At 46.3% G+C, this 140931-nt stretch overlaps 6 protein-coding genes across 19 annotated transcripts in view; 1 reads left to right on the forward strand and 5 right to left on the reverse strand.

The window, feature by feature from the left end:
- Window positions 1-1014: 1014 nt before the first annotated feature.
- CHMP3 (charged multivesicular body protein 3) lies at window positions 1015-18365 on the reverse strand. Of its 6 annotated transcripts, none has more exons than XM_082316485.1 (7): window positions 18259-18365; window positions 13201-13261; window positions 8701-8880; window positions 5546-5667; window positions 4278-4392; window positions 3198-3346; window positions 1015-1091 (listed from the first exon to the last, which is right to left on the reverse strand). In XM_082316485.1, the coding sequence occupies exons 1-6, from the start codon at window positions 18301-18303 to the stop codon at window positions 3213-3215; spliced, it is 657 nt and encodes a 218-aa protein (XP_082172611.1). In that variant the 5' UTR covers window positions 18304-18365; the 3' UTR covers window positions 1015-1091; window positions 3198-3212. The 6 variants fall into 6 exon arrangements, with proteins under 6 accessions (XP_082172611.1, XP_082172610.1, XP_082172612.1 ...); XM_082316484.1 differs by lacking the exon at window positions 1015-1091 and adding an exon at window positions 2779-2995; XM_082316486.1 differs by lacking the exon at window positions 1015-1091 and adding an exon at window positions 9488-9666 and having other exon boundaries at window positions 2779-3346; window positions 18259-18325.
- Window positions 18366-20452: 2087 nt separating this feature from the next.
- Window positions 20453-44582, reverse strand: RNF103 (ring finger protein 103). Of its 5 annotated transcripts, XM_082316482.1 has the most exons (6): window positions 39239-39532; window positions 36948-37087; window positions 26098-26213; window positions 23521-23931; window positions 21220-21312; window positions 20453-20594 (listed from the first exon to the last, which is right to left on the reverse strand). In XM_082316482.1, the coding sequence occupies exons 1-6, from the start codon at window positions 39462-39464 to the stop codon at window positions 20513-20515; spliced, it is 1068 nt and encodes a 355-aa protein (XP_082172608.1). In that variant the 5' UTR covers window positions 39465-39532; the 3' UTR covers window positions 20453-20512. The 5 variants fall into 5 exon arrangements, with proteins under 5 accessions (XP_082172608.1, XP_082172605.1, XP_082172607.1 ...); XM_082316479.1 differs by lacking the exons at window positions 20453-20594; window positions 21220-21312 and adding an exon at window positions 41377-44582 and having other exon boundaries at window positions 21915-23931; window positions 39239-39405; XM_082316481.1 differs by lacking the exons at window positions 20453-20594; window positions 21220-21312 and adding an exon at window positions 21915-23229.
- Window positions 44583-45184: 602 nt separating this feature from the next.
- Window positions 45185-72108, forward strand: RMND5A (required for meiotic nuclear division 5 homolog A). 4 transcript variants are annotated; one of them, XR_014228649.1, is made up of 9 exons: window positions 45185-45469; window positions 49991-50133; window positions 57206-57340; window positions 57509-57609; window positions 62837-63003; window positions 63748-63913; window positions 66575-66677; window positions 66788-67872; window positions 68860-68923. XR_014228649.1 is itself a non-coding variant. In XM_082316289.1 (9 exons), the coding sequence occupies exons 1-9, from the start codon at window positions 45328-45330 to the stop codon at window positions 70448-70450; spliced, it is 1176 nt and encodes a 391-aa protein (XP_082172415.1). In that variant the 5' UTR covers window positions 45186-45327; the 3' UTR covers window positions 70451-72108. The 4 variants fall into 4 exon arrangements, 3 of the variants coding, with proteins under 3 accessions (XP_082172416.1, XP_082172415.1, XP_082172417.1); XM_082316289.1 differs by lacking the exon at window positions 66788-67872 and adding an exon at window positions 70387-72108 and having other exon boundaries at window positions 45186-45469; window positions 68860-69014; XM_082316291.1 differs by lacking the exons at window positions 45185-45469; window positions 66788-67872 and adding exons at window positions 46062-46152; window positions 70387-72108 and having other exon boundaries at window positions 68860-69014.
- Window positions 72109-81519: 9411 nt separating this feature from the next.
- On the reverse strand, window positions 81520-88529 carry CD8A (CD8 subunit alpha). Of its 2 annotated transcripts, none has more exons than XM_082314973.1 (6): window positions 88422-88529; window positions 87476-87844; window positions 86783-86872; window positions 85695-85811; window positions 84044-84074; window positions 81520-81625 (listed from the first exon to the last, which is right to left on the reverse strand). In XM_082314973.1, the coding sequence occupies exons 1-6, from the start codon at window positions 88462-88464 to the stop codon at window positions 81571-81573; spliced, it is 705 nt and encodes a 234-aa protein (XP_082171099.1). In that variant the 5' UTR covers window positions 88465-88529; the 3' UTR covers window positions 81520-81570. The 2 variants fall into 2 exon arrangements, with proteins under 2 accessions (XP_082171099.1, XP_082171098.1); XM_082314972.1 differs by having other exon boundaries at window positions 86768-86872.
- Window positions 88530-102871: 14342 nt separating this feature from the next.
- On the reverse strand, window positions 102872-108816 carry CD8B (CD8 subunit beta; the record flags this gene model as incomplete). Its single annotated transcript, XM_082314975.1, has 5 exons — window positions 108757-108816; window positions 105605-105955; window positions 103660-103755; window positions 103030-103119; window positions 102872-102912 (listed from the first exon to the last, which is right to left on the reverse strand). Exons 1-5 carry the CDS (start codon window positions 108800-108802, stop codon window positions 102872-102874), a joined length of 624 nt encoding a protein of 207 aa, XP_082171101.1. The 5' UTR covers window positions 108803-108816.
- Window positions 108817-134788: 25972 nt separating this feature from the next.
- Window positions 134789-140931, reverse strand: part of KRCC1 (lysine rich coiled-coil 1) — a gene marked incomplete at both ends in the record, with an annotated part of 20919 nt that continues 14776 nt past the window's right edge. Inside the window, 5 exons of the mRNA XM_082314753.1 lie at window positions 134789-135578; window positions 137086-137185; window positions 138794-139042; window positions 139803-139977; window positions 140067-140174. Coding sequence (XP_082170879.1) covers window positions 134789-135578; window positions 137086-137185; window positions 138794-139042; window positions 139803-139977; window positions 140067-140174 — 1422 coding nt within the window. The remainder of the gene's footprint in view (window positions 135579-137085; window positions 137186-138793; window positions 139043-139802; window positions 139978-140066; window positions 140175-140931) is intronic.

The following is a 140931-nucleotide window of genomic DNA, read 5'->3' on the forward strand; positions in this document are numbered from 1 at the left end:
TGAAACAGCAGAGGGGTCAGGAGCGGGAGAGTGCATCTCCCATCTGACAAGGGAAGCTGCGATGCAACGCCCCTTTCCGTTGGCAGGGTCCGGGATAGCTGGGGGGGAGCCGGCAGTCTCTCTTCTGAACTTCAGGCAGCACATGGACAAACTCTGGGCAAGTTCCCCTCCCTGTGGCGCTTCACCTGCTACTCAGGATCACATCAGCTGCTGAGAGTCTGCCTCAGGTGGCGGTATTTTATTCACAGAAACTTCCTCCCACCCACCCCTCGGTGTCTGAAGGGAGCTGAGCCTGCACAGACTTGCAGGGAGTAGGAGCCTCGAGTTTTGGAGTAAAGTGGGATGGTAAAAGGTTTGTCTGCGGTGAATAGGTGCGTCTGCTTCCTTCCTCTCCAAACGGAGACAAAAGCAGGCACCCAGAACAACTGAAGCAGCGAAACAAAACCATCGGTGTGTGCCAGTAAATAGAGTGGCTTGTTTTGAGTCGCTGCAGCTGGCTTTAGTTCTGAAGAAGAGCGATAAACCCTTGAGTTGGCGTTTCGTGCTGGAACCAGTTACGTATCCTTAAAGGCAAGGCTTTAGCTGAATGTTGTTTCTTGCAGTATCAAGTTCGAAGTAAATGAACCAAAGCAGCCTAACTGCTTTTCTTGGAGCCAGCTGGAGCACAGGTACCTCCCCTCCCAGCGCGCGCGCGGGTATGAAAAGCCCCATTGTCGGAGGTGGATTTTGAACTTTCTTACCGCTACGCTGCTGTCGAGGCGGGTTTTATTGCAGCTGTTACCGACCCGGTCTTACAGCTCTTCAACTGCTCTTTTTTCTTTTTTTCCCCTCTTTCTGATCTGCCCTCTCTGTTTCTCCTGGTCTTAAAAATCCAAACTGTCCCGTTTGCCCATCTTGTTAGGTTCGGGGTGGAGGCGGAGCACGGGAAGGGCACCGTTCTCCAAGGAGGGCGCAGCCCTGACGCGCTGGGGTGGCTTTGCCCGCTGGCAGGGAGGGGAGCGGGGCCGGGCTTCTCCTCGCTTCTTATGGCTGAAACTGGAAAGCGTTGGAGACCGTCCAGGCGTCCGCGTGCCCGGCCTGTTCTCCCCTCGCTGTGGGAATACAATTATTTATAGACTTCGTTTTCTTTTGGTGTATCTTCCTTAAAATTAGAAACTCCCTCCTTTGCCTGCGAGGCTGCTGTGGCAGTGGCACCGTCAGGTGAGAGACAGGGTGGCTACTGGCTTTGCAAACGGCCTTTTCTGAGTCACGACAGCAGTTTTGCCTGAAGTTCTTCCTCGAGAGGACGCACACATCTCCTCGGACCCTAAAAACGTGCCGTTTAAGCAGCAGCTGGCTTTTCCTTACTTGTGACTGGGGCGTAGTGCAGGGATAGTGCCTGGAACAGTTAGGCAGCTGTTCGGATCTCTGAAGCAAACCTCCCTCCTGGTGCGGTGCTTCAGCGACCAACGCAAGCCCAGAGGGAGAGCTCTGGCTGGTGCCCGTTTGCCTGCACAACGACCGGCTGCTGTTACCGGCTTTGCCAATGACAAACGCCACGGTCAGCAGCTGCACTGGGCCACGGCACTGCCAAGTCCCCCACTAAACCATGTCCCTCAGCACCACGTCTGCTCGTCTTTTAAACACCCCCAGGGATGGGGACTCAACCCCTGCCCTGGGCAGCCTGGGCCAGGGCCTGACAGCCCTTTGGGGGAAGAAGTTTTTCCTAATATCCAACGTAAACCTCCCCTGGTGCAGCTTGAGGCCGTTCCCTCTCGTCCCGAGAAGAGCACTGCAGCTGAAGGTGGGCTTCCCATTCCTTCTTCCACCTTCCCCCAAAGCAGGGAGCTGAACCCTGCCCTCAGGGCTCCTCTCCCTCCAGCTGTAAGGGCTTCAGCTGCCCCTCCTGCCCCTTGAGAGACCGGGCTGAGGGAGAGAATCACAGAATCATTCAGGTAGGAAAGGACCTCTGAGATCTTCGAGTCCAACCGTTACCCTCACTGCCTGGTCCACCTCTAAACCACGTCCCCAAGCACCGCATCCACACGTGTTTTGAATTCTTCCAGGGACCGTGACTGCACCACTTCCCTGGACAGCCTGTGCCAGTGCCTGACCCCTCTCCGTGAAGGAATTTTTCCCCATACCCAACCCAAACCTGCCCCGGCGCAGCTTGAGGCCGTTCCCTCTCGTCCCATCGCTTGTTCCTGGGGAGCAGAGACCGACCCCCCCGGCTCCAGCCTCCTTTCAGGCCGTTGCAGAGAGCGAGGAGGGCTCCCCTCAGCCTCCTCTTCTCCAGGCTGAGCCCCCCCAGCCCCTCCTCGCAAGAGGAAAGCAAAAGCGCTGATGGCGTGCGCTGTCCCTGCCGCGTGCTACCAGCCAGTCCGGTCCCCTGCGGCTGCTCCTGGGGAGCCGGCAGGGCTGACATTTGCTGTTCAGGAGCGTGACTGACGCGTCTTGGGGTGAGAAATAGGAAAAAAAGGGCTTGTGCAGGTCTGGAAACCTTCTCTGGTCGCCCGCCCTCCTCCGAGCCCAGGCGGGAGCGCTCTCTCCGGGCAGGCAGCTGCGTGACCGCGCCTGAACAGCTCTTGCCTGTGGCAGAACTCCCGGCTGCGGGAACGCGGGGCAGCCCGAGCCTGCCTGCGCTAAAATAAGGCTCTCGCTACGTACAGCTTCTCTTTAACTACGCTGGGAAGGCCTACATGTGCTAAAGGAAAAAAAAAAGGTGCTATAAACCCACGAGGGAGCTGTTAGAGGTGGATATTGTTTGAAGTGATGCAAACTAAACTGATGCACAGAAGCGACTGTTAAGAGCAGCTTTAATAAAAGTTGTAGTGATTCAGAAAAACAAAGATCGTTCTTACCACTGAGGGGTTCTGGTAGCAGATTAAGCCAAAGTGCCTTTTAGGGAAAGATGGGACTTGAAGCTAAGAATGTATTTCAGGACTTTATATCTAAAAATACGTAACGTTACGCCACCATTGCCGTTTCACTGCAGCCTCTCACGGGGGGAGATGGGCTGAACAGAAAAGGAGAACCTTTACAGACTGCGCTCCCCAAGAAGTATATTACAGTAGTTTCTTGGAGAATACACTCCCCAGGAAGAAAGAAAAATATATATATATTACATAAAGTATTCTCACATATTAAGTTTTGCATTTTGAATGTAGGACAGAATATCCCACTGCAAAAAAAGAAAAAAATAAAAAGGCAAACTGTACACATTCGTTTCCTCCTTAGCTACGGAGGGTAGCTAATCGCGACTGCATCGCCTCAATGTCCTCCTCCTCGTCGACGGCAGCGGCCGCTCCCATGGGTTCGGGCTCTGGAAGAGCATCTGTGACTTTACTTGGTGCTTTACCCAAGGCCCCTGCAAACACATTAGGTCTTCATTTATTAATTAGCAGCTTTCGGGTACAGATATTTAAAACAATTTGACCTGTCGCTGGCGGCAGAGGTCGCACGCGAGAGCTGGCTGAGGGGGCCAGCCCTGGGCCGTCGGCGGGCGCAGCGGTACCGCCCCGGCCGGCGAGGGGCCGCTCCCCAGCCAGGAAACCCGAGGGAAAACAGCAAAGCGGGCTGTGAGAAACGGGAGAGGGCAAGGAGGCGGCGGCCGGGCTGGCAGGAGGCGACAGCAGGGCAGGAGCTGGGGAGCTGCGCTCCCAGCGGGTCAGCCCAGCTCCGGTACTCGCATCGCTCACGCCACGTCACAAGACATTCAGGTAAGGAGCACGCTAAGCGTTCGCCAAGCCAAATAACTGAAGCAGCAGATCGTTACTCCATAAGCTATAAGGGAGAAGTTGGGGTTTTGGGTTACGTTTGGATTTTAGGGCTTTTTTTTTTTTTATTTATTTGTCTTGTGGGGTTTTTTTCCCCCAACAACTCAAGACACGACAGCATTTTACAGCCAGGAATCACAACACAGCCCAAGACTCAAGGCAACGTGCCTGAGTGTATCTATCTCCTGCTTCATTACTAACAGTGTATCTAGTCACTTACTTACACAGATCTCACCTGGTTACGAGGATCCACTGCACAGACACCGATCTGCTAAAGCCTCAATTACAGAGCTGCACAGACATCAGCTGATGCTATTACTTATGCTTTACGGAGCCTCACCGGCCGCCTCAGCCAGTATTCCCCGAGAAACCAGTTTGTCAGAGCACTCTGCCCGTTCGCAAAGGCAGAGACGCCACCGGGAGCGCGCAGTCGAGCCAGAACAGACGAAGACTTAAATTGCTGCGTCTTATTGACCAGAGCGGGGGCAAGGCTCCGCTCTCGGCAAACACAGACAAACTCACCAGCTGTGATTTCAAAAAGGATTTTATCGATTTCCATCTCGGCTTCCTCTTCCATTTCCTCCTGATCCTCCAGGCTTTCAAAGGTGTCCTCCAGCATTTCCTCTATAATTCCAGCCTAGCAGAAAACAAAAAGGCAGCAGGTGATGCCCTTGGGAACAGCGGAGTAAGGGGATGCGCTTCCTACTTTCGAGATCAGGTTACGCCTACCCAGGCATTTACCAACCGCTCTCTTGACGCTCAAGCTTTTCGGATCAAGGCTATCCCGTTGCACGAGGGCTGGCCAACACGCCCGCCTACAGTTCAAGCACGTATCCGTACAACTGATGCACGGGAAAAACGGTAAGAAAATTGAGGATTAAATACACATGTTCTCACTTTGAAACCCTCAAGCTGTTATTCCTTGTTGCGTGTCTAAACGCCGACAACCCGGCGCGCTCCAAGGATGCGAAACAGAGCTGCAGACTTCAGTCATGAAGCATAAATTGCGTAACGTGCTGTAAAATTAGTTTGACGTGGGCTCCCTTTTTTCTGTCTGTGCTTGATAACGTTCCTCTGCAGGGCCTGCAACCTAGAGCTGGCCAAATTGCTCTGGTACGTAACGGTAAAATTATTAAGAAAAAAGCTGATGTGACCTAAACAGTCTAGAGCGGTAAGAGAGGAAAAAGCAAAACAACTTCGGTAGCTGAAAAGTTAATAAGCCATGACAGAGAATGAATTTACTTTAAAATCAGAGCACTTTCATCAGATGGAGACACAAAGTTTTTAAACCCAGTATCAGAACAGCCATCTTGCCTCAGATGGGACTTTCAGCTTCCCACTCCGCAACAGCCTGTGGTGCGCTTGTCTTAGTGAACATTTTCATTCCGGAAAGCAGGCAACCCAGTCTCCCCAGACCAGACGGAAGCTCGGGGATAGGGGCAGCCACTGGGCGCAGGCGTGAGCCCTGCTGCGAGCCTCGGCCCCTCCCCGCCCTCGGGACTAGGATGACCGAGCCGCAACCGCGCCGTCGGGGACCGGTCTTCCTCCTTCCATCCTCAACCTCAGCAGCATTTTTTGGCTTCAAGCTTTACAGCAAACGCGCTGCAGGTATCGCCGAGCCAGGCTTTTCCCCACATACCGTAACTTGCTAGAAAGTCCCCAGCTCTTCACGCGCTACTTGAATTTCTGTTTGTCAGAGCTCGCGCAAGCCCTCTGACACAGGGGCCACACACAGCACGCTAATGACCACCTCTTGTTCACCCAACTCTTATTTATGTTGTAGATCTTACCTTCATCATCTCTTTGGACAACTCCCTCATCGTTGCTTGGATTTCAGGGATTTTTACTAGATTTTGCATAGCTTTCATGACTTCTGTGCTCTTCTGCAATGAACCTGCTACTCGCAGGACAGCTGTGAAGGAGAAGCATAGAAAAGCTTGAACAATCCATGCACCACCAAAAGCAGAGAAATTTTATCCTCCCTATATGGACAGAAATTAGTTTGCATTTAGGCAATTTAATTAAAAAAAGAAATGGGCATCCTGCTTCTTCATTCTTGTCTACCTTCCTGGAAAAGCTCAACTCCTACCCACATCAGAAAAAATAAGTTTCTAGCAAAGACACTTGTCCTGTATGTTCACCTGGAGCAACCCAGATTGCCTGCAGAGAGATTTCAACCCACTTGCACCCCAGTTCACAAAGGGAGATCCCTGAGGAGCTCCTGCCTTTGCTCCTCACCAGTGGAGCTGCAGCCCAGCTCCGTGCCTGACTGCCGACCAAACCAGCGACCTTCCGCCTGACACTGGGTGGTGGAAACTAACGCTGGCAGAAGTTCTAGTGCAACGGAACCATAGAATCGTAGAATCGTTAAGGTTGGAAAAGACCCTTAAGATCATCGAGTCCAACCATTAACCCAGCACTGCCAAGTCCACCACTAAACCATGTCCTCGAGCACCATGTCTACCTGGCTTTTAAATACCTCCAGGGATGGGGACTCAACCACTTCCCTGGGCAGCCTGGGCCAGGGCCTGACAGCCCTTTCGGTGAAGAAGTTTTTCCCAATATCCAACCTAAACCTCCCCTGGCGCAGCTTGAGGCCGTTTCCTCTCGTCCTATCCCTTGTTACTGGGGAGAAGAGACCGACCCCCACCTCGCTACAGCCTCCTTTCAGGCCGTTGTAGAGAGCAATAAGGTCTCCCCTCAGCCTCCTCTTCTCCAGCCTAAACAACCCCAGCTCCCTCAGCCACTCCTCACCAGACTTGTGCCCCAGACCCTTCACCAGCTTCGTTGCCCTTCTTTGGACACGCTCTAGTACCTTGGCACTAGAGGTTATAGTTTCACATAAAACAGTAAGCTAGTAAATTAATACTGAAGCAGATAAGCTGGAAATAAGTGTAGTTTAAACTGAATTTAACAATACTCTTTCCAGAGGCTATTCTTAAAAGCTCTTCTCAAGTATGTTGATACACCAAGATCGAAATGCAATCATTAAGGGTACTCTGAGGTTCCTGAATTGTGCCATCTATCTTCACAGCTTCCTAGCCACGGAGAACTTACCTGTTGGTATACAAAATGGTCACTCCTTAATGAAGCAAAATGAAGGTACAGCATATATTATTTTTCATTTTAATACTTCATTTCTTTAAGAACATTACACTTGTAATGTTAACAAACTAACAGAAATCTTGCCTTCAGCGATCATGTCCCCCAAGATGAAGCAAGTTAATTACAAACCCCAGACCGAATTCTAGATTCCTTCCCATTGCTTGGGTAAGCGTGTCAGAACACTCCCAGTAAGACGAAGAGGCTGGTAGCGGCAATAAGGGGTTTTTCCTTTTAAAGGACACCTCAAGCTGCAAGGATGGCCTCTGCCTCCCTTTCCTGAATGAGCCACATTTTACCTATCCTAAGATTACACTTAAGGTTCACATTGCAACTCCGGATTTATCACTGATCTAGTATTAAAATTCACTAGCAACTAGCTTGGATAATGCTGGGGTGGGGAGAACGCTTCGACATTTCGGTGTGTTAGCCTCCACCAAGACTTTCCCTGTCTTTAACGCTTTCTGCTCTGCTCTCGTTGCAGACCGGAATGCTCTGAGGTAGGGAAAATACTGCAGGAGGCCTGTTATAACAGATTTCTGGTGTGGATAAGGAAGGAGGGAAAGATGGTGGTCCTGGGGGAGCACAAAGGACCAAGGAGGGTTTACGGGAGCTAGGCATTAAGCCACAGGGCAAATCGATTCATCCCCATCAAGAAAATCAAACACTGACAGCCCCCCCACCTCCATTTAGGACTTAGCAAGCGGCCTAAGCCTCTTGCTAGAGAAACAATAATTTACAGGGTGAAGGGAATTCTACTGAGGGAAGTAAACGTCACGTTACAGATCCTGTCAAAATCAGCAACAACAACAGGCTCCACACGGATACGCGAGTATTAGGCACGCATTCAAACTGTTTAGGAACGCACACTAAAAACGTGCCCCAAATTACCGGAACAGAGTTCCGTTTCTGAGCCTGTGATCCTCACGTCACTGCAACCCTCAGCTCTGAGGAGAGGTGTGAGGTTATCTGTTGGGCAGCTAATCAGAGGAAACAGCCAGCCAGCGAGGATCTAGGGAACAACGAGGGGCAGGAACCCCAGAAAGCGAACTGGGAGCTCCCTGACTACTCCAGAGCCCAGGGTGGGAAACCCATCCAGACAGGGCAGTGGGGAAGCGGCCTCCAGAACACCCTGCAGACTGAAGGGGCTCGTTGCCTACAGGGATACAGGACTCAGTACGGAATATGGGGGAAAAAAGCATTTTTTGAACCGAGAAAAACTTCTTCTGGAATCTTTTAAGGGGATTGCAGGAATGTGATTGAACATGAGAAACTTTTTATTGGATGTTTAGGGGAAGGGCTGAAGGTGGAGAAAGTGAGGGATCAAGGTGGACCAGGGAAGACCACAAACCTCAGGGGCCTACAGGTCCAGGTACCGGCAGCCCAGGCAGAGGAGAAGATCTGGGGCCAGCTTAGACTGAGTGTCTGAGAGCAGCTACTGGAACAACCCGTATGTTGTGAACGTGTGTATATATGTATTCTACTAGTGGACCTCAGTCCTCATCAGCTGAAGAGGAAGATCAGGATTGAGCTGTCAGCACTGTCCACGTCTGTGTGAAAGCCTCACGCGGGTGCTGGTAAAGGCAGTGTGCGTGCGTGGGTGCGTGCGCCTACTGGTGCTCAGCCTGGCTGGGTGCGGGGATGTGGAACTGCAGCAGCCTCACCCCTCTGGGCCTGCGACGGGAGGAATTTCCCTGGGTCCTGAAGCCCGCTGGAATCAGCTGCCTTTCACAAGAGTAGGACTGCTTCCAAATTCAAGCTTTGCCTGTGTTTGACCTTGGTTCTGAAAATGGAAACCCAGACCTCACCTCTAAAGCTAGAAGCGCTCAGAAGTTGTTCTTACCAAGCTGGTTCTTCATCCCCATGAGAACAGAGTTCATGTGAGCTTTGGATGCATAGAGTTTGCTTACGGCCTTTCGAGAGCGGATCAGTTCCTTCGCCAAGATCACACACACGTCTTTCTGACCCTTTTTGGCAGCATCCTTTATCGATCGCTTCACCTTCTCCTCTTCTCTCTGGATATCTGGAACACAGAACAACACAGCAAATAGCAACAAACTGCTAAGGATTTGGAAGAGGAACCAGTCATTTGTTGGGGTGTATTTTCAATGCAAAGAATCGTTTCTGCTTGATTTCAGATCCCCTCTGTTACTCAAAGACCTTGTTCTAGGATGATTTACATGTTAGCTGATTAATTCAACTAAATATGAATAGGAAAATTCTCATTACTAAACATCCAGCCCTGTAATTTCCTTTGCAGCTAGGAGTACTGTAAAGGACTGTCCAGGAATATCACTGCGTGAAGCTGAGCTGACGAAGATGAATTCTTAAGAAGCAAAAAAGGTCCAGTAAGAACAAAGCACTCTGAGATGACGACTTACAACTTCAGAATAACTTCCTGACTATTAAACTGGCCTGATATAAAGATATATTTATAGGAATACACAGATATATAATATATACACACACAGTTTAAGACTACTGTACTGATCTGTTGCTTACAAGATTACCCCTTCTGCGTTCATCGCCAGACAGCCCCACTTCACCAGGAAGGAACAAAGCTGTCACAAGGAGTTTGAAACTAGGAGTCTCGGCAGACAGACAGGCATTTTACTAGCAAAAAGACTTACCTGTCAGACTACATCCAAAGCTTAACCCATACAGAATCATAGAACTGTTAAGGTTGGAAAGGACCTCTGAGATCATCGAGTCCAACCTGTGACTGTGACATGCCCACCTTCAAGTGAATTTGAGGGCTGCTGTAGGTAAAACTGTCCTCACCATTTCTAAATCCCTGAAATGTGTTTTTCTGAAAAAAAAAAAAATACATTCAGAAAGACTGTAGAAGGCTGATCTCACACAGGCTAGAAAGATTTAGATGTACACTGCCTCCAAAAAAAAAAAAAAAAGCTTAACCATCTTATAGTGAATTTGTAACGGTGTGTCCACAACTTTAAGAGTTACTTAGAACCACAGGTTTGTTAATTACTGCCAAAAGCAGCCTTCATCCTTGCAGACTTAGTTATTCCCCTCGTCAGGCACAACTCATTGAGCCTCAACGGGATACCCAGCCAAGTCTACACTGGTACTTAAGGAGTTAAGCTCTTGAGTTTATACTGCTCATACTTTAAGACATGTGCGTTAGGTGTTTGTATAAACAGGGGTGTTCAAATTATAAGCTGGCTGGCTGGTGCCAAAGCTATGGATAATTTATCAGTGAAAACTAGTATGCTGGTAAATTGTTAGATATAACTTAAAGCAGCCTGTTCAAACTCTCCAGGTATCCAGCTTCATTCAACAGCTTTTTATAAGAGCAGGCTGGAGCAGGAGTACTGAACTAAGCCTATACAAAGTGAGCACCAAGTAGTTGGATTTGAAATATTATACGCTAAATAGGCTTCCTTAAATAACGTAGGCTTCTCTAGCAAATCTGGGGTGGCTGTTCGCACGTCTGCCTTGTCAGATAATGCTGGCTGTGCACAGCAGAAGCCAGGTACCTCAAAAAGCTCGGAGTAAGAAATGCAGGAACAAGCAGGGGCTGTATCAACCCCCTTCTCTCCCAGACTCAGCAATAAATTAACCACTGGTGAAATGTGGATCTAAGAGTCCTCAAAAAAATTATCCTAAAGTAAATAAAGAATTCAGATAGTAACAGTTAGGCTCACCTTCCTGCAAAGAGTTGAAGGAAATGACCACAAGAATTATTTCTAGCAAAGGCTTTGTTCAAATTTGGTTTTGTTTGAGTCGTCTTGATTTATACCAGACAGAAGTTACACATAGGCAAGAATCAGAAGTTGCCCTTTTATAAAAACAAAGGCATCAATGCACACTTTTCGGCACAGGCCAACTTGGAGACTTCGACACAGCTTCTCACGTGGGAGTTAATGAACCCTGTACTCAGGATGAGTCATTCTCTCAGTATCATTCAATGGCGTCTTTATCCTAAAGGGCTGGCAGAAATCTGTAGGATCGTAACCAGAAGAACATACTCCTTGCTGCTTCCCCACTATTATCCGCAGAAATGTCACAAGCTTGAAGACATCTGTATGTCAGACACGGGAGTGAGTCAACTCCCAGCATCTCCGAACAGGTAAGAAACAGCTGAAGCGCTACAGCAAAAACCAGAAAGCACCAGGAGTACTCCAGCAGCACTGAGGAACTACACCATTCACTTTGTCAGCTAAAAACAACCACAAGTATTGCATTACTGCATCCAAACTGGGGCAGTGGGGCCCCGTACTCGAGTGAATGCTTTCGCTTGCAGGACCAACTGCTGAACGTGAGATTAGTGGCATAAAATACGCAAGAATGGTCAGCTCCACCTTTGAAGGTCAATGCCAGCTATGCACCTCTAATGAACCAAAGTCACCACACCACTACCAAGCACCGCAGAGGCACAAAGCAGTCCAGAGCATCTGCGAGAGGGACTTGTAAGCTCAGTAAAGCACAAAGTTACTGTATTACTCCAACTATATTAACTAAAAAAAATTCAATTCTGAAGTCACAAGGATACCTTTCATTTCTTCAAACCTTCCAAGCCCTCAAAAGCAACCTACACCAAACAGAAATCACGACAACAGCAGGAGTCCAACAACAGATGGTTTGAAACAGCGTGTGGCTATATTAGTAACTGCGCTGACTGGGCGAGCCAAGTGTTCGAGCGATCCAAGCCTACTCAGTTCATCCCAGGTGGATCCGAGTGTTGGAGTATCAAAACACATCTAGCACAGCTTTCCCCAGGGAAACTATGACAGGTCCCCGCTCAGCATCACAGATTACAGCGATGTCCTGTGTAAATCTCAGTCGAAATGACAAAGCACGGCAGAATCCAACTACAGTGAGTAATTTTGGAAAAAAAAAACAACTGTAGTGGCACGTGGCTGTCATCTTTCAGCAGCAGCCTGCCAGCCTGGTAAGTGTGCAGCAGAACCATGCATTTCCACTCCTGACACTGGGTAAGATTTGAAATCCTAGCACAATATGGGCATTACAGAGGTATTCTGTACTTTATTTTAAGGGGAATTATCACAATGGCAGATGGTTAGTCTAAGCTCTTATGTGCTGAACTGTATTTCTTTGACTGTAACACTCTGAAATACAGAGACTTTTAGAGCTGTTACAATAATTAGATTTACATCCACGTCAAAATATCAGACTACCACATAACCCAATATCTATATAGGCCATTAGAAGTACTATGGCATGCATAAAGTTGAGAGAGAACCAAAATTTCAAGAAACCATCAATAGTGAACACGTGGGTAGTTTGTTCCCGCAGAAGATGCGACCTCCAAAACGTACTCTGCTGTTAAGATCAGCCACATTTCGGTCGCTCTGTGCCCGATACAGCCACAGAAAGTGCCTGGGAGACTGCAAAACAATTCACAAGCATAATGAACATCACTGTACATCGGTTTTCCTGGAAGAGGCATAAACCCTGTCCTCATTTTACAGATGAGGACAAAGACAGACTTTGTACTGCATGAGCATCTCTCTCCAACCAACTCGTACAAATCTACAAGTGGGAGAATATATGAACCCTTCCAGCTTAGTCCAGAAGCAAGGGGCTGGGGAGGAAAGGGGGAAGGGCAAACGTACTCCTTGAGGAGTCGCTCAAAACAGGCACATGCCTAATAACCAGATGCTGACACAAAATATCCCTTACCAGCACACCCCTTGGACCAATCCTGAGGGCACGGCAGAAGATGAAAAGGGGAAAATAGAATCTGCCCCAAACCTATTTTTTGACTCTGGGAAGGCGGGCAGAAGAGAGAACAAGAAACTGAGCTAGCGGCAGTGTAATAATAAGCAACTCCTCTGCTTTTCAAGACCTCTTCAAAAGTGTAATGCCCATAATTTAACAGCAAAACTCCCACTGAGAAAAGTCTTTTTTCTTTTTTTTGTTCTTCTCTCCTGTTTGCAATTTTCCCAAGCTGACAGCAAGCTACTTTTGTTTAGCACGTACGCTTCATTCCTGTACATACCCGCGGAACTTTGGACATGTGGAATTACATACCACACCGATATTACTCGTTAAACCAATGTGGCTGAATTTCTGGATAAGAAGTCTAATTCATCTTATCAAATGGGATTTAAGAGTATTATATTTTACTGGAAGCATACAACATTCAGGTTCTTTTGAAAATTTTACTTGGAGAACTTCACAGCAGCATCATTTTGTAACACAGACTAAGTCTGGCCCCAGGATCACATTCATCTTCCTTTATTCCAGATGCGATAGAGTACCCCGGGTTATTAGATTTCACAGCCTCCCCCAATTAAAGCAAAAATCCTTGAAGGCAGACAGGAAAAGGAAAAACAAAAAATGAGACATAAGTACAAACCTCTGATCTGTCTATCAATCACTCTCATTTCTTTCCTTATCTTCAAGGACCATTCATTGACCTTCAAAAGAGAAAGTGAGAGTTACTTGAAATTCCAACCTTAAAACGATGCTTTTACACTTTCATGTAACAACCGTTCAATATCAAAAGAAGCACTTCAAAATGCACAAGCTTTAAGTTATGAATCATGTTTAAATATTTAATTATTCAAAGTTAAAAAACCACTGCAGAGATACCATCAAGCTATTGCACTACTCCTAACATTCAGACAAGGAGTTAAGGAGGATGCGATTTCAGAATCGGACGCTCGCTGCCTGGCTAACCTCCCACGTCACAGCCACGTCGCTGTGCAGAGGGAACTTGCCGCAGGGGATTTCAGCATCAGGTAGAACCTTTGGCACGGGATGACAGCACCAGGAGTGCTATTACCTGTTTCAGTCAGAAGGAACCCCAGGAGGTCTCCAAGCCAACCTCCTACTCAAAGCAGGACCAAGTTCAGAGTTCGGACAGGTTGCTCGGGGCCTCGACCATGGAGTTTTGACACTGTCCGAGGGCAGAGACTTCACAGCCGCTCTGGGCATCTATTCCAGCACTTAATCGCTCCTGTGGTGAGGAATTTCCCTCATGTCCAATTCAAAATTCTCCTCTGGCCACCTGTGGCCATAGCCCCTTTCCCATCACTGGGCACACCTGAAAGCTACCTGCCTCTGCCTTCACTACCACCCCATTAGAGGCAGTGAAGGGCTTTAGATTCTTGCCCCTTCGCCTTCTCTTCTCCAAGCTAAAACGAGCCCAGTTCCTTCAGCTTCTCCTCCTGTGTCATGGGCTCCAGCCCTCCGCCACACCTCGGTGGCCCTCTGCCGCACTCTCCCCGGCATGCTGATATCCTTCTTGAACCGGGCACCCAAACCGGGACGCTGTTTTGCAGACGTGGCCTCGTTAATGCCGAACACAGCAGAGTAACTGAACAACCATCTGCCTCAACCTGATGATTACACTTCACTAATGCAGCCCAGTTTGCCCTCATCGCTGCGAAGGAGCACTGCTAACTCACGTTTATTATCCGTGGGAGGCCCAGGTCCTTTCCTGCAGAGCTGCTGCCCAGCCAGCCCCAGGCTGCACACCCCTTTTTGGGGTTTTTATCAGGGATGGCTGTCCCACGTACGTAACCCTGCATTGCTCGACGTCGTGAGGTTCCTGCTGGCCCATTCCTCCCACTTGCTCAGGTCCCTCTACACAGCAGCTCTGCCCTCCGCTTTCCCTTCCCCTGCATTTGGTGGGGTTCAAACACAGCCACCCCCTCCTGCGACTCGCCAAGATCCCTCTGTCCCAGCACTCCTGGCTCCCCCGACTCAGGGCGCTGGAGGAGGTGGGGAGCACCACTTGCCCCGACCACCTCTCTGGGGAAGCGGAGACATCAGGGAGCCAGCAGCTGCCAGACACCCAGCTGAGAATTGGAAGTGCTTGCGGAAAATAAGGAAGCAGAGAGGGGCTGCAGAACCAGAATTGGGAGATAATACTAGCATACAGAGTGCCAAATGCTTGGGGAGCTCTGATGCTACTTTTATTATTAGCAGCACAGATTTTGCACAGTATCTAAAAAAAAAAAAACCCCAAGTATTAAGATGACCTCTAGTTCATGGATCCACTTGCACACTGCACATGCCAGTGCACAGGCCGCTCAAGTAGTCCAGGTGGCTATATAAGTAGTTTCATATGAAAATCACCCTGATTTTTATGTGATTTTTTTTTTTTCAAATAAAAAGCCTCATCTACCTGAATAAGCTTTATAACAGAGCTGTAAAAAGAGCGCTCTTCAGTGCATGAGCCCAGCAGAGCAAGACCGATTCTTAGACTTGTACCGGTCTCAAAAGAAATGCTCTCGGTCATGAGGAGCAAGACCATGTTTTGACTACAGACAATGACCACCATCGGAGTTGCCCAAGCACAAAATCTGCTGCAAAAAAACCCAAACCCGAAAGCCCTGCAGAGCTCTGTGCGTACGCATTATGGGTGTGCAGAAGTTTTGAAAGGATTTCAGAAAGCTCCTGTACCTTTTACTTGAATCCTGTTTTATCACAGGAAAAAAAGAAAAAGCCTTGGTGGACCAACTGCCACCTCCCCTCTTGCTGTATGGAACAGAGCAGAAAAATTTCATGTAGATTCATTCCTCACCCTGATAAGAGGCTAGGAAGGTCCCTCTTTGAGTATGCCTACGATAGATGGAGAGAAGAGGGGAAAGAGACTGAGGCAAAGTATGATTGAACTCTGGCTGGCCAACTATCATGTCTCAACCGTAACATCTTCTAGAGATTTGCTCTACAAGTTGTATTCTAGAACAAACCAATGTATATTAAGCCTTCATGTAAAAGCACAATCGGCAACTGTCTAATGAACTGCAGCAGGATTCACAGATTCTGTCTCTGTGACGCAGAACCCGGCACAAAGACACCATTAAACCACACAGAATCACAGAACCGTTAAGGTTGGAAAAGACCCTTAAGGTCATCGAGTCCAACCGTTAACCCAGCGCTGCCAAGTCCACCACTAAACCATGTCCCTAAGCACCATGTCTACCCTTCTTTGAAATACCTCCAGGGATGGGGACTCAACCACTTCCCTGGGCAGCCTGTGCCAGGGCCTGACCACCCTTTCGGTGAAGAAGTTTTTCCTAATATCCAACCTAAACCTCCCCTGGCGCAGCTTGAGGCCGTTCCCTCATCCTATCACTTGTTACTTGGGAGAAGAGACCGACAAGAGACCACAACTGGCTGTATGTTGTCATCAATCCCTGCTATCTCTGACAGCAGAAAACTCTTTGATAGCTCATCCCTAATACTGCCCAGGAACAAGCTGCTTCACACGACCGTCCTCATAAAGACAGAGCTGGGTGCTTCTTCATCCGCTGGTCCTCCCAGCACGCATCACCAGTTTTGTGTATAAGAGAAGGAGGAGGAAATCCCTTTGACTCTCATCTAGAGTACTGCATGCTGCCGGTTACATGAGACACAGCAATTTGTTGAGCAGTAAAGAAGCTGAAGTGCCGATCTCATGCAGGAGACCAGGGATGCGGCTACGAACCAGGGCGCAATGCAAAGCAGAGGTAGCAATGCTGGGAATAGAAGCACTTTGGTCAACTAAGCAAGGCTAATTACCCCGAGCACAACTCCATGCTGATGTGGCTATTCCGCTTCCACTTGTGACATAAATAAAAACGTCACTCTCACAGCACCACATCACACCGGAGAGTCAGCCAGCAAAACCCTAAGCCAAAATAAACCACTCTGACTGCACTGGAGGCAAACCGCTTTTTAAGCTCAAACAACCCAGACGTGGCATTAAACATATAGCAGACCCCCAGCTTTAGACAGGCTGAAGCGCATCACGAGCTCCTCAGAAGGACTGAAGATGTTTGCCGTATAAGTTCTCTCCCATCGACAGACTACGAGCATACAAACCAACCCAGGGTGACTCACTGCCAACACAAGAACCTCCACCTCCTCCCAACACCAGCCACCTCCTGCGGTGCTCGGATTGCTTTCTCTAGCCCTACTCCAAGACAGTATCTTGCGTACAGCTGCTGGCAGGCATGAGGTAAGCGGTCCTGTTTCCCCATCACCTAGTAAGCAGAAATAACTTCTTCTTCCTTCTAAAGCTGTGCGGTTAGACACAGGAGAAAAGAAATTTCTTACTATTAATGGGTTTCTCAATATCGCCGTTATGACCTGTGAGGTCATCATGCCAGCCTGCAACCCAAGAGCGTGCTCGTGACAGCACGATGACCCACGTCATTGCTCCCTACGGGTCAGACACGCCTGTTTCCTAGCGCCTTTGCAGGCTTTTCTGCAGACAGCTCCAAGATGACCCACAGACACGCTGTGTTACTGGAAAACACAACAAGCTTGTCAGTTATGGAAAGGCAAGAGCGGTCGTCGGAGATGAAACAAGAACTTATCAGTGCAGTACAACCACTTCTTGCGGGTTAAACAGTTGTCTGCTGCTTTAGCCCAGCGTTGAGAGCAGCAGTCTCCAAACCCCGTTTCTCTGTGGCATCTTCCAACACTGCTCACGAATGAAGGAAACTATAACCAGCCTGCACAGTGCTCTGACACAGGCAGAGGAGGAAGGGAAAGCACACTCTCAAAAGTACATTCCTTATTTAATGCTATCACGCAACAGGAGGCCTGCTCCTCTAGGACCTGTCTGCTACAAAGCAGCAGGGAATATCGGTGACACTGCAGCTCTTCTAAGCCTTCAACTTCAGTATCTGCCATCTTCTCCCTGTTGCTTTTTTAGTACCTGATCTTTCCCCCCACCAAATAGGGGTTTTTTTAAGTAATATATTGATTTATGAAAGGCAACAGTAGAATCCATCAGTATCTCAATTATTCCATTTCACTGTGACATTATAAATGTGTGGGTAGAAGCAGGGCTTACAAAGTTTGCCTGCAGACTCAAAAAAACCACCAAGTCCCAATATTCCAGCTATTCATATTTTTAAGTTTGTTTTTGCAACAGGAGCTAGAAGCCCCTAGCGAAGCCGCAGGGCTGGAAGTTACGGGGGACAGCTAACAGCAAGCCAAAGCTCCGGGAGCCGCTGACCAAGCCTCGCCAGGCCACGACACCCAGGACGCGTTGCTCCTTTGGCTACTGCTCCTGTGGCCCCGAGAAGCCCCCTGCAAGCCCCCGCACAGCCCAGGGAGCAGGAGCCCTCTGACAGCGGCCCCAGAGCGTTAAGGAGCTGCTGCGCTTCACAAGCGGCGAAGCGACCGAGCGGGGCCGCCCCCGCCGGGGCTCCCCCAGCCGCGGTCCCCCGGGACAGGCCCCACCGGGGCACCCCGCCCGCTCCGAACCCTCCTCCCCCCCGGCCGCGGGGACGCGGGCTCGCCGCTTCCCCTCAGCCCCGGGCCGGGCGCTGTCAGGCGAGGCCCCCGGCGCCTCGCCCAGGCCGGGCCCGGCCGCTCCGCAACGCCATGCGCCCAGGCCGCCGCCCCCGAGCCGCAAGCCCCCGCTGCCTCCCAGCCTCCGCCTGAGGCGGCGGCACCGCCGGGGCCTCACCAGCTCCTTGGGCGGCTTCTCGGGGGTCTTCCCGAAGAGGCCCATGGCGGCAGCGCCTCACGCCGCCCGGCCCTTCCGCCTTCCCCGCCCCGCCCGCCGGCAGGGGCGGGCCGGCCCCACTGCGCATGCGGCGCCCGCCGCGCCCCACCCCGCCCCGCGCATGCGCACGGCCCCGCCCCGACGGCACTGCCCATGCGCTGCCGGTGGGGGAGTGGCCCGGGGGGCCCCGCCCCTCCGCCCTTCACACGGCCCCGCCTCGCTTCACACGGCCCCGCCTCGCTTCACACGGCCCCGCTCCTCCGCGCTTCACACGGCCCCGCCTCGCCTCACACGGCCCCGCCCCGCCTCACACGGCCCCGCTCCTCCGCGCTTCACACGGCCCCGCCCCGCTTCACACGGCCCCGCCCCGCTTCACACGGCCCCGCCTCGCCTCACACGGCCCCGCGGCGCGGGCGGGCAGCGGGACGGGGTCCGCGGAGCTGAGAGGACTTGGCCGCGGTGCTTACGCTGCCCCGGCACCTTCTCCGAGTGTAGGGTGAAGCGGACCGGCAGGAGTTTATGGGGAGCCGTAACGGTTAAGAGCAATAAAAGCAGATGACGGAGCAGGTTATGTCACCACCTGCCCCCCCCCGTCACGCAGTTGCAGGAAAGCACTATAAGAGCATTTATAAAATCAAGTCGTGCAAGGAATGCCTCGAACTAGACTTCACGCCGTTCTCTTCCAGCCCACGGAAGACTGGCAGGAGACCCAAAGAGGAAGAGGAGCAGCTGTTAGCACAGCAGACATTGCCTGCCTCGTCTTCAGCTGCCAGGGTTCTTTGGGAGGTGCCCCGCCAGCAAGGCCTGGCTCATCGCCACCCTCCGCCGTCCTCTCGGCAGCAAAGGGTGGGCAACCTGGCCAAAAGAAACGGACAGCTTGGAGCCACCCTGCCGGGTGCTGGGGGGCGAGCTCTGGCAAGTCACGCCATCCCCTTGCGCCCCGATGCGCAAGCTGAGACGCACAGGACTAGAAATAATCACCTACGCGCAGAAAGAGTGCAAAAGCTTAAGAAGGAGAAGGTGCTATTAGCTTAATCTAACAACCTCACAATCACGCTTACTCTCATCATTTAATTCCCAGAGAAAGACAATTTAATAACAGTTACAAAAATGTACTGTTCACCTTTGTCTTTTTTCCTTCCAAAACCTAATGCAGAATGAAGATAGATCTAAATATGCTTTGGAAAGGACAGCTCTCCTTTTGGACTGGGTACCAGCAGTGGGAAAGCCGGTGTAACAAAACAGTAACTGCTGAAAGTGAGACTGACAGAGACCTTCAGAGATGATCTAAATCCATCCTCTCTTAATAGCAGAACAAAACACCAATCGCCCTCATTAAACCTACTGACATAAGTAACCTCAGATCGATCGTTTGACATTTTCTGTTTACAGCTGGCCACCAGCTTTCAGGCATGCAGAATAAAACACTACTTCAAGAACGCTTAGCATCTCCGTTAACTCAAGACACTTCGCAAATACTAGCACAACCCAGCCCAGCGAAGCACAACAGGCGAGCAGCGGAACTGCTGACCCTGTTATAGGCACAGTCTTTGCTCCGTTCGCCGGATTTTAAACTGTCAACGCGTTGGGTAAGGGCTGTCTGAGATTCGCGCTCTGTAGAAAACAATCCTACTTGGATGCCTCTGCTGCTACTGACACGAGCATTTCATAAAATAAATACATCCAACTGCTTTTTCTTTCCTGCTGGGACTAGCAACGCGCTACACCAGCTGCTGTAGATTTTGAAACAGATGCATCGCCAGGAACTGGATCACAACAATTTATATAACCCAGGCTAACAGACAGGAGGGGACCGAACCTTCAGTCACAGCTATCTACTGGTCATAATTATCTGCTCATATGGATGTGCTCTCTGTGGCTCTCCTGCTAATTAAACAGCAGTTTGTGTCATTCATCAAAAGAATTGGACTAGTAAAGCAACTGAGGTCATTAAAGCAAGCCTTTGGCTGAAACAGGTGTGCGCAAGGGTTTGCAAATAAGGCTGAACCTGTGCACAGGGGCTGCTTGGGCCCAGGCTTTGTACGAGGAGGTCAGCTTTCAGCAGCAGAGCTGCGCTCCAGAAGCGCACAGTGCCCCGAGGACGCGGCGTTGCTTGAACTCACCGCTCGCAGTGTTTGGCAGAGTGCCAGGAAAAGGCTACGGCGGACTGGGATCCAGCGGTTCGCTTGTGCACTTCAGTACGTCAACTACAGCCTTATTTATACTGATGAAAGTCTCCCTCCGTTTCCCCTTTTGAGATGGCAAGGCCCCAGTTCAGTGCAGGTTTCAACACAGCCCTGAAACAATGTGAATTTCAACCCCAGCTGCGTAGGATAAGCACATAGGCTCAAGCGTGACGCTGCCGCACAAATGGGAAGCGGACGCGCTCTTTGCCCTCGTTGTGCCTCTCCACTGCTCCGCCGCGGCTGTGATGACAGAAAAAGGGCAGGTACTGACATGCCTCAACCAGAACAGAAATTACTTTCTGGACCACAGGAGAGTTGGTGCTATTATGCCCCTTCTACCTCCCCGCTTCAGTACTGCAATAGGAAAAAGGAAACGAGAGGAAAAAGTACTCACAATTAAAAACAGCTCTTCCGATAATTAGGAGAATACCCTCTTGGGAGGACACCTGGTGACTGGAGGCATGAAACATTGGTTATTAAAACAGAGTGTGCCCAGATAACCCTGGGCAGGTAAAACAATGCCAGGCAGCGTTGGGAGCGCCAGCCTCCCACCTCGCCGTAAAGGCACGGAGACAGAGATGGATCGTAGCTGCAAGAGGCATCTGCGTTTACATTTCCTATTATCATCTTCATTTAATTATCCTCCTTTCATACCACATGGGCAAGAACTAGGAAAGAAATAAAACAATGTGACAATTGAAAACACCTTCCTCGTTTAGCCTTTTCTTCTACTTACATCATCTCATGCTCTTTTTCTTTTTTTTTTTCTTTTCCCCCCTTTTTTCTTTCCAACCAACTTTTCCTCTCTGGATTTTCAGCCAGATGATTTCTGAAAGGTACAACCAAAACCACAGTTTCATATTGAAATATAAAGAAAACAATAGACTCAATTTTTTTATGGCATCAAACAACTATCACTTTTCTCCAAGAAATCAGAAATCACTTCAAAATACCAGCGGTTGGACTCTGGCAAGTTTTTACAAGCCACTTTTGTCACTGCATGACGATATTCTGCTACTTCACGATGGCTTAATTTTGAGGCTGTAGAGGGGCTACCCTAAAGTCTTCCTAGACGGCTGCAGATGAGGGTGCTGGAGAGGCGGCTGGTAGCAGGGGGTCTCTGTCTGATAAAGCAGTTTGTCATCGACTGGAAAACCACTGGTCAGGCAGAGAGGCACCTCAACGCGGAGGACTTAACGAAGGAAGTAGTTCCCAGTGAAACACCATCACCTTCCACTTGGCCAGTGGCTAACACTGGAGCACAGTGGCTAACACTGGAGCAATGAATTCCTGCACCACTAGGAGATGATTTATTAGTCACAAAAGCTGTGTTATATTTTTATTGTTGTCACAGATAAATCAGACCAGCAAGACAGCCGTAACCATACACACAAAATATTTATCAAAACAATTAACATTACAAATCTCCTTTTAAAATAATTTATTTCACTGATTTCTTTTTAAATGGTACTGTCTTACAACATACATTATTCAACAAAGATGTGCTGAACAGACTCTAAAATAAGAAACACTTAAATTAAGCAATTGTCTCCGATTAGAATTTCAATTTCACCCACATCCTAACTCGTAAACGTTTGCTGGAATACGCTTCTGTTGTAGGCTTGGGTTTTGTGCTTACACAAACAGCATCAAGTTTCCAGATGTTGAAAAGAAAAAGTTATTGTACGATAAGTATGCATTCAGTTCAACATACAAGGCAACCAAATGATTCTGTCGTTAACGTTAGCATCATGTATAGTTTAGTTCACTGCACTAACATTTAAACTAAAACTTCAAACCACATAATTTTTTAAGTGACTAACATTTAAAAGGCAAGCAGTAATATCCTGAAAGCTTACAAAGGACATCGGCACACAGCTACGATGGGGTATCATTCGACAACGGCTGCGGATGTGTGTATGGCTGCTTTTTTTTGTACGAAGCCCACCTGCAGACGGGGCAGCAGTGTCGCCCGCCGGCCAGCCACATCACGATGCAATTCTGGTGGAACACGTGGCCGCACGGCAAGCCCACGAGCAGACAACCGTTTGCAAAATTTTCTAGACACACAACGCATTCTGTACAGTGCAACATCTCGGAGGGCCAGGCTGACCAATCCGGCTCCGTGTCGCCTGCGGTGCTGTACGAGCCGTAGGATCTCGCTTTCCGTTCATATGGCTCGTGATGACAATATTTACTGGCGCATGAACAGGTCTCAGCACCGCACCGAGGCTCCCCCTCACTGCGCCTATGAAACGTGTTTAGCTCATCGTCCTCCGAGACCTCTTTTTCACTACTGAAGACCTCTTTGTTTTCACTGTCAGAGTCACTTTCGCTGTCTTGAAAGGTTTCCTCATCAGAATGGACGCCAAGGCATTTAAACCTCCACATGGGTAAGTTTTTTATGTAATCGGTTGGTATCAGAGGGTGAAGCCAGAGATCGGGGAAGGCCAACCGCTCTAGGAACAAATCCGGCTCTTCATCCCAATCCGAGTCAAAAGGAAAGTGTTGAAAAGAAGCAATAGGATGAAACAAGTAGCTGGTGTACCAGTCCCACAGGCTCGAGAGCCACTCCAGATTATTAGCATTTACTTCATCGGTGTTGTTATTGCGTCTTCTTTTCTTCTCAAAGTAATCAATTAGTAAACCATGACCAAGGTACGTGCTGAGGAAGAGGGCTGGATGTGAAGAGTAGAACATCCAATCGGCTCTTACCCAAGAAGCCAAAGTAGTTGTGTTAGAGTACCTGAAGAGTTTTAAACTGTACTCATAAAAGCTGTCTAAGTAGGGTAGTTGCAAAAAACCTAACACGGGTAGCCAGGAAATAATTAATAATGAATTATACGTCCCTAAAGTGCTTATAAGAACTACAAAACGCTTTATAGTAGCGCCTTGTGTAATAAACAGGTCCATCCAAGCCATCAGATTAACCAAAACTAAGCTTAAAACAAATAAATCATTAACTTCTGGTTGTAACGAGCGCAAAAAGGAATCCATGGCACGTAGTGATATAAATTCACCAGTGTTATTTCCATACCTGTAAATCCCCTCGGGAGTCCTAAGTATGTACGATGGTGTCCTGTAGATACCGATTTCTGCCATGTAACTTTTATTGTCCCAGTTTTCCACGTTCACAAAAATAAACTCTACTCTTCCAGTAAACTTTACGCTTAGTGCAGAGAAGAACGCCGGAGGCTGGTCGAGGTTGGCAAACAGGTATATTTTCACACGGTACTGGTCGCTTTTGTTCCATTCTTCTTTTAAATGTTCGGAGTTGTAGATGGTTTTGATCCGAGAAGCAGCATGGGCTGTGATCCATTTGAAAATGTGCTCCACTTCGATTTTGCGCCCGCTGTATTCCTTAAGCATTACTTTTCCCTTGGAGGTACTGGTTTGTGGAACCGACATAATGAGGGTGGATTTCAGCCAACCCCTCCTCCTGCAGTATCTACAAAGAAAATGGCAGGTTAGATTACAGAGTTTCGTCACCCTGGAGCTGCAGTCCTTCAATTTCTGTTATGAGCCCAAAAACGAGACACGCTGAACACTCGGGAATCTTTACATGTAATAGTAGGAAATACGGGCACCCAATATTCTCTGGCAAAGTGTATTTATTCCTACACTTGTTATCTATCATACAGAAGTGTTGTAAAGAGGTACGTATCCATCAAACAGGAAGAGGAATAGTGTTAACTTTCATGGGTCATTATAGTGAACAAGGCCATACAGTCATTCCCGCTTTGTAACTGGATTTGAAAAATACACAAGCTGACTCTTCACTATAAAGCTTTAGTATCAGAAGCTATTTTTCCTTCGCCTTCCAGCCAAGAAGGTAACGGTGTAAGGGTGTAACTCCACGTCCCACAGCTTTCCTGAGCCTGCAGATAACTTTCCCAGTGCTCCCTTCTGTCCTAGCTTTGCCAAGCAGCAGCGGGGTGAAGTTAACAAGACGCTGGTCTGTTCCCAGTTGCTTTAACGAAGCTGACAAGTGTCCGCTTCCTACTGGGGCCATTTTGGAAGGATGCAGACAGGCTGAGAGGTGGGGTGAGAGAGCTCGCCACAAAACCAGTGGAGGAGGAAGCAGACACATGCTGCCGGGTGATTTGGGCTGAAAGAATACCCCCACTGTCTGGCAGGCAGAGGGCTGAGATGGGGTGAGCTCCAAATCCGTACCTAAAAGACGAGGCTCTTCAAGGCTGAACCCCAAGTCATGGTCCAGGCCCCAGTAACTACAAGATGAGCTTGATGACTCAGAAAATGCCTTCTCTCATGCATCTTTCCTACCAGCATCGCTATGCCACCCAATTTATCTAGTCCTCCTTTTCGGAAACGCCTGGCAAGTTTCAACAATCAAAACATTACACAGCCACTGGGCATGCAAACTGTCGCTGCGAACCCTGCACATTGAAACAGGGGCCATCAGCCTCATTCGCCAGCCGTCTTACCTACACCCTCTTTGGTTTTGGTCTATCAACATATATTTAGACAATTACAGCTCCCCGTCTCAGGCATCTGAATGTAACATTTTTAGAAGGAGCCATAGGATATGACCCTACTAATAAAGGTATCCTGACTACTGTAGCATGCAGTGTTCTTCTGAATTTCAGCTGCAACCCGATGAAAACTACTCACGAGGGTTTACTCAATAGAACATTTCTTGTATTAGGAAAAAAGGAATTAATTTAAGACATAATATTTGACCATAACATTAAGATTAGTTAGGAGCTATGCAAAGAGAAACACTGCCAAATTTTTAAGATGCTCAAATACCAGTGTTTTGATTATACAAGATTATTTTGCATAAGCACTGCAAAGTCTAAGAATTTTCTCCTATGATTAACTTTGAGATTTCTGTAAACATTTAGCACTTAAGCTGTGCAAGATGTGCACATCCATACATGCCACTGGAATTCCAGACAAAAGTTTCCTGTCGTGTGAAGCAAATGCTTCCAACAAAATGTTAAAAAAAAAATTCTTTTTACAGCAGCACAGAATTATTAATAGCTTCTTTGGCTCTGCTCTTCTTCCTTGTTCGAAATCATACACAAACAACAGCGAATCCTGCACAGCACACTGGCTGTTGTCAAAGGGCGTGTGCAAGTTTCTATATACACATCCAGACATTTGTTAGGGAACAGGGTTTGTCAGTAATCCTGAGAAGCAGGCACTGTTTGCAAGGTTCCTGCTAACCTGTGTTTCTCCTTTCCAGACGGCAATATAGCAACTCTACAACTGATACAGTTCTCTTACATGGGAAATAGAGATATATATATATATATATCTTCAGCTTTGCCCTAAGCAGGCACAGTTCCTGTCCCCGAATGCCTGGACTATAAAGCCAGACTCTTCCATTCACTCCCTTCCATTGCTGTATTACACTCTGCACAGTCTGATCATGTATTTCCCACATGGTGCTTTAGGAAGCTGCAGATTTATGTTTATGATGCTGATAAATAATGTAACGGAGAATTCTGAACAGACTTCAGTAGAGATAAAAACATGAATAAAGCCACCTTCTGCCACAGCTACTTTTACAACACAGCAAGCCCTGCTGCCAGAACACGGCTGAGCCTTAAGATATTCTTGGGATTCAGATAATCCTTTAAGAATATACCTGGGGTCACTGGAACAGTTAAAAGTGCCAGTACGTATGCCGAATCTTGATACTTTCTTCACCATTTTCTCCCAGTGGACTTTACCCACCAGTGGGCTTCTGTCGTTTGCCACGACCTATTGCCAAAAGAAAATAATAATTTAGTATCACAGTAAGTTTGCTACCCGAAATAAAGAGCAAGTTTCATGAAAATAGAGACCTAGTCACTCTTGATACTGTTTTCCCCTTCTCTTAGAACATACAATAGGTATATACAACTGGTAGTCACACTAAGCATCTTTGGAGAGTGAAGCTCTAAGACGGAAATATAGTTTCTGCAGAAAGACAAAAGTGCATCATCATTTTAAGCGCCTGTTAAGATACTAAAATCAGCGGTAGGTAACAAAAATCTCGGGAAAATACCAAAACTATCATTAACTAGTTCATAGTAGGGGAGAAAGGAAGAGGGTGCAGCAGGTTTCTCTTCTTTGCAGTAAAAAAGACCATTTTTTTATTACAATTCTCCATGAAAAGTTACAACATGCCAAAGAAAAGTTGTCTCAGAGCAAGTAAAATGAGTTGGAACGTAGGTACCTGGTACCAGATTAGACTGCCAACAACCATTTCTAAGCGGTGGAAACTAGTGATTAAACTCCCAGATAATGCCTAAAAATCTTGACTCCTTCCAGCTTTGCCAGTGACTCACTCTGTAACTTTACGTGACTGTTCCACCAACTCCAATGTCCTAGCTGCCATTTCAGGATGATAATTCACTGTGATATATCCCAAGGTCTAATCTGTTCTAACCTAGTATATTAAAGTAGTACTTCAGGTTACCTAGACGTAAGCTTCTGCAGACACGAATGACAAAGAATAAGCAGTCGTCCTCTGACTTATAACTGTACAGGGAAGGAAAAAAGAAAAACCTCCCTGCCTGCAGTTGACAGGTAATTTTGAACGACATGACTGATCATGCATTATTCCATGAGCCGTTGCAGTTTCTATTTTAGAAATGCCTCACGTGCTTCTGCAGGCTTACTGGCAACCACTTAAAATATATTTTTAAATTAAGTTTTAAAACTTCCATTTGTTAGGTATTTGTTTGCCCACCATTTAACTTCTCCCAATCATTTTCCGACTTAATAACCTGAAATGTCAGCTTTCCTCTGGAAGTTAGGTTGTCACTGTGATTAACAGTTCTCCGTGTAAAGGTTGAGACGCAGAGCTGGAAAGCGCGTCTGGCCTTTGAGACTCAAAAACCAAATTATCTGCTTTGTGGTAAGTAGCATCCACTCAGAAACTAAAAATACGAGAATTCACTAAGCAGAACGTTCTATGTAGGGAAACAAAGCTAAAGTGAAGGTACAGATTACACTCCCATTCCACTGAGCCCAAAATGTTTAAATAAAACCAGAGGTGAATATCTAGATAAGAATCCTTCAAGTTATTCTCAAAACATACACATCACATAGAAGAGCCTTTTTGATTAGCGAAACGTAACCTTCAAGCACCGAGACAACCAGCTGGGGAAATCTGCTGTATTACTGAGGCTTCTCTACATCACCCAAGGTAACTGAGACAATTACTTTGGGTATTTTAAACTTGTTCCTTTCGTGTACTTCAACGAAAAGAGACCACATTCCTAAAGACACCTTAACACCAAGATAGCCTCAGAGCTACTACAGCATGATAAATGCATCCAACATAGTAAGGAATCACTACATTTCATTAGTAAGCATAAAACGTTGATAACTGGATTGCTCTTTGGTATAACTACTCAGAGATTGTTTTTTTCCAAAATTCTGTGTGCATGTTCTGAAAAAGCCTAGCACGGCTGTTGAGAGTACGCTAATTTTACGTGCAGGAGGACCGATCCTGCTCAGCTGTTTCTTCTGTCTGATTTTACAATGTTCACTTTAAGTGTCAAGAGAAGGAGATTTGTTGCAAATATGGTCAGCAGTATGTTCTACTGTCATCTGGCTGTTTGTACTGGTGGGTTTTTTAACACCGGTTTAATTCGCTTCCTATGAAAAAGTCTTTCCTCTTGGACAAAGTTATTTATGCTGAAGGACAACGGCAGAACTAGCAGTTTGTATTTTGTAACTAGAGAGAGAGAACCCTACTATGGTTTTGCACACTGAAGCTTTGTAAAATTTCGTGGGCTCGTGCTTTTTTATGTCATTATGGAAAAAAAAAAACCAAACCAAATAAACACATCCATTGCAGCTGCTCCTTGCAGACAACACCCACTTACAACATCGGGAGTTCACCACACAGAGGCAAGGGTTTGTATTTTGGAAAGTAGTCATCTCCTCTGTGGATAAGGGAGCCTGAGAAAATACTGCGGGTTAAGCAATCACAATGTAATTCAGTTTAATTTAAAGATAACTTGCAAACACTTGTAACAGATGCTATTTAAGAAGTGTGAATTTTGAGAAGCCAAGAAATTTAGCTTAAAAACCTGTGACCGAGGAGACCAGGAATTTGAATGTGAAAGAGGCCTGGAAGTTCTTCAAGTCCAAGGTGTTAAACCCATCAGGATTTTGTATTTCAAGCAAGGAGAAAAAAGTTGTCAAGTCCTGCACGTCTTCCTAGCAAGCACTTCCAAAAAGATGCTAGAAATAGTTTGACAATCTACAAGGAATGAAAAAAGGTCAAAAGGAAGAGCTAGCAAAGAAAGATATGCAAGAAAAAAAAAAAAAGTAAGGAAAACTGAGCAATTCAAGTTAGACCATACAAAGAATATTACGAGCTACACCAAAAGGCTTTTCAGTCCTATGAGTAAGAATAGAACAGGGGAAAAGCAGCAAGATCACCATCCAATGAAGACAGGACAGAAATGTAAGATCATTTTCTTTTTAAAATTAAATTAATGCTCTGACTCAGTTTTCAGTGAAGAGGAGATGGCTGGCCACGGACAGGTTAGGGAGTTTAGGGGAAGAGACTGTATCACCTGAAGATGGAAACAAAACTCAAATAACTTAACGCACTTAAATCAGAGTAAGCAGGTAATCTCCATCCCAGGACTGTAATACAATGAGCACACAAAATCGCAGATGAACCTGCAAAGATTTCTTATAAAACTCCTGTCAGACTAATGTACATTTTGACAGGAGAATAACAAGTTAGTACCTATATTTAAGAGCAAATTAAAAAATTATCCCACCAGTTTGATCTCAACAGTATGGAAAACTGTAGAACAAAATTTAAAGGTGCAGAGACAGCTGCATTTTCCACCCCCTTCCAGCATGCAATTACTAAAGATGTATCATTCCTGATTAAGTGGAGAGTTAAAAATCCATCTTTTCCCGCAGGAAAAGAATCAAGTTTCAACAGAAAAGGGGATGTAGTACCCTGTCTGTAGTTTGGTAGAGTATCATGTATTGTGCCACATGGAAAATTTTTATAAGAACTGGAGATAAGCTTTTATAGTGAGTTAAAAAAAAAAGTTTTAAAGTGAGTAAGAACTTGGCTAAGGTAAGAAAACATCAAAACGCCAGAAAGGTGCTAACAGACTTAATAGATTTACCTTAGAGCTCAGTTCAGTGTATATGCCTATTAATGCCCTTCCTGCAGAAACCTGAAGTCTCCCAAAACCGTTTGTAGATGACATAAAACTGGGAAGCAGGCCTACGTACAAAAGAGGATTATAACGCCATACAGGAGGAGCTACACAAATCTTGTAATGCAGAGTGTCAGAAATGAAATTGAATTCAATAACGAACAGGACACTCGGGGAGTTCGTCAGTTAGAAACAGCGACGGGAGGGAAAGCTTGGGTCTATTAGTTGATCCAAAAGGAACTATGAGCCATCAATATTAACTGGCTGTGAAATAAGTAAAGCCCAGGATGTATTACGCCTGACAAAACAAACTGGCTGATTGACCTCACATACTGGGAGCAGTGGGGTAGACATCAGGAGTCAGTGAAACTAAAGGGCGATGTCAATTTAAGCGCAATAGGAACAAACTAGCCATGAATACGCTTAGGCCAGAAGTCGGACACAGGTTTCCAAGCAGAGGGGAACAGTCAATATGAGTATTACACTCAGACAACTTATGATTTAAGAACGACAGCAAGCTATTTTATAAACACGTATTCCATAGTCTAGCAGAGAGCTGAACTCGCTCATCAAGAAGGTGCCTTTCAGTCATGTGCTGTATTTCATTTCAAAGAAATAAAGACAAAACTTAGAGAAGAAGGTATCTTTTATGAGATCAGCTAGCAGAGCTGGGAAACAAACACCGCATATAGAGGAACACAAACCCTTCAAGCTTTTCTTATTATTAGCTATGTTCACAATCTGCAAAATATCATACGTCAGAGTGACAAATAAGACAATGAAGATAACCCAATTAATCCATTAATCATCTTAATGGGCTAAGAGAATCCAATAGGATCAAAGTAACCCTGCCATTTACCAATCCCACAACACGGACTAGATCTGCTCCCTAATCGACACCTAACCCAGGCCAGAGGACTGGCTCTAACTGCAGGATCTGAATTACCGTCTTTCCTCTATATATGAATTATTAGCTTCTTTAGTGGAAGAAGAGGCTGGGGAGAAGGCCAGGCCCTCACTGGACATCCATCCACAGACTTCCTCTAAGTCTCAGACATGAGGACCACGCAATACCCAAAAGGTCAGGAGATTCTCAACCAACGACACTGAAATCCTGCAGGTTAGTTATGCCACCAAGATGTGCAAAGTAAAAATGGGAGGATGAGGGTTTGGAAATCTCCTTTATTTCTACGTGTTCTGATTGAGTTTCCTTGTTTAGTTTCCATAAATACCTAAAAAGGTGGCTTCCAGATACCACAGAAAACAAAGTTAAAATAGAATTCATCTAGAGATGTATAATACGGAAATCATCGAAATCCTGATCATTTCAGCAGGCAATGCATAGGAAGCTTTTGCATTGGAAGAGCTCTCCTGACTTTGAATTAGACAAAACTGTCCCAAAAGGGGCCAATCAAGAATGTAATTAATAGAATCATTTTGATCTATAAGTTAAATAGTCATAGTTATGACATTAAAGAAGCAAACAGACTTTAAGAGCAAATACCGCAGAGACAGATCTAAACACTTGGAAAAATAGGAGAATGTCAGCAAGACACTTTGCCTCTCTTGCTTAATCCAAAACAAAAGAGTCTCAGGTAGATGCCTAGATATCGCAATATCTACTTCATAACTGTCATCAATGCAGTTGCTCCTTAATTTCCCAGTTATCATTAAGGATTTTTTATTATTTCATGAAACATACATTCTTAAAATACCAGTAAGAGACGGGACGGAAATTGAAGTGGCGAAAGGAAACACTGCTGCTGTTAAAGAGTTTGCTGTAGCAATGCGATATGCAAAGACAGATTCCTGCTCTGGTACTCCAGCAGTACTTGAGCACAACAGGGCAGTAGCCTTATTTGAGTATTCTCCTATTTTCTGTTCATTTAAACCAGGTATTTTTCAATCCCTTTTAGACAGGTACGTAGAGATTTCGAAACAGGTCACGGTAACAGGATTTGGCCTCAGTAAGTTTTGAAGCTCACTCACAACTAAAAACGTTTAAATATCACAAGGCACAAGAATGAAAGTCAGAGATCGACAGATGCAGAATAAACAACACTTCATTGTATTTCGACTCTCATTACTATAACCAATTCTAGCTCCTTCCATTATTTTCTGTTTTCTCCTATTGTTAGGACAGACAGAGGAAAGGAGTGTACAAACAATTTGATTCATAAGAATTACAGCATGATGGGGGAAAGAGCTGACAGATATCCTCATAGCAAAGGTACTACAATATGATTAACTAGTATTTTTTAAAATGGGGAATAATCCCTACGATGTACCCTGCACAAGACCAGGTATACCGCCTGGAACGAAAACAACCCTCTTAACAAGCTGCCTCCACTCCAACGACTTGCAGCAACCCGAGTACTTTGCAGACCAGAGTATACGCAAGGATAACTTCCCACAGAATCTGAACACCCTTGACAGCTTTTTTAAAGAGGACATTTTAAAACCAGCCCTTCAAACTGGTTATTACTGCTTCTAACGGCCTCAGGGATCTAAAGTAACCTCAGTAACACTAAAGGGAAAAACATCCTGATGAATTGTCTACTTTGCACATTCAACAGCCCTTGCGCCTTGCTAGTTTGGTTAAGAGTCATCCCATTTGTGTTTGTTACATTGCGCCAGAGATGGGAACACCGCTAAAAAAAGAACTCAAAGCAGAAAGCAAGACTTGTGAGATCATCACAGTACAGCAGAAGCGCCGAGCTAAGTCATGCACATGTGTTTTTTTTACATGTATTTTTTGTGATGGAAAAATATTAACATTGGCAGCATCTCTCCGCCTTTATGGGTTAGGAGCATGTGCCATGAAAGGAAGAGAAAACTGTATCCAAATGAAAGCGCCAAGGGAAGCTCAGGCATTATCTAAGCTGGAATTTAGCCAGGATACCAGGTGTCAGGCACACCTGCTCATACCAAGAACACACAATTCCGAATACGCATGAATAGTCAAAACTTGGTTTTACAGCTTAGCCACAAAGACAAGAACTCCAAGTGCTCAAAAAGTCTGGGCACCAGGGCACTGTGACAGGCTTTAAACCATGAGGAAGAAAACCTGTTAAATAAGAGACACCGTTTCCTGCTGCAGACACACACGTGCAGGTAGTTTTCTTGGGAGCAGTCAATCCTCGCCCAGCCTCAGCAAGGCAGTCTCCGCATGAAGGAGTACAGACATTTGAATCGGAAAAAACTGCGTGATTTTGCCAAAGGCAAGACTGTTTTCTAACTTACTTAATGAACTGGTAAGGTTGTACATGTGCGAGAACTGTCAGTCTGGTTCGGCAGTTTCCAGTTTGAGATATCCAGACCCCTGGAGGTCCAGGAACTCCTCCACAGAGCCTGCAGCGGGTAGATGAGCAAAGGAAGCCTAATATTACTGTAAAAAGAGTCCGCGCACTCGCTGGAAGATTTCTAGGGATCCACAAAGATACAAAGGTTCAAAAACCCTGGTCTATTAATTAAGTTTCTTATGTGCTTTTCATAGAACCCTTTATAATCAACAGCTATGTTGCAAACTATCCTCCCATAGATGGAACAGAAGTAAAAATATTTGGATAATTCTCATTTAAAAATATAATTAATTATAAACAGACTGATGAGTTAGTTATTAGAAGCATGGAAAAAAGCCCGCTTATTCCAGATAACATCAATAAGTTTCTACATGACTGTCTGTACTTTTATTAATTCTGAGGCATCTCACTCTCTGTTTATTATTCGGCCTTGTGCTGATGAACTGAATTTCTGCATAGTCGCTCTCTCCTAAGAACTCACAACTGGTACAGAATCCATCCATATGGATTAGAGATGTCTGGAGATTTTTTTGCTTTGCTTTTCTGGGAAAGAGACTGTGAGAAATTAGATCAAAATAGGCAAAGACAGAAGACTACATCCATCATAGCATGCAAAAATTAACCACCTCAAAATTACGTGTGGTTTCTCAAGGGAGGTGGGGTGATCTAGGCACCAATCTGAACAGCTCAGTTAAGCTGTCGGTTAAGTCAGAGGTTGAGAATAAAGGAGCTTCTGTAACGAATTAACACGGATATGCAGGCAACATGAGAACTATTACATTCTAGCTGACGGTATTCTGCAGCCTGGACTGGACATGAAGACTCTCAAGAAGGATACTGAAAGTTGAAATCGGTATCCCATGGTAAACGATCCTGAAGGGCTACTGGAAAAGGCACAAATATCAAACAATGTATTTTAAAAGAATTGAGTGTTTGTACTTAATCTCCTTGTAGCGAGAACAACTCATCACCTGGCAAAATTCAAAAGGCAAATATGAAAATTACTCATCCTACATGCAAGCAAAAGAAAGAAGGAAGAACGAACGAACCACCACCAAAATCCTGTAGGCGCATCCGTTGCTCCGTGACTACACCACTTGAACAAGAAGCTGAGATGCAGAACAGACTGCAACATTTAATATCCATAATAATGTCCTTTGCACCTCTACCAGACATGATCAAAATGTTTGTCCTCCTGCTTCAATGCCAGGAAGAAAGTTCCTTTTACTTCTCTCTACCGCTATGCCACAGTAGGGACTCTTTAAATAAAAATATACGTTAATTTAGAGTTTAACTTCATTCAAAGAGGATTTTTAGCTGTAGATCATTTACTGTATGTTTTTAAAAAGTCATAATGACTATGATAGTGTTGGATGCGACAGGGTTCTATAACCAGAGAGCATGAGCCATAGCAGAGTCTGGAAAAGCAAGAACGTTACGCGTTTCTCCTCTACCAACAAGAGAAGCAGCTCTAGAAACTACCACTCATCCTCTTTGCCAGCCAAAGAAGCGCACAACAGCAGCTGGCAAGCAAGAAGAAAGGCATAAAAGGGAAGGTGATGAGATCACGAGCTAATAAGAGAGAGAACATGCTGCTGTCCGTGGCTCTACGGAAGCTCCAGGCAGGAGCAGAGGGCACCTGTGAACAGCTACACTGGTAAACAATTTACCACTAAACCTGGACGCCTGCGTGTGGATTTCCAGAAAATAAAGAAACAAAGCCACAAAACACTGTTTCCCTGTGTATGGACTTTGACCTTCTTCAAGGCATTCAATCTTGCTGGCTCTAAATGATAAATTCACATCCAGATTTGTGTCAAACATATCAAGAAATAACAATTGTTTCCTCTTTTTCCTTTGATTCTCTGGAGACAGTGATGGCTATCACATTACCAGCCTGCGCCACCCCAGAAATTTCATTTACATGCATTAGAAAATAAAAATCGTCTTCAGAGTCCCCATCCTCCCACACATCATCATACAGTCTTCAAAACCAACTCAACCAATAGCCACTGTGCCAGCTGAGCCAGAACGGTTCCTCTCCTGCTGCTGCTTTCCAGCAGCCCCCGTGGAAGAGAGATTCAGGGTCAGGATTCCGAAAAGGATCTGGGGATCCTTTCTGCTTCCCAGCTGGCAGCAACAACAGAGCAGGGGAACGCTCCAACCTTGTCTGCGGTCACCAAACCCGTCCGTGAGGCATCCTCACTCTCCTACTGTCCCCTGCCGAAGCATCGAGCTGATTAATTAGCTGTACAGCTTCCACAGGATGCCTAACGGTGAAGGAGAATGGGCAAGGGAGGGTAATCAAGAATTAGAACAGGGAAGTGATGGTAAAAAACAGCTCTGCAGGGATGAGGTCTAAGAAAAGAGCATGGGAAAACCTGTGAAAGGACACGAAGAATCCAGCACAGGAGTTATCCAGACAGGAGTTACGGTGGGGAAGGGAGCAAATGGAAACTCAAAGCATGAAAACTCAAAAGGCAAGAATGAAAAAAAGAAATTGGACATGTCTAGTGTTTTTTTTACTGTGGAGAAGCAGACAAATAGCATTCAGCAAGTAAATTATTCAATAAATTCCACTAATTTTTTTTTCCACAGCTATTGTGACCAACTGAATAGCGGCGCAAATATTCCCAGAATGATGACAACATTCATCACACTAGAAATATCAAAACGCAGCCTATCTGATCTGCTGTTATGAAGCTAGCTGAAAATATATTACCATTAAAATTCTGCAAGCAACAGACAACGGAGAACTACCGTATTTTACTCTTTTGAGCTGCCTGGGGAGGAGGGAAGGTTTTTCACAGCATATTCATGCTCGTATTTGTCAACTAGCTTGGAGATGTGTAAACTTCCTTTCAACGCTCTCTCTCTGCTTGAAGAATCCCCTTCTGTATGAATTAAAGCTGAAACTTAGATTCAATAAACTCCTAATACATCTTTCCCAAAACCCAAATGCCATTTCGACTGTGAAGGTAACCTGTCCTCCCATTGTCTGTTTCAGGGTGAGATCTGATGTGGTGACAGTGCAGGTCTAACAACAGGAAGTCATTAAATCCTGATAATCTATTTAAATAGAAAACATGAAGCGAGGAGACCAGACAAACCAGGCAGGAGAGCTGTCAAACGAACAATTAATTGTCTGGTGGAGAATTCTGATTGCCTGATGTGGCTGTTAACAGAGAACTTTGGCCTAAAAAAAAGAATTCTCTTATCAATATCAATATTGATCATTATCAAGGTATTGATGCCAAAAAGCATTTTTACATTTTGGTCTAGATTACTTATGTTCTCAAGAAGAATGATAAATTGTTTCAGAATCCTATTTGCAAAAGTCTTTCTTTGTTTTCCTAAATGTTCTCTTATTCTCATGCAGCCCTGGGGAAGCACGCTCTAAAATCGGTAGGCCCACAATGTTTGGGGGAAGATTAACTTTAAGCTACTGGAATATGTCGTAGGAGCAGCCTGCTAGCCTGAAATTAGCACGCTGAGATCTTGCCTTCGTGAAGAGGCAACAGAGATTTTAGAAGTGCTCTAAGCCCCTTAAATAAACAGAAACTTGGGTCTGAGCACGTAATGCAACCAAAAGGAAGAGCAACACCAGAGGCACCTCCCCTGTGCCAGCTGGGAGCACCTACACTTAATGCACCCACTCCACACATTACACAAGCTCTTGCAATACCAGGGCCAAGTACTTGCATAGTCTGCGTCCTTCAGCGCGTGCTGCTCTGCTTGTTTTCTGGTTCTAAAGTACCTGGTTTTCCAAAAGCAATCCGCAGAATAACAGGCTTTTTTCTTCCTGTCTGTATAGGAACTCTGTCACTTCCAGCCTTTCTTGTTTTTTTGAACACGTTTATTCCTTATGAGCTCCCTGATGTAGTTTATCTTTGTCATCATCTCCGTTACGCACTTTTACTACTAGTTAACTACCCTCATAAACGCCTCCTTTGAAACACATTTTGGATGTGATAAATATATACAAATAAATGGTCACATTTCTATACCTGTACCAGCCAGATCCCATCTTTTGTGTCTTCTACAAGCTCATAGAAGTGCATTTCACCGCTAAAGTTTGTACTGGAAACTGATTCAGAGGCCTCTTCCTCCTTGAGAGCAGAATAGAGCTCTCCTTCCATGAGGTCTCCTGCAAAAAAGACAATTGGAGAAATTCAATTAAAATGGCACTTGAGAAAGATCACTTCGTAAATTCTAATAACAGTTTAACTAACTATATTTTACATGGTTGCTCAAAGAACCTTTTCAGTACGAAGGGAGCTAAACTTTAAAGTTATTTTAGTTCTATCTATAGCGACATAACTATGAACAATTTGACTTCAGCCGTCAGAAGACATTAACGCTACGCTTCTGATTACACAAATGTACCACACATGCAACCCAGTGCACAAAAGAATAAATGAACATCTCCTAAACCTCACTCTCTGAAAAGGACAATATTCAGTGGCTGAGAGCAATTTTAATTCGTGTATCTTTGCTTTCATTTCGCAGGACAGTAATTTTGCAGCAACCAACTTCTTAACACGGATAATTCAAACAGACTTCCAAAATTTCAGTCAAGAATTTTGTACCAAAAAAAGGTGTCGGTTGTCCCCTTGCAAGTAAAAATCTCAGGTAGAATCATTTAGCTGTTGGCTTCTGTTTGCACAGTTGGAAAAAGTTCCCATGAACTCCAGTCCTAGCAACGTAAAGAGCTCACAGTAAAATCATCTCATAATGTTTCCTTTGTAATCTCATTTCCTTCTCGTGTTTTGTTTCACATTCATTACAAATGCTGTTAATGACAACTAGCATTCTAGTAACTAATCTATTAAGCTTGCAGAAATTAAGTCTTGTCCAAAAAGGCTGTTTCCTTCAAAATATAAAATAAAAAAAGTGTTACAGCTGAAACCCTTGAGGGGTTTCCAAAAGTATTCATAGAATTTAGGGGGGGGGGAAAAAAAAAAAAGGAAAAATGCTGCAAAGCCCGTTGGTATGAGAAGCGTTTCCATGACATTTAAAGAAGTCGGTTAATACAGTTTGTTTGGAGTTAAACACTTCCCTGCAGGATTTGCAACCCAAACATCATGACACCATGAAAGTACCTGACAGCCAAGGAGCGAAAGTGATTGGAAACAAAAGTGAAATCGCCTAACGCATTTTACTGTTGGAGCAGCAAAACAAATAAACAACATAAATAAACAATGAACAATAAAAGCAAATTAGATTTAAATGTCCAGCATTAATATCAATTATTTAAAAGGAGTCAGCATTTTTAAGGTTACGGCACTCACTATATTCATCCAAATCCTTCTCTTTCTCTGTCCGGAGGTTCGAGCCCCTCACCGGGTATCCCGATCCCTGGGATTTCTCTCCGCTGTACGAGCAGCCCCTCGATCATCGATGTAAAGCAGCTACTCACATTTTCCTGCTTGGCTGGCACTACCGCTATTACATCAGCCCCTTCTCCCAGGCCTCGGGGCCAGCTCCCTCCGACGGCTCCAGGCCAGCACCCTGACTTTCAAGGCACTTCTGCCATTCCTTACCTCTCCGTGGCTCTTCTCCCCTCGCTGTGCATCACCCCCTGAAAGTCCACCTCTCTCACCTGGTTTTCCCTACTCCCGAAACGCCTCCCTGCCTTTTCCCGAGCCGCCTTTTGTCCGCAGGGTCTACTTCTGCTCCTCTTGGATAAAACCACCGCGTCCCTCGGTACCCACCCCTTCTGCTCCTCAGCTCTAACATCACCGCTTTCCTCAACACCCATCTTGACAGCAATACCCGTCGTAAAATCAGCAAACGGCTGGGGCGAGGAGTACACGGGAGAAGCTGTACGCAGTAACCCGCCGTTACAGATCCAAATACTGCCTGTATCTGGATTCTCTTCTCGTTTTTCACGGCAGACGACACTGGCTCCCGCCTGGGCAACCGCCACCTCGCCATCCCGACCCCAGCGGCCTGCTGCAGCCCACCGGGGAGAGCCATTGCTGGGTGACCCGGCCAACCGAGGCCTTCCCTCCGCGCAGCCCGCTCGGGCTCCAAACGCCGCGGAGGTTTTTAACGTCACCGTCCCCGAGCTTCCCCCTGCCTTCCTCCATTTAACCGCTCCGGCGTCTCGGTCCTCGGTGGGAGAAACCAGCTCGTTTCCCAAATCCGCCCCGCCAACAGGCGTGGGAAGCGGCACCCCGGGGTCTCCGTCCCCAGGGATGCGGGGGTGAGCGGGGATCGCCTTCCCCCTGCGGGGGCGGCCGGGGACCGGCCTCCCTCCCCACGCGTGGGTCGCCCGGGGGGCAGCTCCCCGTACCTGACTTCTCCACCAGCTCCCGCACATCCTTCTTCTCGGGCAGCCCCGAGTGTCCCAGCCCCCGGCACTCCAGGATGGTCCGCAGCTTCCTGAAGCTCAACGCCACCGGGTCCACCAGCTGGGTGGCGAGGAAGCCGCTCTCGTACCACGCCACGGCCTCGAACACCCTGGCCAGGACGAAAAGCGCCAGGAAGTAGAGCAGGAGGCAGCACAGCTTCACCCACATCTTCCCGACGGGGGGCTGCCCGCCGCGGGGCCGGGAGAGCCGCGCCGGAGGCCGGGCTGCCGCGGGGCGGGGACCGGAGGGAAGGGGAGGGGAGCGGGGGCCGTCAGCGCCGCGGGGCCGCGGCCCCCCCGCCTCCCTCCCGCCGCTGTCCCCGCCCCGGCGGAGCCGCGGCCGCCGGCGGAGACATAACAAAAGTGACGTCAGCAGGCGGTGACGGCGGCGGGGCCGCGAGCCGAGGCCCCGCACGGTCCCGCACACCGGCACCGCCTCCCCCCCCCCCCCCCGCCGTGATTCAGCACCGGGGGCCGAGCCCCCAGCGCCCCTGCCCCGCCTGCGGCCCCAGCGCCTGCTGCAAAAAAATACATAAATACCTATCAAAATACCTCTGGGACATGAGCTGCTGCAAAAAAATATATAAATACCTATCAAAATACCTCTGGGACATGAGCTGCTGCAAAAAAATATATAAATACCTATCAAAATACCTCTGGGACATGAGCTGCCGGGGCCAGCCAACCCCCCGATCGACGTTTTTCGTGAGAAGAAAAATATTTACCCGGCCGGAATCGAGTCGATCTGTTTGGACAGCTTTAAGCCAGCTTAAGGGACACAGGTTGTTTGGCTTGGGGCCGCTGCGAGCTGTAGGCACGATCCACGATCCCTCCGCTCCTCCCGGCCCTTCGCTGCCCGCGAAAGCAAATAATACAGCGAAATCCATCTGCACGGATGGAAACGGGGGTTCTGCAGCTTTGCGACGGCTCGTGGAGCTCGCCGTGCTAACCCCACCGTACGAGGCAACCGGCCAGCAGCACCGCGACTTCTGACGGAGGTTTAAATCGGGGCTGTTCTGCCCCTCGGAAGCATTTGGAGTGCAGCGTGGATCCTCGGTTAAGTGGATCCACAAATAATCATCCCGGGCTGCACGAGAAGCGTTAGGCTGCAAAGACGCGATTTAATCTGCTACAAAAGCCATACTAAAATCAAGCTGCTGCTTTGAGACGAAGGCTCCCCTCTGAAGGAAACTCAACATTTCTTGGGGATGTTTAGTTATTTTAAGAATCCATGATTTGCATGAAAATTGCCAACTCATACAGATGAGCACAAAAATAGCACGGCTTAATTTTAAAATACACATAGCACGGCTTAATTTTAAAAAACACTGACAGCCCCCCAGAGCGTACAGGCTGAAGTAGTTCGGTACTATCAAATTTCAAAAGGACACATTAATATTGACCCGTAGAAAGCATTTAAATGGCCGTACTCCTCTGAGCCTTTAAAACACATTTACAGGGTTCTCAGCGTGCTGATAGGATTTAAAAAGGAAAAAGAAAAAAAAAACCAAAACAACCCAGGTTCAGCCCATTTTGTCACGCAGCCACCACGGCCTCTTCAAGAAGAAAAATCACGACGCTGTTTTCTTCCGCACTGGGCTCATTTTGTTTCTCGAAAGGGGAAGGGTGGAGGCACCGCAGGAGTAGCTGCTCACAAACTACGCTCTGACGGGCTGGGAAACGTCGTGCCTCGCACTGGGAGTCGCATAAACCTTTATTCTTCGGAATTTTTATGCGGTAAAGATTAGAGGTGGACTGCAGACCCCAGCTGTGCTGATGCTGCTCGATTAAACGCAAAGGGATTTCAGCAGCTGGGTTGGATTGCAGGCAGCCTCGGGCGGGTGGCGCGGCTGGGACAGGAGGTACCGGGGGCACCGAAGCGCTGCGCTCTCCTGCAAAGCCCCTGCGGTTTGGTAAACTCCCCCTCCAACAGAGCCAGGGCCCATCTCCCTAATGAGAAAGTGGCAAAGCATCAATAAAACCAATCCTTGCCCCTTGGCAAAAAACAAGCGAGCGGCTTTGTTCCTACAGCTGGCAGAGCCACGGGACTTGCAATAAAACGCACACTTAACATCCATCACCTGTCATTAGGGCCGGAGGCAGGCTCTCCCCGAGCCCCGAAAACACACCCCAGGAACACGGTTCTTGTTCAGCAGCTTTGTGAAGGCCCGTTTCTTTTGTCACGCGTACAAGAAGTTGCCCGATTTCTCTGCCTTTTGTTTCAAGTGAGCAGCTCGAGCGTATGTGAAGTGATGGGTGGGAGGAAGAGACGGGAGTTCGGTGTTTGAAGAGGAACCTTGTGTGTTGAACTTTAGTTAGAAAACACATCGTTGGTTTTTTTGTTGGTTGGTTTGTTTTTAATGAGCGCAGCAGGCCCCTCCGTGCCCGATCCCGGTGTTTCTCCCCTGTAACTCGTTCGGGGATGCCCCCGCTTCCTCTGGCAGGAAAGCACCTAGCAACAATTACGAGTCGACGCTCATGGCTGAACTATTTGCAACACCAACTGCTGGGGAGGCTGTCACCAGTGTGTCATTTCCTCGTGCTCATGGGCTGACTTAAATCAATTCTTAACATTCCCCGGTGGTAACTGATGACGAGTCCCCTGCAGAGACGATGCTAATCATCTGCCAAAACTCAAAACCCCGGGAGTCGTTTCAAGAAAGTAAAAATGCTGTTTCAAACCACTACTCGAAACCCCCCAGAACAACCAAAAGCAAAGCAGCTACCAACACAGAAGCGCTCAGGCAACGAGATGGGATGGGGCAGAGCTGCACATGACGAGCAGGGACGGGTGTGACCAAGAGCTGCAGGTGATGACTTGACCAAAAGCCTGGCAGAGAAAACCTAAACCGATTCGGTTCCTCTCCCAGGCTCTCTGGCCCTCTCTTTCCCCCCTGCCTTTACATCCCTGACTTACTGAGCTGACCCTACCGGAAAATGTTCTATTTTCTAGATACAGCCATCACGTGTTGGTTTCCAGCTGCAACTCAGAGCATCTTTGACATGTCACCTGCAAACAATTTTTTTCAGGGAGTTTTAATTATCTGGAAAATCTAAATATCTTAAGAGTGAATTAAAATTCATTTGGGCTGAAGACAAAGATGACACACGCTGACATTTTTAAAGACCCCAGGGTTAACTCTACCTAATTAACAACATTAAACAGTCATCAGACAGTCAGTCCTGTGCTCATAGAGCAAATATTACAAATGTGAAGAGAATGAAGAATACAAATTCCACCTTTAAACAAAAAGCTGAAGCAGGGACCTGCTTTTAAACAACTTTGGCAGCAAAAATATTTTACTGTGATTTACGAGATAATGAGACCAAATCCTGAGAACTGGGACAGCCACCTTTTCTTGTCAGACAGCCAAACCTCAAGTCTCTGCTGCCCGTTGATAAATGCCAAGGATTCCCTCTCCTCCCCCATCCTCTCCTACGAGCAGTTGCTGACTGCACAGCCTGGGAATACGGACAATAATCCACTTTCCAGACTTCTATGGGGAACATTAAGAAAAGCATTGTCATTTTGAAGTCAGCAAAACCGAGGACTGAAAAATCTTAATTCAATCCCTTACCATGTTAAAATATTATCATACCCCCTTTTGTTGGACAGTTTTAATGTTGCCATATATTAAGATAAATCTCAACAAACTAATATTTAAACTACCTGAAACCCAGTTTTCCTAAGAGCCAGCCAACTCTGTAAATACAATTGCTAGGAGTTCACTAGCATAGAGTCTCTTGAAGGACTTTTTAAGCAACATAGCTGCATCTCAACACATTTTTATGCATGACATGAAACCGTGACTACTTGTCATTACCTGGTATTTATTAAATAAACCAACAAGCCTGGACGAGAGTCTCCAAGCAAGACTGCAGCAGCCCAGACGCTATTTTGTTGCACATAGAGGAATTTTAGATCAGATGTTTCCTACTATCTACAAGTGGCCAAACAGAAGTAGATTTAATATGTAGGTGTTGTTCTGCAATACAACGGCCAGTATTTGACACCTCAGCTGAAGCACCGGCTGTTGGGGTGAGGCAAGCCCGACGGGATCTAGTAGTGATTCAGACAGTACCTCAGGTTGGACAGGACCTCAGGAGGCTACGCAGTCCGACCTCCTGCTCAAAGCAGGGTCAGCTGCGACACCAGAGCAGGTTGCTCGGGCCTTTACGCAGTCCACAGTTATATCTGATAGTAACCCCTTCCTCTCTTGTAGCAATTTTCCTTGCCTACAAACACACAGTGGTCAACAGCACAGAAATGTACATCAATCACGGCCAAAACAACTCACAGGAGCAGAAAACATTAATTAAACCTTGAAATACAAGACACTTTTTTCCTAGGGCGGTTGATATCATCTTTTTTTGTAACAGTGAAAAACTGTTTGTTGCCCTCTGGAGAAGATAAGGCTCTGTTTAATGACCAAAAAAAAGTAAAATCAGCAGACCTTGCCTGAATATGACCTGAGATGACCAAGGAGCCCATTGCAGTAAAGAACTTAACAAATTAAACCAGTGTGCTACTGACCTAAGAAATGAGAAAATATCAGCATGTCTTTAAACATAATCTATGGTTACATAAAGAGCAAGAATACAAAGAAAAGCAGCAGTTCGGGCCTAAATCTGACAGAATGACAGTGACTTGTAAGCATCTACACGCCATGTATTCTTACGAGAACATGTATTTCTGTATTTTCTTGTCCTGTTCCAGCAGTATGGGCATAGATGAAGCAACACCGTCTCAGACTCAGACCAAATGCTGGTTTTGCAGTCAACTTTGTCCAAGTTTATTAGCAGCTTTGGTTGTACTGTGCTACAGAAAACAGAGTCGCATCTGGCTTGTGCTGCCACTTCCAGATACTGAGGTTGGAAGGAGAATGTTAAGCAAGTGGTATTCGAGCTGAGACATTTCTTTCAAGCACGCTTTTACAAGACGCTTGCCAGTCAGATGCATGACTTCAGTCTGTAAGTCAACATAAAACTCCAGAGGAAGCTTGCTGACCCAGTTAATGACCTAATGACAGGCTAAATGTTCTCTTTCCGGCATGCCAGGCTTCTTAACGCAGCCCTGACTCTGTTTCAAGCCGCCCTTCGGTATCTACTTGTGGAGTGTTTGGGGCAGCTGCGAGATGCGTCCCCCACAGCCTGACTGGAAATGAACCCCCTCCTACCTCAGGTGCCACCCTACTGCGCTGAGCCCCCCGCCGCGCCTTCCCGCCGCCCGGGGGGTTCCCTCAGCGCTGACGCTACCCCCACCCCACCGGCCCCAGCGCAGGCTTCGGCCTGCCGCCTCCCAGCCGCTGCGCGCCGCCAGACGCCGGTCCGAGGCGTCGGGCGGCCCGGCCCTGAGAGCGAGAGGAGCCGTCCCGGCCCTCCGAGGCCTCCTGCGGGGCCGGGGCAGCCCGGGGAGGCGGCGGGGCCAGGGCTGGGCTCCCGGGGCACCCCCCGGCCTCCGCGTCGCCATGGCAACACCCCCCTCAGGCCCCCGCTCTTAGCTGCCTACCTTCCTGCCTGCCCGAGCCATAACACCTCAAGCATCCCCTCTCTCCAAGCTGACCTCCCCACCGCTCGCCCCATGGGCCACCGAACCGAGAAGCCTAAAGCCCGGCGCTGCCCGGGGCCTCCGAGGCCGCCCGGGACCGCGGGGCGCCGGTAGAAGCAACCAAGGGCTGTCCGCCGCGCTGCCTGAGTAATAAGCGCTGCCCCGCCCCTCGCGGGTTGCGGGGAGGTCCCCGGCTGAGGCGTCCGCGGCGCCGCCTGTGCCCGGCGCCGCCGAGGTCCCCGCCTGCCCGCGGCGCTGCCTGCGCACAACTGCCGCAGGCTGAGGAGACGGGGAAGTTGGGAGCGAGCGGCGCTGCGGGCCGGGCCGGGCCGGCGGGACGGTGCTGGCGGGGGGCGGCGAGGGTGGGGCGGGCAGGCAGGGGGGCCCGGGCAGAGAGGGGGGCCCGCCGGCGGCGGCGGCGGAGGAGGAAGAGGAGGAGGAGCAGCAGCAGCAGCAGCAGCAGCGCGGCCCGGTGCCGGCCGCTATGGACCAGTGCGTGACGGTGGAGCGGGAGCTGGAGAAGGTGCTGCAGAAGTTCTCGGGCTACGGGCAGCTCTGCGAGCGCAGCCTGGAAGAGCTCATCCAGTACGCGGGCGGGCTGCGCCGGGAGATCCTCCAGACCGAGAGTACGTGGAGACACCCCTCCCCCCCCAACACCCCTACCCCTGCCCCGAGGAGACGGGGCCCGGCTCCTTCCTCCCGGGTTAAAAGGCCCAAAACTTTGGGCCTCTGTGGGCTGGGGGGCCCCTCCGGGGAGACCCCTCCCCGCTCCCGGGGGCTTCCTGCCCCGGTGAAGGTCTCTCTGTGGGGTGGGGGTCTGCCCCCCTCGCCCCCCTGGAGCTGGAGCTTCGTGTTTTGTTTCTGACGGGGAAAAGTTAAAGGTAGGAACAGGTATGGGCCCTCCCGGGCCTGGCCTGGCGAAGAAGAGGGTTTGTTCCTGATCAGCAGGTACGGCGTGACCTGGTCAGCCCGTCCATACCGTCTGCGCCTTTATGTGGAGTTACAATGGAGTCAGTCACCCCCCGGGGAAATAAACAGCAGGGCTGCCCTCTTTTCTCCCCGCCCTCCCCCCCCCCCCCCCCCCTTATTTATTTTTTTTTCTCCTAAGTCACTAAGTTGTTTTCTTTTGATGCAGCAAGGTTTGGAAGTGTTCAGGGTAAAGCCACTCTTTAGCAGGAAGTAAACACGGCCTCCAAAAGTCTTGCTTGTATTTTACAGCTGATGTTGAGCCCTTGCGCGGGCGGGCTGGATGGCCAAAGCGTGCTATAAACACGAGACATTTAAATCTTGCGAAATCCCCGGGATGGAGGTAATGCAGTGTTTATTGATGGAGTGGGAGGGGAGGGTGAGACAGCTGAAGTGATTTACCCAAGGCCATGCAGGAAGCGAATGACGGCTCAGGGATTAAAAATGGGAACTTGCAGGCTCCTGGGCCCAAACTTGAGAGTGAACTGTGCTGTTTCACTGTTTTGGGAAATCTGCTTTTGTTTCGTTCAGAGAAAAATGTGTTTTCTGTAATCTTGTACAAATACAGGTGCAAAGCTCGCTTACAACTGCGTATAATTCCAGGAACATGAACACGGCTGTATTCGAGCTGCTGTGTGTACACAGCGATTTCCATAGAGAGCAAACATGGGACACGGTTCCGAGGCGTTTATTTGGGATGAGATAACGTTCGGTCTTTTTGGCGTTGTTTTGAACTGTGTTTCAGTAAATGTATTTTGTGCTGTTTGAGACAGTTCAGGCTTGTGCATTAAGGACAGTCGATAAAATGCATGTCTTCACAGACTGAGATGCCCACCTTGCCTGGAAGGCTGCGTGGCGTGACCCTTACTCTTGTATTGATCTTCATAGGACTCTGTGGGGCTGTAGAGATTTGTGAGAATCTTGTTGCAGGTCCAGAGCTTTTACTCTTCGTAATAAAATTAAGAGGTTCCAGTGTGCAGTTCCTTCAGGGTCCTCATTGGGTTTTTCCGTCCAGACTTGGATTAAGAGTTTTTGGGACTGTCCTGTGAAGGCTCTGAACACCGTTTCAGCACTTACCAAATAAGTGGTGCTGCTGTCCCAGCAGAGTACATCCCAAATACAGCTTTCTTTTAGTAAGTACTCTAGAATGAAGCCAATGTATTATTAGCGCACCCTCAAAGATCTGGGGACTCTGTTCAGTTTTGGCATCTGAGGGTAAACTGGCTTCATACGTGGCCAATTTTTTTTTTTTTTAACATCTTATTTATAACTTTCTAATAAGAACAGGTATTTGTAGCTTTTATATACTGTATCCCAAGTATTTTTGAAAATTGATGGAGGTAGAAGCAGCCAGACTTCTTAATGTGGAGCTCTGTAATTCAGGGGTCTGAACTGCAGAAATATGCTTGCGTATATAGTTTAAAAAGAAAAAGGGAAAAGAAAGCCCTCACTGCTGAAGAAGAAATGAATGCTGTAGGACAAGATTTGAGAGCAAAGATGTATGAAAAGACCTTAGATAGGCAGTGGATATAAAAAGGAAGTGGGTGGAGAGAAACTGTTAGAAGCTGCTTCAACCTCTAAACTGGTTTTCTTTTCCCCACTCATGCAGTCTCTTAAAATTTCTTGAGCTGTTTTCACTTTAAAGCCTAAGTACAGAGCAGCCCTGTGCTAAGGCCTGTGAATAGGAAAGCAGTTTGGTTTTCTTCTCTCTTCCCCTAATATATCTCACCTCCTGGAGTAGCCAAGGCAGGCTTGTGTATTCTTGGATGGTGTAAGAATGTGTCTGGCTGAGTAAACTTGGCTTTGGACTCTACTCTGTGCCTACTGTCTGCTCGCTAATATATTTCTTTAAAAATTGTGACTGTACATACACAATACAGAGAGAAGCTGTCGGTCTGTGGTGTTCTGTGAACACTGAATTACGGGTACAACTGTCTGCAGGCTTTCTGCTGCTGATTTATTAGAAGTAGCTCATAGTTTAATTAAAGGTGAAAGAGGTGGGTGCAGGGGGGAAATGTTTTCTCTTACAGCTCTTATGGCTTTCCCTGTGTAGACATTTTCATTGCTTTACTGGAGCTGGTTTCTGCTAGGGGCCAGTAATTCACTTGCTTGGGGTAAAAACAGTTACGCCTGTAAGTTGTTTGGGTTTTAGCTTAATGGCTTTTCTTGCAAAAAATGGCTATTAAGAGAGTGTATTTTAACCTCTCTGTTTATTGGGGAATGAGTATTTCCATTTTGCTTGTTTGATCATTTTGTCTTGGCAGAAGTCATGAGAGAGTTATTCAAGAGCCTTCGTGTGATTTTATGTGTCTGTCATAAAAATTAAATAGCAACCAAGAAATAATGATGATTCTTGAAGTAATTTTAGGAGGCGAACTTTATGTAATAGTTGAGTGAAATTTTCGTTTTTAATTTAGGATGCATAGAGGCAAGTTAGTGAACATGCACTGAAGAGACTGTTTCGATCCTGTTACTCCTCACTCATTCACTAGGAAAAATACAGAGCCCTATTAGCCATTTGCCTGGGAGGAGATCATTAGCTTTATGGGACTGGAGGGAGAAAAAAAGTTAAAGCTTTTTCAAATTTTCTTAAAAGCCATGGCTGTTGCAAAAATGCTATTAAAGCTTCCTCAGCTGGGGCTCGTGGGGCTGAACAGGAGCTATTTACTTTTCTAGAGATAAGCTAGTTTTAGCGCGCAACAGCAGAAGGTTGGTTGCTGTTCATGTCAGCAGCAGGGTTGAGAGTTAGGATGCATAAAGGAAGGTGTGGAGAATAAGTGGCTGGTAAATTATAGGTAAACCTATCCCCTATGATCACAACTTTTTTCTGGATTTCCTTTGCTCTCTCTGAAGCATACTGTTAAGGGTACACTGTAAGAGTTAGAGTTTGCGTCTGTTGTTCTCGGGTTGCCGGTCCTGCGGCAGCAGTTGGATGCGCTGACGTTTTGCTCTCCATGAAATACCAGAAACTGGACTCTAAAGTGCTGCTGAAACCAAAGGCGTGTTAAAATACAAAATGAGAAAGGAACGAACTTTATGGAAAACGTGGTGGCTTTTTAAATCTTTCTTCTAAAGAGATATTTGGGGGATTTTATTTTTTCACGTGAAGGATTTGGATCCGGAATGTTAGGGAAGCATTTCTGGGCTGCTCTCCCACAAATTAGCCTTCCTGTGCAGTTGAAGGTTTCTAAGTCTGTGTCCCTAAAGGAAAAATTCTTCACGTAGAATGAACTTTCAGGAAGGAGAGACCTTCAGAGGTAAGACTGGAAAAGAGATTCTCCTTGTATTTTGAAATCAGAAGCTGAAAGAAAGGACTTGACTAAAGCACCAACAAATGTAATGTTTTTGCTGACTAAAGCTACTGAGTGATGTTTGAGTCAAGGCATGAAGGGTGTAAACTGTTAAGTGTGGGGTTGTGGTCAGGGGCTTTGTAAACCTTTCGTATTTATTATTTTGTTCACAATGTGTCACATAGCCTTGTACCTGTTGGTTGGACATCAGTTTAAAAATGTCAGTTTCTAGAGAACAAATCTTATAACAAGAAAGAGCGGATCTGATGTTCACAGTCAGGTCCTTTACGGGCTGTTTCTCGTCCATCGAGGAGAATTTGAGACTGGTTGGCTGAACTGTTTAGAGCTGTCTCTACAACTCGGGAAGCAAAAGTTTCATACAGCTCAAATGCAAACAAGTCTGATATAAGGGGGTACCTTGCGGGGTACGAATGAATTGGGCCCGCACTAACCCAAATTTTGTTTGCACCTTGTTGAAGTTAAGCATGGCGTTCTGATGTATCTTCAGGGAACTGTCTAAAAGAAAACTGATCCTGTAGTAGGTTCAGTAGCTTCCTATTGTGTCCTGTGAGATTTGTGGGTTGGGGTGTTTCTTTGAGATGTGTTTATTAATCTACTGTGACTGAGACACATGAGATCTTTACATTAATTTTTTAAACTGTTGCACTTGTTCAGTGTTATTGTGCACCCGACTGGATTCCTAATTCCACGAGTGAGCCGTGTCCTGTACGTCTTCCTTCATTTAAACTGATCTTGCTTTGCAAGTACTCTCTAGATTGCATTTCTTTCTTTTAATACCATTTCTTGTCTTTATATGTTGTTGCATATCGAGAGATTTAACGTTATCATTTGTTTGTAACAAAGTTAGTAATTTTCCTCTCTTATGTCTAGATCAAGATGGAGACTTGTCGGGGACAATTTCACTTGTTATGACACAGTGCTGTAAAAGAATAAAAGACACCGTTCAAAAACTGGCCTCCGATCATAAAGACATTCACAGCAGCGTATCCCGGGTTGGAAAAGCCATTGATAAGGTATTTATATTGTGGTTTGATGGTATTATCGCATATATTCTGTGATGTGTACTCTGCTTTACAAAATCTGCATTTATGCTACAATTAATCTTAATTAAATCTTCCTGTCAGCTGCAGAAGCATAGGCTTGGGGCAGAGGCAAGACAGTGGGGTGTACAGTGCTTGCTTTCAGAACTTGTATACAGAGTGCTCCCTTTGGGGCAGCTCAAATCTCTTAATTTCTGAGAGAACATGCCAGAGAGGTGTTACTAGACTTAGTAATAGTATGTGTTGTATCGGTTTAGCAAAACATTTGCTTCAATATCAGTCTCAATAAGAAATACTGTGGTTTTTTATATATATGTATATATATGTATGTGTGTATATATATATAATTTCTAGTTAATTTTCATTAGCAGATGACTCAGAAGCGGCATTCTGTTCTAGAAGGCAGCTTAAAAACTGAGAATTTTTTTAAGAAAGACATTTTGTACATATTTCAGGTGTGGTTTTGGTTCTTTGGGCTTAATTTGATAACATGCAGTGTTCTTGATGTGAGTAGAGTAGATTAAACTTCTTGTAGTATCTGTGTCTATGCCTTAACAAATAATAAGGTAGTGCAGCTTATCTTTGATGCTTCTTTGAGACACTCTTATGTGAATTCCAGGTTCAAGAATAACTGGGATCTGAATATGGTTTTGTAGGTAGATATTATTAACAATTCTTTGAAATGGTACTAAAACTCGTTTTTTTGTGGTAAGTGATGCCATGTGTATACTTTCAGCTCATGCTTTTCTCACTCTCTGTGTTCTTTCATATAAAGTAGTTCTGTAGGCAAGGAGTCTTGTCCTGGCTTTTTTGGACATTCTTACATGATAGTTTCATATCGGAACACGCTTATGTTGATAGGGTCTTAACATTTGGTTTGAGGTGCACTTTATAATCTTACTAAGGAAGACACTAGTAAATGAGTCTTTTAATCTGGACAAAGACGTTTGCAGCATTACAGAATACTCGTCCATCTTTTGGGAATCTCATTTAAACTTTGTTAGTAATGATAATCTGTTAAAGCATAATTTGCCAGTGGTGCAATGAAGGGACTGCCTACGTAACGCTGCGTTATTGGGCCGAATGTCTGTGCAACTGTTATTTTTCCTTTATATCTATGGTTGACCATCATGAAGAGCTCAACCTTTGCACTAATAGCTTTAATCCAAGCGTCACCGTTATCCAAAGCTTAAGGACGCATCTGTCTCTAATCCTTGCTGCTGTATCTAAACCAATTAACTAGAGTCAAATTCCATCCTTATTATTGGCTTGAAGCCTGAAATAAATCTGTGTAATCTCGTCCTAAGTTTGAAAGTTTCCTATTTTACTTTAGCAAGTGGACTTTGTACAAGTATGCCTTCAGGTTTGGCTATACATTTTTCATTTAAATACTCTGAGATAGAGCAGCCCTAGGTCATATATAGGGGGTGTGAATATTCAATGGAAATTGGTGATAGTATTTCTTAGAAGCCAAAGAAAACACTTGCAAGTTTAATAAAGTTTAGACTTGAGTCTAATCTCCAAATTGCTGATTCAGTTGTCATGCGGATAGTTTTTCCAGTGTTGTTTTTGTCATGCTGTTTTAAGTTTATCTACTATTTTTATTTGAAAAAGGATAGCTGTAAATAAAAGCATTTTTTAAATATCAACTGTGTGGCTTTGTAAAATAGTAGAAAGGATACTAACAATCTGCTCTGTGCCTGTTGAGTGTCAGAAGGGCTGTTTCGGTGAGGTGTTCCAAAATGAGCTCGACTTGCTGTGTTCAGTGTGCTCATTGCTCTGCCTTTTCAGACTTGCTTAGCGTCTGTGGTGTTTACATCAAAAGACTAGAAGCAGTGGGAACTGCACGAGTCCTGCTCGTAATGAAGGATGTATTTTTATAAAGTTCAGAGCATCAGTTAATATGAACTTTGACTTTTTTTTTTTATGCAAGTAGTTTGAATTTTATTAGTTTTCCCTGGCTGTAGTATCTTAAGGGAACTACTTTAAAATGTACCCCTGAAGTCTTGGCCTGTTTGTCAGATGAGTACGTGTAATGTTTAAATCCAGGTGGAATTGAATGCTTCCCTGGACAGTGACATTTGAAGGAAATCGTCCATAGGTTCTTAACGTGATTTCCCTGTGCTGCTGGAAAATATGCTTGAAACTGCCAGCAAAGTCTTTGTTGGCATTCAAGTCCGAAAACCTATTGAAATTGCTCACCCCCATTCCTTCCCCATAATATACTTAAGCTTAAACCAATAGAAGTAATAAAGTGTAATTGATGGTAGTGAATTAATTCTTGACACGTTCTGGGCAAAATACTACTGGTTCCTAAATAAAATGCTCATTAGAATTTAAAGCCCTTGCCTTGATTTATGAGATTTGAGTTTTGTTTCTGTCACATGTAAATCCTCATTCCAGCATTTTTCCTCATTTATTTTATAGATGGATTAACGTCTCTGGAACACCGCTAATGGTCTTCCTAGCTGTATATGCTCAGGCACAGATAAATGTAACTCGTTATTTTATTGCCTGATTTGAGGTTGGGAAACATGCTAATATTGGTACCAATTTTATGTGATGCATCCAAATGACAGCTGTCGTTACATGTAGAATCAACAAACTTCCTACTTAACAAGATTGGATTTTGAAAGAACTTGCTAAATTATCTGCTTGTGGCAAATTTCAGGTTAGATTTCTTTTTTCCAGTGTTGAGGCAGGGTTCTACCTATATGGAAAGTTCAATCTGGTCAGTTTTTAAGTTAGTGTAGTCATTGCTTATGAACTTGGACGGGACCTAGATTTGTCTGCCTGCAGAGTTCACTCTGAGAACAGAAGCTCCTCAGTGTTTAAAAAATGGAGTTCAAATGTGGCATCGAGTGTGAACTGTGTTAGTGTCCAAAATGCCAAAACTTTGTGGGTTGCTTTTTAGTTGGCAGTTCCTGGAGAGTTTATCTAATAAGCTATACCTTTTTTCGTAGCAGTTCTACATGGTTTAGATGCTTCTGATCCATGAGGGTTTGCCCTTTCTTCCAAAGAGCATTTTCTCCTTTGAAAGGAAATGTTTGCATCCAGTTTTTTCTTTATTGTACTAGCATTTGCTCTGCTTCCAGAACTCATCCTGTCACTGTTGTTCAGAAGTTGTTATCAGGTAGCTCACTCATCAGTCTCCCTCTAAATCACTCGCTCTTCTGGAATGATTTGAATTCATCTCAAAGCGTGTTTGATGGAACTACTAAATGTTTTCCCTCTAGCTGCGATCTGTCTGGGCAGTGGTTAAGTGCCTTCATTCAGGAAAGTAAGTTGAGCTCCTCCCATTTTTTTCCCTGAATTTTAAGCCTGTTTTTAAAGGGTCAACATTTTAATCCAGTCTTTGTTTTGGGAAATCAAACTTTTACCAAAGTTAGTGTTTGTTTCATGTAAAAACTTGTAAACAAACAAACTAAAACCCTTTACTGAACATCATTTAATCATGTTGCTGTGAAGAATATGGCTAGATAAATACAGAGTCTTTGCAAGTCGAGCTTTATCTTATGAGCCAACAAACTGAACAGGCAAGGTAAACAAATGTATTTTATTTGTATTTTGGGCAGAATTCAGAAGAAGGGAGGAACGCACAAAGTAATCTCAACTGAGAAACTGAGGAATAAAACTGTCCTTAATCATCATCCTTCTTCATATCATGTTGTTACTAATATAATAGAAGGTTGTATGTTGGTTACAATGGTCCAGCTTGTGTGTGCGTGCGTCTCGAAGTCCTTCTCACTTCTTGGCAATTATCAGTAATGTACTTTACATTGTGTCGTTGGTATATTTAGCACATAATATTCCACATTTTTGCCCTAGGCTTACTAGTGAGGCACTTTAAAAAAAGCTTGTTTCTCAGGAATATTAATTGCCACTCTTCTAAGCTTAAAACCTGAAAAGCACAAAATAACCTTTCTGGAGTTTGTAACTTAATGGAATTTATTTCAACTTTTGAAATCTTATTAAACCCCACATGCTATCAGTTAGCATACTGTTAGCATTTAGAAAACAAAACTGAGAGATGTGTAGTCACCAGCATATCACGCATGCATGACAGTTATGAAATATGTAAGCCAAAGGCAAACAGTCATTTGTTCTGACATGTGACAGTCACTCACTGTAATATGCGCAGTCAGTTCTTGAAGCTCCTCAGGACCCACTGGAGGCAGAGCTGTAGAATCCCACAAAGACCTCAGAAATTGTTTTTTAAAAAAGAAAAAAAATTTATTGAAATGAGAACCCGGTCAAGACTGAGTTGATCAGAGAATGGATGAGGGGGAGTAAAAAAAAATTGAGGTCCTCAGGTTGTATGATGTGACTTGAATCTACAGCACGTCTAGGTTACTATAACTCATTGTTACCATCTTTTGTGGGATTTAAAAAATCTAATTTATGATGGGGCTTTGAAAGGGTTCTCAGGGCTCATAGGTTTGTTGTTTCAGAACAACCTGTGGATTTTGTGAAGGAACGGAGGTAAGTGGCTCCACCACCTCTGCCCCCAGGCAGTGAGAAGGATGTGACGATGTTTAAGGCATAGGCTCAGTTCTAATGGTTGGTGACTGCCCAGAAGAGTACGGTTTCTTACAGGATTATACATTCAGTAGGACATGAAATGGCATGAAAAATAACGTAGTTGATTATTTTTAGATAATTGATGATCCCCTGCCCCAAAACCTAAGTAACAAAAGCGAGCTTGTGTGTTCTTGTTACTGCCTCTGGTATTTCTCTAATGCATTGCTGATGGATTTATGTAACCTGCTCGTGGCAATACCAGAATCGGCAACGGTGGTGAACCTTAAAGGCTTCAAAGGGTTGGTGCAAATAAGAACAGTATTATTTAGTCTTCAAGATGCTTAAGTTTTTTCAAGATACAGCTTAAAGACGAGCAGCGTGACAAGGCGCTTACAGGTTAAGACACCCAAGTAAAAATGTTGTTAAATGTGAGACTTGAATCAGTGGCAATAATTTAAATGCTCGTCTTGCTCCACCGTCTCTGAAGGATGGAAGAGACAATTTGCTAGCCTAAGGTTAATGTTTTAGTGAAAGTTGGCGAAGGGACCTGAAGGCGGTGGTGGTTTTGAAGCCACGTGCGCAGGGATGAGAAGGCTGCCCCTTTATCACGATGACACAGAGCAGCATCAAAGGAGATGTGGAGGTGGCTGACGAAGGAAATTAGTAAGTGGCGAATAAAAGGAAGATGCAGTGCGAACCTGAGCTGTGCAGAGTACTGGAGGGAAGAAGGAGAAGCTTTACAGCTTGATGCTACTGTGCCCCCTTTAACTTCCCCCTTGCCATTTAAGAGGTGGACATGCTCACTGTTGGTAAGGATGCCTCTGAAGGGCTGATTCCCTGTGTATGGGGGGTGCCACCGTGCATCTGTCTTTGCTGTAGCTAATCACTGCACGCCACTCCGGTCCTCTCTAGCCAGCCTATAAAGGCAGCAGTTTCAGTCTTCGAGGCTGGCATCTGAACTGTGGTTAGGTATTTGATACCTCCTAAGGAAAAAGCAGCGAGGCGTAACTGCGCGAGGCAAAAGCGACCCCTTGGTCTGAAAGTTTGAAGCTGCCATGTTGTTGTTCTCTATTTTTTTTTAATTTAAGAATCTCCTTCCAACTCAATTTAACTTCTGGAACAGGTTAATAGTAGGCTCCCCAATGCTTTTGGCAGCGTCGCTCTGCAAATGTCTGTTGCCTGGCGTGTGTTTTGACAAAACAACGTATGACTCTTTGGGCTCCTGCTGCAGGTTGGTGACGTCGCGTCCCTGGGATACAAAGCGCCGATCTAACGTAAACCCACGTTTTGTTCTGAAGTTAATTATCCAGCTTTGCGCCAGCAGACCTTACAGCAGGTCGGGTATCGGCTAACCGGCCGCTCCAGCGTTGTGCGGGCTGACGGGGAACTGATAACACGTGGTTGACAGATAGCTCCTACCAACTCTGTGTTGTTTGCTCTGCCTGCTTTGACAGAAGTGTGCGTTCATGCTAGGTAGGTGTTTCCATATCGTGCAGGACTGTCAGTTGTCACAGAGCGGTAGCTGAAGCACTGCTGTTTTCACCAAACTTCTGATTTCTGAAGTTCCTGGAAGAGAGCCATAGTTACCAGGCCATCGGGTCAGGCAACAAGCAATGCACTGACTTCTAGACTGTTTCTTTTGCAAGAGGTTTGTTTTAGGCAGTGGGTAAGGATATTTTTATTCACGTTAACCTGTCTGTCCCAATCATAAAACACGTTAGCAGTTAAAATCCTGGTTTATATCTTGGGTTAGAATAAGTGTTGCTCTCCTGCTGCCAAGAGGCGCAGTGCCAAGTGTTACTAAAGAGTCACCGTGACAATATTTTTATTTGTTCCTGGAATATGTCCGTAGGCCACTGGCCTAAAAATACTCGGCAGTAGGATCATCGGGGTTAGATCTGTAAAAGATCCCTCAGATCTTCAAAGCTCATCCTGTTGCTGGGATGTTGAGGCCTTCAGAGGCTTGAATTTCATTGTCGTTTGGGGGTGGGGAGAAGTGACATTTTCTTTTTTCAGCATTGTCTACCCTCCCAGCTATGTCAAAAATTGAGTTAAAGCTTTTACTTCTAATTTGGTGCGCTGTAGTGACAGTGATGCATTGATAACACTATTTTGATTCTAGTGTAGGCGATTTTGTTTTCTGTTCTCTATGCATTTTCATTTTTCACATATGGAAAAAGCCATACTGCAGATACTTCCTTCAAAAACTCATCATGGTCTGGAAACCCCTTTATTAGTTAACTAGATTTCTGATTTGCTAGCTAGACTTATAATTTGTCAGTGTAATTCCTCATAGTGGATAATATTCAGACTTGAAACAAGGAAGCCAAAGGATTTCTTCTGCACACAGGAGATAATGAAGCAGCTGACAGATACATTTCACTTTGAACAGGAGGTAATTGAGGGCCAACTGAGTAATAGGCAGAAAGCATCAGGGTGGAGACATAGGTGTCCTGCGTAATTAAAGAAAAATTACACGGGGCGATTTGTTCCAGCCTATTAACTGTTAATTTGTACATTTCAGAATTTTGACTCGGACATCAGCAGCGTGGGGATAGATGGGTGCTGGCAGGCTGACAGCCAGCGAATCCTCAACGAGGTGATGGTGGAGCACTTCTTCCGGCAGGGGATGTTGGATGTCGCCGAGGAACTTTGTCAGGTAATAAGTGTGGAAGTTGAATGTTATTGATCATGGAAAATTATGCTTTGGGTTAGCGTCCTTATTTGAATGTTAATGTTCCAGGTGAATATTTAAAGTGTCAGAAAAACAGCAGCTTAATCCCATGTTTTCTTATGCTTCAACTAAAAATTGCCTTTGTTTTTTCAGGAATCTGGTCTATCAATAGATCAAAGTCAAAAAGAACCGTTTGTGGAGTTGAATCGAATATTGGAAGCATTGAAAGTTAGAGTTCTGAGACCTGCATTAGAGTGAGCCTACTTAGTTTTTTTTCTCTCTTTTTATTGAATGCTTTTAACAAATCCTTAGTTTTTCACTTTAAATATTGTCTTCAGTATATTTTGATGTGTCCCCATGTGTCCTTTGAGAGGTCTAGTTACTGAGTGAACCCCTCCCTTCTTTCAGCCCCTCTGTGTCCCTCCCCGTGGGCAGTACTTAATTAAGGGTCTCTTTCTTAGATTAAGGATTAACTTGAATCATTTGTGATGCTGATTTAAGGTTTTGGGAAGAAACATCACTTGGAGAAACAGTTGTCTGCCATGATGGTACTTAGCCTTACAGCGAATCATTAGTGAACCTTATTTTGAAAGGTTCAATTATGAAGGTCACTAGGACTTGTTAAAGGTGTTGGGTATCACCAAGTCTTTTTGGCCTCACCGAGCCCTTGGGGTGAGGAGAATTTGACTCAGGATCAAAGTTCTCACTTTTCCTCACTAGAGGAGAGCCACTCTCCCTTTCTAGATAAGGGACCACAGGGTGGGAAGAGGGAGTGAAAGGATAGGTATGTGCTTTGCAGGCTGCTGCTGCCAGGTAGGTGCTGATTAATGCTGGGTGAGAGGTGCATCCCCTTCCTCGGCAGGAAACATCTCTGCGGTGCGTGAGCTGGGAGCCTGGACCGACAGAGAGATCTGTTAGTGAGATTTCTTCTGAACAAAACCATTCTGTTCGTAGGACTCGGTGGATAACGCTGAATGCTCGGACGAAAACCAAGTCTGGGAATATCTGAGGTCTATCAATCAGCCTTAGACCAGGATATTTTCTTGACCTTAGTAGACTTTACAACCATTAGACATGTAAGCTGGTGCTAAAAGTGACAGTGAAGAAGGAAATGTTATGACATGTCTCATGGGCTACTGTTTTCATTTCTAGTAGTGGATGTGTAACTGTGCTGTACCATTTCAGAACAGCTTTTGTATTAAAAACAAGAAAACCCCAAACAAACCCTCAGCCCATGTTTCTGGGGTTTTTTTTGGTGGTGGTTTTTTGTTTTTTGTTTTTTTGTTGTTTTTTTTTTTTTTCTTTAGGTTGTGAGAGCTTTGGTAGGCTTAGGTTGGTCTCAAAAGTAAGTTAAAAAAAAAAAAAAAAGCTTTGAAGTGACCTTTTAAAAGTAGAGACAGTGAAACAAAGCAAATTCAAAATTTCTGTTTCATTCCTGAGTATAATTCATGCACTTAAAATACTTTTTTTGCACTATTCAGTTAAATAAATTTTCATACCAACAAACGTTTTCTCTTTCCTTTAACATGATCCAATGTGGGTATGTCAATTCAGAGGTCATTGGCATATAAACTGAGTGCAGGGGTACTCTGATACTCAAACTGTGGTGTTCATAAACTAAATCTTGGATTATGCCTCTGGGTCATGCAAAGTTTGACCTAAATAGTTGGACTTTGAATAATAATCCAACTTCTAATAATCCAACCTGAAAGCTCAGGTGGGTTTATTGCTATTGAATTGGCTAATTGAAGGGAAGCAACACTGAAATGCCTGGTGTTACAACTGAAACAGGATTTACTGTCAGCCACACCACGTATTTCTTGTAGTTCAAACAGCAGCATAGCTGTTGTGAAGGATAACTCTCTGAGGAGCAGTAACTTGCTGTTATGTCCAGCCACTTGAAGTCACTAAATTCATTTTAGCTCCAGTTTGCTAGGCCTTATGCCTTACTCCTTGCTACTTAGTCGGATCTTGTAGTTCCTGCAATGTGTTAAATATTTTTCAAACAAAGGCGAAGGCATGGTCCTTCTTCAAAGGAACTCTTATTCCGAAGACAGCTGAATGAACAGAGAATAGGGTGTATTGTCAGCGCAGTTTGCATGCTGGCCTCCCTCCCCCACCCAGTCTCATTTCTGTTTATAATGTTTATTCTGTTCAAACTCTTCAGTGCAAAAGCTATCTGCTTCTCTTTGCCTGCTGCTGGGCACAGAGGGTCCTTATTTATAGTGACGCTTATGTAAAAAACATGGTTGTTCGTGAGGACATTCAAAATGTGACAAAACTATCCAGTTTAGGAGGTAACGGATGTCTTAAATGCCTGGTTATTCCGCAGAACTGCTGATGCTAGTGAATGTATTTCCCATATTATTTCCCAGCAGACGTGGGTGTTCAGGAGAAGGGATAGAAACCGCTTCTAGAGGGATGCCCTCTGGGAGAGGAGCTTGGAGTGGTGGCATTGTGCTTTTTGGGCAAAAAGCTAATAAATGGCTCCAATTGGCATCAGTAAATGCAGCTTCAGAGGTGCATAAAAGCAGTCCCAAGCTGGCCTGTTCTAGGGCTAGGCTACTGGCAGTCGTGTTGAAGCAGAAAGTGGGTGTTCCACCAGGGTAATTAATTATGGTCTCATGAACCAGGAAGAGGAATATAGCAGGGTTTACCCGTGCAACATGGCAGAAGGTTGGGATGAAAACAATAACCGGTCTCTCTGGCTCTGCCAGTGCTCTGCAGGCGGTGCTCGGCTTAACGCAGTGTCGGAAATGAAGCAAACATGGGTTGGCTCCTGCTCACTGCCATCGAAAGAGAGTTGTTATATTAATGCCTTTTTGAGAAGGCTTTCAAAGCCCTGCTGTGGTGATAGAGAGAAGTTAGTATTTGTATCTGATTTAAAAAAAAAAAAAAAAAAAAGACCCTAATTGTAAGAAAATCTGAAAAAAAACCCTACTAATGCAAATTCCAACACTTACAAATACTACACTTCAGAATTAAATTTAGTATGACTGGCCATACATTTTTTCTTTTTTCATGGGGTGTGCAACTTGACTTTGTGGGTGCCCAGTCTGGCCCTGCACCCTAAGCCTCGTAATCTCTGTACCTCTGCCGGATCTCATTAATTTCCAGTGACTTTTCTCATTGCAATTTGGTGATGGGGAGGAAAATCCATAGGTTCTTTCTGGGTGGATTCTGGCCCTTCTGAGCCCAGGTGGGTCTCGGTGTGAAGGTCTGGTGGGAGTGACTTGCAGGTTCAAAGCTTTTGACTGTAATCTCCTGGGGAAGGGATACTGTCTTGTCTTACATCTGTAAAGCAGCAAGGTGGACAGATCTTGGTATTTGCTGGGACCTTTGGGGTATGGTTTAAACTTAATGTAATCTTTGTAGACTTCGTGAAATTCATTTTAACTAAATCCCATGTGGGAGCTAGAAGAGAGCTCTATGCACTTGTGGTTTGAATAGTATACTCTAAAGTTTAAGAAATTCAGATGGATTTGAGTCTCAGAAGTGAAAACACTGAAAGTATCGTTTTGAGAGGAGGTAGGAAGGCAGGTGTTGTGATTACTAATGATTTTGGGCGGTGGCAGAGAGTATGTGGGTTGAATGTTTTAAACCTCACTTGTTGGTTTTTTGTCTTTCCATTAGAAATAGGAACAGCACGTCCTAAACCAAACACCTCAGGCCTTGCTTCTGTGGCTGCTTTCTTCTGATACAAATCTGTGCTGCCACTCAAAGAGCTAAAAATGGAAAGCCTGCCTAAAAGCTAATTTGGAAAAATAGACTCCATCTCAGCAAGATGAAGTACCGTGTCATGTGGCTGCGAATATTGGCAGGGAGAGGATGGAGGCTCTTTTGATGCCTCCCTTTTGATGCAATACAGATTAATATCTCATTAATGGGACTGTGGACTGACACTAGTCTTACTGTTTTCTGATAATAATTTTTTGTCTTTCAGCTGTTTATTGGTCTATGATTGTTAACTTCAGGCTCTTGTTTTCTTAGTGGGGAGTGAGCTTTATTGCCACTATGCCTGGTTTAAACTGTGGACAGTGATCATAAAAAAAAAAACAAACCCACCAAACAACAACAACACAAAACAAAACCAAACAACCCATGGTTAGTCACCCTCCTGGTGGAGATCACGGTGTTGACAGTCTTCTGAGGCTGCTTATCTGAAACGGCTTGAAATTAGGGACAGTAGAGCTTGTTCTTAGTTCAAAGTTTACATTTTTCACTGTTTCCCACTGAAAGGTTACTGATGTCATTACAAAGCCTTGCCAGCAAAGTCAGGCTCCTGACACTTTCACCACAACAAATTGAAAGCAGATACTTGCTCATTAATGCTACAGCTTAACACAGAAGGCTAACTTGCATTGAAAGCTTTACCAGTACTGTAAGAATGCTTAATTTTCTTATTTTAGTATTGGTTGAAAAGAACAGAAGCCTCGCACACCCCTTCTTTTTAAGGAACAGAGAAAAACCTCACTTCCTTGCTGAAAAGCGAAAAGCTCTTCGCTTAATGGGGCCCCCACAGTGAAAACAGTATAACTAATTACCACTAATGAGAAACAGATCCACTGAAGATCATTGAAACTGGAAGTTCTTAAGAGAAAGATTGGATTGATTTAGGCCTGACTAAATTGAATTAAGGAAAAAAAACCCACAAAAAAACCGAAAGGGATGGATAAAATCTAAATAAAAAAAATTATTTTTTTATGAAATGCCTTAAAAATTCCAGTTCACTTTACTTGGTGCATGTTTAGGAATTCTTCCATGTTATTTGGGAGCCAAACATTAGTGTTGTCATGGTGAATGACACCCAGAAAATGAGAAATATTTTTATTACCCAAGTTGAAAATAACACACAAAGCAAAGTTTAAGCAGGGTAAAGTACAACCTAAATGATTCTATGATATTTAAACTGATTTCCCTTCCCCCTGCCCCCCATTGTGAGGTCTTGATAATGTCTGTCTTTGAGGCCCTCGTAGACGCACTTCCCCTCTCCAGGGCAACGTACACATGCATGTAAACATAGTGGCTTAGAGAAAGTGTTTGGGGAATGAGGACGTTGGAAAATATGTTCTGAAAGGCTTGGTCAAACTTCTTCAACATGCAGCTGAAGACTATCTTCAATTGTTAAGATTCAGTGACAGAGTGATATTAATCAAAATACAGTAGATTTTAGCTATTTCTGCCTAATATTGTGCCTAATTCAATCTTGCTTTCCTGCCAGTGAGTGTTGAATTTTGCAAGGGTTAACCTGTGTAGCAGTGCCAGAAGTACCCTCGTTCACGTGTCGTGTGCCCCGTGTAGCTCTGTTACTGGTAAAGAGTCTTGCCATTTTCTGTGCTCCGTATAAACTCATAGAAGTTCAGGGAACAGTCATATTCTCCTTGAAATAGGTGTTTTATAATTGTAATAATTTCATAGGGTGTAGGCTGACATTTAATTACTCCCGTGTCGTGTCCTATTGTACCTCCTCGTTTCTTCTAGGTGGGCGGTATCCAACAGAGAAATGCTTATGGCACAGAATAGTTCGTTGGAATTTAAACTACACAGATTATATTTCATTAGTTTATTGATGGGTGGAACAGCAAATCAAAGAGAAGCACTTCAGTATGCGAAAAACTTCCAGCCATTTGCCCTAAATCATCAGAAAGGTAAGTTTTCAGTCACATTAAGGGGATTTAAAGCACTTGGATGTGGCACCTTGTAGTAAAATAGAAATTATGTTCCAAACGTGTTTTACTCCATTATTTTCATTTTGTTAGAGGCCTCTTATTTTTGTATTTAACATGTATAACCTCAATCCTTACAATTTGAATTAACTCCTCATTTTTTTTTTAAAGAGGGCACAAAATTATATTTCAAAATGTCTGCACGTTTGCTTAAATTTAAGGTTTTTGACTCTTTAAATAATATGTAGATTACATCTAGAATAGGCCCGCTGCCAGGCTAAAGTGTTAAAAATGCACAGAAATGTTCTTGGAATAGTCATCTGCTATTTTCTGCTGCGTGGGGTAATACAAAGAGAAATGAAACTTTTGAAAAATGGGGAATATATGAGTTCAGTGAACCGTCTCAAACTGAATCCAGAAAAGCCTAATGTTTAGGGTACTTTGTGTGTCAGAAAGCTTACAAAAAAGTAAACCTGTTTGAAGTAAATCAGTAGGCAGCATGCCGTGCTCGTAGAGGGGCAGACGACCCCGCAGTCTGTCCATAGTGGACTGGAGCTCGGGTAGCTGTAGGTCTCTGTTCTGCGATGGCTGTAATTCTATGTTGTAGGGGTGAGGGTGGGTGTTATTGATTTGGTGTACCTGCCTGTTTTCCATGTAGAAGCTAACACCGTAGACGCTATCTTTTACTTGTGGTATAAAATAACTAACTGTTCTGGTCCCTCCCAGATATTCAGGTTTTGATGGGCAGCCTGGTATATCTGCGGCAAGGTATAGAGAACTCTCCGTACGTTCATCTATTAGACGCAAACCAGTGGGCGGACATCTGTGACATCTTCACAAGAGATGCCTGTGCTCTCCTGGGTCTCTCGGTTGAATCACCTCTCAGTGTTAGGTATGCTGGTTCTCATTTGTTTTTAAGACCAGGTACATAGTGGTTTGGTTTCTATTTTTTGTTGAGGACAAAAGAAATGGCTTTTGAGAAGTAGTCTCATCTAGCTTCTATGAAATAGAGTATGGTTACAATTAGATCTAACAAGATTTGCAAAGATAGAAATCAGAGGTTTCCATGTGCTGTGCTTTACCCCGCACCTGTGCAGCTCGTGGATGGCATTTGGCTTCCATAGTTTAGACATCAGCGTGAAAGATGAGGATGGCAATCAGCCGGTTATTCCCACAGCAAATGTGTGAAAACTGTCCCTGCTGTTTAACTGCAGAAAAACCCCAAACTCTGACCGTGATTCTGTCAGCACCTGAGGATCTTGGTTTTTAATCCACACAGTACCTGTCTTCTACTTAGAAGAATGCCAAAGAGTTATGTTCTGATTTCAGCTGCTAAAATTTCCAAATTATTTGCTGGACCTCATTTGCAAAGAAGAGGCGCTTTCAAGCTCAGTAGCTAATCTGACAAAATGCAAATCTGTAGGAGGCTGTTGGAAATGTGAAGAAAAACCAACCTAATCTCCTTTTAGCTTCTCTGAAGATAAAACAGATTAGCTGCTATTTAGCCTTTGGATTCCAGTTCTCCTGATATACTCGCCCGATGTTCTCATTTTTATTTTAGACATTAAATAGAAAATAAATTTTATGTATCTTTCAGGGCTAGATTTGGTACTTAGCAGAAGCTTTACTACCTGTTTTTTTTTTTTTTTTTTAATTTGTTTTGGCTTTTTTTTTTACTGTTTGCATGTTACTATTATTAGAGTTCTGTGCTTAGTTTAGAGCTCTTAAAATTGTCAAGCCTTCTGCTTCTCTTTGCACCTCTGTCACAAAATACAACAGAAGCAACAAAGGGAGCACTTTCAGATTAATCGTCTTTCTACAATTTTCAGTTTGAGGGTTTTATAGATATCTAAAACTTCTATCTCTGTTTTTTGGTTTTCCTCTTTCTCCTGTTTCAGTCAAATTAACAGCAGTCCTTATATTTTAATTGCTCGTGCACTGACTACAGCTTTCAGTGCAAATGGCCAAGAGATTTTGCAGTGAAGTGGAAAATCCCTGGTATTGATGTTTGGATTGGTTGGACGCTTGCTTTGTGCCTGGTGTGAAATCGATTGCACTGAAATGTATTTACTGTATAGGTGGTATTGATACTCTTGTCATAAACAAGACTGTCCTAAACTGGCGTGACCTTTGAGCGCTGCAAATCCTGTAGAAATTAAACCAGCTTGCAGCTAAATCCCTGCTATAAAATACATTGCTTTCTAGAACATGAGTAGCAGTCACTTTTTTTTAAGGCTGATTGCTTTCTCCAGTACGTATCTAATCCTGTACAGGCCTCGTGGTCTGAGTTACGGCGTGGAGTCAGCGGGAAAACTCTTGTTTTCCAGAGGTCATGGTTCAGGGTCTTGAAGGACTACAGGACACCATTCAAATTTGCTATTTAAGAGTTGTTATACTCTTTAAAGGCTCTTCCAGAGGTGTTTTCATACAGAACCATTAAAGCAGTAATGCTTTTATTTCTACAAATACTGTTTGTCTAAACTTTCCACAGGGTTAACACAAGTTACGCTCAGGGCTGAAATAACCAAAAAGCAAAGTGTAAGGATTAAAATGGCCAGTTGGAGGTGAGGGATATGATATTTTTATTTATTTATTTATTTTTAAGCTTAGGCAAGAGATCACAGGTTTCAGGCACATCCCTCCCAAGTAAACTAGCCAGAATGTTGCTGCAGAAACATAAAAACGAGTATCTGGAGGGGCAGAGTGGAGAGGAAGGTTATGACTTCTGTAGACAATAAAACTTGCACAAATCGTAAAATAATCTGCCAAAGAAGCAGAACAGGCTGATACCGAGGTCAAACCCTCTTTCTGTTACTGGTGATTTCCAGGCCTATAGTACTGTCATTAGGCTTAAATGCATGAAAACATCTGTTAATTTGTGGAAACTCAGTGTCATACTTTCTTTTGTAACACAGTGAGGTATTTCAAAATAACGTGGTAAGTTCTGGTAATGGGTAACTCCCAGAGCAGGCTGAACTGTTGGGACACTGACTTTGGTCCGTTGTATACTGCCGTGCTTGTTACAGGCTGTGGTTTCCTTCCTTCCCTTGCCTTCCTATGCGTTTTTTCTACATTTGTTTTCTTGATTTAAGGGGAAGGTGGAAAGACATGTTTCTTTACACGGTAATCACATATAATTAAAGGATTATGGGTTGTGTGTACATGTGGGTTACGCAGAAGCTCTTAGGCTGCATATACTCTTCCATAGTTGAGAACAACTACCTGTGTAAGCAACCATGATGTCTTCCTCCTGTACAGCTCAAAATCAAAGTAGGTGGTATAGAAAATCAATTCATTATAAGTCTCAGAGCAGGGTTTAACTGTTGTTTTCGGTGCAGAACGTAGTACATGAAGGCCCTAGCCTAAGGTGCAGGGTAACTGGTAACCTGCCCCAAACTTTTGCTTGTTATACTTGAGGGGAGCTTAGAAGTACAGACAATAACTGAATGAGGTAGTACAACACCCTTGTGTCCCAGTTAACTTTTAAAGTAGAAATATGAAAAATGCTGGTTTCCTAACAGGCACTGTATGTTAACATTTCCTTTTTCTGCAGTTTTTCAGCAGGTTGTGTAGCATTACCAGCTCTAATTAATATCAAGGCAGTTATTGAACAAAGGCAGTGCACAGGCGTTTGGAACCAGAAGGATGAACTACCGGTGAGTTGATGCTAAGCTATCCCAGGGCAGATTTCTAATGTTGAATGCTGTTTTCAGGTTTTTTCTGTGTTGAATATTAAGGCATGTTAACACACGTCCAACACCTCCAGCAGTTCCTAGGTCTCGTTCCAGGCCGATGGATGTGGCTGCTGGTTTCCCGTTCGTAGGTTGAACCAGCAGCGAAGCTGAGCCTGAATCGCAGACACCCACCCACGCACACACACAAAGGACACTGATACGACCAGCTACACAGGCTGCCGCAGACAAGGCGCTGCCTTCAACAGCACCCACGTACAGGACTTGCATAAAACATAAATGCAGACAGCCAAGATCCCTTCCTCCTCTTTGGCTGGTAAAGATTGAAATTCACTGGTGAAAGGACGCACACGCCACTCTAGATTCGCAAGCAAATGCGTGTTTGTGGACCCTCAAATACTGGCATGGCCCTTCTGACCCCTGTTATACCCCTTTCTGGCCATTCCTCCCCAACCCCCTTCCCCTGCACGTTCCTCCTGCAGTTTGTGTAGTTCTACTAACCACCTCTCCTCCTGAGACCCTCAGGTTTGCGTTCTTATCTGTTGCAAAGTCCAGGTTTGGTTGCAGTTTCTTGATGATCTGTCAACTAGCGTGACTGACAAGGTTGTTTCTTGTTGTTGTCTCCATTACGTTTGTGTGTCAGGTTTATATTTCTCGGTTTTGTTTGTTGCTCCCCTGCTTACTTATTATCCCCTTTCTCATTGAAAAGGTCTTTGATCAAATGACCTTAACAAAACAGATGCTCTCACCTTCCACTTAGCCTTACGCTAAACATATGAGATGTTTCTATATAACTGGAAAGGAAATGCATCCCACTGAGAAACATTAACTTCCCCTAGCTATGCTTGAGCTCTGTCCACGAGTTGCTTTGCACTAACTCTTTGTCAGGCAGATAGGAGATGAAGGAACTAGCGCTACATCTGGGGACACGAGAACTGAATTGGGATCCAGTGCGTTATGCTTCCAGTACAGCTCGTTTGTATCAGCTGAAATGAAGTTCAGTTGTTATGAAACCCCAGTTTCCCTTTATAGCGCTTACCAAGTGTGTGCAGCTCTCCAGTGGCCCGCTCCTGATTTGGAAAGAAAACCTATTTTGTGCAAACTGGGCGTGAACTGAGTTGGCCTCTTTGATTGTAGCTGTAAGAGATTCATTTATAGCGTAAGTACGTGTGCTGAGTTTTTCCCAGCTATGTTTTCTGTAACACTGAGGGTGTAACCTCCAAGTGTGACAGATTCCCGCCCTGCTGTCCAGACAGGAATGATTAGCTAGGGAGCATTTGGGAAAAGATTGCTGTCAGATGCGGATCAGTTAATGGTATTTATATGCTTCCTTGCATATTCTAAACTTAAGGGTCTCCAGCGTGTACTGCTAAGGCAGTATGGGGATGGGAAGCCTTATTTCATTGTGCAAAGACAGAGATGAAGTAGCGTGAAAAGGTTATGTTGTCAGATCTTGTTGAAGGTTAAACCTGTCAGAACTGAGGACTGGCCAGAGCCAGGGGCTTCAGGTAGAGAAGCTGTGATTTTTTGCAGTTCTCAATCGGTTCCTGAAGTCACAGACCTGTTCTTCTCTGCGAGATGTCCCTTTCTGAACTCATTTGGTCCTGATGGCAAGAGTTGTGCTGTACCAGTGTCTGCTGTGTCGGTGCTGAAAATAAATGATTCTGATACCCTTCATTACTAACGTGACGTGTAGGTGTTGGGAGAGCCTTTCAAGAAGCTGTAGAACATTAACATAGTCAATCCAAGGGTTTTTCTCTTTTCTTTTTTTGTCTCCCCCCCCCCCCCCCCCATGAGATCTATCATCTAAACCACTTTGGAAGTCACTGGCTAGGAAATACAGAAGGTCTTGTTGGGTCATCAGCTCGGTTTTCCTGCCAGGGCACAGATCTGCACTAAAATAAGCACTTGTCCTTTGGCAAAATACTCTGCTTTGTTGAGGATGGGAAGAAGCAATATAAATCACCATTTTAAGATCACCATTAAGTATTTTTGGCTGGGAAATCGTCAGGCATCCACACAATGGCTTTTGCTGCCTTCACAGCTGAATTGTGAAATCCGTTAAGTAAAGGCCGTGACCTAAAAGGGATAATTGTCTGGAAATGTAGTTTCCCAAGGTAAATTGTTGTGTTAATTTTTTTCACAGATTGAAGTGGACCTCGGTAAAAAGTGCTGGTATCATTCAATATTTGCCTGTCCCATTCTTCGTCAGCAAACAACAGATAATAATCCACCTATGAAATTAGTCTGTGGTCATATTATATCAAGAGATGCTTTGAATAAAATGTTTAATGGCAGCAAGTAAGTAGCATTCTTTTATTTCAAGCAACACATAGACAAGGACAAATCTTAAGAATAGAACGCTGTGTTTTGGGAAAACTGAGTCCACAATTGGTGGAAGCTTTTTAATCTTAGAGAATGACTTAGAAACCAGATAAACCAAGTTGATGTGCTGGAGAAAAGCGTAATAAACCCTCTGATGTTGTAGAAAGTGAGATTACGTGAAGGAATGCAATCAACAGAGTAATTTTCCAAGTTGTAAGTACCGTTGTGTTGTCTTAAATTCAAAATGGAGGCTTTTACACACACAGGTTTTTGTTGGGAGCAGTGTTAGTAATGCATGAAACATCCCTTCAAAAATAAAATTAAATCTCTGGGGAAATACGGCTTAGTAATTGAGCAGGTGGTTGAATTATCGCTGTGGAAATACTCCTCCTTAGGTATCAGTGGGGTGCCTACAGGCTTTTGGGAAGGAGGAATTGGGAGGGAGAGAGCTGTACAGATTTTCTTGAGGAAGAACCAGTGGTAATTTGGATTGAATATATGCAGCTTCCATGGCGGCTGTCAGCTTAATTTAGAGCCATAAGTTGTTTTGCGAAATCCGGTGTGAAAATAAGTGATGCTATGAATGAAAATGTCGAGTGATGCTTGCATTCTTTGCCCTGCTAGAAAAGCCTAAAGGTATGTCTTCATGGGTGACTTGAGCCATTTTAAGCCAGTAAACTTGCTGCTACGCTGTTCCTGTCCCCGATCGCTCGTTCCCGATGCTTTCATTGATCAGCTTTAGTGACAGCGGAGCTCTGACAATATTAACTCAGGGGGGATGAAAGGCCCAAACTTAGAGATGGAGAAAAATGGATCGATGCTAGAAGAAATATTGTAAGCAGGTGGAATTGTATCAGTGGAGACCTCAGCAGGGAGGCCAGGCTGACCTCTTTAGTTATAGCCTGCAGGAGCTGATCTAAGTGGGTTGTAAAATCACAGCATTTTGGGAACCGGGGAGTAAAACGCACTGGATGCTGAGGAAGTCAAAGTGAAAGCTACCGACCTATTTAAAATGACCAAAATGCAACAAACTAATTCAAAAGTAGAAATAATAGATAAATCACGAAGAGTGATTTCTTGGTATTTAATAATTCAGGGGTGTGTGGGTGAAAGGTGAGGAAGAATATAATTAGAAGAAAAAGTGTGATAAGGTCTCTCTCAGCTAAAGGTGAGTTTTAATGGAGCCAAGTAAAGCATTACGGCTTAAGAGTACATTTGTTTTATGCTAGAGGGGAAAAAAAGAGGAAGGGCTATTGCTGCAAACTCAGTACCTTTGTACCGGATGAAAAAGCTTAATGCTCAGTTGTCGCACATTGCCGCGATTCTAACGCGTTGTCTTTGTCCGCAGATTAAAATGCCCCTATTGTCCGATGGAACAGAGCCCTGGAGATGCCAAACAGATATTTTTCTGAAGAAAAGTTTCATTATGCAGTTTGTAAGTGACACTCTGGATTTCAGGTGCATTTCAGGAGAATTAAAACACACTCGTTCCATTTTATGCAGCAGACTGAGGACTCCTATGTTTGTATAAGCTAATGCTACAGAAACTTTGCCAACATTTAGTATATACATACCAAGTGGAAATGCTACAGAAATATTATTACCATAGGGCTTTACTATACTCTTGGTCTCCATACCTGATCAAGTTACTACACCAGCAGTTGTCATTCAATGCAGGTTTTTGTACTTAATTATATGGTGACTTTTTAAAAGCAGAAATTGATCACCCTCATTTGTTTAATATTCCTGCTGTTATTCTATCATTCTATTGATAACTGTCACCTTAGAGAATGTTTGTGGAAAAAGTTTTATTTCCTGTAACGTGTACATAATTAAAGGTAAATACTTCAGAAAAAAAAAAAGTTTGATAAATTGAATAGTGGTTATAAAACTAATTTGTATTTTTTTCGCTGAAAAAGCTGTGATATACTCTGAGTTTTTCTTTCAAACATTTTTTCAACTTTTACATAGAATTCGAAGTAAATGTGCATATATATAAAGTATATAAAATATATAGCCCCAAGGGGCTACCTGTTAAAATCCATCACTAATTTATAAGGGTGATGTGTGGCTAAATTACTACTGGAGCAGAGAGGGAATAGGAAATCCTGTTCCTCTGGTTTCACGATCGAGAAGTGTTTGTGTAAGAGAACGTTCAATAAATCCTGAAGTGGAAATGCTTTTAGTCGATGACATTTGCTCTCTGGCCTTTGTAGTCATGTTCTTTGAACTTTGTATTCAAGATTAGGCTATAAATGTCATGTTGCTGTATAGTTTAATAGTCATTATAGTGTGCTATTTATAAACAGTTATCAAAACCAAATGAATTGTAGAAGTATTCATTGTTAAATGGGGGTAAAGCATGTTCTGATGCAATCTGCTGATCACGACCCTGCACTTGGCAGAACTGGGCCCTACATCATATATTAGGAGGTAGCAAGTTTTCTGTAGCTTGAGAACACTTTGCTTCTAGCCTTGTTTTTGTAGTAGACTATTACTGCCATTGCCACTTTTTCTGCTAAATTTGTCATATTGTTGACTAGGTAAATTTGTACTCATAAACGAGATGTAGATCATGGCAGTTAAATCTTTTCTAGTGTGCATATATTTGTATTTATTGCACTGTCCTATAGTAGGGCAAGCAGCCATAAGGCATGCGAAGCTACATGTAAAATTATATTTCTGTATTGTGTAGTTAAAAAAAAAAAAAAAACAAACCCCAAGCTTATATGGTTGAATACTGACACACTGGTTGAATGCACTAGCACAATGCACTACAGAGAAGACCGTCTTTGAGAAATCTACACCTTTTGAATTTGTATGTCACCAGACTTGAGAGACTGACTTGGACTCTGTCGGATCAGTGACAATGGACATCTCTAAAGAGACGTTAAGAGGAGCGAGTCAAGGCACACAAATTTTAAACTTTAAATGTGTTTGATACATGTGAAAAACAGAGGTGTGTGATTTTTCTGCAAAACTTAAATTGTATTCACACTGAGTTCAAAACAACCGCGTTACCAAGTGGTAAAATCAACAATAAACGGGTGAGGATATTATTTTCCATGTAGGTTTCCTAGTCTTGCTGAAATTGCTTTTAATCTTTTCTTTTGAGTGGAATTGCTTATTGCTTTGGATTTATATGAAATGGCATATGAAGTATTTAAAAAAAAAACCAATAACAAAAGCCAGAAAACCACCCTGAAGCGTAAGCGCTGCAGCTCTCTGTTACACTGCTGGTATTTTGGCATCGGTGTGAACGCTGGTTAGTGTCGATAGTGCCTCTAATGCAGTTGCTTAGAGTACAAAAATGGCACAGTTACTAAGTGGCAATAGGGTCCAAATTCAACTTACATATTAGAATGTTTTTAATACAGAGTGGTCCTGTTTTCCCTTCTAAATAGTGCATATTATAGATCCGTAGCTAATTCAAAAACTCAGCTGTTTTCACTGGATAATTGCAATTCTTTTCCTAGCTGGCTGTGTGTTTACTTAAAAATAGTTGCTTGCAGTTTTGAAGCTCCACCAACAGGTGATGCTAGCAGTTTAATATCGAATGCTTATGTGCTCACAGTAATGGGATATTGTGCTGGGCGTTTGTGAAAGGCGCCATTTGGGTTGTCACAGCTAACCAGTTTGCCCTCTGAGGTGATGCAGGTTGTCTCCTACTGCCTGATATGCTTCTGGTAACTAGAGAAGGTGCTTGCACAGGGAAAAGTGAGTAATGCTCTGAGGTTTTTGTACTTAAAATATAGTTAGCACCTGATACGCATACGTTTTCTCTATCAGGGTTTGGGAATATCCATAGTAAAAAAAAAAAAGTATTTGATTTTAAAGCTATGGTGGTATCTGAGGTCTGTCTCTATTACGCTTTTGGACCAGATCGTGAAGCCTTTAACCAGTCCTTTGTGCAGCAAGTGCCTTTTGATGAGGCTGCTGCATAATGAGAATAAAGAGACTCAGCACATTAATACCTGTATCGAGATCACTGCGTCACTTGTGCAGACTGCCTTGGGCTTGCAACTGGTGCTTCCCCCTCCTTTGCGAGATGTCGGCAGGGCAGCTCTGTGGCCCCAAGCGCACCAGTGAGTAATGTGGATGGGCCTGAAGCCAAGATTTTCTTGACCACGCTTATAGAAAAGGTTTAGTTTAGCTTACAGGTGCTCCAAAAGTGATGGATGTTTATAAATACGATTTCTGTAGCAGCAGCTTGTTAGTAGTGTTAGTTCTATGTCTATTAATAGAACGAGTTTTAATTTTTGTAAATGTCTTAAATAGGAAATCTATTCTGATATGTTCTTCTGAGGTTTCAAGTCTGACTTGTGGTATAAAACATAATCAAACCTTAAAAACAAATAGTAGGAAATGAAAACAGTACGTTACCTTTTGAGATCAAAAAGGCTTTGATCATTTTTGTAGTACTAGGAGTGTCATTAACACAAAGCTTGTGTCTTCACCTCCCGTTAGTACGCTCGATGACCGGCTGCTCTGTGAAGTATTTCTGAATTAAATAGTCTTTTCCTGCAGTGACTTCAGCACTGCACATTGCAAGTAGACATGGCTGAACAACCAATCTTCCCTGCTAAAAATCAGTGTTTCTCTATTGAAATACAGTATTGATTTCAGTCTTCTATCTGTAAGTCAGGTTAATTAACGCGGGTAGAAGCTGCAGTGAAAGCCGTGTGTTAGAAGTAATGAGCTAGAGCTGCTGATCCCCATTAACTCAGACCTGTCTCCATCCTGGTGCTTTCATCCTTTCTTCTCAACATTTTACAGGATGGCTGCTGCTAAAATTTAAGGTTGACATTATTTATGACTACTCGGCGCGAACTCGCCAGGTTTAACACAGTAAGTGTGGGTTAGGTTTTTCCTTGCAAGGTTTGTTTGCCTGCTGCACAATGCTGTTTTCGTTTCTGTGCTTATCGCTGCAGAGGCTGATTTGTCTCTGGGGGGGGGGAAAATTCATGCTCCTTAATCCATCCCAACTCTTGCACTTTTCCTTTTGTGAACAGGAGGCTGCAGCGTAGGGAAAGGCGCTTTGAGGAAAAAAAAATGAGTGGCAGCAGTGATCTGTAGCGAGTAAAGCTGTAATGTAGTGTTACGTTACTATTCTGAATTTAATTCAAGCCCTAATATATATAAAGGAAGAGTGGTTTACAAAAACGTATATATGTGAGAGAAGAGGGACTTCATATTCCTTTATGACTTCATGTTCGCATTAAATTAGCGGTCCCATAGGGAAATATGGAAACTGGAGTTGTTGACAGCCTGCTCCAAGCTCTTAGGGAATCGTGCTGGGCCTACGTGCAGGAGCGGGTGTTTTCAGACCGCACGGACTTGTAGTTTTTACAGGACAGCTGTAGCTGTGTATTCCAATGCGAAAGCCCTGGTAACATCGCCCAGTTCCTATCCCACTTCAGAACGAAGAGGGTTTCACGTTCTAGCGGGTTATTTTGACTGTCGCCGGGCAGCCCGGTTCCCGTGCAGGCTGGAACAGAGACTCGGTGCTGAGGCTGGTGGGTGCTGTGACCTGGGCTGCAGCGAGCAAGCCTTCCCTGACCTCAGCCTCTGAAATGGATGTCCCCCGTTCTCCTGCCTTCCCTCTGCCTCACGTTTATTTTCAGCCTCAGTGACACTGCTGTTGGGTTCTTCCTTCTTACTAAGTGCCAAGTTATCGCCGTGGGCTTTCCTTTGCTTTGGCTATAGAAACAAAGGGAAGGGGAAGATGCAAATAGTGTCTCGGTTCAAGGCTTAAGCATCATCCATGAGACATTTGCTTGTGGAGGGAGGAACTAAATATACAAACACAGCTCTTCTGTCTGACAATTCCCCCCCCCCGCTCAGAACTGAGAGTAAATTCCAGTGTTTTCCAGGGTTCCTAAATTACACAAGAGGTTTCCAAGAATGTGGAGCACAAGCAGATGTGGTAGGTCTCCCACGACAAAAAGATGTGTTCAATTTATTCAGCACAGCTCAGGATGGGAATCCAGTGATGGATAGGTCACGCTGACCCTGCATGTCAAATAGATTTGATTTCAAATGAATCAGAAGGAAGAAACCTGGTTACGGGAAGGTCATATTTCACTGTCTCTTTACTGTTCTTCCAGAGATTTCTGTAATTATTTCCTCACCTTACTCTGCTTTTCTGTCTCGAATGCTGCAGATGCCGCAGCAAGGGTCTGGTTTCTATGGGGTGGCTTCCAAGTGCTTGCACGGGGGGTCCCATAGCGTCCGTCCGAGGAGCCTGGCTTGAGCTTAGGTGCTCTCACGGTGACGGGTCAGCTGTCAAATACAGGCTTGGACAGACAAAGTGACTTCAACTAACCGGTCCAGTTACTGGCTCTTGGGGTCATCTTGTCTGTATTATTTTTCTGGAGCTTATTTAATGCATCAAAATCCTTTATCACTCAGAAAATCTTTCGGAGTAGGTGAAGCACCGGATCGGGGAGAAGCAGGTGCCTAACAAAGGCAACAAGTTCTGGATGCTCTGTGTTGTGGGCGCACCTGATGCTGCCCTCAGCTTTGCAGGGCTTTTGGTGACCATCCTGTACCCTTTTTTCTTTATTAGTCGAGGTGATGCTTAAATTGTGAATCGGCTCTTACTCTTTCCACCATTAAGCGTTACCTCCTAGGTTGTTTGCCTTTAGCCCATCAGCTTCTGAGGGTTCTGAGCTACTCCACTATTAGTTTTGAGCAACTCTGCAGTTAGGTAACCCTCAGCCTCTGAACAAATTTACTCCTTCCAGTTCTCTTTGAAAGTCCTTCTGGACCAAAAGGCTGAGAGAGCTGGGGTTGTTCAGCCTGGAGAAGAGAAGGCTGCGGGAGACCTTACTGCAGCCTTTCAGTACTCAAACGGGGCTCATAAGAAAGATGGGGACAGACATTTTAGCAGGGCCTGTAGCAACAGGACAAGGGGTAATGGTTTTAAACTAAAAGAGGGTAGATTCAGACTGGATATAAGGAAGAAATGTTTTACAATGAGGGTGGTGAAACACTGGCACAGGTTGCCCAGAGATCTGGTAGATGCCCCATCCCTGGAAACCCTCAAGGCCAGGCTGGACGGGGCTCTGAGCAACCTGATCTGGTTGTAGATGTCCCTGCCCATTGCAGGGGGGATGGACTGGATGGCCTTTAAAGGTCCCTTCCATCCCAAAGCATTCTGTGATTCTGTGATGAACATTTTCATCCCACTTAGGACAGGTTAAGGATGACTTAAAAAGCACAAGCATGTCTCCTGGCTGGGCACACTGGGAAGAGGTGGAGGGAGGGCAGAGCGTTGGGGGCCAGTGCAGGTTTTAGCCTCGGCAGGAGACACGAGAAAACTTTTGGCTACGCGTCCTCCCTCAGGTCCCCAGGAAAACACTGAGAGCAGCAGCACTAATGAACGCTCCCCTCTGGGGATGACACCCGTGCTGTGCCTGTGGGCATCCCTGGTGCCCACTTGTGCCTTTGGGGGCCAGGGGAAGCCCTCCGCCTCACCGCACGCCAGGCGGGTCCCTTGGCTCCAGCAGAGCTGCCCGTGACACCAGCCCTGGTGGACTTTTCCTCTTCTCTATTCCTGCAGAGACCAGCAAGGAGAAAGAACTGGATTTCTTCTGTGACATCTTCATCTGGGTTCCCTTGGCAGGCGCCTGCCTCCTGCTCCTCATTGCCCTGGTGGTCACCCAAACCTTTCTGTGCTCTCAGACTCGTTTGCCTTGTATTAACCCATAACAGCTCCCAGCCTTTGCCTCTGCACCCCATGCAGTCACATCACCGTGTAACCTAGAACCTCCTCCACACGCTATTACCGAAAAGCTGTCAGATCTGTAGGGCCTGTCCAACAACAGCACCCTGCATGGAGGAGCAAGCACCCTTGAGCTGCTTCTCTAGACTCCCGCTCAGCCAGTCCTTGCCTTTTCATCGGTGCAAGCAGCAGTCCAGGCTTCTTGCCCAGGCATTGCTACTCAACCGCAAACCCAGCCGGTTTGCTCCAAACATGTTTGATTTGCTAGAGGCATTTACTTGCCTTCTTGCTTGATGCTGTGTTCGTCATTCACCTCTGCGGCAGGGCTGGAGTTGCTCTCAGTTATTTGCATCTAGTTATTAAGGTTTTGGTGGAAAAGATGTGGTTTGGTTTTTGCTTTCTATCAGTAGCTTATCAGTAGGGGTTTGTCTTGTGAAGAAAATTCAGGTCTTATTAAGCTGGTTATAAAGACTGTTGTTCCTCACCTCTACATGTAAATGGAAAACTTAACAGACCTTCTTGAGCTATAGGTTTAATTCTGAAACGGGGTGCTGGCTACAGCTGCCTGAACTGGAAGATGAATCGACCGTGGGATGGCGTGGAAGGAAGAGCTGGGGAAGGAAGCTCCGTCCTGCTCTGGAGAGCTGTGCTGCCTCGCCGCCGCTGCCCGAGGCTTCCTTGGTGAAGTCGCTGGTGGTTGGAAGCAAACGTCTCATGGATGTGTCTGTCTGTCCTCGTTTTGGGGGTATTCAACACGGAACTTGGGGCAGCGACTAAAGAATAGTAAGTCCTTATTCTGGTGCGTGCCCCAAGCTGCCTCTTCAGGTTCCCTCAGCCTTCTGACCCTCTGCAGGGGTGATGTTGCTGGTTGGGTAGCAAATGCTGAATCACAGCAGTTCAGTCCAGTCCGGTGCACTTGGTGTATTTCTAAAACATTTAAATTACAGTGGTTCACGAATAGGGAAGCCAATGTAAGAAGAGACAGATGAACAACTTTTACCCCTGGGTACCTCGGGACGGGCAGCGGTCCATGAACACGTACTTGTCGTACCTCACAGAAAGTCTGCAGGTGGAGAGCTGGATATGCTTTTAAAATTAATTCCTTAATAGGTTTATGCGAACTGATAGTGTCTGTGACACTGGTACAGAGGGATAATATTTCTACTGATACTTTATATGCGGTTTGGGTGCCACATCCCTTTGGTCATCTACAGATCTAAGAACCAAAATCAGGGACCACCAAGATCTGTGTTTTAAAGGGATGCAAAGACGGGAACAAAGATAAAGAATCGAAGATGACACCTGGCTGATAGTTAGCAAGTAAAGCTGAAAGCTGCTAATAGAGTTCACTGAACAGTCATGTATTTTTAATAGCTTGATTATACCCAGTAAAAAGCCGTGCCCTCGTAGCTTACAGCTGTGACGGCGTTGTCCAGACGTTGGCAGGCCACAGAATTCGTAATGTGTCCGTAAACTGGGCTTTCTTTGTCTGTGAAACATAGCCTCTAAAGAGGGAATGTGTTGCATAGGCAGTGCTGGGGCAAGGAAAGCCCTTTCTTTGCAGCGCCGAAGCGGCTGGGAGCTTGCCGGATTCATGAATTTATGAATGAAAGCTCCAGTTATCTTCAAAGATGAGATTTCATTTTTAGTTTCTTTTAAGTCACCTGGCTGCGCAACCGGAGCTTCAGCCAGTAGATGCTGGTCGCCGCGGGCCGGTGCGATGGCCGGTGTTTGTCTGGGTTTGCCGTAGCTGGGTGCCGAGGGCTGTGCCGAGCAGGGCGCAGCCGGGGCGCGGGCGGGAGGCTCGGCGCGAAGCGTGCGCGGAGGGAGAGGGGAGGCGTCCCAGAGCCGCCCGAGTTGGGCGTTAGAAGAGACGGGTGATGTTCCGTGGTTCCGAGGGACGGGCCGAAAGGCGGCAGCCCCCATCGTGCGGGGGACTTTCTGCTGTGTTCAGGGGGGTGATTACAACTGTCAGTGTTGTAATTTTTTTTTCTAGACGTTGATTTCCTGTGCAAATGAAGACTAATTAAAAAAAACAAAAAAAAAACAAAAAAAAACAAAACCAAAAAACCCCCAAAGATATACTGCTTCCAGTTCTTCGCTGCCTTCATCTGTGGCGTCAGGAGCGCGTTGGCTGTATTGATCTCACTGCAGGAGCAGGGTCTTAGCGCGGCACGGCACAGCGGAGCATCGCTAACAGCGATGTCAGTAGTTAGTAATGCCCAAATATATGTATTTTACATTGCTTTGTATTATTTTGCTCTGTTTGTCCTGCATTAGGATTCCATTCGGTTTCTGTAGTGAGGAATTTGTTGTACGTGTGTTCATCTTGCTGAAATGCTTTTTGATTTTAAATACCCGTATCCTGTTTTTCACTACAGGATTGCCTCTGCAGGCTCTCCTAGCAATAGAACTAGCAATAAATATTTAACCTGTGCATCATGAAATAATGATTTCATTTGAAAGAACAGCATAGCTTACAGGGAGTAAAATACAGAAAAATGCTTCTGCTGGGTTTTCCGTTCAATGTTGATCCTATACATTTAATCTTGGTGTGTGTCACGTACCACATTCAACTACTGAGCTGGAGAAAATGTGTTTTCAAGGAAATGCTTCCCATGTGGCCTTTTGTGGGCAAACATCCATAGATGCAGGCAGTCAGATCGCTTCACCTGCTTTCTGCAAAACCATTTAAAAGAGCCGGAGTGGGAGGGGAAGGCTGCTGGCAATGGGGAGAGAAGCTAAGTTGCTGGAAGAGGATTTAGGTTCGGGGGATAGTGCTGGGTCAGGAGGAGCGCTGCCGGACAGCCTGGGTTACGGGGACGTGGCACGATACAGACCACAGCTCCAGTATAAGGTGAAAACCCAGGGGAAAATGATTGAGAACAAGGAGGACACGGCTGCAGAGGGTGCTGCCAGTGAGGCAGTGGTGTTCCTACCTCTTGTAAGCTATTTTGCAGAAACGCTTTATGAATTAAGGCTTTGTAAGTGAAAACTTCTAGCTCAAACTAAGTCAACAAGAGACTCCAGGGTGAGCTGATAATAAAATTGACGCTCACAGGAGAGAGAGAGAAGGTATGCGCTTTTCACCTGCGTGGTTAGAGCTGACCGTAGGATGAGACCAGACTGGTTTAGGTAACCATAATGTATTAAAACCGGGCTAAAGCTTTGACCTAGTCTGCCTAGAAGCAGGTTGGTGAGTAGATCTGCTTCGTGCTGTTGTCAGACTGCAGCTGCAGGTCGGCGCGGAGGCCGAGCCCGGCGCCGCAGGTGTGCTGGGAGCCTCGCCTCTCCCCGGCTCCGCGCCTGGGGCTGCGACGAGGCCGCCCTTAACAGACTGCATCTCTCTCAGCGCTTCTTAACGTCTGTGAATTCGTAGGCATTTCCATGTCAAGGCTTTTCTGTTAATTTTTTCTTCATAGTATTCATAGATACATGTAGCTGTCATTCCGTGTTTGCCTGCTATTGTTTAGATACACTTATCTAGTCCCTAATTATTTTTTTTATTATTATTACAAAAATCTAAGTTTGGAAGAACTTTGTTTCTCTCTGAATTTCTCTCCTTCCCAGCTTGTTTGAAGAGGAGGAGGCTAGCAAAGGGTTTCTCTCATTCTTCCCCCCGCCCCGCCCCAGGTTTTTATCAGCCCCTTGGCAAGAATACCTGCGCACTTCCAGAGCCCCCCTGGGATGGGGGAGCGTTACGGGGACCCTCTTGCAAGTCCCTGGGAAAATAATTTTAGGCCGTTTTAGGCAGTGGTAAGCTGGAAGCTGAACTCTGGCATCCTAAAGCTCAGGCTGCTGTGTAAATCACTGCCTTTTCCCATACCCAAGACTTCCTCAAACCCTCGTTTATTATCTTCACAAAGGATTTTAGCTTTTCTGAGGCTAGGAAAGGAATAAAGAAATAAACATTAGAGAGTCTAACTAGAAACATTGTTTTATTTTTTTTTTTTTTTAGTTCTTGATTTGCCTGTGTAGTAAGGAAATATTTACATAAAAATAGAAAAAATAGATCTCATTGTAGTCAATCAACATGGCCCAAGAAGGTATGCTAAAAGTCCTGCTTAGCTAAAGCAAGTGACAAAGACTTTTTTTTTTTTTTTTTTTTTAATCACACAACCATTTCTTCCAGAAAGAAAGAAAATCCCACCTTCCTTGCCCAGGCAAACTGCTGAAATCAGTGGAAGGGGGGCTAGCAGCAGAACAAGGATAGCAAGAAGGAAACAGTAAACCTTAGCCCCCAGGGTTGTAAAAACTTAAAAAGTGAGGCCCTTTAATCAATATTTACCTTCTCAGTGCAGCCTTGTGTTGCGTTAGATGAAACGGTAAAACTCCCAGGAGATTCGTGGCACCGTGAAAAGCAGGTGTGTTAAGTGAAGGCTTTTATTTCTAAGTAATCTTGTAGCAAATTCACCTTCTAGCCGCATTTTAGAAAGAATTATTACAGGCTCTTGAGGAGAGATCTGGCTAATATCCTTATTTCTCATCAGCTTATCACTGATACAGGTCAGCATCGGGATTGACCTGTTCCTTCTGCCCGAGCCACCAGGCTCTCTCGCTGGGAACGGCGGTGGCGTTTGGCCTTGGGAGTTAATGTGAAAAAACTCAGGTTTTGGAAGGAGCTGTGCTTGAGCGTGCAGGTCACAAACAGCGCCTGCTTGCTGTCCGTGTGTCTGCTCCATCTTGGCCTTTCAAATTTGCGGAGGCAGAGTGCACGAGGAGTCGTAGCGTTATAGAGGACGTAGGCGACGGGCTTACGCGGTGGCAGCTCCCAAAGCCGCTCCGGAAGCCAGAGGGTGCAGATGGCTACACGTGCCGGTTTGGCATGCTGGGCTTCACATTGGGCTTCTCATTCGCAGGCCTAGAGAGAGAGAAAAGGGTTTGATTTACTTTGATGGGAAAGGAAGGCGACGACAATTAATGTCTGGCTGCGGATCAGCTCGTTTAGCCTTTGGTCTGCAGCCGGGGACCTCCAAGAGCAGGCGGCAAAGTGTTCCTAAATCCTCTTCGTGCTAGTGAAGGATCTGCCAACATGTCAACTAGTGACAGCCAGTAGAAGGACTTAAGATACACCGCTAGTGAATTGTCACACTAATTAAAAAAAAAAAAAAAGGGGCTTTTTTAAATTTGCCGCTGACTTCTGCACGCTCCTGTCCTCTCATCAAGCCTTTCTCCACATTCAGAAATGAATAAAGAATGAAGAGCTCAGGGCTTTTTTGGAGTTGGGGAAGCTGCTATCAATTCATAAGGACTTTTTCTTGTTGCAAACCAGTTTCCTGCAGAGGAGTTTAAAAGGAGGCTTTCTACACTACCAGCATGTTCCCAAAATGACAGAAATTACTGGTCTCCAGCAATTGATAGTTCTATGCTGATTTAATGAGTTGGAGATTTGGCACCTGTTTTCACTGAAGATTAATTTGTGGTGGAAAATGAATCGTTCAGCTGCCAGCAAGAATCCCAGGCCAGATCCTGAGGCGCTCTTTAATGGAGTGAATTGCACTATTAACTCCCAAAGACCTTCATTTCAGTAAGTGGGAACAGCTCACAGCGGCAGGAATTTCCTCTCTAAATACGAGCTTAAATATGCTACGACTGCTTAAACCAGGACTCTCTCATGTTAGCGCTGCCTAAGGAAAGCTGTCCTTGATGAGAGGAGTTCCTGAGGCACTTGTAACCCAGCTTCTCCATCGGTGCAAGATTGAAGAGCTCTGCAGCATGTTTTTTCCCCCTTAGGGGCAGAACATTTTTGCACAGGGCTGGCAGCAGGGATTGAGATAAGTGAAGAATGCAAGCATCTTCCTAAACAAGGCTGCAAGAAGAGCTCTTCGTTATCGTTTAGCTGTTGGAAAGCCGGGCGAGGATCAGAAGAGTGCTGGATATAATAAATATCCATCGTAAAAATGACAGGCTCTTCCCTTTTTCAGGCGGGTAAAAGAAAAAGCAGGTCTGTAGGGGGGGCTGCCTTCTGGCATACCCAGAGAAAGATTGCGCCCGAAGGGCAGAAGGCATTGCCGCTCAGTGCCTCTTCCCTTCAATGTTGTTATTATTCAGGCACTGATTTCCAATGCATTCTGCCTTTAAAAAACCCAAATTGTAGGGATCCATTTTCTGTTAATGTAGGGGGAGAGCGGTGTTTCCTAGTCACCGTTTCTTTCTGAATGATCATATTAATTTGGACGACTAAAAAACTATTAACTTTTTTATGATAAAACCCATGCATGTATAACAAGGAATTTGAACTTATCTGATTTAAAAGATGCTCAATTTGCAAAGAAAAAGGCTCCAGAAGCGTGACAATACTGTTCCAGACTTTCTTGCAACCCAGCTTTTGCAAGCGCCGGCCCAGCGCTGGCCTGGCCGGAGCGGTAGCGGGGATTTCGGTGCTCGAGTGCTCTCTTGCCGCCAGCCCCAGGGTGCACCCTCCGCACAAGGCCTGCAAAACTGCAGAAGTGGGTTTCTGCGGAGCAGCCGAGGTGAAGAAGCCGTGGCAGGGAGGTCAATTTGCAGAAGCAAAATGCGCGTTACTCGCGGGCAAAAGGATTTCTTCTTCCAAACAGGCAAATTGCAATTCTAATTCTGATAGTGTTTTCCTGGTGACTCAGGATGATGGGTGGGTTGGGGAGGCAGCAGGGAAAGCATAAAAAAAGGATTCCTGTCTGCCCTAGAAAACAGGTTAACTGTAAAGCTATACGTATCTGCATTGCTGTTTTTCAGGAAAGTCATCGAGGGCTGCATCAGCCTCTCTGCTGCTGTTCCTTAGCGCCTGTTGGGGAAAAAGAGGCATAAAGCCGTGGTGATGTTGGTCCAAAATTGTGCAGAGGGGGATCTGGGATGCAATAACTTGCATCTAATCCGTGGGCACAACCTGAAGGTCCAGTCATGAAATCAAAGGAACAGTTTGGGGAGGGGAAGGGATGAAATACGGTCACCCCCAGGCTCGAGTTGGAGTAGTGCATTGGGAGCACACAGATGTGATGTTAATTGTAAGCATCAAGTGATGCGCAAAGTTTTTAGGCTGCCGCAAAGACCTCCCGTCTTTCTGTTTAGTACCTCCTGCAGTGTCAGTGATTTGAATTACTTAATATTAAAACAACAAATGCCGGAGAAGAGAACCTTATCTCTCTGTTTTCCCCTTAATTCATTACGCACTCCCCTCCTCTCCACCATATATCGGATGAAGAATTTTTAGATGGCTTTTTGGCACCTGCCTGCTTTATCGCTTGAGGGTGAGCTGCTGCTGAGTTTAAGAGAAAAATATCAACCCCTTTAGCTTACTAACCTTTTACATCTGCATCTTCGTCTTCTGGTTTCTAAAATAAAAAAGAAAATGTTTTAGCTCAAAGATACCGAGTCACAGCTCAGTAAAGAAACGCTGCAGCAAGGTAGGGCTGGCATTCCCTGGCAGCTTGTTATCTTTAAGACTAACAACAGATAAACCAAGCTTATTTTTGAGGAAAGCCGCACAACTGCAGCAGCTCAAGTTTCCCTGGCAGCCCACTTAAGTATTTTCATGAATTAATTTTTCATGTGAGTAACAGTAGCAGGGTCAGCCCGGGAACACCAACGGAGAATTATTTTTTTGTTTGCTGTCTCCAGCGACTTTGGCACGTTGCTGAGAATCCGTTGGCAGCAATTAATTTCTACAACAGATGAGCGGCAAGGATGCCACGCAGCATGCAACCAAGTTGAACGATCCTCTTCCCCATTTTAGCATCTCTGTCGTTATGTATTCGGTGAAATACAATGTCGGGCCATTGATTTTAGCACAAGGTAAAAACCTGTCCTTGAGAGTTTGGGCTGCCTGCTGTAGAAATTAATTGCAGATAATGGCTTTTCACTGATCATTCACATCAGCATTAACAAGCAGAAATAAATCACTGAGTGGCGTTTGTGGGTTAATAGATGCCGCAGGTCACCAGGGAATCCTCGTGCTCCTGGTGACCTCGGAGGGAATTTGGACCAACTCCAGGTGCTCTGCTGCATCGTCAGCTATTTCCCTCGAGAAGAATGACTTTTTTAGCTGTGGTTCATCAGTGGTGTTTTCATTTATTCCTTCCTATCGCTGCACACTGTGGTGATTAGTATTTGTCAGGGCTGAAGGATGCTGAAAAATTGTTTTTTGTTTTTTTGTTTTTTTTTTTTTTTTTAAACTGGGCCAGCTGGCAAATTCGTCTCACATCAGCTCCCGGCTGCAGGGCCAGTGAGGATCTAGCTAGATTAATTCAGCAGCCAAATGCTTTGGTGTCCCAGGGAAACAAGCTGAGCCAGTTTAATGAAATCAGTGTAACTTCTGGGGGTACCGGGAAACTCCCTGAAGGAAAGTTAAACTGATTTCAGTGAGCATTAAATTGAGTTAAACACACTTGCACTCACTGCTTGCTCAGGGTAATTTAAAGACATTTCAAACATGAAATTTCACCAAAGGGCTTTTGCCTACCCAGAGATTTTGCATTACTGCTTTAACCGTAGCCGCCTCTGAACCTGTGTAATTAAGTTGCTTGGTTGGTTACAGCTCAAGCTGCTAATGGGAGTTTTGGCATTTGAATTTGCAAGCCCCGTGCTGGAGCACGTTTATCCTATTTTGTCAAAGTGTTTCAGGTTCTGGTACTTTTACCCCCTGATACACCAATTTAAGGACAGTAGAGGCAATATAGTTTGATAGAGTAAGTTTTTCTCTATTTATAATCTGTTTTTCTTCCTTGTAGTGTAGAAATTTATAATTATTTCTCAGGCTAAGCCTACTGATGCGGAAAATATAGATGCTGATTTTTTTTTTTTTTTTTTAACAGTGGTCCTTCTCTTGGGTTGGCTGTGTCCTGGTTATCTGATGCCTACGTAAAGGGGATAGCTAGAAGATCCATTCCCCTGAAGGACAGGGCTGCGGTTTTGGGCTAGAGGAATATCTACAGGGGGTTACGGGTGAGCCTTACGTTGACACAGCGCGACGGTGACCACCAGGGCAATGAGGAGCAGGAGGCAGGCGCCTGCCAAGGGAACCCAGATGAAGATGTCACAGAAGAAATCCAGTTCTTTCTCCTTGCTGGTCTCTGCAGGAATAGAGAAGAGGAAAAGTCCACCAGGGCTGGTGTCACGGGCAGCTCTGCTGGAGCCAAGGGACCCGCCTGGCGTGCGGTGAGGCGGAGGGCTTCCCCTGGCCCCCAAAGGCACAAGTGGGCACCAGGGATGCCCACAGGCACAGCACGGGTGTCATCCCCAGAGGGGAGCGTTCATTAGTGCTGCTGCTCTCAGTGTTTTCCTGGGGACCTGAGGGAGGACGCGTAGCCAAAAGTTTTCTCGTGTCTCCTGCCGAGGCTAAAACCTGCACTGGCCCCCAACGCTCTGACCTCCCTCCACCTCTTCCCAGTGTGCCCAGCCAGGAGACATGCTTGTGCTTTTTAAGTCATCCTTAACCTGTCCTAAGTGGGATGAAAATGTTCATCACAGAATCACAGAATGCTTTGGGATGGAAGGGACCTTTAAAGGCCATCCAGTCCATCCCCCCTGCAATGGGCAGGGACATCTACAACCAGATCAGGTTGCTCAGAGCCCCGTCCAGCCTGGCCTTGAGGGTTTCCAGGGATGGGGCATCTACCACCTCTCTGGGCAACCTGTGCCAGTGTTTCACCACCCTCATTGTAAACAATTTCTTCCTTATATCCAGTCTGAATCTACCCTCTTTTAGTTTAAAACCATTACCCCTTGTCCTGTTGCAACAGGCCCTGCTAAAAAGTCTGTCCCCATCTTTCTTATAAGCCCCCTTTAAGTACTGAAAGGCTGCAATAAGGTCTTCCTGCAGCCTTCTCTTCTCCAGGCTGAACAAACCCAGGTCTCTCAGCCTGTCCTCACAGCAGACGTGCTCCAGCTCTCTGATCATTTTTGAGGTTTAACCCTCCCAGCTACACATACCCAGGTATCCAACTCTTACAAAGTTCTACGGATTTTCCCTCCCCCTTCCATCCCAAAATGCCTGCAGGATCCCCCTCGGATCTTCCCCTCTCCCTACCTGCAGATGGGCTACCTGGATCCGGGGTCTTCAGGCAGGGGTCCTTTTCGGTGATGCCATGCTGGATGGTGGGTGCTGGTGTGGTGGGTGCTGCTGTGGTGGTAACTATAAGTGAAAATGGATGAATACAGCATACAGGGAAATAAAATAAAATAGCTCTCTCCTGCCCTTCTGCTCTCCTACCCCTGCCATGGCATGGCTGCTCCTGTGGCCAGTGTAGGGCTCGGGTCCGAGGGGACTTCATGGGTCCCATTTTGGATAATGACTCCCCCAAGGAGGGTCTCCCAAGACCCAATAAGGAGCTGCAGGCTCGTTATTTCTTGCTTTCTGCCACCACCGTCACAAAGCCTGAGTACCCTGAGGCTGGTAGGACTTTTGGGACCTATGTGGGGTGAGGAAGGAAGGGTGGTGGTGGACTTTGCTTTAGTCTATTCACTTCAGAGCCACAAATGAGATGAAGGAGTGGGGATGGGGAGGTGATGCCAGGTCCGCCCGTTAATCTTTGCCTTGGGCAGGGGTGATACCATGAGAAGAAATGGCAAGCAGGGAGCCTCTGGCAGGAGGACGGGTGTATTGGCCACAAGATGCCTTGTGCAAGCGAGCAGGGAAATGGGTTTTCTGGAGAGGCAACTGATTAAAAAAGGCATAGGCAGGGGGTGCTGGACATTTTGGCAGAGCTAAGCAAAGTTGAGTGGAGGTGTTGCTGACCTGGGAAGAAGGCAGGCTGGCCAGGGCTGAAGTACAGCATTTGGTTGCTGTTCATGAGGCAGAAATAGTTCCCCTCATCCTGTGATGTGAAAGACTTCACTACCAGCCGGTAGACCTTGCCGTCTTTGTTCGCCTCAAAGCGTATGGATGTCTTCGCGCTGCCCTCAAAGGTACTCCGGGAAAGGTAGGAAATGAAGACGATGAAGTGAAGGGTCCCATCCTTGTCCAGGCGGACCCAGAATACACCACTGTCATCCTTGGTGGCCAGACACTCCAGCTCCAGCCGCTGTCCCACCCGGGGGTGCGTGATGCTGCTGTCACGAAACCTGGCCGTCATCGTGTACCTCTGGCCCCAGATCCCAGGGCAGCCTGCGGGAGAGAAATCCTCATGGGAACCTCTTGGGAAGAGCCACGTCCCCTCTGGGCAAACCTTGTTCCCTGTCCATGGGGTACGAGGTCAAATGCAAAGGATAACTGTGCTGTCTGGATGACCTGAAGGTTTCATTGGAGTCCTTGCTGGGATCATGCGTGAAGGGCGCTCAGCAATTAGCCACCGGGCTTTAAAGATGTGTGCTGCCCTTCAGAAAAGCCTTTCAGCTGCCTTCTGGGGATGGTACCCCTTCCCAGCTTATCTGAAGTGACTCTCTAAAAACGCTGACTGCCAAATCACCTTCTTCTCCCCTTCCCTCTCCCCTCCAGAACCACTTCTCCAACCGGGCTCCCTTCCCAGTGCATATGATGCTGCAGCCACCCCTCTGGCTGCCCAGTGTTGGCTGAGGTGATGCCGCCTTTACCTCCACAATTACTGAGCAAACCTCAAAGTCAGCCTTTTTGGTTTGCTTTTTATTTTCCCTTCAACTATCTAGCCCAACTTCTTGGATTCAGTGGAAGGGGTTTCCTTGCCCCTCCCGGTGAAGGTGATGCACAACCCTGTGTCCATACTCACAGAGCCCCAGAGCGAGCAGGAGCAGTGCAGGAGACCCAGACATCTTCTCCTAGGGGTGGCCGTCCTTGGGGATGGTGCAGAGGAGCAGAGATGATCTTTCTCGCTTGACTTAGGAGGCTGCGCCGCTCTTTGGAGAGGATGTGATGTCATCAGGACCCTCTTGGGTAAAGAGACGGTGTTCAGCATCTGCAGCAAAATGAAGCGGAAAAAAAAGATTTCTGAAGAAATTCAGTTCTAATCCAGAATTTGGGCTCATTTATCGTTATCAGTTCTTAATGGTGCCTCAAGGATTTTGCCTCAATGACTTCTGTAGAGATTCAGACTGATGATGCTCGTGCCTAAGGTAGGATCAGCCACTGCAGCCTGCTGCCTCCCAGCCGTCTGGGGGTTCACAGCAGCTCCAGCTCTGCAGAAGTCATGGACAAGCCCCATGCTTTGGCTGCAGGCCTCAGGTTGCGTTCCTTGGCAGGGATTCTGCTGCCTTCGCTTGCGCGCACTCAAGGGGTCTCGTGTGGATGGCAGAGCACACCGTATTTTATTACCCAGCAAGCGAGACACGAGCGTTTCATGGCATATATCCATGTGTATTTTTTATCTCCAAGCACATGCATTGCTGACACGCAGCTGAGTTCTTCAGGTGCTCGATTGTTCTCTTTGCAATTGTTTGCAATTGCTCTGCAAAAGCTGCTTTGTGCAAGGCAGGTGGTCTGTGATCTGAAACCCACTGAGAAAGCCCCATGCCCCAGGGGTATGCAATTTTTTTTTTTTTTTTTTTTTTTCACGTCTTGTGGTTTTCTTCTCTAACCACGGGGGTTTCCGCCCTGCCAAAAAAAACCTTGCATGCTTCAACGGAGAGGGCCCTTGATGCTGCCTCCAGGTGACCACTCGCACATGGGTATGGGTGATGCTTCCTGAAGCTTTGCACGTACGATAGCAACAGTTTCACCAGACTGCGAGGCAGTGGACTGGTGTATTATTTATTTCTTCGGCTGGAACTTCCTGGCTTTCCTGCTGATTATTTTTCTGTGCCAGGTGTTTTTCCTTTACTCCTTTGCAAAGAAAGCCCCCTTTTCTTGGGCATGTCAGAACCCGGTGCTGCTGACTTTGATGACACCACTATTGTGCCTGCTACTTAGAGATGAGTTATGGAAAATGGTTTCGGAACTGGGTTGATTTCACTGGGCATCAAAGCATGTTGGTGAGTGAGGAAAGCTGCTGTTAGGCCTGCTGAGATGTGTGAAATTCATACTTTCATGAGGCTGTGGTACTTGTGATATCTACCTGGAATAGAGCAGATTTTGGTAAAATAAAGAGAAAATAGGTTTTGTTAATTAAAAAACATTACAAGGATCTGGATCTCAAAATCCCATCAAGCAAGTGTAAACATCAGGCTTGAGGTTCTTCCAAGGTTCTCCAGCCATCTCCAGATGAGACATCAAGTGATGCTACTTGTGTAGGCTCCTTCTGGTTTCAGTGGGCAGTTTATTCTCCTTATCCTAAGTAGAATTCATCCTCCCTTTTTAATGGAATAAGCTGCTCTTGGGAAGGGCCTGTCTTCATAGGCTGATGGAGGAACGTTGGCAAGGAACTGAAACCGTGGGCCTGCCTTGTAGATGACTAAGGTTGAGTCCCATGTTTTCCAAGATGCTGAAGTCAGCTGGTTCCTGCCATCCATCGGGATTGTTGTGTGAGTGCCCCCCCACTTCCATCACTATCACAACTCAGTGTCAGAAAATGAAATTTCGAAACCATTTTCAAAAGCGCAACCCCCCTGAGACCAAAGTAGGGAAATTCCTGATTTCTGTTGTTCAGCATGGTTTGAATGGAAATGAACGTGCTGGCAAACGAGGATGGGGGGACCGAATGTTTGTCAAGACTGGGTTCTCACTCTGCCGTAGAGCATGGATGCTTACCTACAGCATGTAGTGTGTGTCCTCAGAGATGTGGTGATAGATGCGCTGGGAGAAGCTATAAAATTAAAGGATCATCCATGAAGGGCTATTGACTTTCTTAGTAGGGACATCTTACTTCTCTCTTGTCTCTGAATAACAGTAAATTTTATTATGAATCTGTCCCTGGTACCAAACTGGAGCCCAGAGGTTCCTCTCCTGGATGTAGAAGTGTCTTGATCTTGGTCCTCCTGGCTCACTGAGCTGGTTTCCACGCGAGGCCACTGTTTCCTGTGTCATGTTCAGACCCCAGACTCTGCGTCACCGTTCAGAGGTCTCCTTTTCCTCTTCGTGCTTTTATTTGCTGAAGCGCTTTGTGACTCACCACTACATGAAAGATACCACCAGCCCCTGTCTCTTCTGACGCTTGTCCCTTGTGCTGGACAAGGGCGATGTTGGGGAGTCACAGGAGATGGCTTCAGGGGGAGCTTTTCCTTTCTGCTGCCTGCAATAAACTGCTAATGTATATAGCCTTTTAAGGCCAGCCAAAAGCTTATTGTCAGTAGAGAGATTTAGCTGTGAGTGGGCTGTTGTACATCTCTTTTCAGCGTGGACACCCTGCGTTGGCCAGAGAGGGCACCAGGGATGTGCAGCTCCGATGGAGACGTCTGTGTGTGATCAGACAAAACCAGCCCTTCCCTGTGCCCCCATCTCATGTCTCCTAAATAATAAATTAGCCGGAGCAGGCATCATCTTTTTTTGGCTTCTGTGTTTAGGTATCGCTTAGCACAAAGCTGTTTCTATTCTGCATAGTAAAAGAGCTACAACAGTTGCAATGGCAATTATTTGATTACGAAAAGCTCCAGGCATAAACAGGACCTCCAGGAAAAGCTCTAATTTAAAATCAACACTTGTGTGAATAATTTAGATCAGTGTATGTATGTTTTACACTGGTGACCTACTCCAAAACTGGGAGGGGTAGGTGGTTAATGAGATTAATTAAGAAGTCTCTGACTTTAGCATCCTCTGGTTTGGCAGTTTGTCCTCTAGATGATATTTTGCAGTAGGCTTGTCATTGTTAGACTGTGGACCTAAGTCAAATCAGTGAAACACTAGCATTAATACCATGTTTTATTAGTAATTTCTGTTGTAGTGCCACAGTGATGATCTGACTAAGGAAGAAAAAATTCAGACAACCAGTCACTTCAGCATTGTATAAGAGCTGTCAGGAGACCAGATAGGTTGGTGAGACGGTAGAAGGTAATTTCTTTTTTCTCCCAAACCTACCAATAACTTTCAAGGTTAAGGTTAAGGTTAAGGTTAAGCTAAGGTTGCAGGGCTCTGATTGCTGGTGAACTCCAACTAAGTTGCTTATGACCGAGGTTTGTCTTTATATACTAAGGCAAGCCTAGGCCTGTATTTAATTAATGTCAAACAGTTAAACAGAAGGAGACAGGAGCAAGGAGAGAAGAGACAAAACCACACAGGGAAGAAAGAGACTGACAAGGATCCGCATTTTTGGAACGGGGCTCGGCGGGAGGTGAGTTTAGGATTCATTTTCTCTGTGCTTGCTGACATCCATTTAACAGAGAAGACGTGGGAAATGAGAGGGAGCTTGAGGCATCAGAGCTGGAGGAGGTGCTGAGTTTCAGATACGATTGATTTTGTCGTCATTTTGTGGAAGGATCCGTGACTTTTGCATAGTGGTAAGAAACTCTTCAGCTTCTTAGTATCAGTAATATCGGATATGGCATGGATGTCTCACAGTATCGCGTGACTGGCAGCAGGAGCACATCTCAGGACATGGGAGTTTTGCTGTGATGGTTGGTAGACACAAAAGTAGCATCAAAATGATGGTGCTCTATCAGGGCAATTGTTTCTATTGCCCATGGTATCTCCTCGTAGCCCTTCAGAAGGACTTCGCATGGATAAGCACTGACGCAGCACTGCTGCTGCTGCTGAGCAGGTGCTGCTTGATCCCCGCAAGGGATCGGTTAGTGGTAACTCGGGGAGCGACACCGGATTGTGTTTGCTTCAGCATTGCCGATTCTTCCTCTTGGTAGCCTTTGAAGGATTTCTTTTGTAAGGAGGAGTGGAAACTTTTAATGAAGATTTCAAAATTTAGTCGCAAATCACAAACTTCTGTTTCAAACGGAGGGGGAAAAAAAAATGTTGAGACTATAGCATACAACTTTTCCGGTGTGAAATGAAGCTGTGGTTTATGAGCAACTTGCTGCCCCCCTTTTCTTTGCAAAGCTGCAGCACTGAAGGGGTTTGGAGAATGTCAAGTGCAACTGTCACACACCAGATACTCACACACGCTCTTTCCACTATAGCTGCATGTTTCCAGTTCAGTGGCCAATATTACATTCTCTTCTGGGTACTCTTAGTGTAAACATCACAGACTTTAACGTACGGTATGCAAACCACAAACGCTCCTGCGCTCTCATCTCTCCATGGTGTGGACATTTACCCTGATCGCTGGGTCGAAAAATCTCCATAATCTCCATGCTTGTCGATACCTCAGCAGAGAGTTTGATACAAGAAAACCTGAATGTGTTGAGGGTTTTCCTCCCACAGGCTTCTTGCACCTTCTCTCTTCGTGCTGCAGGGCTGGTTTGTGCAGACCTTGGGTAAATCAGCAATCTGTGATGGCATCTTTTGGGGACTGGTGACAATTTACTCTGCCAGTGCCGCAGCTGGAGCTGGCAGTAGACAGGCTGGGATTTTTGCAGCTCCAATCTCCTAAATACCACAGAGATTCAGTCCAGAACTACAGAAAGACTTTGTATTTTCTAGCACTGAATATGGGCTTCCCTTAGGAAAAGAAAAATCATCTGTATGGCTCCAGTGTATAATTTTTTGTCTGAAAAGCAGTTCCAGTCATCTTTAATTTGTCAGCTGGGTTTGTTATCTCACTTCCAGTTCCCACAACCAAATTTCTGTTGGGTTTGAGGCACTGTTTGGCAGTTGTCCTCCTAGTTCAGCGCCCTTCCAGGGTCTCATACCCTGGGAGCTGACTCGACTTCTGTCTCCATCAATCCAGAGTCTTTTCATGTCTGGTCTCCTTCCTTGCTGCACGTCGACCTTCTTCCTTGAAGACCTTGGGCAGAAAAGCCTTGTGGAGATACCCCAGGGAGTTTCTGGGCCTATCTGTGTGGTGCCGGAGGACTTTCCCAGAGCAGGGTGTTGCTGTGCATCTTTACTGTTAATATCTTTGAGAGGAAACTTTAATTTCCATAGTTGGTTACAGCCAGTGGAATGGAGGACGTGTTCCCATTTCTGATTATCCACCCCTCCTGCTGACAGCGCTGGCAATATGGAAACCTGTGGCTTGCTTGAGATTACTCACTTCATCCATTTTGTGGTCCTATTAACAGCATTGGCTGGCTTGTACAACTTGTTATTTCTTCCTAGTCTTGCATTTACTTGAAAAAAACCCAACCCTTGCTGTAGAATTAGACCTGTAAGACACAACCCTAAGCCACGATACCTTGTTCAAAAGAGACAGAGGGGAGGAGAGATGGCTGCATCAAAAAGCAGCAGCTGGTTTAATGCTCTCCTGTCATCAACAAAACAAACTAAATTTGGTGTTGAGTTTCACTTTTGACAGCCTGATCCCCACCATTACTGTGAAGAGAAGAGTGTGTTTACTCTTTCCATACCTGTTCTCCTAGAGGTACTGCTCCCACCCTGTTTGTGAGTGTTGGACTCGGTAGCCATATAACAATTTATGTTTAAAACATATCCTGAAGACTTTATGCGCATTAATTTACTTGCATTTATGTATTGTAAATATAGAACTGCAGAAGGATCTTTCAGAGACTGGGCAATACAGGGGCAGGTGAAATTTGGAGTAGGTGAATGTGAAGTGATGCATGCAAAGAAAACCAGTCCTGGCTTTTCTATAAAATAAGGAGCCAAATATTGCCATTCAGGGGTGAAAATTTGGCTTGAGACAGGTACTACCATGGAAACATCAACTGAGTGCCCAGCAGGGAAAGCAAATCAGATGTTAGCAGGTAGGAAGGAAACTGGGTATAAACCAGAGAACACAAATATGTCATCGTATGGTCCAATGGTCCAATCCATGGTCAATGCACGCTCCAGTGCATTGTATAAATCCTTGAATGCTGTGTCTTGGTCTCACCCTCTCATCTCGACGAGGGAACTCAAAAAAGAAGTAGTAGGACCAGAAATGTTCAGAGAAGGGCAAAATGGAGGATCAGAGGTCTGAGATGGGTTTTGTGTAGGCGGGCTAGGACTCTTTAGCCTGAAAACATGATTTAAGTGGATATACACTAAAGGTCTCCAGAATTGTGAGTGGCCGGGAGGGAGTGGAGAGGGTTTGATTATTCACTGCCTTTTCCAATACAGAAAGTAAGGGCCAGCAGATGAAGCTGATGTTGGTGAGGCTGAAAGCAAATGAAGTCATCCTTCACCCACAGATGTCCCTGCCAAAAGACACGGAGGATGCAGAGCCTGGACAAATGCTTGGAAGAGAGGTCCATTGTGGGTCACTCAATAGATAGCAACAGGCTCAGGAAATGTTTTTAGTTAAAAATAGTCTGAATGTTAAGGGAAAGTGTCATATATGATTGTCTTGTCCTTATTATTCCTTAGCCATCTGCTCGTAGCCAGGGTTGGAGACAGAATAGTCGTCTGGACGGTCCTTTGCTCTGAACCAAACCAGTCATTGTCATATTCTTGACTATGACATCTCACATTGCAATACGTATCATTTTAAGGAAGCCATTTGCTACAAAACTCCACATCCATTTCCTCCGAAACACTATTAATTTTCCAATTATCTCTTTCTTGAATGCAGAACATCTTCCTTAGCTGTTGGCCCTGCACAAGGACATTTATCCCAAGAATGGATCCTGCGGTTCTCCATAGCTCTCCCAACATCTCTGTCCTCTGCACCGCAGATAGTGAGAGAAAAGAGCAGGGTCCAACTTTCATGTGGTTACCATCGCATAGAGAAGGAAACTGTTTTCTGGGTGTGTGTACATTCAGGATATAGGAGATACAAACACAGGAACTGCCTATGGCTTTACAACCCGTGTCTCCAGTTGTGTGAGCTGGAAGATGGTGGGTTGGAGATGGTTTGAGCTTCATGCGGCTCCAGCCCTTCAGGGCAGCAGCACCCAGCCCTGCAGGCCTCGTGTCCATGTCCCTGTCTGCCCGTGGTGGGACAGGACTCTTTCCACAGCCCTTTGGGACTCTCCCTTGCTCGCTTCGCAGCCATGAGCAGCGCAGGGAAGGGAGAAAGGGCTATATCACCAGCTCCTCCATGGCATGCCCACCCATAAATGACACCACTGAGGATGCTATGGCCATCTTCGGTGCATCACACCCCTTCATCCCTCCAGCAGGGAGCACTGGAGCAATTCTGTGGTTACCTGGGACCTCGAGCAAGACACCTTTGGTGCTGGGAGAGGGCAGAGAAGGCAGATGAGTTTTTCCTTTCTTTATTTTACAGTCCAGGGCACCCTGGATGCCTCTTGGAAGAGGGATAAAGGCCAGCAAAGATGTTTGACCCTGGCCGACTAGCTCTGTGTCCCAGCTTTGGGGAGGTGAGGAGGGATCCAGGTTTGGGGACCAGGGGAATTTGCATGGCAGCAGCTGCCTTCCTCCAGCATCTCCTTGGGGATGGCAGCTTGGGCTCTGCGCAGTGGGATGTGACCGACGTTTCTAAATTATACCAAAATTATCCTGGCTATGGTAGTGATGGGTGAGTCAGATTAAAACGAAACGACCTGAGGAAAGGCATATATTTTAGTCATGGCTGTTCCACTGCTGCTCTGACTCGTTTCCTCCTGCATCAAGATGACTTGAGACATATATTTTAATAACAACAGTGTCATTTGCAGCTTGTTGCTCAGGGCAGGAATATATAATCCCAGCCCCTAGGAATATTTTGTCTCAATTTTTTTGAAGAGCCTGATAGGAAATAGCCCAACTTGAATTTTGCATTCTGTGCTGATGTTAAGGCATAATGTTTTGAAGCCCAGCAGCTGGGTGTCAGCACAGCCCAGCACCTCTCCCTGAGACATCAACCAGTGAGTTTACCTTGTGCTTGCACTAGAAACGATTGGACCTTGAACTTTGCTGGGGAACAGCAGCGGTTCTGCCTGTGACCCTGCCTGCGAGCCGGCTGCTGGGTGCCCAGCAGCCCAGCACCTCCTCCCGTGGTGGTACCTAAAGAGATGTCAGATATGGTGGGACGCGGCTGTGGTTTCTGCCATGGGTCACATTGCGACGTGGAAGAGCAGTGCTCACCCAGCTCCAGAGGATGCCCTGCCTGTCCTCGGAGGCAGCTGCCCAACATTTAGGTTTTATGCTGCATTTCGTGCTGCCTGCACAGCCTGCAGCCCCGGCTCTTCGCACTGGGAGGGAGCAGCAGGAAACGTGGTGGGCGAGACCGCACGCTCTGGGGACAGAGATGTCTCCTAAGCCGCAGCCCTCCTCCCTGCCCAGCCTCACGCGGAGAGCGGTTTTCCTGGGGAGGGAGCTTGGTTGCACCCCATATTTTGGTGCCCAACCTCCCGGCTGGATGTTTTAACCACGAGCAGAGAAGAAGAGCAGAAAAAACACAAGGTTGCTTGCACCTTGGGCTGGGTAAGGCTTGCTCCATGGTGCTTGCAGGGTGGAGGAAGGGATGGGGTGGGGTGGGACGTGGGGCTGACCGCAGCAGGCAGGGTGCTGGTGGTTGGCACCGGCTTGTGGGCTCATTGCTTTGCTTTGGAGGCATCCATCGCTCTCCATGCTCTACGTGGGGAAATCAGGCATTTTTTGGTGTTCCCTGGCAAAGCTTAAGCCTTTGTAAAACTCAGCGTTGCAAAACTTCGCCTGCAGAGACCCAAGATTTCTGCAGGATTGGGTTTTCTGCTGTGTGATGCAGAGGCTCAATCTGGTCTGGGCAAGACAAAATTTAGCCCTTATTCATTGCCTGAACCAAAAAAGCCAAAGAGATGAGCTGATGGGTGCCTGCATCAGCCTGTCTGCCTGAGGGCTCCCAACCCCTCCAAGGAGCTTTTCGGAGAGGATGCAGAGGGCTTTGCCATTTGGGCAGGTTTCCTTTTCATATTGACTGCCATCTGCTTCCCGTGAGTGACTCATCTTAGGGTTTTGGGGGGTTTTATGTTAAATGAACTAAATAAGTTGGTTGTATGAGATCCCTGTTGCAACAGCACACAGATATGTTGTACCTGGCAGAGAAAAAATTCCATGCTGATGCCATCATTGGGATTTTTTGGAGTGTTTCACATCTGGTTTTAATTTATTAACTGGATCAGAAAGTGCATATAGTAATGATGATATTCCTCTGCTTAAAAGCATGATGCAGTCCCCCTTCATACACCTGTATATCTTAAAGTCTAGATGCGAAGTCAAACTTTAGCAGAAAAAATGAATGGCTGGGGGAGAAATATTAAACCTCCTGTCCCGTGGCAAATATTTAAAGCATGGGGAGAGTTTTGTTTCATGTGAAAGAACCACTGGTGTACAAACTCAAAGTAATCTTTCCCATAGCAAGGTGGGAGAGAAGCAAAATACATCATAGCTTGTACAGATTTATTTTTAACTTTGCCTGATATGTCTTCCAGTTAAATGAATGCTGGAATAGCAAATTTTTGTATATAATTCCACGGAAGCTGCAGATCCCACCCTGAGTGCATGCAATATGAATATACCAATGTACACAAATATTTGTTATTTCAGCAAGTAATATTTAATTTAATAACCAGAAATAAGATAAAATACAAATTATAATAATAGTAAAGAAACCATTTCTGGTTTATATAAACCAGAAATGTAATATGTTACTATTTCTGGTTTATTGAATGAAATGCGATGAAGTCCAGGGAAATACAGGCAAAAAGTACTTATGCTGCCTGAAGGTAGTTCTTTGTTCCCCAGTGTTTTTTTTTCTATAGGTATCTGTCAATCTATATAACTGTCAATATATATATAATATATAATATAGAACACATAATGTATAAAATAATAGCTATAATATGGTTATATAAAATATATTTAAATGTAATATATAACTATATTGAATATATTATATAGAATATATTTAACTGTAATATATAAAAGTTATAGCTATAAATGATAATACATAGTTTGGAAATTTTTGATATGAATAACTGTTAATATAACCGATACAATATTTCTGTATTTAAGGTCCCTGTAAATTGTTTGATGTATGAAACGGCAGAGTAGGCGGGTGAGCCGGTCTGTGCTGTGGGTGGAGGAGGGCTTTCGTGCGCTGGATGCTTCTGAACGACGGGGAAGAGAATTGCCCGTGCCCCTGCTCGGGCGTGCGTGTGGGGCTGTGTCTGTGCACTAGCAGGATTCAGGAGAAGCAAATAAAAATTGGGATATTTTTTGCAGTTTCTGGGATGTCTCTGGTTTTATAAGGCGGCAGAAAAAGACGTTTAGAAATTCCCATTTAACAAATCTGGTCTGGATGCCTAGAAGTCCTGCTGTGAATCTGTTTTTCCTGCCAGGAGGAGATATTTAATAAGCAGCTACCGTGCACGGAGCCGTTCTGGCCAAGGATAAATCAGAAGGAATTTAAGCAGCACCCATGGATATATATATCTCTCCTCTCCCTTTGCACAGAATTCAAGTTTAATCATTTAATAGAGCTGTTACTCATCCTTTCTCCGTTAGTGTGCCCAACTCAGCTGTGTTTATGACTCTGCAAAGTTGTTTTTTTTATATTTAGGAGCTTCAAAATCAGATATAACTTCCAATCTCATGTCACGAGCTTGTTTTCAGTTGAATGTTTTCAACTGCACCCGATTTATATTTACTTGTTTGTATTATAAAAACACAGGCCCTCCACATAAAAATGACTGGGCAGGTTAAAAGAATAAAGAAAAATTGGGCACTGCCAATATTAGATCAGCCACTGAGATGTTCTGGAAAGACTGACAATTTTTTTTTAATCCTTTTACAGAAGTTTTACAAAAACATGAAGACTATTTACTGCAATGCCTGAAATACCTGTATTTCTGCTCTGCTTTCTGTCCCTTGAATATTTTAATGCTTTCAAGACATGCATTATCTGTTTATTGAAAGAATGACTGTAGTCTTTTTTTATAATATAGAATACATAGGATGTATATAGAATATATTCTATAGAATATATGTAGAATATAAATATAGAATATAAAATAATATAAAATAATAAAAATAATGGATTATTGCAACATCTAATTTTGGACCTCTTTTACAGTTCCTTGCCTGATGATTTGCAGGGGTGGGCACAACACAGGTAACAATTTGTATTTAAGCCCATAGCTCTGCAAAACCCTCCTTGTCCTGTTCAAAGGCCTTTTGTCTTTGTTCAATTTTTGGCGGTGTCTCCTTTTGTCTTTTAAGGTGACATCATTTATTAACCGCTCACGTGAGGGTTTGAGGTTATGTATAAAATCCCCTTATTTTCCCTTCTAGGTATGGGTGTTCCTTGCTGAGGGGAGGATGGTGACAGCGGGAGATGGGAGAAGGCTGGTCCATCCTTGGAAGGAAACGAGGGATAAATGAGGGACTCTCACTTGCCAGGACATCGCGGCAAGGGTGACGTTGCGATGGTGATGCTGTTACCCGTATCTCTCCCTCCATGGATCTGGGCACTGTGCTATTAGCAGAGATGCACAGAAATATTTTCCCATTAGTTTTCGTGATGGAAGCATCCCTTTTCCCCGCTGTGCCGCAACAAGGCATCCCTGACCCTTAGCTGCTCTCGTCATCGTGCTCTCAGCACAGTGACGAGGTAGGAAAGAAAACCAAAGAAGTTTAGAAGATATCAGGGGACCGGGCTAATTTTCTCAGACATAAAAACATTTTTTTATTAGTGCTTCTGCTTCTCTCTTATATATGCTCTGGGAAAACAGTCTATGAAATGGGAGGTGATTTTTCCACCACCTCTTCCATTTGTGAAATCTGCTGCGAAAATCTCTCTGAGGTCTGTCTTAAAACACCCTATTGATGATTATAGGAATTGCTACACTTTTTTCATTGTTTCCATTGCTAAACTGCCAAAACCTGTGTTTCAACAGGACACGTAGCATCCTTGGTTGTTGCTGTACTCTCCTGTTTTCATTGCACACAGATGATGTTGAGGTTGGGGTTTTTTTCTGTTTTGTTTTGGTGGTTTTTTTTCAATTTACAAAGGAACAACAAAGCCAAATTGGGGAATTCTTTGCTGCCTGTTACAGTTATTCACCGGTGGGCAGAGAGCTGAGGGGTAAATCCCCATCCTTTGAACAGGTATTATTGGAGCTGGGATAATCCAGTGGCTGAAGTCTACCAAGACAAGACGGTGCCGTCCTGGGTGGTTTCAGTGAGGGCTGGACACGGTGGGGATGGCGTGAGCATGGGATGGAGGGAGGGGGAGCAAACTGGGCAGGGTTACCCCTGAGACCACTCACATTCCTGTGGGAGAGGAGGATTGGGCTGTCACAGCCTGCCTTTCGCTGCTCAGACCTGGCCCCGACTTCTTGGCCATGGGAGGCCATCTCCTGTGCTGGGCGAGAGGTGGGAGAGGTGAAGCAAGGATGGACATTAAGGTCAGGATGCCTCAAGTGTGGGAAATGGAGCTCGGATTTCAAAAGCAGCTGCAGGCAGAGGGAGAAACCCTGTTTTTGCAATAAACCTTTGCCCATGGGAAGTTTCAAAGGGTTTTCGTTATAGCTATCCTGTAAAAAATACATATCATAAAAATCATCTGCTCCTGGGGCGAAGCTCTGTGTACCAAGGGCTTGCAGGGTAGAAAAAACAGTGGTTTTAGTTCATGTGAGCTTTCACAGAGGCTAAAATATGCTGCTGGTATGATGCGTTGGAAGCAGAGATGCTCAGGGACCCCTCCCTGCAGCATCCCTGGCGGGATGGGGTCTGGGTTCAGCGTCCCCTGCGACCATCAGCTGGGTGGCCCGAGAGCCTGGGTGAGCATCGCAGCCTGGGAAGGCTGGCTCAGCGTGGTCCACTGACGGCTTTAGTACTGCATCATTTAGGGGAAACATCCATCGGAAGGAGCACCCACGGCCAGGTTTGAGACCAAGCCCTCCAGAACAATCTCTATTAAAGTGGCAGCTCCCTGTGCTGGGAGGGGAGGGAGGGTAAGGCCAGAGGGATGCCGCTGTGCCACTGGGATGCTTTACACCCGCACAAGCTCTTCCCATGCCTACATTTGCCCCGGCCCTGGGGACTCTGGAGCCACATCAGCCCTTGGCTTGTGGGCAGCTGTAAGGACACACACAATGTGCAGGACAGGAGATCCCCGCTGCTTCCCCAGCAGTAAAAATAACTGCCGGCCTTCCCACCCACATTGGGGACAAGAGGTGTCTGGGCCACCTTCCCCTTGCACTTGCTGCAGGTGATACAGCCTTGCGCTGGTGCCTGTGTTTGAGCAGAGATGTGGGGCTGGGGATGCATCCAAGGCTGAGCACCCACTGTCCGTGCTCCGCAAGATGCTGAACTTCCAGCCCCACATCAGCCTTGCAGCCCCGGGCAGTGGCTGAGGCTTGTTACCATCCCTGGGGAGACCTGCCCTGCTTCTGGCATCACTCGGGGCTGAGCATCCGTGGGCATTGCTCAGGGTTCAGCACACAGAGGTGTTGCTCGGGGCTCAGCACACATGGGCATTTCTCAGGGCTCAGCACGACTGGGGCTCAGCACACACGGATACTGCTCAGGGCTCAGCACATACAGGCATCACGCAGGGCAATTCTCGCCGGCTGTGCCATGCCGCCGGGCTCAGGGCCAGCCCCCGGCCCCCCCTGTTTGCTCTCAGAGGCGGCATTGGCCTTCGGGCTGCGCCAGGTGTTTGGCCTTGGGTACATCGCTTTGTCTGGCTTTCCTCTCCCCCTCTTGGCTGTTTGCAGTCTCCCATGGGAAAAGACACCCTCCCAGACCTGCCCCCCCGGAGCTTTTGCTCTGCTTTAACTCTTGCTTGGGCAGAGGCCATGGTTCCTTGCTCGCCAGCAACCGTGCCCCTCACTGAGCAGGGCCACAAGACACCAGCCTGCAAAGTGAAATGGCTGAGCGATATATTCACTATTGCTAACGAACATGCCTGTACAGGGCCTTTACAGGCCAGTTGCTCTCAAAGTGTTCATTACCGAAGTCTTATCAACCAGCGTTAGCAGGAGCAAACCAAAAGCAGCTTTGTGCTGTCCTACAGATGAACACAGAGGAGAGCCAAGGAGCTCACAGCACCTTTCCAGCCCATGTGAATCCCTTCGGTACACCAGCCCCGGTGCCCCTAGTGCAGAGCCAGTTGTGGCGTTCCCCCTGCCCAGTGCCCTGTGAGAAACGCTCAGCACGCTGCAGAATCCAGCCTGGCCCTTCTGCCAGCTGTTGTGTCAAGGAAAAAAGTTAAAGTCATGGTCTGTGGCAGGAAAGAAATGTCTATCTTGCAGTGCAAGCCCATATCTGTCCCCTGTAACATCCTTCCTGGGTCACATCCAGGCAGGGCTCAGCACTGTGCAGGGGAGGGTCCGTAGCTTCTCCCTGCCTGCCCAAGGTGGGGGGAGCTGGTGGGATTTACTGCTGGTGGATGCGAAGCCACAGCCTCCGCCGCAGACCTGGGGAGAGACAGTGTCTGTCAGGCCGGGGACCCCCTCCCAGCTCCCCAGCCCGCTCCCGGGCTGTCCCGGGGCCTGACACCCCTCATCGTCCCCCGGGGATGGTGGGGTGCTTACGGTGGAGGCGGTAGGCGGTGGGGACCAGGCTCAGCAGGAGGACCAGGATGCTGGCGGTCAGGGGGAGCCAGACCAGGGGGTTGCAGGCACCTGGAGAGCAGGAGGGAACATGGTGTGGAGCATCATCCTGCCCCGGCAGCTTTGGGGGATGAAGGTTGGGGTGGGGAGAGGAGAAAAGCAAGGCAGGTCCTCAGGAGGGGTGGACGACATGACCACCACCCTGGGATATCCCTTGGAGGATGCATTACACCCTGAAGGCATTGCAAGGAACTTAGCTATGAGTCAGGACAACCTTTTTCGTGGTGTCCTCTCTGGCATGGGAATTCACTGTGCCTGCAGGACTGATGCTGCACCTACAGGGGCTGCACACCCAAGGGACACCAGAGCTTAGGAAGAGCTAAATGGAATTACATCCTGGCCCCTAAACCCTTGTATACCCCAGGGAACCACTCCTAAAGGCAGAAGTCAGCTCCATCCAGAGCGGTGGGTCTAGGTGGACCCGGATGCCCACCCCTGCAGTCACGTTGTGGTTGTCCCCACCCCAGAACAAACTCCAGCTGAACCCTGGGGACCCCCAGGAGCTCAGCAAACCCCTTTTGCACGGCAGCCTGAGCCGACCCGGTGCCGTACCTTTCTTGCCAGCAGCTTTGCTTTTGGTTACGTGCCGCATGGGCTTTTTGGTGCGTGGTGCCTGAGTGGTCCTCGGAGGCAGAGGCAAAACATCAACTGGTGGATAAGGAGGAGAAGAGGATGGTTAATATGGTGCCAAGAGCAGTAGAGGTCTCAAAGAGCAGGCAGAAAGGGCTGGAAATTTTGGCTTTTAAAACCAGCCCCATCCAGGGACCCCCACAAAGGGCTGGGTCTTCCAGAGGGGCTGGGAGCTTGACCTGAACCTCTAAGTGGCCACAGAAGTTACCAAGAGCTTGTAAAAGCGTTAATAAAACAACGTATAAGGCAAACAACGGCAGAAAGTTAAGGCAGGGAAAAAGGAAACTTTCTCGAGCTACATTTACTGCCAGGCACCATCTCATCAGCGTTGCATGAAATCACGGGTAGTGGGAGATTTCAGTAGCACTGGGAGGTTTTAAGGGATCCTTGGATCTTTCCTGTATTCAGATTGCTCTAATCTTTGCTTAAAATTGGATTATTTTTTTTTTCTGATAAAATGAGGGCTGGATTTTTTATCGTGTATCTGAATTACAATGGAGCACGTTCATCTCTCTGTAAAGTTAGTCAGGCAAATATCCCAGTAATGCCATTAAACAGCTGTACATCTGACGGCTCAAACTCCACTTATTCAAAATTTTGGGTGATTAAAAACTACTTTTTTCTGCTTTTAACCAGGACTGAAATTCCTATGGAAACCACCGTTTTTTTACATAGAAAGGTGAGACATCAGGTGCCTGGGATTTATCTGGACAACTTCTCCCTTACATTATAATAGACTTAAAGGAAAGGAACTTAAAGACAATTTATTTTATCATGTGTACTAAAGGATAAAAAGAAAATATCCAGCAAGGCCTGAGTCCTCCCAGAGCACCTGCTGGTGTTTAGTTTTAAATTGGAGTGTCCTTGATCATGATGAATTTCAGCCAAATGTTTTTCATGCTTTTCTTTGTACATAGATATGTGCCCAGTTGATAAAAAACAGTTCTCTTTTATCTTAAACTAGCTTTTCTTTGAGCCAGCAAGAATCCAAAAGGGATTTCTCAGCCAGCTAAAGGTGTAGGGCATATTTGCAAAAAAACCTAGAGTTTGGGACACTGGGGATGATTTAGAGCCAGCAGCCGTAGCTGCATCTTGGTTAAATAAGTTATTTATTTGTCTCCCTAAAAGCCTGCAAAGAAAAGGCTGAATCCTACTTCAAACACATTTGTTTTTCTACACCACCTCCTGCTCGGTGGTGAAGGGGAAAATGGGCTGAAAAGCGCTTTTGTATGACCCAGGGTCTGTAGAGCATCACCCCCCCCAAAGCCACCCGCAGATAGCTCTGATTCTGGCTGCATCTCCCCAGGGATGGTGGGTTGTGAGCTTTGAGGAATAAATCCCAATCCAGTCCTTTATGTGAAGGACAGGCTTGAAACCTACAGTCAGACCAACCCTAGCGATGCGAGGGGTGATGTCCTCTGGCCTTGATGCTGCTCTTGTCACTTGGAGGAAGGGTAAGGAGAAACCGAGGTGCGGGAGGAGCCAGGAGCTGAGCAGGGCACATATCCAGCCTCTCAGCCAAAGTACCATGGGGGACGAGAAAAATGCAGGGCATGGCAATACTGGGGGCTGAGCATCTTCCCATGGAAATCCTAAGATGCTAGGACCAATGCGGTGCTCAAGGCATGACCACAGCAGAGTAACTGCTGGTGGCAAAAGGACTATCACATGCAGCTGACCTAAAATATCGCTATTTTCTGTATTTTCTGACTTCTCCGGCCTCATAGGTCTCTTCAGGAAAACCCCAGAGCCCCAACCTTGCATCTCAAGATTGGGAAAGGTCTACAAACATGCATCACCCCTTACCCAGGGGACCTTATCACAGCCTGTCCATGGCATAATTTGGAGCCCTGGGGGTGATGCTTACCCACGCCAAGCCGTGTCCCACTGCCCAGGAGGAGCTGGGAGGACTGGGAGACGGAGCAGTAATAGGTGCCGTTGTCCGAGGTGTGGAGGTGGCTGATGTGCAGGCTGTAGGAGCTGCGGGAACTCACCCCATGGACACTAAACTTGTCCTGGCTGATGTTTGTGCCATACGTGGTTTTGCCCAACAGGTTGGAAAATACCAAGAACTCGAAATTTTGCCTCTCCTGACTCCAGCGGTACCAGTACACCCCGGCATGCTCCTTCTTCAGCTCACAGAGGATTTCTGTTCCATTGTTAGTCTGGGCTAAAATATCCTTTGGAGTCTGGGATAAAAGTAGATTTGTACAGAAACCTAAGAAAAAAGAGACAGGAATATATAATTATTATTTTCTTTTCATTATTTTTCTTCCATGCTAAGTACAGATTTTCTTTGTGGGCTTAATAAGATCAAGTAGTCACAGACCTGGGGATCACACGAGTAAGAAACAAGACCATCTTTATCAGGATGCTCCCATATTCCCTCAGAGCCCTTTTTGAGTTCCCCAGCTATTTTTTGGTCAAGACCAGTTATACAGATAGAGTTTGCCCTGTAAACACTCATCTAGGGAGGAGGCTCAGTGGCAGGGAGAGGGATGGAGGGATGATTTTGAGGGTGTCCATGGGGCCGTATGTGCAGGAAGGGCATCCCCACCTGCTCCTGCGGATGTCCCTCTCCTGCCCTCCTTTTCTCTCTCATTTTTCAGAGAGGCTTCATCTCTCTCTCAACAGATTTTTTTTTTTTTGAGCCGCTTAACTTATTTGCCAGTTTTTTGTTCTAACAGATGCAACACTGATAAACTTCATCGCAGGTGCAGAAAAAGACAAAAAAAGTGCAAAACATCTCAAAATGAGCCAATTTAATATTAGTTTTCAGACGACATTACTTTTGTATGAATTTTGAGACCTGGGAAAGGAGAGGGAGTGAGGGGTAGTGGTGGGGTTGAAAGCTTTGGTTTGGCATCGAGTCACCGTTTGGACTTTACAGCTTTTGTGAAAATTATCTGAGTCGTGTTTGGCCCGGGCAGATGTGAGCGGCGTCTGCGTGCGAGTGAGGATGTGTCCTTGTGAAAAGGATAACAGGTGACTTGTGATCCTTTCTGTTCAGCAAACAGTCCTACAAAGCTGCAGATACTCCGAGACCGGCTGAAAAACAGCCCTCTGAAGATAAGGATGCTCTCGCTTCCCCCATCTGTTTCCCAGGCGTGTTTTACAGCGTGCAAAAAACTCAACAAAACCTGTTTTTTGGCTTTTTTTAACCTTAAAATGTCCCTATTCCTTCAAAATCCCAAAGCTGCTTACAGTAGTTGTTGCAAACAGCCTCGTGCAGCTCTGCAAACCCAGTGATGTGGGAATGGGTTTGCATGACCGCAAGAACACCTGAAGCCATCCCCGTGGCCCATGGCCCTGATGTCCCCCGTGTCCCCGATGGGGACAGACAAAGGAGAGGGCTCTGGTGACTGACAGAGGTCCAGAGCTTTCCTCCATCCCTGCACCGATGACCCCATCGCTGCCGGTGTGCTGCAGAGATGAGTAGCCCTAATATTGCAATGCCAAAATTCAGGTGTTGCACAGCAACCACAGCATTTCACCACATCCTCTGGTGCTGTGACAATATAAACATCTCATTATTAAAATACATAATTTTCAGGTTTTGGAGTGCAATCCTCCCAAACTTTGCTTTGGCAAACACCATCCCTTTTTAGGGGATGAAATGTGTGTGGCCATGGGGCACGGCGGCTTCAGGGTCTCCTTGGGTGCCCTGAGGTCTGGCTTTTCTGGGCACAGGAAACTTAACCCCCCATGAAAACCTTTTCTCAAACTGTTACAGAGATTATTAGATGAATCTGAAGGGATGAGAAGGGATCCTGGAAAATGCTCAGCTCAGCTCTGAGCCAGTGGTCAAGCTCCAGCGGGGTGAGCTGGGACGGAGCCAGAACAGAAAAGCTCATCCTCTGCCACACCTTCATCCCCCCAAACCTCCCTGTTCCTTTTCCCAGTTTATATTCTCACAGGGCACCACGGGGAATCGGGGTGGGACAGGTTTGTTTCCGTGTGCTTGGCCAGACCAGCCTGCCACAGCTCGAAAACAGTCCCTTTTCCCTTTGCACCTGTGGAGCAAACTCTATTTTATTGGGGTTTTCTCAGCAGGGACCCCGCTGTATAGATCTATAGGATATTACTACCTGTATATAGGTGTCGATAAAGCGCCTTGGGCTGTTTGCTGCCAGATCGGCTATGTTATGCCACAGCTGGATGACCATCCCACAATGTGAACAAAACACCCTGCAGTCCTGACAGCCTCTAGTGAGGATGCTGGGCAGCTGTGGACCTGGGCTGGGCAGCGTCTTGGCGGACTGACTTGAGCCACCACCCTAATATATACATTTAATGGGTGTTTCAAGCTCTCAACGCTTTCCACCTAAGAACCCATGGCACAATTTCTCCTGTAAAGCTTAATTCTACCACTTTGCCACAACATCAACTGTATATATTCGGTCCAGACCTCCTGCAACCTGTCTGCAATAAGCAGAAGGCAGCATGGTTTTACAACACAGCAATTCCAGCTGTGGCCCTTGGGAAACATTCAGTCCTTGGATAGATTTAGAAGAAAATTTGATGGGATATTTATTGTCTTCGCGTTACACAGGCAGCATAGGTAGGTACTACTTTAACTTCATCAGCAGCTTTCCACAGTCCATCTGCACTAAGATGGTGCCGTAAAAACGAACTCTGCAGTGTCTATACCATTATATATTGCACTAAGAATAGGAGAGAAGAGAAGAGAAGAGAAGAGAAGAGAAGAGAAGAGAAGAGAAGAGAAGAGAAGAGAAGAGAAGAGAACCATTTCAGTTGGAAGGGACCTACAATGATCACCTAGTCCAACTGCCTGACCACTTCGGGGCTGACCAAAAACTAAAGCACGTTATTAATGGCATTGTCCAAAATTATGCGGTGATAGGTAATAATATCCTGTAGATCTATACTATGCCTGTATATTTAAACTTCCATCATCCAGATGACATGCAACACATCGCACGTGCTGGAGTTGGGTGGAGGAGAGGCTCCAGCATGATTTTAGGTGCCCTCAACCCTTAAGAGACATGTCCCTCTTACCTGAGATCTGGAGGCAGATGCAGAGATGGAGCCACGGCCGGGCCATGGTGGTGAAGTCAATGACGGAGGGGTTTTGTGCCAGCTCCCCCTTGCCACGCACAGTCACCTCGTGGTGGTAGGGCTGGTTTCACCCCAGGAGGTTCTTCCCCGTCTTGGCACAGATGTCTCGCCGACGGCTGCCAAAGGGCATCTGCCGCGGCAGCGCCCGGAGCCTCAGCTCAGCAGCTTCTTCTGCGCCGAGCCCCAACTCCAGGTGTGCATCAGGGCGGCAGCCCCACGCGCTTCTCCAGCACTGCGCAGGATCCCCCGAAATCCCCTTTAGGAAGAAAAAAAATGGAAACTCATTGATTTTTAATTATGATTTCTTCATATTTCATCACCTGGTTTTTCCTTCTTCTTTTAGTCTAGCTCCATGCAATTAAAAAATGACAAATGTAGGAGCTTGACATTGAAAATAACAGCAGGAAAGGATGAATTTTGGCTGTTTTCTCCTCCGTTGAAATCAAAAAGCATTCAAAATAAGGAGAAGATGCAATTTGAGCAGTGGGGTTGTTTTCTTCAGCAGAATCTTTAGTGGGAGGTGTTTTTCTCCGGGCCTGGAAAATGCTGAAGGCCAAACTAGCTCACCATAAAGCAGAGGCATGAGGCATCACAGAAAACTTTGAAGCCAAGAGCAAGAAACCTCAAACAAATCTAGTGGCTGAAAAACCGCAAAAATAAGGAAATTCTGCTGGGGCTCCCCACCTCACTGCAGGCGCTGCTTTGGTAGCTGCGACACTGTGCAGATCGTATGCAGAAATGTTTAAATGATAGATAAAATATCAGAGTGGCTTTGAAATGTCTTTGAGAGGAAGAGATTTGGAGCACTCGGGGTTTAGGATTTGAAGAGTGAAATAAGTGATGTGAAATTACAGGGGTGAACTGGTGGCAGCAGCCTTCAATATTTCCATGTCTGGGAAAAAAAATCATTTATTAATTTTATTTATTCACTGCCCCTTTGGCTGCTGCGCAGGGTTCAGTTTTCTTTTATGCCCATGTCATGCAGATGCTCGTGGTCCTTACAAAGGTTCAGCATCTCCCTGGCCTGGCTCCCCAGCGAGGGGGGATTTCCCAGGGGGTCTCACGTGGGGACACCGAGAAACCTCCCCCAGGGTTTGAGTTGGCGGACGAATAGGCAAAACGATTTTGCACCTCATGCAGTGTAATTTTTTGGTCCATTTTGTACCAGATTTTTCCATGCTGCTGTAACACAGCCCCTCCCCATTTCTGTTTAAAATAATTTCCTGCTCGAAGAGAGCTGCTAACCACCAAAAGCCTTGCCACGAAGGGCTCGGCTGCTGAAATTTAGGGTCGGCTGAATTGCTCCTTAACTCTTTCCTGGCAGGAGAAAGTCATTTTAGTGCTTTCAAACACATTTCAGTGCTTTTAGGCTCTTGTTTTCAGAGCTGAGCCCGCGACACGGGGTGCAGCAACCCTTACTTTTCCCCTCTTTACCTCCTGCTCACTTTTCCCCTTTTCTTTCACATCACTCCCAAATTGGGACCTCCCCAGAACGGGGTGTAGACACCTCTTTTTTCAGGAGGAGGGGGGTGTTTAATATGAGAAATGCCACTGCAAGTGAATTTTTCCTTTATCCCCATGGTGAAGTCGGTGAGCTGAGCCCGACGTCCCTGGATGCTGCAATGGCTGCATCCCCCTTTTCTCACTACTGCTGTCACCTGGAGCATCTTCTGGCCTCCTGGCCAGGACCAAAGTGCTCCCAGAGGTGGCTTTTGCCACCGTTACAATCTTGGACGTAGGGCATGTTACACTGGGCACCAAATGCTGCTGCAAGGCTGGTGACACTGGGTTGTCTAAGCAGATATTTTGGCTTGGGAGGATTCCCCAGGCCATTATAGCAGTTGTAAAGATGCTTCCCTGCAGCGCTTTTACCTATAGGGTGTCTCCTATGGAAAGAAAAAGGTATATTTGCAATGTAAAAGCATAATGTGTGTGTTGGAACAGGGATTAATTTTTAATTTTTTTTGAAGCTGCTGTTTATACGCAGTTGAGCTATTTACCGGCAGCCAAGCTGTTCTCAGGACTGGGTGTTGCTCCTGCAAGAAAACATTTTGGAGGTGGGATGCCTTTGTCTGGCAGCCCATCGCCAACACAAACAAAAGCACTGAGACAATGTGCAGGAGAGCAGCTGCTGTTTATCACATCCCCACATTGTTTGGGGCTGCTGTCCTGGGAAGAAAATAGGAGAGGAAAGAAGAGTGTAAGTTGAACTGATCTGTTAACACAAGCAAGATTTGTTGGTGACCTTGCTGGGGTACAGCAGCTCCTAATCACGAGTGTTTGGCTCACGGCTGGGCCAAGATGGGGGGGAATCACTGAATTTTGGTGTAATTGTGTTATTCGGCTGCACAATTTCTAGGGGGAATTTATTCTTTTTCTGAAATGAAAGACAACCATCCCAGTCCCCAGCCCAGCCAGCTCCCTGCCCCATCTCGGTGCTCACCCTGTGGGTCTCCTCACCCATCCCAGGGGGGAACATCCCCTCTTCTTTTTCTCAGCCCACATCCCACGTACATCACCACGCCGACACTAATTCCCTGTGCTTTCACCAGCTTCGTTACATTTTCAACTTTTTATTTTCTCCCTATGATGGGTTTCTTACAGCAAAGTGTTTGCTCTCAGAGGGGCTGGAGCAAAGCATTGGGGTAGAAGAAAGGAGTCTACAGACAAGAAGCAGGACCTGCCTGGGGTTTCATCTCTGCTAAAGTCCCGTGTTGCAGCAGAGGTCATTGCAGCTGGGCTGTAAATGCCAGGCTGGAGGAACAGTTGCCATAAAAATAAGGAAAAATCCATTCCCTCTGTGCTTTCTGGGATAAAGGGCTGACTTTTGGGATTGGGGAGGACTGCTCAGCCTCAAGCCTGGTCCAACACAGCCAGTACCACAGGACCTGGAAATAAGGGCCTGTTGGGGATAAAGGGCTGCTAGATGGAAACTCCCCAGGACTCAAGCAGCCATGGGTGAACGATTTTTTGCTTTTTTAATTTTTTAAATTATTTTTATTTCAGGGAAGGGTGTAGCTTCTGGAGTATTTCATTAGGGGGAAAAGCAGCGATGAAAATTATAGCATTTTCACTGAGTAAGATGAGTACTACCTTTTTCTTAGTGTAATGGCAGAAAAAAAATCAAGCGGGTCGAGTTTTCTTTTCTAAACTGCTCCAAGCTAAGATGTGGTTTGTAGGACGAGGTTGGGGGGGTCCATCTGCCTTTGCAGGTGCAGATTTACAGCTGTACTTCAGCTGAAGCAATATCACAGTCGAGGCTCCTGACACGCCGTGGGGTACCCCCAAGGTATATGCCAGCGTGCGGCGGGCTGGTTTCTGGCATGGAAAAATGATGCTTTTGAAGTCCAGAAGCCAAAATGGATCTAAACTACAAATTGTATGAATTTTCCTACCATCTCGTCTCCCCCCCAGCAAGCAGTTTGTGCTTGGAGCAGGAGTTTTGGGGAGACCGCATGTGTTACAGGTGTCAGGTGTGAGCCCCGTGTGTGATCTCCCCCCAAAACCCAGGCACTAACGGTGTGTGCAGCAAGTGAGGAGGCCATTGGGGGACTTTGGGAGATGGATGCTGAGGGGACAGGCTCCAGCTCTCCCTCTTCAGGGCACTTGGTGCAAGCAGAGGTTAGCATGAGCGAGCAGTGACTAATCCTGGGCCCCCACAAAATAGATAAGGGGCAGAGCAGCGGCTCCCATGTGATTTCAGCCTCCCTAATCAGTGCCAAAGAGGATAACGAAAGACAAGGAAAGTGTCCTTGGGAGGACAGGGGGAGGGATGCAGCACCTGCAGGAGCAAAAGCCACCGAGAAAGTAAACAGAGGCATTGTCAGCCCCAAACAACGACCTGCCATGGCTATAAAAAGCCACCTGGCTGAGACTTCATGAACACCTTGACCTTAAAGGTGCTGAATCCACCGGAGCTCTGCAGCGACTGTCTCCAGGTCCCCAGGACTGCCAGGACATCCAGCCAAGGATTGGTGAGATCTTATTATCGGGGTCCTACTACTCCTCTGCTTCGCTTTGCCCGTTCCCACATCCCTTCCCCATCCCCTCCCCGGCAGCCGGCGGGTCGCGGCAGCTGCCCGCTCGGCCACGGCTGCCAGTCCCCACCTTCCCCTTCCCTTGCTACCAGGTTCGGCGTCCCCCCGGGGTGGCTTTTCGGAGGGGTGGGTTGCGGGGTTGCAGCCTTCCTCTGCGGGCAGGTCGGTGGTGCTGGTGTTATGGTAGCTTTGCCCTGAGACGGAGCCGTCTTGGATCTTGTTCCCCTTACTATGATGACCGATATTGTTAGCAACTGGAAGCTGGAGCAGTTTGTGCTCCAGAAGTGCCTTCCCCCAATTTGGTCCCCGGGGGCCTTCCAGGGCCCGGAGGCGTACCAGCAGCTGTGCCAGCAGTGGGAGAGCTGGTCCGAGGAGACCAAAAAGCCCAAACCGACAAACAAATGCAAAAAGCGAGCAGCTTTGCAGGGTTTGCTGATGGTGGGCAGGGAGTTGTCCAAATTGCTGAAGGAGGCTCTTGAGAGCGTGCAGACGCTGGAGCAGGCCAAGGGAGAGCTCAAAATGCAGGTGGACAACCTGCGGGCAGAGGTGCAGGGCTTGTGCGGGGACTCTCTGCGGAATGCGGTGGAGATCACCCGGCTGGAGAGCAAGCTGGGCTACGAGAAGCTGAAAACGGAGGAGCTGGAGAAGGAGGTCGGGAAGTGGATCGGGGAGACCCATGACGCCCAGAGCGCGGTGCGGGCAGTCCTGCAGGACATCCAGCGGGACCGGGGCACCGGCCCTGATCACAAGGTATGCCGTGCCAAGATCCAGGAGCTGCAGGCAGAGCTGGGGGTGTCGAGGGGCATCGTGGCTGCCATCCAAGGCAAGAGGAGCCAGTTCGGGAATGGAGAAGGGGAGGATTCCCTGGACCCACACCCGCCCCACTACGACTACGAGGATGATGTGTGGAGTGCCAACGGCCCCACCAGGCCATCCCCCTACGCTCCTCTGCGGGAGGAGGTGTGCCAGCTGCAGGGAGGGGAGGTGGAGGCTTCCAAAATTAAAAAGAACCCCCCTGATGAGCCGGCTGGCCATGGCCCGCTCCAGGCCATAGACACCAACAGGCCTGTGCTCTGGTTTACCCCGGAGCAGCTCAAAACAGTGGGGAAGATGCTGGGGCCGTTGACAAAGGAGACGGCAGTCAACTGGCTGTCCAAGGCGCAGCGGCTGCCCAGGTGCCAGAACAGCAACTCGGTGAGCGACCTGATAGACGTGGTGAGAAAGTGCATGAAACCAGATGATTTCACAGCGCTGCCGGGGGATGTGCAGATGGGCAACGTCCAGGACATCGGGGACGTCCAGTTGGCCGTGCTGAAGGTGTTCTTCCCGGAGGTCAACCCCTTAGTGCTCTTCCACCAGGAGAAGCAAAACCCTGAGGAGCGGCCGGACGCCTATGTTAACCGTAAGAAGATGCTCTACCAGATGGCCGGGCTGCCTGGGTCAAAGGACTCCCCCACTGATTTTGACAGGCCTGAATTCAAGGAGCCGCTGGTGGTGGGGCTGACCCCTCCGTTGCGGGTGATTGCTGGTGGGGATGCGGCCAGAAAGCCGCTGTCGGAGCTAGAGCAGATCCTGACCCAGAATTTTGAGCTGCAAAAGCAGGCGTTCCCAGGGTACATGCTGGGGGGGAAGAAAGGGAAAACCTCAGCCATGTCCTTCCAAAATGGGGGGGTGAGAAAAATGCAAGGAGACAACCGAAAAGATCCTGACAGCAAGGGCGGTTCGGGGAAGGAGAACCAGCAAGGGCTGAGGTTTCAGAAGTCCAACCCTTGGCGGGCTGAGCTGAGGAAGCGCTTGATAAAATATGAGAAGCAGGAGGATATCGATGGCTTGCCGGACTCGGAGCTTTTGCAAAAACTGGCCCTGCACGAGACCAAAAAGCACAGCAGCTCCAACCCGATTGACCCAGGGTCTAAGGCTCAGCAATAGGGCTGCCAGGCACCCGCATCGCCCCTTTTTGTGGCACCGATTAAGACCGATTCATGGGGGCGCCTGATAGTTGATATAACTATTGGAGGAGGGGTGCTTGGACAAGTGATGTTAATTGATACTGGTGCCTCTTATTCAATTCTGAATATGGTCCCCGGCGAAGCCGGGCTCTTCCAAACCTCTGAAATTATTGAATTGACAGGGCCAAACGGCCAAAAATCATCAGTGCCGTTCACAGGGCCTGTACCCTTTGAAATTGGGACTGCCAAAGGGTCTGAAAAATTTGGAAAAATGGAAATGAAGGGAAAGCCGGGAATTTTAGCCATCTCTGCGCTGACAAAGATGGGGGTGGTATTGGACCTGGCAAACCAAGCACTATTACGCTGCCCCCAAAGTGATGCGCCTGTCATCCCGGCAAGCCACAGGGTGATGTCGGTCAAAGCCCCTGAGCTCCTGGTCCCCCCTGAGTGGGAGCCCCGAGTGAAACGGGTGACAGAGCAGTTCCCCCAGGTCTGGGCGAGGAGCAAGCTGGACTGCGGGCAGATTGACGCTGCCGTGGCAGTCAAAGGGCCAGATCCCCCTCCTCAGCCGCAGCCCCGGTACCCGGCTGAGGCTGAGGACGGCTTGTGGGACACAGTCAAAACCTTGTTGGAGCAGGGGGTGCTGGTGGAGCAGCAGAGCACCAGCAATGCCCCAGTCTGGCCCCTGCGGAAAGCCGATGGGAAAACGTGGAGGCTAACGGTTGACTTCAGTGCTCTGAACCGTGTCACCCCGCTGCGGACCTCTGCAGTAGCCAAGTATCCTGACATCATGGCGGCCATCTCCCGGGGATCCAAGTGGTTCTCAGTGCTCAGCCTGACCAGCCCGTCCTTCGCCATCCCCTTGCACCCCGAGTCCTGGCGCAAGTTTGCCTTCACCCTTCGAGGACGGCAATTTGCCTTCGCCAGAGTTCCCCCGGGCTTCCACAACGCCCCCGCCATCTGCCACATGCACGTGGCGAGGATGTGGGAGAAGCTCGGCCACCGGGAGAGTGTGCTGTCCTGCGCTGGTGACGTCCTCATCCACACCCGGACAAAGGAGGAGAACTTGGAGGTGCTGGCGGAGGTACTGGAGGCTGTCCAGAAGACAGGCTTCAGGGTCAGCCCCACTAAGGCCCAGCTGTGCTGGAAGGAGGTCTCCTACCTAGGGGTAACCCTGGGGAAGGAAGGGCGCTCACTGGAGAAGCAGAGAGTTGAGCTAATACAGAAGGTGTCGGCGCCAGCCGATGCCACCACCCTGAGGTCCTTCCTGGCTCTCCTGAGGTTCTCCCGGGAGTTTGTTGAGGGCTATGCAGAGAAAGCTGCTCCCCTCTGCCATCTCCTGAAGAAGAATACCCCTTGGGAATGGGGGCCGGAGCAGGACAAGGCAGTGAAGACCTTAAAGGAGAGTGTGGCGCAAGCTCCCGTGCTGGTGCATCCCCGAGGGGACAGACCCTACATCCTGCAGCTGGCCAGCACGGGGAGGGGGCTGCGGGCCACCCTGGGCCAGCAGCACGGTGCTCATCTCCTCCCCGTCGCCCATGCCTCGCGCCTCCTGACGCCGGCCGAGCAGCAGTTCACTGACTACGAGAGGGAGGTTTTAGCCTTGACCTGGGCCCTGCAGCACTGGGATTACCTGGTGGGGTTGGCCCCGGTGCTGCTGAGGACCTCCCATGCCCCGGTGAGGTACGTCTTGTCAGGGAAGGGGGATGAGGGTCCCCTGCGCTGCCCCAGGATGGCCAACTGGGCATTGGCGTTGACTGACAGGGAGGTCCCTGGGGACCCCTCGCCTGGCACCTATGGGGTGGTAATCAGTGGAGAGAGGGATGGGGAGCAGCCGGGGGGTACCCCAGACGAGCCCAAGCTGCAGCGGGCGCCCCTCTTTGAGAGCGGCCTCAGCCTGGCAGAGGCCAAGGAGAGAGGCTACGTCGTGTGGTTTGTAGACGGGTCCAACTACCACGAGAAAGGGGAACGCTACACGGGCTACGCCGCCGTCAACCGGGGCACGGGGGAGGTGGTGAAGGGGAAGTGCCTGCCACACTCCACCCATGCTGCCAAGCTGGTGGCTGTGACGGCCGCCCTGGAAAACACGCCGGCAGACCAGCCCCTGGCCATATTTTCGGATTCGGGCTGGGTGGTGCGGGTGGCACTGCAATGGCTGCCGCTCTGGAGGGAGAGGAACATGCAGTCAGCTGATGGCAAGCCCGTCACCTACGCCAGAAAGCTGCTGTACCTCGCGAGGCTGGCGGAGCAGAGGGTGCTCCCGGCCCAGATCATCAAGGTGAAGGCCCACAAGAAGGGAACGGAGGAGGCCAAGTGGAACAAGGAGGCGGACGCCAAAGCCAAGCAAGGCGCGAAGGAAGGGCTGATGTGGAAGGCCCGCAAGCCCTTGGAGAACAGCCCCATGTCAGTGGCTCCCAGCAGACACTCGCAGAGCGTGGACCTGCTGGGCTTGCAGGCCCAAGACCCCAGCGTCCTGGCGTTAGTGCAGGGTGGGGAGTACAAAGGGTGCAAGGTGTGGAAGGATGTCTCGGGGCTGGTCCTGGCGCAGAGGGCGGGGGCGGACTTCCCGGTCTGGGTGGTGCCTCAACTCGTCCGGACGGAGCTCGTGGCCCTGGCTCACGAGCAGGGGCATTTGGGGACGGACAAGACCATGGTGAGGCTGCAGGGCACTGGGTGGTGGCCTGAAATGAGGGAGGATGTGGAGAGGTACGTCAGTAACTGCCTGACATGCGCAGCCAACAACCCCGACGCCAAAACAGCCAAAGTCTTCCTGGGCCACCAGAGGATTTCTGGGCCATGGAGCAAGCTGCAGATGGAGTTTATCGGCCCTTTGCCCCAAACAGCCCAAGGGAACAAGTATTGCCTGGTGATCAGTGATAACTTCACTAAGTGGGTGGAAGCATTTCCAGCTCGAAACAAAACAGCCAGCGCAACTGCAAAGATCCTGGTAGAGCACGTCTTCTCATGGTGGGGCGTCCCAAAGGAGATCGACTCGGACCACAGCCAACGCTTTGTCGGAGAAGTCACAAAAGGGGTGTGCCAAGCCCTGGGCATCAAGCAAAAGCTTCACATCACGGGGAATTTCCAGAAGCCCGGCTCGGCGGAGGGGCCCAACCAACCACTGAAGACGGCGCTGAGGAAGCTCGTGAACCAACAAAGGAAAGACTGGGATGAGAAGCTCCCTCTGGTCCTGCTGGCGTTACGGGGGGCAGTGGCATCTCACGTGCCTTCTCCCCAAAAGCTGCCTCCTGCAACAGATCCGAAGCTGCCAGGACACTGGTGGCAACGAGGGGAGCCGCCGGACGAACTGCAGCCCCGCGTGCTGACGGACAGGTGGGTCCAAGACATGCTGAGGACCGTATTGGCTATGTACCATCAGCTCTCCTCGGTGCAGGAGACCAACATCCCCAAGATGGATAAGCAGCTGGGAGAGCTGCTGCACCCCGGGGAGTGGAGCACGGGGGACCTGGTAAAGTATCGGGGGGTTAGAGAGAAGAACCAGGTGCTGGGACCCCAATGGATGGGGCCCGTTAGGGTTGTGAACAAGGCCAGCGCCTCCATGTACCAGGTAGAAATCAGAAAGGGGGCGAAAAGGCAGGAAAAATGGCTCCATTCTTCACAGTTAAAAGCATGGAAGGGAAATTAACGGGGCTGGAGAGCCCGTCTTGCTTATGTTTTGCAGATAAAGGAAAATGGAAGGCGATTGTGACCAGCGGGAAGGGCGAACTTCGTGGCATCACCAGCCCTGTTTGCGCTGCGGGGAAAATGCTTTCAAATTTCTGGTTGCAGGATTTACTTTGCTTTCTGGTATGTGCATAGCGCTGAGCGCCCAACCAACTCATCAGCATCTCAGACAAAAAGTCAGTCGTTCCCACTTAGAAAGGCACCTCCACACATGGGCCACAGCCCAGCACAGGGTTAGGAGGTACACAAAAATTGGGACTGATTGGCCCTGGTCTCAAGCTCACATAAAATATACAGGAAGCATGGGGTTAAATTCTAACAAAGGCTTAAATTTGTCAACAGTGGTTATGCACGGGACAGAGGTGTACTTGGAAAATGAGTGGAGCTGGGATAGCACAAACAGACTTCCACAGCTGCTGGGGAAGGTGGGACAAGAAATAAAGGTAGGGTGCAGGGTAATTAATGGCTCCACTCACCAGCAAGTAACTCAAATCTCTGTAACTGAAGTAAAAACTAAGAAGAATCAGAAAAAAAACTGTGCTGTGGAAAAATTGGACTGTTGGTGCAATTTTACTTTGGTCCAGCCAGTCTTTGTGGTCTGCCTCTGGGCACACAACAGCGTGGGGCTGTCCTTTAAGTTCAAGATTAGCACCATGCCACGCTCCTTTGCTGCCGTTAAGATCTCAAAGTGCCATTTTTTGGCCTGGCATGCAGCCCAATATGCCGAAGTTGGCAACCAAGTAAAACTGGAAATTAAATACTCCCAAGAAAGTATAACCGACCCGATGCAAATCGATGGCACCACCGTTACTATCACTGCACCTAATGGCCGCAAGTGGGTCGTGCCAGTAAACTGCCTCCGTCAGAGCAAAACGCTTAATAGATCTGAATTAGGCACGGAGGCTTCATGGTATAATCAGGATTATGGACACTGCCCACACCTGGTCATAAACCTCCAGGTGTGGTGTCGAGGAAACCTGAGCATAGAAATGTTCCCTGAGCTTGGAGGGAAGTGGTGGATAGGAGGCCCTGAAGGATTTAAAAAAGAGTTGACCATCATTGCTGTCCTGCGCCCCTTTGTTTCCAAAATAGGCCCTTACGTAGTCAAGCAAAATCACATCCAAGAGCTGCTGACCGGGCCTGTCCGGTCACTGAAGAAGGTGGTGTTGTCTCTGTCCACTGTTAATATTTCATCTATCAGACCGCACTGTACCCCTTTCCTATCCACCCTCAGCACCGGCTGGCTGGCCTGGCTCCACAGCCGCTCCATCCAGGGGAGCCGGGCCAGGAGAGACCTGCTGGCCACGGCGCTGGGAGGAGGAGGTGCCGGGCTGGGAGTCCTCAACAGCATGAACGTTGAGGTCTTGGCCAACAAGTTGGAAGCTGTCACCTCGGGCGTGCAGGGCCTCCTCAACCCCCTGAATTCATCCCTTGCCAGCCTCGGGATGGGGCAGTGGCTTGTGTCAGAGGTGTTGCCCACCTGGGAACAAATAAGTGAGAAAGACCACCAGGTGTTGTTGCGAGCACTGGGCATCGAACAAAATAACGTCTCTCTTGCTCTTAGTTGCATCCAGGCCCAGATGTGGGTGCAGAGTGTCGTTGCAGGTATCCTGAGAGACGGCGACAACGGCGTCCTCCCCACCGAGATCCGAAAGATTGTGTGGGATGCGGCCACAGAGAAGGAGCGGCAGCTCCAAGCCTGGTGGAGGCTCGTCAACTTCACCCACGACCAGGTCCTCAACGCAGTCATCGCCCACGTCCTGACTGTGGCGGAGGCCCGCATCGAAAAGGTCTACCCCATCGTGGCCCTGGGGGTTAACACAAATGGGTCCGTGGTCTATCCCCTGGACCACCGCATGTGGGCGAGGGTGTCTGATGGGAAATGGCAATCGGTAGATTTGGAAGCCTGCATTTTGGAAAGGGGGCTGGGATTCATATGCGAAGATGATGCCCTTAAGGCGAGCGATGTTTGCTTTGACACCAAAGAAGGGGTGTGTCATTTTGAGATCAATCCCCAGAGCAGTAATAAAACCGTGTTAGCGTATGTAGGGAAAGGGTGTGTCTGTTTTAGAACGATGTGTAAATACGTGCAAATTAATGACGTTTATAATCAGACCGTGTTTAACGACTCAAATATGTGTGCTTGCAATGTCGCTATTATTAGAGGCTGTGATTTTGTGTATAAACCGCCTGTGTTTACTAGCCAGTTACTAATCAGAAACTATACCTTGTATCGTAGTATAACCCCGACCCCCATCGGTATGGATTTGTCACTTGTAAAAGAAATGTTAGAGCATGCAAATTTACAGCAGCTGTTAGAAAATGCCAAGGCAGAAGCTAAAAAGATCCTAATAACTGTGCATCATGATGGTAATGTTATAAAACAGGTCATGGAACGAATTAAGAGGGTGGGAGAACACCACTGGTGGGAAATTTTCTTCGGTTGGTCCCCCACGGCCACCGGCATCTTCAACACGCTGCTGCACCCCGTTGTAGTTATCCTGCTAATGCAAATCTGCGTGTGCTTTGCCATGGTAGTGACTTGTTACTGGATGAGGCAGGTGAAGCTCTGCATTGACAACCAGGTGAAAGGATTGGGGCTGGCCAAGCGCCTCCTACCATAGTCAAGGGCAAGACTGGGTTGGCCTCTGTGTTTGCCACCAAGAAGAACTTTTAGCTCCGCTGTTGGCTGCAACCCAGTAGGCGTTGAGCGGTGGGGACACACGCCATACCAGACCTTGATGTGAGGGATGGCCTCCTCTGTTATAAGAGGGCCATCCAGGAGGGGAGGGCAGGCCAAGCAGCTTGAGGTTGGCATGAATCACAGAATGGTTGAGGTTGGAAGGGACCTCTTGAGATGATCTAGTCCAACCCCCCCTGCTTAAGCAGGGTCACCTAGAGCAGATTGCCCAGGACTGTGTCCGGTTGGGTTTTGACTATCTCCACAGATGGAGACTCCACAACCTCTCTGGGCAAACCTCTTCCAGTGCTTGATCATCCTCACAGTAAAAGAGCAAGAATTAGCATAAGCAACTTTTGTCTTTGAACCTCTCATCCCCAAATGTTAATGTGAAGAAGCTGCTCTTGTGTGATTTAAGACTCCTTAAGCAGAGGAGAACAGGATACGGAAAGCCAAGGACAGCGTCTTTGGAAGGAAAAAGAAGGGAATGTAACGCCTGAGCGTGGAAAAGCACCCACTGAAGATGGCAGAGGTGTTACCAGCCTCAGAGACTTGGAAAGATGATAAAAGATGAGCAGAACGAAAGACCCTGTAATCACCTTGGACTTAAAGGAGCTGAATCCACACGGACCTTTGCAGCAACCATCTCCGGGTTCCCGAGACTCCCAGGACGTCTGGCCAACGGATTGGTGAGATCTTGTTTTCGGAGCCTGGACATCACCGCTTTGCTTTGCCTAGTTGTGCACGTACTCAATAAAATTTGTCTGTTAAGAGGACGGACTGCCTATTCAATCGCCGCCTGCTCAGCTACTCGCTACCCAGGCTTGTGACTACGGCTACTCTGGTAAAGAGAAATTCTGGTAAAAAGAAAAGATGTGGGTTTTTTCCCTTTTATAGGCCAAAATCACTCGCTTGCTTTTTGCCTGCAGAATATTCACTGAAACACAAAGATTTCTGCCTTGAGCTGAAAAGCGGGGCTCTGAGCTGGTGCACAAACCTGCTCCCCACTTCATTCTGCCTCTCCCATCCTGCATCACCCCCCTGCCTCTGAATCCAGAAGGAGCCTTAAAATATACATGGGGGTCCCAAATGATTTAAAACCATTGGCAATTTCAAAAAATACATCAGCCACATCATTTCCAGCCCCTGTGCCTGATCTCATCTTGGAGACACTGCTCTCTCTGAGAATGGGTTGGGTTTACGCAGACAAAAAGCCCTTTGCAATCCAGGCTGAAATAAAAAGATTAAAGAACCGGCCTTTAACCCAGCACGAACTGCTGGGCTAGCTTAAGAAATGAGTTAAAAACCCCACTTTTCACAATCACCAGGCTGGGAAGTGCAACGAAACGGCATATTGCCACAGCATACTTTTTTTAAAGAAAAGTGAAACTTCAATATATGGGTTTGACAAAGACACTTCTCTGTAAGGAGCACACATTATAAATGAGCTCATGAAAACGTGAATAAATAAATCACTGTCTAAACCCACAGGAACCCTTTTTCCCCCTCCAAGCACCATGAAAACATCCCCTTTACCCTCGGGACAGGAGGTCGAACTCTCCCCCCAGCCCTCCAACCCGCCTGGGAAGGGGTCGGTGCCTGGTGCCCTCTGCGCTCTGCTACTCCCTTCATTTTACCCATAACAAAGCCTCACAGAAAACACATGGTCATTTTGGGTAAAGCACCTTTCTTGCTAACACCTTACATGTTCCATGAGAATTAATTTCCCTGTGAATAATTACCCTTTTATACAAAGCCTTTACCCCTCTAACCTGTTTTGGGAGCCTGTAGGGGAAAAAGGAACCACAGAAAATTCACATTATCCACTCTTCAGTCCCAAACTTGCACCGGGACAGTGTGGCACGGCAGGGGTTCGCCCTGGGATGATGGTATAGCCATAGGGAAAGGGGTTCCTACATCTACACGCTGGTTTTAGCTGAATGCAGACCCCTGCACGGCTGCTGGATGCGGCAGCAGCATCCTCTGCAGCTGCAACGAGCTGCTGCCCTCTGCAGAGCCGGCACACGGTGCACGTAGGCTTGGAAAGTCTGCGAAACTACGAAGCTCCCCCGCTCCTTTAGTGTCATTTGTTCATCACCGCAAACCGAGGAGGGCTGTTTTCAGGGTAGCAGCAGTGGCTGCGACAGACTTGGGGTGCAGCCGAGGGCTGGGACCTGGAGCCAGAGTTTTTGTCTGCATTTCCAGTGGTTTCAGTAGATCCCATAAAAGATTTTACCCAAACTTGCCTGCTTTTCTGAGCCAGATGGGTAACACAATCGTGTTTATTCCCTGGTGTTTCTGTTCCTGTCCTCTGTGCTCTGGAGCAGAGGGGAGCCTGCCGGTGCGGACCATGCAAGCTGTGGCCCATGGAAACCCCTAACCCATCTGCAACGCCCCAGCCTTCCTCGGTTCCGACTAGGTGGATCGAGGAGGCAGTTTTCAGAGCTAGCCCAGCCTGGCTGCCTCCGCTTTAGGCTGCGAAGATCGATGCGGGCAGGTCCCTAGCCCCACTGGTCTAGTCCTGTGGCAGTAACTGAGATTAACTTGTGAAATACTAGGGGCTAAGATGCTGCCGTGAAGCAATTTTGACTCAAGTGGAACAAGTGATGTAAAAATAAGCCTTGGTGGAACCCCAGACATGCTGCGGTCCCCTTGAGAGTCTAAAAAGAGCCCAGAAGGGACAGGAAGGTACCAAACACATGATTTAACCCAAGGAGCCTGTTCTCCATGCAGAGCATCTCCTTATCTCTGGATACGTCTCATGGGACTGCAGGGATACTCTTTATTATTTCTCTTGGGTACCTGGCGTGATGGACCTTTCCTGCTGCTGCAGAGGATCCTGCCGGTTTTGGGATGTGCCCTGCAGCCACGGGGAGGTGCCACAGCAGGTCCTCACTCCATGTGAGCAGACACGGAGAGTCTCCATCTCCTCCGAAGCAAAGGTGAGGGGCTACGTGGAGATTTCTGGCTCGTGGCTGCATGCGGCCACCTCCAGAGCCACTCCTGCGGTAAAGGCAGAAGCTGGCAGATTTCTGTCTGTCCGTCAGAGCTCTCTGTTGGAGCTGCCTCCCCAAACCCACCATCAGCATTTTGACCAGTGTCACTCTCCAGGATGAACTTTGCCTTTCAGGCTCAAGGCTTGGCCATGGCTCTCCTTTTTCTACTCCTTCCCTCTCTCTCTTCCCCCTTTCCCACCTCAAGATCGTCCTTCAGGACTCCTTGCTTTGAGCAGGACGTTGCAAAGCTCTCTTCCTTCACCCAGCACCTACGAGGTGCCTGCACGTTCACAGAGAGGGGCTTCATCTGGCTTAGAACATCTCAGTGCTGATGTCCTTCAAACCTCGTGCATTTTGTAAGCCACTGCACATCAAAGGAATCCTATAAAAGCAAAAGTAGTAGCAGGCAGATTGATACCCTGGAGGGTTCAATCTCGACGCAGCACCGGCCTGCCTGCTGCAGTGCTCTGGCTGTGGCCCCTCCATAAGACAGATACCTTTACGGTTGAGAACAAACATTTTACTCCTATCATCAGCCCTGCTTAGCGGCTAGGCAACCTGTCCCCCCGTTCCTTTTGCTCCCAAGCGTTTTACTCCACCCCAGAGCACACCAGGTGATGCACAGAGAAGCTGGATACCAGCCCCAACTATTTACAATCTATAAATTTACAGCAGACACGACCCAGTGTAGCAGAGCAGTAAAACGGGAAGAGCGAGAGAGCTCCAGGGACAGTGATACAATCAGCCGGCGACGTAGTGCAGCGTGCTATATCCTGGCTGATCACGATTTATTATGTATGGGCAGGGTGGAAGAAATGAGTTTTAGGAGGCGGAATAAAGAAGAGCATCAGGGCTCAGAGGCACAATGAGGAGAGTTGGTTTGAGAGCTAAAAAGCTGGGTAGCTCATCAGGGATGTGGGACATATTCTGGCTTGTCTTGATTTTTCTTCTGCTTTGTAGAGTCCCAAAGAAATTCTGTGATGTGCCAGCACTCAGCGTGAACGGAGACGCTTGATTTATTCCTCACAGCAGCCTGAGGAAGCGATCAGATATACATCAGCCTGGCTGAGAAGGGGTCATGAATAACTCAGTAGGGAGTTCGTTTACTCTCAGGAGTGGTGAAATGACTGAAGTTACATCCCACAGAGCGAAATGCAGGGAATTCTTATGGGTTCACTCATTTTCTTGAAAAATAAAACACAATAGAAACAATTTCCAGTTTTGAGAGAGATCTATCATTGGCACAACTGTTGAGTTTGGCAAAGCTAACACAAGACAGTATAATTAAGAATTAGGCCGTCATCAGCATGGGGCAATCAAAATGCCCTTGGTCCTCCAGCTGCTCTCAGCAGTTTCACCTATGGACGAGAGTCACAGGTGCCTGGACAGAGAACAGAAAGACAGGAGGTCACTTGGAACAGTGCAGGCTAGAAGATATGGGGAAAAAACATTCCCCTTAAACTTTCAACTGCATTGCCCTTTCTTCCCAGCATCTCTGGAAGTAATGCAAGGCTTTGTTCCATCGAGAGGCATGGGGAGCTGGCGATATCTGCAGGAGGGACGGTGGATATGCCTTTTGACCTGATCTGAGAGCAGAGAGCAGCTGTAGGGCACGGCTCTACGAGGTGAGCGACGGTGTGAATTTACAGCACATCGGCTGCTCCGTGGAAACTGCTCTCTCCAGGTTTGTACCGCAGGGTGTGCACAGAGTGACTTTTCCCTCAATCAAACTGAGGTACGTTACTCATATTGGTCCTGGGACAAGAGTACACACTTGGCCAGCAAACCCATGCCCTATTTTGTCTCCTGATAACTTGCTTGTGCAGCTGGACACAGATTTACAGGCCTGGCCCTCCCACTGCATCTGCCCAGATGGGCTCTGTCCCCTGTATGCCCCTGGATGCTGGACTGGTCCACGCATGGTCACCAATAGCGCAGGGATAAAAGTCACGGCTGGAGCCACCCGCATTGTACATATATCCCCCTTCCAACCCCACACACGGATGAAGACTTGTCCAATGTGATAATGAAGGTCCTGGCTGATACCAGCACAGTAAGAAAGAAAAATGAGAATAAAAGTTCTCTATCATTGGCAATATGCAGTCAGTACTTTAATATAACCCTTTTTTTAGCTTTTTTATGCAATTCCAGCAAATTATTCTAGTATCATCCTTCCAAACGCATTCAAAGGACACAGACGGGCTTGCATGGCAATATTCTCTGCACTTAGTGTATTTGCTGTAAGCCAAACGTGTTTTGGCTGTGTTTGCAAGACTGACACAAATATTTTCAGAAACCCAGATATGATTAGGCATTACTGGGGACAGAGGAAAGCAGCGAAGCCAGACTCACCTCCCTGTCAGAGCCAAGTGTCGTTCAGTGGGGAGAGAAACAAGCCCCCATGGCTTATGCAGCAAGCGCTCCCAAGGGAGAGAGGGCAGACACCGACCTTTACAGATTCCCTGAGGAAGTAAACAAACAGTAAGTGCCATTAGATAGTTTAATGACTGCAGCATTTCCACAGCCACTCTTAAATTTATTAAAAATGTGAAGTTTCAAACCTGGAGGCCTAACACAAGGCACCCGAAGCTCTTTTTAGACAGTTCATTGGACTGTCTTTGATTTTTAGTGCTACTGAGCAGCAGGTAGTCAGCTGTTCTCAAAATTAAATCCCTTTTTGAGGTGCCTACAAGGGGATACAGATGCTTATTTATTAACAGTTTCAAGACTGCTTGGACAACACTGGCCTAGGCTTCCATTTGATGATCTCCCCTGAAGTCTCTTGCATTTGTCAAACACCACATGTGCACATTCTGAAGCATAAACACAACAAATCCGGGGCTTCTGTTGCATTATCCTCGCTCTCTGTTAGCAAATGTTGCAGTAATGCTACAAAGATGCCCGCTCGCCTATGTTTGCCTAAACAAACAGCATCAGAATGCTCTATAACACATTGCTAAAAAAAGAAAAAACCCAAAGACTTATTTGTCTCAACAGCATAGCCACCAATGAACAAGAAAGTACTGCCACAACAGCAGTGGTATGTCTGTCCTCACTTCCTTCATGCTTATTCATAAGCCTGACCGATAATCTCAACCCAGTTAGCTGCCAGGGCTAACGCGGAGCAGTAAAATCATAACGAAAGATGACATAGCTATGAGATGAGTGTTGGAGAGCGGATAAGGCTACACAGTGGAGGTCGAGAGGGACACCAGCTTGCGGGTGTTGTCGCAACCTCCTTTTCTTCACCAACTGGTGCTTCTTGTTGTTTCGAGCGCGGAGCGGAAAGATGAAAGGCAAGCTGTGCACCGGCGTACAAACCCCGCGCCCGGCCAGCCCCCGTTGGCAGCTGCGCGGCAGGCAGCGCGCTGGCTCTGCTCAGGCTGGGCGACACAACACCTTCACCGCAGGCACAGCGCCGGGGTCGGCACACCAGCGCTGCTGAACCAGCGCGGCTGGTGTGTGCGGTCTGATTTCTTCATGTGCTGAGCTAGAAAAAAGAATAAAAAGAGGTGTAAACAAACCAGAAGGCAGTCAGTGAAGCACCTGGCATCATCTTCTCTGTCAGACTTGAGAGAATCTCAATCCTCTCATTTTGAGGGCAATTCTAAGGAAACGAGTACATCTGTTTGCTTGGGCTGGGAGTACAGATACCCTCACAGAGTGACATGAAGTAACCTTCATGTAGCAGGGAAGAGACACTCATCCTGAGAATTTTCAAAAAACGTTACAGATCTGTAAGCGCTTGAACAGACACAAACGGCAGCAACGCTAACTACTGACCACTGACAGAGGGTCCCCAGACTTTATATAAACCTGATGGGGCAGGTTTTGTGTCTGATGATGCAACTCTGCTGTCGTGGTCTGGATTTCACATCAGCTTTCCAGGTATCCTCTTCCACCCTGAGCATGGCAGCGTGGAGCAGGGAAGGAGCTCGTGTGTGAAGCAATTGCTGATGCACATTCAAATTTGAACGCTACACACGATGCAGGTGCAAAAGCTGCCTTCCCCAGGGGCCCTGAGGCCTCTGGATCATGGGCACCACTGACATGAGCTACCTGGCCAAGGAACCTCGGTGCGTGCAGAGATGTTGCTGCTGAAGGCAAACCCAGGTGCTGTCTGAGAGAAACCCATGGAAGCTGAGGGCATCCTGCATGGTCCCTTGATCTGGATTTGCACGAAGCTACAGCACCAAAACTCCTATGGAGCTCTACGAAATGGGTAAAAGAGCCAAATCTTGCAAGCTGCTGAGAAATCTCACATTCCAGTGGTCACAGAACACCTTGCCTGGGTCACTCATTTGACCAGACAGCGATGCAACTGGTCTGCTGGTGTTGCAGCAACACGGGGAGGGCAAAGCAAGAGAGGAAGCATTAGTGGGGTGCAGCAAAGCAAGGCAGAGTGATTTTATTTTTTTTTTTTTTTTAAGCACAAGAGATGGATTTGAGAAAGGCTGAAGGCAGTGGAGGAAAGAACCGAGCTGATGCAGAGCCCCGCCAGCTTCTCCCATCGTGCTCTCGAGGCACGGACTTCATTTGCACATGATGTCAAATGAACGTAAGGATACAGAAATGAATGTAAGGGTACAGACTTCAGAGTTTTGATTAACAGTCCGAGGAGAACCTGTATATATGCCATGGTACTTCAATGTGTTATTTACCATTGACATACCACTGACACGGAGGAGTGAAGAGAAACAGAAATCATAATTTCTGCTGACTACAAAAGGGAAGGTTTTTGCCACCGTGGCTCAGAAACAGCATCAATAGAGACCGATATAATGCAGTTCCAAAAAAAACATTTTGAGGGAAAAAGCTTAGTTACAAGCAAGAGGTATCACAATCAATATTACTTCTCATACAGCATGACATTATTGATAACTGTGATTCAGCCTGTGGAGCTTGAATTTATAATGCAGGTGGTTTGGAAATGCCTAGCATTAAGCTTTGGGGAAAACAACTTTCTTTCAACTGTTTGTTAGGTTAGTGCTCAGAACATTGCAGTGAACGGTTTCAGTGTTAATTCTAAGAAATCCTACTTCATTTTAAAAGTTTCTTTTAAATCTCCCCTCCCTCCCACACACAGAGATTTTCAGTTTTCCCCACAGCTCTCAGAGGAAAAAAATACAATGATGTACCACTTCTTTCACACTCCCCCCCATTGAGATTCTGTTGTTTTTTTGTTGTTTGTTTTTTGTTTTTTTTTTTTTTCCAAACTTTCATGTCTTAAGTAGAGAAATAGGAAGGACCCGAGCCTGTCAATGCAAGAAGAAAAGGTCTGTGACCTGAGGGTCTGTGTTTTTGCCTGGTGGTGTTGAGTACCAGCCCCACGATGAAGCCCACCTGTGACACAAGTGGTACTCAGCACATTGTGCAAGGCGTTCAGGACTTGTGGAAATGTCAGTCGCTTGTGGAAATGGAGATTTATGCCCACACCCAGCCTTCCACCCCAGAGCAGGAGTGATTGCCCGTGCATACGGAGGAGTAAACCTGGGCAGGCAGTTTTCTGTAGCTCTCTGAAGTCAAAACAGAGTTTTCTTAAAGTTCAATAAGAATCAATGCTTAAACCTTTGCTCTGCCAGAAATAACTGGTTGAAATAGCACTTCATTGCTTTCAACTGTAAATTGAGCTCTTTGAAATAAAGGACAGTAGCTTATTTGGAGATGAGGAACACTGTTGCTCTTTTTCCAAAGCTTTCCCACAGAAAGATTCTGGGCACTGTACTTATTTATGATTTCCTATTTATTCACTTTTTGTGACCCATTTTTGTGATACCTGCATTCATCACCAGTTTAAGGGTATAATCAAGAACTGCTACAGCTGGTCAGGGTTAAAAAGATGCTTTGCCTAGCTGCTCACCACCTCACTCTGAAAATATAAGCAGGATAGGAAACAGGTACAGCTGGAAAGACACCAGCAGATCTAACAGGGCTGTAACCTTCTCCCTCAGGTCATTTCCACCAGTGGATATGAAGAAGAACCAGAAGCTCTAACATGTTAAGGTTAAAAAAGCTGCAGCTGGAAGAGCTCATCTGGCACCACGTTCCTGGCAAGCTGTAAATCACAGGAGAAGCTTCTGGAAAGGCTGGAAAGAGAATCCAAATCTCCCAGTCCGCACCCTGGTGCTTTCATCTTGGTGTTCTGGCTGATAAACACAGCCATTAAGCACAGTATGAGCTTCCCTGTTGTTGGACGGCAGTGCTGGCCAAGAGCTCTATGCTGAAAAAAACATATTTTAATGTCATTAAACTGTAATAGTCCTCTAACTAGCTCAAACAACAGTTTTACACTGTAATCTGATTCCATAGAAACATGGAATGTTTTTGAGATGCAGCTCAAGGGATTGCATTCAGGCGATTTACATTGATTTCAGCTGAATGTCTCTCAATCTTTACAGAAATACACTTGGACAAGTTAGCAGGTTAGAAATGGCGAGCATATGTCTCACAGGCCAACGGTAGGGTTGACTTGCCAGGTGTCAGCGTTCCCAGTGTGCCTCGCTGAAGCCACAGCCCGAGTTCAGGACATGCAAGGCGACTTCAGGGGTTCTCCCTTTTATCGCAAGATTTCAAATGAGAGCCTTCCACCGTGAAAACAACTTCTTGCTCACTTCACAGGCTGCAGAAAGAGATGTCCTGTTTCAGTTGTGGCTTTTTTTCAGACAGACCTTGCACTAGGATCTCGCTGAAAATTTTTCACATACTGCCGCCAGTCATGAAAAGGAAACCAAAGTATAAAAAAAAAAAATCATAAAAAGGAAAACAAAGTCTACAAAGTCGTGAAAAGGAAAATAAACTATAAAAAAGTGACAGTATTTTGCAGAAGAGTATTTTCATGCCACTCTTCATAGAACACTGAATGTGACAGCTGCTTTCAGAGGTGAGCATCGAGGCTCTATTACATCTTTATTGAACAAGCAACTCCAATGCTTTCAGGCATGTCTTGTTATTCCTGCTCCAGCAGCAGGGTGGCCTTGCCTCCCTCTAATGCCAGCTGCCCTTGTGGAGAGTTTAAGCTGATCTGTTTGCCTGTGAATGAGAACAGCGCGTGCAGGGACACAAGGATATCCCAGTGATGGTAACCTTCAGGAGAAAGGAGGGGAAACTGGTGGCAGCAATCTGCTGCAGGGACACATTGTGGGCAGGATAAATCTGCCAGAGTCCCCTTATGCACCATTTGTAGATGAAAAAAGAGGCCTTGGAAGAATTCCGTATTTGATCCAGATGATCTGGTGAACCATGGAGAGCGCCAAAATTGAAATGCAGGAGTCTTCACTCAAGCCCAGCTTTAAACAGCAGTTTTAACCTTGTTTCTGTGCTCAGCTACATGTAACGCAGTTTTAGCTCTTTAGCTTTTTCATATACAGCAGCTCTTTCACAAAGCCAAGCAGCACACAGGTTTACTGAAAGAGGAGACAGATCACATTTAGTGCTGTTGGGCCTTCACAGAGGAACCCTTGTACATGCGTAAAACAACGTTGACTCCAAAGGGTCTCCAGTCAGATCTCCCACAAGTCTGTCTCCTCAGATGTGGCAGAAAGATCTGTGATTTAATTTGTTCTCAAATCAGAATTGTAATGCTCTGGTAGTTTTAATGGGAGGAATGGATGAGCAGAATTAGCTTTCATTACAGACAGTGTGGATTCCTTTTCTACTAAGAAGTGAAAAAAGACGTATTTACAGTAAAGGGTAAATAAAGTCATCAATCTCTGTGCCTATATTTTAAAATGTCTAGCATGTAGATAACTATTGGCACAAATGTGAAAGGCTAGGAACGAGGCAATCAAGAAACACAAGAACAGTAATCATTATTTATGACCTTAGAAAATTGGATATCAATTACCTAAATTAGAGCTGTAAGTCACTTCTACTAGATGAGAATCTGCTATGTCTTATTCGCAGCATTCACATCACAGATTAATCATTGTTTAATCAAAATGTGGCAAGAACACTTCTTTTGGGATCTCATCTTTTATGTTTGATACCAAGAAACTTTGTTTAGAGCTATTCTACATAGTTTGTGCAACCACTTTCCAGTGGGTGGGCGAGGAGGGTATGGGGTTCAGGTACAGATTTGGGAATAATCACTGAAAAAACCAAAAACATCTCCCTGTTCTGCCAACTCATGCTTTTACAATATTTTAAGAGCTGTTAATCTCCTTCTCCCAACTTCCAAAAGTGCAACTCGTATTTCAAAAGCAAGTAAACTGGTGCTTCCCTTCAATTAGTCTGTTCCCTGTGTAAAAGCAGAGTACTACGCTGTGGCCCTTCTGTCTGCTGGAGATCTAATTGTTTTCTTAGACTGACTTCCTAAGGAAAGGAGGTGTACATGACCATATTGGAGCAAGGGTTCCTCACTAATAATTGCGACAGACGCTGATCATATTTGCACAGCCCTATTTGACAGAGTGGCAGAAATATCAGAGAGACCTTACAGTGCCCCAAGGTTTGCTAAACTAGGTGTCCTGGAAGAAGAGAAAGTCATTATTTGTCCTACATAGGAGACAAGCTGCAGCGTTGCCCACGTTATTCTCACAGCAAAGTGTATACTAAGGAGAGAGCGCTTGAAAACCTCCCCAGTTACACTGTAGGACAATACAAGCAGCCTGCAGTTGGCAGTTTACAACAGCTCACAACTGTCATCAACAGTTAGCATAAGTGAATCATGACCGAATCTACTCTCTTCCCAAGTAAATAATGAGAAAAGCACTCGAGACTCCCTCATTAGGTGAGCAGGGACTAAGGAAAGCCAGGGAAAGAGTCCTTGGAAAGACACAGAAAGGCACGTAACTCCTGAGTGAGGAAAAAGAGCCACTGAAGACAGCAGAGGGATTATCAGCCTGAAACAAAGACCAGGGGAGATTAGAAAAGGGGACCAGAACAAGGACCCTATCTACAGTTTGAACTTAAAGCTGAATCCCCACGGACCTCTGAGTTCAAGTTCCTGAGAGTCCCGACCAGTGAATTGGTATTGGTACCTACACATTCCTGCTCAGCCTTCTTCAGTTGTACCTGTATCTAGTTAAGCTTGTCCGATGGACTAAGTTACTTGACAGCTCGGATGCTAACTACTCATATTTATAACTTTATCAGCAGCAGGAAAAATCTAAATCCAAGATTGCAATCAACCACTAAACACAAATCCTTAAAAAATAAAGCAGACTACATTATTTTCAGGGCTTTTCAACCTACTTCTTATACCCGCAAAGCTAAAACTAAGACAAATCAGACAGAATTCAAGGCTTGAGGGCCCTGGTCTCTGCTCCATCCCACACCACAACAACCCACAACAGAAAGTTTCAGTTGGGCAGATTTACCGACAGCAGCAGCTCAGCACAGGTGCCTCTACAAACAGAGAAACCCAGTGGAAAGCGCAGTCTAAGTGGTGCGACTCAACAGCTGATGGCTTTCAGATCCCACATCAAGGCTCAGAAAAAAAAACTTCCTTGCAACCTGAAGGCAATAAGAGAGAAACTAAATGGTGTCTTAAGAAACTGCTTTTAAATGATCACTTTTCAGAACTTAACTGTATTTACCCCACCCAGCAGCTTACAGTAAGACATGACACAGGCTTCAAATGCTCTGCACAACCCCAGCTCTGCACAGAGCAGGCAGACGTTGCCTGCCCCAGGCCCTGTAGGGACTGATGCGTTTCCAGTGTCCATGGCTCACTGAAAGTCTCATCTGAGAGTCCTGGGAGCAACACAAGAGCTTGGACCCCATCATCTAAGCTTCTCAATTAATTGCACTTATGTAGGACATCAGTGCTCATGCCACGATAACATAAATCCGTATTGTGAATGAAGGTCTGGTGACATGACTGTTAAAATGGAAATACAAAGCTGTTACTGATTTTTCAGGGTATTGTTTGGACCACAAATCTAGCTTCATTCTAACATTCCTTCTGTACATTGCTTTGAGCGAATGAAGCAGCAAGTAGCCTCATGCTAGCAATTAATTTTGCACACTGCACCTTTTCTGTGTTTCCTAAATTAAACTAAAAATCAGGATTACAATGAGAAAAATCTATTAGACAAGGTATATCTGACAACCAGTTGCATGTTTAATTGACTCATTTTCCACTCAGAACTGGGTGACAAAAAAAAACAAAACCAAAAACAAACCACAAACAAAAAAAAACCCAATAGCAAATAAGGTCTGGAATCAAAAGCCTTTCACATTCTCCTTTTAAATCTGTCACAGAAATGGTTACAGACATGGCGGGGAACACTGTAGTGCCCTCATTTATCTTACGAGTTTATATACTTTCCTAGAAGAATAATAGAAACCTCACTAGTAGGCACCATTAATATTAGAAAGAAGCTACACATTTTGGTGAAATTCCAACAGTATTCTGTACGCTACTAACCCTTATTTGTGGTATGTTCCAGAAGAGATTACAGACTTCGAAACTTGCATCACTGCAATGGCTGCTGTATGTGTAAGATATTAAAAATTGATGCCTACCTACTGCCCAAAAATTTCACAAGACAGACTTTTTCTCGCTTCCGGATTGGAACAAAAACTTTGCTTAAAAAAACGAAGAAAAGAAGGCATAGTATAGTACAAAATGGTTAAGTGAGTCTACAAACAGAATCAACCTCTTAAAGCTAAGCAAAATCTTTATCAATATCCCAAGACAGATTCATCCCAAAGTAGCTCCTCTTCTCCTTTGCAATCTGTCTGTGGCTTCTTTTTATCCTTTTTGTGCTTTTTGCTCTCTTTCTCAGCAGGGTTTTCTTTAAGTCTTTTGTCTTTGTAAGGTCTTGATTTCCTGTCATTTACCAAGTCTATGTCAAATTTAATTCTCTTTTGCTTCTCATTTTCTTTTCCAAAATCTGCACCTTCACTATTTTTCTTTCTTTTCTGCTTTGTGGCTTCTTTCTCATACTTCAGCTCTTCACTGATGTATTTTTCCTCCTCAAAATGTTTTATCTGAAATTTCTGTTCTTTTTTGTAGGAGCTGGTAGAAGTTTCAGCAAACATAAGTTTGCAGCAATCTTTAGATTCCTCAGCTGAAAGGCTGAAGCTCTTATCTCTCATGGTGGCCACCTCAAATGCTTGCTCTTCTTTACAGTATCCCTTGTTATAGCGACAATTAAGTGTCTTTTCTAGTGCATGCTCATGAGTGGATGGCCAGCTTGGCGATCTGTTTTCCCCAGTCGATGACTGGGTTTCTGAGAAAAGGCTGGAATGCTGGCCTTGTTCACACTTAAAGTTTGAAGATATAACCTTGCCAAGGTTACTTCCTCCTTCAGTGTTTTTATCTTGAAACTCTTCCTCTCCTGCTTTTCCTAAATACCTTCTTGGCTCTAGACATCTAGTTTCCTGAACTTCAGTGTAATCCGTTAATTCATCTTGAGAGGAATCATATGTTTTCTTTGATTTCTTCATGAGATTCACAAGCACTGTTTCTCTGCATAAATTGGACAGAAAGTCTTAGTTATTAATACTGACCAATTTGCTTAGCATCTGTTGAGTTAAAAAAAAAAAAATTGTCTTTCCAGAGTTAGAAAAAGAACATATTCCAAGCGTGTTGCTCTGTGTAACTACATAGACCCTGTTACACATGATCATATCTGTGAAGCTGAAGTTACAAGGAACAGATTCTATTTGTGAAAACTGAAAATCCAGAATAACTTCATGAAGACCAAATGAGTTTCTTGGGACCTATGGTGCTGGAAGAATAAGATGCTTTTAAAATGACTGCATACATTTTTAAAACTACTTTTTAAAAAGAAAATTTAAGATTCTCTCTTATTAACTAATCTCCAATTAGCTGCAGATAAGAAGCAATTACATTATATACTGACTGTCAAGTAACAAAGTTACTAATTTCTTTATGAGATTCATTCTATTGAACAGTTGCAGTACAGTAGTTTCAGGCAAACTGTGTGACCGCACAGCAGAAACAGAACAGAAACAACCAACCTGGATTGCTAAAAAACCCAAACAGGATACATGTGCTCCCAAGGCAAAACTAGCTATCAGTTTATATTCTACTCTCCCTTTGCTCTGGCTGGAAGATAAAGTGGTGGATGACAAAGGTATCCCCTGTGGGAAGGGCAGCTCTGAAGACCCATCCCATAAATCTATCTTGTTCTGCCTTAATTCACCAGCTTTATACATTCATTTTGTTAAACTATAGATAGGCCTGTAGCAGTTCGCTACACTCCTGGTTTTGGGGACTCTAGTTCTGTTGACTAAACATTTAAAATCGTATCAGTTCTACATCAGTCTCTTGTGGTTACATTATCATTGCGCCTTCACTTAAATACGTCCTACCAAAATGCTTAACATGCAGCAATTTTGATATTTAGCCTATTTGCAGAGCAATCTCTAAAAAGTACATCTTAAATCACCACAATATCCATTCTGCAATTAAGACAGTCTACAAGCCCTCTTCTGGGTAAAAGGGAAAGTGCAAGAGCTATCACCTATCCCACAAATGATCTTATGCCAAATGTAAGATGCATGTTGGTGAATCCTGAAAGCAACACGATTGATGGAGACTTAGCACTTTTCAGCATTAAGGTCTTCTTTGCCCCATCAGTAGGAATCTTTACGATCAGACCGTTTCCTTCCAGAGTGAGCACTGAAGATGCTGTACCAAAACAGGTGCTGCTATCCCCAGATTGCAAAATAAGCGGGAAAACTGTGCAGGTTTCAGGACCTTTCCCCTGTGGGCTGTCATTGAAGAAGCAACTGTGGGAACTCTAAGACTGAATTTCAGTCACAAGTATGCTGTTTAAATGGAAAGTGCGCTTTTAACCCAGTAAACCAAACAACAACAAAAAAAACCCAGACCAAAACAAAAAACCCACCAACTAGTCAAAGTCACTTAACAGCAGACAAAAAGGCTAATGAAAAAGTTTGAAAGTACAAACTACAGAGCAATAGTAACAGAAGACTTATTGACATACTTAATCCGGTGCTTATTTCCTTGCACGTGGGACTGGTACGTTTCTACAGATGTAAGTGTGACGTTACAGATGGAGCACATGTAATAACCAACTCCAACTGCTGAAAAGAAGGAACCTGTCGGTTAGAGAGACTACAAATGAAAGGCAAAACTCAAAGTACATCATGATCCCATCCCATGCAAGAGTCCTAACATAATGTTCCCATAAACAATGTTTATAGACAGATATAAAGTCTCTGCTGCAATTTTACACTACAATAATATTTATGAAGGTAGCTGATGAGTTGTACTCTCATACTGCAACTGTAGAGTTGCAGTGTAACCATGGTTTAAGCATTAACAAAGAGTATTTCTGATGACTGAAGTGACCCAAGATAACTCCAGTAAACTGTTGTCAAGTGCTGATGTGAATGAACTGTACTGAAAAATTAAATACTATTGTAAATACCTGACCCAAAGCAAGCACCAACACATACCGATCCAGTCAGTCCAGATTTAATTAAAATAAGGTCAGTTTAAACATTACCTGCTCAAATGTTCATGCAGCATCGGTTCAACCCTGTGAAAATGCTGAGGGATTTGTCAATACAGTACATTATAAATATGGTACATGGAGTCTCAGGCAAATATAAGGTAAGGTCAGATGAGGAAAATCCTTGTGTTTTCTAGGTTGTCATTTTCTCCTCTCCTACAAGCTATGTCATCCATAGAGCTAAGTATTCTGAAACCAGCGAGTAACCTTTTTCCCCGTGCAAACCCAAGAGCTTCATCCATTAGCAAAATGCAGCATTAATTCCAATGGGCTATTGTTTTGCATCAAAACGTATTATTTTGTTTAAATTATAGCATGACTTAATGAGAGCTGTTTTATACTAACAATGACTTTTGACTATCAGGTAGGATTTTGAACTCCTTACTAAAGAAAGGATTGACAGTTCTGTTGCACAGGACCAGATGATGCCCTCTCAAAATTAATGGAAGTTGCACAGCAACAGGGTCTTGGCTTTCGACACAGTGCTTGAGCTGGAGACAGTCCTGATGGGATGCCAGAGAACAATGACTGTTTAGGAAACAAATTTCCTTATGTGGGAAGATCGAAATAACTATGACAACCAGTTTCATGACTAAAAGATTAAGGGAAGACATGACACCAGTTTTCAATTATGTAAAGAATGCAACAGAAAGGAAACAAATGATTCAATTCTTGTGTCTGCTTCTTGTTCTGTGCACAGTGAAGAAATACCTTATGGTCAGAGAGAGCTGAGTTCAATGTCAGTAGACGGTTGTAAGATCGAGAAGGTAAAGAAGTCCTGGGAAATGTTCCTTATGGAGGCTGTGGAGCTTTCAGCACAGACGGTTTTTAAGAACAAGGTGGATGAACATCTTAAGAATGACACAGATACAATTGCTCCTGGTCTTGGATTTAGGGGACTGGGCTATTTTCTATGATCTTTTGAATTTGATTGCAGAATTCGGTGAGAACTGGATTTGGGTCTCCAAGTCAGTAAGAAATATTTTCCAACCTACAGCTGTCAGAGACAGAATTAAGCAGTTCATAGACCAAAGAGAAAGGAAGAAATGAACTTGTTCTGTAACACAGGAGAAGACTACCATTTCCTTGCACACATCAGAGCAGTTCCTTGAACAAATCGGAACTGAGCACTTGAGCTACACTCAGAGATCGTAACACTTGCTGATGTTCTCCTTACCATTTATGCTGGATTGTGCAGGAACAGCTTTGTCTCCCATCTCCTCCAATATCTTTTTCCGTGCTTCATTTCTTCTGTGTTTCTTACCAACATAATGCTCCTGGGCCACGAGTGGATTATTGAAGGGAGCACAGCAGAGCTTGCAGTACTTGTCTGGATCATTTAACTTCAATCTTGTGTTGGAGGATGACGAAGACTCTTCAGCTTCTGAAGGCAGCAAGGGCTTCTCAGCTGATGGCTTCTGTAAAGCTGGAGACATGGAAGTAGAGGATAAATCTGCTGACAGCACAGCAAAGAAGGGCTAAAACAATTTCATGGAACAAAACAGGTGACTGCAGAACTACAGAGCTGGAAAGGAGAACAGTTTGCTGGGAGCTGAACTACTTGCAAGAGGACTATAAAATACCTTAATCCTTGCAAGCATATGAAAGTACAGACTGATAAGGAACACATCCCTGGAATATTCAGAAACCCCACCATTAGGTATCTAAAAATCAGCTGTGTTTGACGTCTGGTCGCTCTAAGGTCCTTATACAGCCCAAGAATAGAGAGATGTACCCTGCAGAGGGTGATGCAGAGCACATACAGCATGCTCCAACCTTAAATACAGTTCAGCAACTTGTACAGGACTAACACCAGTTAAGTGTTTCTTGCGGACTAACTGTTTTTTAATTTCTTATCGTATTAATTCATCAGAGGAACACCTTGTTGGGACTGCAGTGAATTCTCAGAAGAACAATAAACACCTTTCATTAACAAAAAATCAGAAATATTTGCCTTTAGTTTCAGTCAACGAAAGATAGGGAATTTGAAAACAGGGTTCCATGGCTTCAGAGTTGCACAGGGCAGTATCTTTGTTTATTCACCTAAGGAGTTACCACAAGACAGATCCACAACTTCAGCAGAATAGGAAGGCATAGAGACGTGGCAAGTGTAGGAAGATACTTCTCTCTGTTTGTTTCAGAGAGCGACAGGAAAACACATGCCAAGCAAACTATGTAGTTCTTACCAGAAACAGGCTGCATGCTCTGTGCTGGCACATGGGCTTGGTCTCCTGATAATTGCTTCAGCTTTTTAGCATGGATCTTTCCCAAGTAGTGAGACAAAGCAACAATTGGGGAAGTAAAAAGCACATTGCAGAGACTGCAGTATTTGTTTTTGTCCAGTCCTCCACTCCCATCCATCTGAAATCAGACAAGGGCAAGCTCAGTTACAAGCATGCACTGAAGTATATAAGGCAACGTTTTATTTAGTGATGAAGAGAAATAGTCACCTGAAAACTGATACAATCCGTTTTCTTCTGTTTGCCATACTCCTGCCTCTTATCCTTCTCACCATGCATTTGGATGTAAAGACGAACTTTCTGAGTGTGCTTTTTGCCCTGGGAAGAGGCTAGAATTATTCCTGTTTCAGTAACAAGGATCCAAGCAGTGATATATCCAGGGACTGGGACTTCATTCATCAAAAACTGCTTTCAACACTTGCCAAATTGTATTTGTATAAAGCAGGGCCACAAGTGGACAAACACCAGCTCATGTAACAAGACTACACTTTAATCAATAATATAGTACTTAGCATTACTCATAACACTTTGCCTCGAGCAGCGCTCGGAGTCAACTCTCAACTCTTTGGGGAACCAAAAATCCTGACATGTTCCCCTTACAAACAGGGATGCTAAAATAGGTAAGGAAAGGAATGCAGCCATGCCACAGAGCACGTCTGCTGTGCTCCTTTACCACTAAGCCTGCAGGCTTGACATCAAGGCTGTCCCGTGTTGGGGCACAGAAGAATAACACGCAGCAGGACCTAACCTACCTTCCTAAATAAAAAGTCTAGTCTCCCCAAACAGCCAGTAGAGAGAAACAGGTTTCCCTGGAAGCTGAGTTGAACTATCTCCAGCTTGGAGTCAGTCTATGGAGATTTCTACACCTTTCTACTGAGGATACAATAGTCCAGGTACCTAAAATTGGGTGTTAACGTATACTTCCCTCAGCTGCAATTACTTTTTAATTCGCAGATGCTCTCTGAACTCATAACCTTCAAACTCTCGTGCTTGTAATGTACTTACCCACGTGCCACACTATACAGTGGTAACCTACAAAACAAAACAAGTAACTTGCCTTCTCTGACCTGATGCT

This window comes from Platalea leucorodia (assembly GCF_965183815.1).
Source record: "Platalea leucorodia genome assembly, chromosome: 6".
Classification (NCBI taxonomy): Eukaryota; Metazoa; Chordata; class Aves; order Pelecaniformes; family Threskiornithidae; genus Platalea; species Platalea leucorodia.

Coding starts and splice junctions, on each gene's coding strand:
- CHMP3 (XM_082316485.1), bottom strand. CDS start 18,303: ATGGGCCTCTTCGGGAAGACCCCCGAGAAGCCGCCCAAGGAGCTG. Junction 5,668..8,700: donor GGGGATGAAGAACCAGCTTG/GTAAGAACAACT, acceptor TCTCCTTCACAG/CTGTCCTGCGAGTAGCAGGT. Junction 4,393..5,545: donor TGTCCAAAGAGATGATGAAG/GTAAGATCTACA, acceptor GTTTTCTGCTAG/GCTGGAATTATAGAGGAAAT.
- CD8A (XM_082314972.1), bottom strand. CDS start 88,464: ATGTCTGGGTCTCCTGCACTGCTCCTGCTCGCTCTGGGGCTCT. Junction 86,873..87,475: donor CCAGCCTGCCTTCTTCCCAG/GTCAGCAACACC, acceptor TTTCACTTATAG/TTACCACCACAGCAGCACCC. Junction 84,075..85,694: donor CACCGTCGCGCTGTGTCAAC/GTAAGGCTCACC, acceptor TTTTTATTTTAG/AAACCAGAAGACGAAGATGC.
- RNF103 (XM_082316478.1), bottom strand. CDS start 39,464: ATGTGGGTGAAGCTGTGCTGCCTCCTGCTCTACTTCCTGGCGCTTTTC. Junction 26,214..36,947: donor ATGGGATCTGGCTGGTACAG/GTATAGAAATGT, acceptor TTTTGGCAATAG/GTCGTGGCAAACGACAGAAG. Junction 23,932..26,097: donor AACTGTTCCAGTGACCCCAG/GTATATTCTTAA, acceptor TTTTCTTTGTAG/ATACTGCAGGAGGAGGGGTT.
- RMND5A (XM_082316289.1), top strand. CDS start 45,328: ATGGACCAGTGCGTGACGGTGGAGCGGGAGCTGGAGAAGGTGCTGCAG. Junction 57,610..62,836: donor GTTCTGAGACCTGCATTAGA/GTGAGCCTACTT, acceptor CGTTTCTTCTAG/GTGGGCGGTATCCAACAGAG. Junction 63,914..66,574: donor GAATCACCTCTCAGTGTTAG/GTATGCTGGTTC, acceptor CTTTTTCTGCAG/TTTTTCAGCAGGTTGTGTAG.